At 43.0% G+C, this 144,179-nt stretch overlaps 1 protein-coding gene across 1 annotated transcript; it reads right to left on the bottom strand.

Moving 5' to 3' along the window:
* Positions 1-68,024: 68,024 nt before the first annotated feature.
* On the bottom strand, positions 68,025-141,784 carry MXRA5 (matrix remodeling associated 5). The gene is made up of 7 exons (XM_030202079.1): positions 141,323-141,784; positions 122,386-122,605; positions 107,917-108,046; positions 95,041-95,431; positions 85,154-90,121; positions 75,648-76,548; positions 68,025-70,057 (listed from the first exon to the last, which is right to left on the bottom strand). Exons 2-7 carry the CDS (start codon positions 122,589-122,591, stop codon positions 68,149-68,151), a joined length of 8,505 nt encoding a protein of 2,834 aa, XP_030057939.1. The 5' UTR covers positions 122,592-122,605; positions 141,323-141,784; the 3' UTR covers positions 68,025-68,148.
* Between the last annotated feature and the right edge of the window lie 2,395 nt (positions 141,785-144,179).

The raw sequence follows: 144,179 nt of genomic DNA, 5'->3' as shown, positions 1-144,179 counted from the left end.
GGGACGTTTAGTGTAAAACATTTAAAGTCTGACTTAGACATCATATCGAAAATGCCCCTCCACCTCATTCAGAGACACATAGATGCAAATAAAACACAGATACACATGCACACATGGACACAGACACAGACACACGCACAAAGATAAACATGACAGAAACACATACACACATACACTGATACATATATATATATATATATATATATATATATATATATATATATATATATATATATGTAATTACTGTTGCTCTAGGACAGTGGGATCCTGTGGTTAAACTGTAAAATCCATCCCTTGAAATCTGTTAACTGCAATATCTGATGGTTTGATATATTATCACACTTTGTTTCATTTTATTATTCTTTCCAAACCAACAGAATGTTTGAGAACTGTTCCATTCAAACAGCCCCCTCACACCTCTCTTCCAGAGCACAGACACACACAGAGATAACACACACATACAAACACACAGAAAGTAAAAATTGGACTTGAAGGTCGATATGTAGGATCAAGATGGATTCAGGAGCGGATGTCAGGACCTGCAGCTCCTGAGTTTCAAACAACGCTCTGGCAAAGGATTAATCTTTCCGATCCTAGGATGGGGAAGAGAAAGGGGAAGACGGCAGTTCCTACCTCCGCGGTTCGACCGCCAATCCCCGCCTCTCGCCAGATGACTTTGGAGAGCTTTCGAGTAGGGGCCCCTGGAGAACGAACACTCACTTTGATTAACTCGGCCCCTTCGGGAGTCGAGTGCAGCATTGAATGAGTGACGTTGAGTCCTCCATCTTACACAGCACCTCCGTTACCCGGAGGCGATTCGAGACTCGTGGGGTCACAGCATCCTAAGGCCTCGGAACTTCCTAGACCCTCAGTGCTTGTAGAAGGAGGACCTATGAGTACTTCAACCTTCAGCCTAGTGGTTAGAGTGGTGGACTTTGGTCCTGGGGAACTGAGTTCGATTCCCAGCACAGGCAGCTCCTTGTGACTCTGGGCAAGTCACATAACCCTCCATTGCCCCAGGTACAAATAAGTACCTGAATACAATATGTAAGCCACATTGAGCCTGCCATGAGTGGGAAAGCGCGGGGTACAAATGTAACAAAACAAAAAAACATCGATGCAGGACTCAATACGAGACAGAGCTTCCACTGCCCAGGAGATCGGGACCGAGTGTTCCGGAGGATTAATGAGACCTGCAGTAGTGACTATGAAAACATTATGGGATGCCATTCAGGGTGTGAACAATACGTTACTTTTGATGAATACTTCAGTTAAGGGTGAAATAACTGATTTTAAAAAATCTAATCAGATATTGTCCGATTAAATTGAAGAGCAGAATGTTAAAACTTTGAAAATAGAAGGAGAAATTGAGAAACTACAAAATCTCACAGAGGCTTTAATTAAAGAAAGAGAAATCCAAGAAAGAAAGTTAGAATTCCTTGAAAATAATGGACACAGGAACAACTTGAGATTTTTGAACTTTCCGAAATCTCCTCTGATAAATGCTGTGGACATGCTTAAGAAATATTTTAATGAAATATTGGAATTCCAGTGGAGGGTTATCCCCCCCCATAACGAGAACCCAATATATAACAGGAATACCTGGATTATCTAAAGATAAACCTCAAGCTGCTCCTGGTACTAATTTAAATCTAACAGAACTTATTTCTGAAAGAACGACATTATTGGTAAATTTTGCACTTGAGCCCGATCGAAACAATATTCTTTGGTTATATTTCAGGCATATTAATGACTCTTTCTTGGGACAAAAGATACATGTTTTCCCCGATTTGGCATGAGCCACTCAAAAGAAGAGAAAAGAATTCCTGACATACAAGTCAAGGGTTCTAAAGTTAGGTGGTACTTTTATTTTGAAATTTCCTTGTAGGTGTTGTATTTCTTTTGATTTGGTGAATTACGTTTTTTTTAATCCCAAGAAACTGTTAGAGTTTATTGACTCAAAAGAAAAGGTTGTTCCGTCTCTAGACCAATTCCCGTAATTTTGAGAATGCTGTTAAATCGGCTGTGGATATTTGTTTCTCCCATCCGCTGATAAATAGTTTAATTTACTAATATATTTCCTTTTGGTATAATTTCTTAGCTCTTGATTCAAATTATTGCGGACAAATGTAAAAGAAAATTTCATTTATAGCGATATAAATTATTGCAATGCCTTATAATTATCTATTTCTGAGATTGCCAATACATTTATGTTTGTAGATATAAATGTAAAATGAATAAATAAAAGTTTTAAAAAATTGGACTTGAAGACTTTATTGATACTGCTGCTTGGTGGAGATGAAAATACTATTTGAGAGAGAGCAACAGCAGCATGACACACAGTGGAGGAGTGGCCTAGTGGTTAGGGTGGTGGACTTTGGTCCTGGGGACAGTGGCGTAGCCAAGGGTGGGCTTGGGTGGGCCCAGGCCCGCCCACTTTGGGCTCAGGCCCACCCAGTAGCAGCAGACCTATGATGTGGCTGGCAGAGATCTCCAAACCCCATCAGCCGAAAACTCCCAACAATTGTTCCTCCTGCATACGTTGTAAATAGCAGATCTTTGCCTGCAGCGAGCAGTGACTGTTACATACTGCTCGCACCGGCCCCACAGCCTTCCCTCTGATGTATTCCTGCCTATGCGGAAACAGGAAGTTGTATCGGAGGGAAGGCTGTGGGGCCAACATGAGCAGTGTGTATTTGTTGCTGCTCGCTGAAAGTGAAAATCTGCTATTTAAAAGGTATACAGGGGAGGGGGATGTTTGAGAGAACATATGGCATGCAGGCGAGAGAGGGAGAGACCAAATCATTTGTGGAACAAGGTGGAGTTCTTCTGCCCACCCATCTTGGGCCCAGGCCCACCCAAAATTGGGTGTCTGGCTACGCCCCTGCCTGGGGAACTGAGGAACTGAGTTCGATTCCCGGCACAGGCAGCTCCTTGTGACTCTGGGCAAGTCACTTAACCCTCCATTGCCCACCGCATTGAGCCTGCCATGAGTGGGAAAGCGCAGGGTACAAATGTAACAAAAAAAAAAAGATTAGGTGGCAGGAAAGTGACTGAGAGGGCTTGGTATTAGAAGGTCAAACAAATGTCAGAATTGTGCATCTATACTTAAAATGTTAAACTTTCTCAGGGCCCCTTTTACCAAGCTGCGACAAAAGTGGGCCTGTGCTGGCATCAGTGCGTGTTTTCCACGTGCACCGAGGATCCCTTTACTGCAGTGGGTAAAAGGGAAGCCTCTCTTTCCTGCAGGAAATGGCCGTGCGGCAAGTAAAGCACTTGCCGCATGGCCATTTCGGGGAGGGGGGGGGGGAGCCCTTACCGCCACCCATTGGTGCATGCATCCCTTTGCACTTGCTCACATTAAACGTCATCTGCCATTTAGACGCCCAGTCTCCCAGGCTCGTAAGGTCCTCTTGTAATTTTTCACAATCCTCCCGTGATTTAACTACTTTGAATAACTTCAAGACATCAGCAAATTTAATTACCTCAAAATAGGGCTATCAGATTTATAAAGGATATTGGGCATTATGGAAGTGTATCCCCTCTATTTTGCATTTTTCATTGGTTGATGATACAAAAATGTATTCATTTTGAAATTCTTTGTTTAACGTTTAAATCAATATTTGGTTTGAATTCTGGTGGTTTGAGCGAGCTGTTGGTATTTTCAGACTCATTCCACAAGAATAGCCTCAGACCAGAAGGTACCTGTGTTATCTGATCATTTTATTTTTCCAGTTGGGTGGGTCTAGGTCTCTCTTTACCACTTCTTGCTGATTTTCTCTTTACTCCTTTTCCAGGATCTCATTGAAATGTTATTTTTTCTTTACTCTCTTTGTCTTCTTCCCTTCCTTCCCTGCATCTATCTCTGATATTGAACCTTCTATTTCTTCATTTCTCTAATCTGCCTTTTTATCTACCTATAGCTAAATTTCATCCCTCCTTGTCTCCTGTTTTCACCCTTCACCTATTTACCAGCTTTCATGTCCCACTTTTATTTCCTTTGTCTTCCCATTCACACCTCTATTTCTTATTCCTTCCCTCATCTTTCACCCATTTTCTAGTCCCCCATTTCTACCCTCTGTACTTAATCCCTCCCCAGTCTCATATACCTTTCTCTGCTTCTCTTCTTTTTACCATCCTCAGCTCCTTCCCAGTCACTCAATCCCCATCTCCAGGCCCTTTCTTATGTTGTTTTCCCACCCAAGCTCCAATTCCTCCCTTTTACCTCCCTCATTTCTATCCTGTCTTCCCTCTTTCTAAAACTAGTCCATTTCCTTATGCTCTGTCCCTTTCAACTACCTTCCAACCCTTCCAGATCTTTTTATAACAGTCTCACAGCCCTATACATTCCCTCACCCAATCACGTACTCCCCATTGTCCTCCCTACTCCCTGCTCAGTTTCTTAGTACCCACTACCCCTCCACCAAGCCCCTACTCTTTCATTCTATCCAACACTAAGTACTCACTCATGTTCTCATCCAAGTGCTGAGTTCCCAGTTACACTCCAACTACTCAGCCAGTCTTGTCAGATTTTTCCTGGTCTCCCACTGAATATTATAGTCTCCACCTAAGTGTGTTCCTGATCACCCACATACCTATGTCCTAGATTTGTCAAACGCCCTCTTCCTAGACATCCATTGCCCCAGTCTTTCCCCTCATAACTATTTCTCTCTTTCCCTAACATCTTGCCCTGCATATGACCTTGCTTCTTCCCATTCACAGAACCTGTCCTCTTCAGCCTCCATCCCCTTCTTCCAATCTTCAGCCACAGCATTAGCTTCCAGCTCCTGGAATGCTGTGCGCTAACCAGTGTTTATTAAATCTGCACTTGCTTCTTTTGCCTCTTGGGCCAAAAATGTCTTAGTGTTCCCAGATTCGTTGCCAGAGAATGTGGTAAAGGCAGTTAGCTTAGCGGAGTTTAAAAAAGGTTTGGACAGCTTCCTAAAGGAAAAGTCCATAGACTATTTCTGGGGTAAGCAGTATAAAATGTTTTGTACTTTTTTGGGATCTTGCCAGGTATTTGTGACCTGGATTGGCCACTGTTGGAAACAGGATGCTGGGCTTGATGGACCTTTGGTCTTTCCCAGTATGACAATACTTATGTACTTACGTACAGATGTGGACAAAACAATGCATTCTTGGTAGAAGAGGTTTCTGCAGTTCAAAAAAAGCAACAATCATTAGCTGGTTGACATATCTTTGTAGGCCGCTTCAGAAATGCAAAAGCAACAACTGGGGGTCGATATTCAGAGCAATTTAACCAGTGGCGTAGCTACGGGTGGGCTTGGGTGGATCTTGCTTTAGGCCCACCCAGTCTAGTGACCCCCCAAAGCACCTCATTGGTGGTGCCTCGTGCTTCTCTCTCTCTCTCTCGGCCTCATGGCAGCTGCCCGTCTCTCTCTAAATTCCCCATCTACCTTTGAGCTATCACCGGCAGCAATTCCTGTAATCAACCTGTGCCAGCCTTGCAGGCTTCCCTCTACCGCATCCTGCCCTCGATGACATAATTTCCTGTTTCTTCACTGGCGGGGACACAATAGAGAGAAGCCTGCAGAGCGCAGGCTGCTTACTGGAATCACTGCAGGTAGACCAGGGAGGGAGAGAGGAGCAGATGCCGGCGGGGGGAGGGGAGAGGGAAAAAAGAGGAACGGATGCCGGGGGGGGGGGGGGGGGGGAAGAGAGGAACAAATGCCAGGTGGGGGAGGAGGGAAAAGTAGTGGATGCTGAGCGGGGGAGGAGAAGCATGATGATAGCAGGGGCAGAGGGAAAGTTTAACAAAAGAACTATATGTATGGACAGAGATAGGGGTGGGAAGGGCCTACCCGGGTTAACTCGGGGCCCACCCAAAATAACAGGTCTGGCTACGCTCCTGGATTTAACCGGGCAGGAGAGGCTCCTGGCCGATTAAATTGTGTGTGTGAAGGGGGGGGGGGGTGTTATCCGTCAGCAGCATGTAACTGATTAGTGCAGCTGAATATCAGCACTAAGGGCCAGATTCTGTAAATGGCATCTAAAATCTAGATGCGTCCGATTAATGCGCTTAGCGCTACTCTATATAATGTACCTAAAGTTAGGTACAGTGTATAGAATAATGCATAGGACTGTCGTTTACATCACTGAAAACCTGATGTAAACACTCATGCCTAAATATAGGTGCGTTCCCCCAAATTGTATAACAACGCGCATAAATTCGAGTAATGTCCTGACACGTCCATACTCTTCCCATGGTCATGCCCCCTTTTCAGCTACGCGTGTTAGAATTTATGTGGGCCTTTTCTTAGAATACGCCTTTAAAAGAAGCACACGCAAATTCCAATTATTGCTAATTACTGATAATTGGATATCGGCCAATCATCATCACTGATTGGCTCATTACTCAGTTGAGTAGCTTGCGTATATTGGCCACTTGAGCAATTTTGCCACGCCTTATATAGAATCCAGCCCTAAGTGCTAAACATGAAGCCAACTATTTTGTGTTGTGAAAATGGACAAAGATAGGACTGACTGCTCAACTTAGGTGGTTAAGTGCTGAATATCACACTTAAAAGGATAAGATATAGCCAGTCACATAAACCCAGATATTCAATGCCAGTGCCCAGGTATGGCTCAGCATTGAATATCTAGCCATAACACTGGTGGTAATCAAAAAATGCTATCACCAGCTGTATATTTACCACATGCCTATTTTGATAACGAGTCAGCTGCCATAATTTGTGACAGCAAAATCCAGTTTGAAAGAAATTCATTCATCTTCCTCAAGTTGAAAACCTGGGAGGTGAACTCCCAAACAGAGATGGGAACAGGCCTGGAGGTTGAAATGGGTGTGGGGCAAATTCTAACAAGGAGGTGGCTAAAGATATAATGGGTGCAGGAAATACAGTTTCTGTAGAAAGATGTCTCACTGTTACAGAGCAGTGCTTGAATTTCAGTCTTGTGCAACCATCAGCTAGTTTAGAAAAAGAAAACACACCTTTTCAAAACATTCTGCAGCTAATCATACAAGCCGTGCACGGCCTCCTCAAATGAAACTGTAAAAACACTGTAACCACACAGTAAATTGTAAGCCACTTTGAACCGAAACTTGCATTTGGACAATAGTGGGATACAAGAATGCATAAATAAATACATACATAAATAGGAGACAGATGCATACACTGAATCATTCGTGGGAGCTGCAGTGATTTTTGGATGGTAAACCTTTGCAGTACAACAAAAGATACAACGAGTAAGAGAAGGGAAGATCAAAGATTATTACTGCAATGAAAATAGGACTCAAAGTATTTTTCCCTTTAGGGATTTCAGAAGGCTCACATTTTTAAACACATTCCACCATCACCTTTATGCAACACTTTACTTGACATGTAAGTTATGACTTATATTTCAATGATATTAAGGTAGACAGTTGTTGCTGCAGAGATCCTGAAGGCTATGATCTGACTTCAGCATAGGTCAACAGCTAATATCAAATCAAATCAATTATTGTATACCGCTAATATCCCCTTTCCATGGTTCAGTGCGGTTTACATTCTAGGAGAGACAAAAGCTAATAATGTTAGTGTGAAACATTATAGGAAAGGATAATGGGTGATACTAGGAGGTAGAAGTCAATGGATTGTTATGAAGCAGTCTTTGGGGGAAGAGAAAGGTTTTTAGCCTCTTCCTGAAGCAAAGGTTTTCTGTTCTGTTGGCAATAGGTAAAGAGTTCCATATTTTAACTCCAAGTACAGGGAATAGAGAGCTGAAAATCTTCTGATTTTGAATTGTCTTCTGAAACGGTGACAATAACATCAGTTGTTCTTTCAGTTTGTTAGACTGGACCAACATAGCGAAGTGGTCCTAGCAGTTCAAAGGTGAAACCCTGTAAGATTTGAAAAGTTAAACAAGTAGCTTTGAACCTGAGTCTTTCTGCTATGGGAAGCCAGTGCAGTTTGTTTAGATGAGTTGAAACACTAGTATATCTATTCAATCTGTATATTAGTCTAGCAGCTGTATTCTATATAACTTGCAGTTTTTTTTCTGATATTGATGCTTAATACCAAGAAATAGAACGTTATAGTAATCCAAGTGAGGTAGGACAAACTTTTGGACTAGTAGTGTAAAAGGCTTTTTGGTCGAAGAATGATCTGACTTGACGTAGCTGTCTCATTTTGAATAGTGTTTTCTTCCATAGCTGGTTAATATAGGAAGAGAAGGTTAGTGAAGAATCAAGCAAGACCACTAGTTGTCTGGTTTCAGCCTTGCTGGTAAAGCTTTGACCATTGGACAAAGATATTGATGATGGGACCTCAACTCCCTGATTTTAGAACCACAGGGCCATGGTTTTTTGTGCATTCAATTTCGGTTTATTGGTCAGAGCCCAGGTGCTAACAGCAGTCATGTCATTCACTACAGACTGAGCTGTATCTTTGTTTGATGCTGTCACTGGTAAGAGAAGCAGGATGTCATCCATGTAGGATAATAGTAGTTCATTAAGACCCAGGTGTATTGAGGCAAGGGATGACATAAAGAGATTGAGCAGGATAGGTGAGAGGGGATATCCTTGTGGGACCCTGCAGTTAGGAGACCAATAGTTGGAAAGTTGGTTGTTTTGCTTGACAGAATAGCTTCAATTTGAAAGGAATTCACTGAACCATTTGATCACAGTCCCTGTTATTCCTATCTGATCTAGGTGTTTGTGTAGCTATGTGTGGTCAACCGCATCAAACGCCGACAATATATCGAATTTGAGAAGAATTACTTGGTTGCCTTTGCATAGGTATTGTTTGACATTTGTAGTTAGAATTAACAGCAATGATTCCATACAATGTGATGATCTGAAGCCAAATTGTGACCAGTTTTTCCAGATATGAAGAGAGTTGTGTACTGATGTAGATTTTTAATACTTTAGTAAAAATGGGTATGCTTACCATTGGACGGTAGTTTGCATCTAGCCCAGATCCCTTCAACAGCAGAGTGAAAACAATTTTGCCCATATCAGGAGGAAGAGAGCCAGTTTTTAACAGCTCATTGAGATTTTCGAGTACCAGTTTACTGCTTCCATAGGGATGGATTTGAATAGGTATTTTGGGCATTGATTCAGGGAGCAGTTGGCTTGGGAGCATTTCAGCAGTAGTGATCTTACATCCTCAACTGTTAGCGGTTGAAAAGATTCCCAGTTTTGGTCAGTTTTGAGTCCTTGGATTGTAGTATCTCCGGTGATTGAAGCTAAACTACGGGTTGGATAATTTTCCTTTGTTGGAGTAGCTTTAGATAGTTCAGACCTAATTTGAAGGATCTTATTGGCAGTGGGACATGTTTTCTGTAAACTTTCATTATCATTAGTGGAAGCTAGTTTTTTAATTAATGAGAAAAAATTTTGGTCAAGATCATCTTGACCTATTAGGTTGCTATAGTACTAATGTTTTGAATCAGCTACCTTCTTTTTGTAGTGTTGGAAGCTGACTTCCATTTGGATTTATCAGTAGAATTTTTGTTCTTTCTCCAGTGCTTTTTGAGGCGTCGTCATTCCCTTTTTAGGATGGATAGTTCCTCTGTAAACTATGGTGAATTTCTGGATGTCTTGTCCTTTTTAGTGGTGAATGGAACAATTTTGTCTAATATAGCTTTCACCTTGGTGTTCTAGTGTAATTTGATTGAACCATGTGTAGGAGATGAGGTAGTGAGGGAATCTGTTAGCTCAGACCAGGAAGTGACCTCGTTGATTTTACGTGGAGATGAATTTGGAGGACTTGTGCCTGTTTAAGCCTGACATACAGATATCAATGGTGAAATCTAGTTGGAAGTGGTCAGACTATGGTACTAGCTTCTATTTGAATGAACCGATCAAGCTATTAGGATAGGAAGTCAAGAAGTCTAATGTATGGCCTTTTTCATGAGTTGCACCCTCGGAGAATGTAGTTAGTTTGCAGTCCTTCAGGAATGATTTGAAGTTGTGGATATTAGTGTCTGCATCATTTTCCAAGTAAGTCTCCCAGGAAGATAATCCTAGAAAATTGGGACATGGCAGAGGAAGTAATCTCTACAAGTTGAGGTTCTGCCTTGGACCAAGGTCCCTTAGGAAGGTAAATGAGTAGGGTGATTTGATTTGCCTCCTTTGAATCATCACAGAATTTGCACAGCATATATTCTAGTTCAGGGAAAACAACAGAACTAACTAACGACGTATGGAAAAGACTCTTAAATATAAGAGCAAGTCCACAGCCTTTTTTAACCTGTTTTGAAGAGTGAAGAATACCATAACTGGGTGGATAGAAGTGAGGCATTATCGGACTATCAGCTTCTGTGAACCGTGTTTCTGAGATAAACAGAAAGCCCAGATCTGAAGATTCTAGCAGATCCCTGAGTAAGATAGCCTTGTTCCTCACAGACCTGGCATTGATATAAATGATGGGGTCAGGAGTGAGTTGAGACTTGTGTTCCAAAGGGGAGACTTGTTTGGGTAATTTCAAAAGGTAACAAGTTTTGTTAGGCTGTCAACTGTTTGCAGTTTGGTTCTAGTCTGAAACCATAGTAGTGTTCTGGTGGTATATATTGGCATTGTCTAGCAGGTATCTGGCATTACAGTTAAGGTGTTTCTTAGTACTGTGTTTTCTAGACAGATTATAGATTATGGGAATAAGCTCCATCTCTGGCTGTCTTCAAATCTAAGCTAAAAGCCCACCTTTTTTATGCTGCTCTTAACTCCTAACCCTTATTCACTTGTTCAGAACCCTTATTTTATCATCCTCACTTTAATATTCCCTTATCTCTTGTTTGTCCTGTTTGTCTGTCCTAATTAGATTGTAAGCGCTGTCGAGCAGGGACTGTCTCTTCATGTTCAAGTGTACAGCACTGCGTACGTCTAGTAGCGCTTTAGAAATGATAAGTAGTAGTAACACTAAGCTGTCTGGTAGGTTGTCGCCCGATGTGCTCAAAAGGGCTAAACAAATCCATGTGAGCCACTTCATAGTGATAACTTTTGGAGCTAATTTAAGTCAGTTGGGTTTAGCGCTCTTTATCAGTCTTAAATGTACGCTGTTAAAGACTTCAGAACCGAGACCTCCCTGAGGGTAGAAGCCACCAATGGTGAGGAGAGAGCAGATGATCAAAGGCAAACACGGATGCAAGAGGCAGTAGTGCTGGACTAACACCTGCGTTTGCCTTCTCCCTATGATCAGAGCCGGCAAGCGCATGTAACAATGAGCTCGCCAGCTCTGGGCGCAAGTAGCATGCAAATGCATGCTAAACAGGGCATTAGGTATTCCTCCCCAATGCTCATTGGGAAGCTGCCAAATTTTCATTTTGCTTAGTTTCCTGTGTCATTTACAGGAATTTATTTTTTTTTTAAATTCATGTTGTGTGTGCTCCTTCTGAAAAACATGCAGACACTTTCTCAGAAATAAGTACTATTTCTGACAAAGGAAGAAACCTAAAATTTTGTTTTTATTCCAGTCATGTCAGTAAAAATAGCATGAGACAATATAGGAGGAGTGTCCTAGTGGTTAGGGTGGTGGACTTTGGTCCTGGGGAGCTGAGGAACTGAGTTCGATTCCCACTTCAGGCACAGGCAGCTCCTTGTGACTCTGGGCAAGTCACTTAACCCTCCATTGCCCCATGTAAGCCGCATTGAGCCTGCCATGAGTGGGAAAGCGCGGGGTACAAATGTAACAAAAATAAAATAGATACTATTGGAGATTTTACATGGAATGTTGCTACTCCACTAGCTCTTCACAAATCCAAAGATAAGAACTATATGTATGCAAACAGCCTACCTATGGGATGTTTTTTATTTTAGTTATTACAAAACCCAAACGTCTTGTATTAAGTTGAAATACATATAATTGTATATTGGTTAGGGAACCCTCGGAAGATACCACTTTAAGGCAACTTCATGACTTCTTGCCTAGTGGCGTAGCCTCTCTTCATTGGGTCATCCCTTAGTTAACTATTTTTATGGTGCTGTTGCAAATACACTCCAAAAGTGCTCAAAAATATACGTGCTCTAAATGCAAAACTTATGAAAAACTTATCTTAAATTCCAATCCGTGTCTCTCACTGTTGGAGTCCACTTAGGCTTCCCCTAAATTGCGCAATTTAGGGGAAGCCTAAGTGGACTCCAACAGTGAGAGACATGGATTGGAATTTAAGATACGTTTTTCATAAGTTTTGCATTTAGAGCACGTATATTTTTGAGCACTTTTGGAGTGTGTTTGCAACAGCACCATAAAAATAGTTAACTAAGGGATGACCCAATGAAGAGAGGCTACGCCATTAGGCAAGAAGTCATGAAGTTGCCTTAAAGTGGTATCTTCCGAGGGTTCCCTAACCAATATACAATTATATGTATTTCAACTTAATACAAGACGTTTGGGTTTTGTAATAACTAAAATAAAAAAACATCCCATAGGTAGGCTGTTTGCATACATATAGTTCTTATCTTTGGATTTGTGAAGAGCGTGATTGAATTTACCAAAGATTTTTTTGTAGTTTGGAGATCTCAAGTGGTTTCAGCTACTCCACTAGCAACATTCCATGTAGAAGGCTGTGCAGGCTTCTGTTTCTGTGAGTCTGACATCCTGCACATATGTGCAGGACGTCAGACTCACAGAAGCAGAAGCATGCGAGGCCACATTGGTGGAATAGCAACATTCCATGTAGAGTCTCAAATAGTAGCAACAGTGGAGGAGTGGCCTAGTGGTTAGGGTGGTGGACTTTGGTCCTGAGGAACTGAGTTTGATTCCCACTTCAGGCACAGGCAGCTCCTTGTGACTCTGAGCAAGTCACTTAACCCTCCATTGCCCCATGTAAGCCGCATTGAGCCTGCTTTGAGTGGGAAAGCGCGGGGTACAAATGAAACAAAAAAAAATTGTTATTGATATTTCTCAACTCATTTCAAATGAATCTCTATCCCTAAATGTGGTGGGGATGAAGATAGCTTTGTTTGGCCTCTGCAGCCAAAAGATGTTCTGCTGCTCCTGATGTTAGCATGTCATCTCTATGTTAGATGGCTTAAGTTGCAATTTCATTAACTCCCGCACAATTCCCATGATTGAAGAGTTCTTCCACAAATGCAGCTTAGGTTATCAAAGTAACGTGTGTGGCAAGTTTTTTTAGGTTGATATTTAAAGCGATTTAAGAGGGAAGATCTTAAATTGCATTCAGCGAGCTGGCCACTGATATTCAGCGGCACTTAACGGGGCAGTTGCATTAAAATATTGGCTGGCTGGCCATTTATGAAGTGGGCCGGAGAACAGCGTTCCAAGGGTGGATTCTGGGAGGAGCTGGCAGCTATGAGGGTGCCAACAATATTCAGTGCCCATGCCCACACCCATGTAGCTGAGTAACCACATAGGACCACATAAATAGCAGTCCTAACTCTTGTCATTTATCTGTGCGGGTGTCGGCACTGAATATCATCTAGCACACGCATAGCTGTTAATTGGGCCAAAACTCATCATTCCCCCTCCTGCCCCCTCAAAGCAGCTCCACTGTCCCTCCCATCCTATGAAGTAGCTTCAATCCTCATATCCCCCTAAAGCAGCTCTGAACCCCTCAGCCCTGGAGGCAGTTCTGACCCCCCTCCTGCCCTCCCTCCAAGCCCCAGAAAGTCTCCTCTTTTTTTGTGTATGCTCACATTACTTGCGTTGTACTGTAGTAATTGTTTCCTGTTAGCCACATTGAACCCGAATATGTTTGAGATAATGTGGGATATAAATGTCTCAAATAAATAAATATAACGTTCTCTGCATACACAACCCTTCCAATGTGCAGCATTCTCTTCGGCTCCTTAATTCATTCCAAAGCTCAAAACAGTGAGACCATTCTCAAGAAGGTGCGTGGGATTGTGTGCTATATCAATCCTGATATCTGCAGAAAACACCTGTTACTGATGAACAACATGGCTTTTCCCATCAATAAACAGGATTGAGTTAGGCACAGAAGTAGGTGAGTCTTGAGATTTCGGCTGCTCAACACTGAATTATCCTAGTCTTTGGAGTAGCCTGCACAGTCAAGTGTGAAAGTTGTTTGACAAGGACAGATTGGCCAACACTACTTGACCAAAGGCACTGTTGTGCACTGACGTTGATTCAAACAATAATGCACAGTGACCTGGACCAAATAGCTGTTTTGCAGATGGTATTCAGTGATGCAGACTTCAGGAAGGCCACTGTGTCTGCAGTAGCTCTAATCTGATGAAACGTGACTTTGGAGTTAAGAGGGATATCCTCTTTCTCATAGCAGAACTGTATACAAGAGGCAAGCCAGAAAGTATTCTTTTTGCAAGTGGCATACCAATTCTATTAGGATCAAAGGAGAAGAAAAGTTGGTCAGATTTTCTAATTGATTCAGTTCTTTTCATGGAGCAAGAGCCCATTTATAATCTAGAGTATGAAGGGCCTTCTCTTGTACATTCAAATGAGGCTATGGATGGAAGGTAGAAAGCACTATTTCTTCATTCAGGTGGAAAGGCCTAACAGCCTTATGTAAAACCTTAAAGGGCAACTTTGTAGTGATGGAACTGGGCATATGGTTTTACATTACCAAAGCTTGAAGTTCACTAACTCTCCTAGCTAAAGTGGTTACTACTAGGAAAAGCACTTTCCAAGCTAGAAATTTGAGGGATGCTATTCGTATATATTCAAAAGGAAACTGCATGAGTGAAGTAAGAACTATATTCAGGTCCCAGGGCACAGGGGTCTTCTATAATGGATGCTTTACAGGAAGTAAGTTTTCATGAAGAGAACAATCAGCTGGAAGATTATCTGCAGGAACATGGCACACAGACAGTGCACTGAGATGTACTCTGGTCAATGAGGTTTGGAGGCCAAGATGATTTAAGTGGTATAGATAAGGAAAGGGAAAGGGGATGGGCCTTGTATATACAGATACTTATTTTGTACCTGGGGCAATGGAGGGTGAAGTGACTTTCCCAGAGTGATGAAGAGCTGCAGTAGGAACGAACCCAGTTCCCCAGGATCAAAGTCTGCTGTACTAACCGCTACTCAATCAACATAGGAGGATACATAATAAGGTCATGACTATTAGAGGCAGATGCAGCAACCAAACGTAAAAAAATCTAAATCGTTAAAGTCCCTAACGATTTTAAAATAACGAAAAATGCACCAAAAAAAAAAGTCACACATGCTGAGATCGGTAGTGAAACGTACAATGTATCAAAGAATCACAATACACATCGGTCTGGACCTCTCGTTAGGACAGCTCCGTGGTAGGAAAAAGTGTTAAGTGAAAAAATAAACAAACTTTGAGCCAATCCCAGCGCATTAGCAGAGCTAAAAGCGCTGTGATTGGTCCAAAGGACCTCAGAAAACACATAAAAAAATAAAACTAAAAAAAGGATCGGGAGGGGGCAAGGGCGCTCATCAGGAGCGTCCTGTACGGACGGCCTTGCCCCCCCCCCTGCTCCCCCCCCCCGCCGCTCCCCCACCCCGAAAAAGCAAAATTGTAGCAGCCCCTGCCCCCCTCCCTTCCTCACTACTCTCAGCTCCGCCTCCCGACATCCTCCGTCTGTGCCCCGCCCCCTTTGGGGGTCGTCGCCGCCATTCCCCTTCTCCATCGGGCCCCCCTCCCTCTTACCGGGCCCGTGCAGCGCCTCTCTCCTCTGTCCGAAGGCGCTGCACGGGCAAGAAGAACGCTGAATCAGCTGATGCCTGCCTTCGCGATAGAGCATCTTTCTCCTCCTGGGCCCGCCCCTGTCTGACGTCAGTAACCTACGTAGGTTACTGACGTCAGACAGGGGCGGGCCCAGGAGGAGAGGAGAAAGACGCTCTATCGCGAAGGCAGGCATCAGCTGATTCAGCGTTCTTCTTGCCCGTGCAGCGCCTTCGGACAGAGGAGAGAGGCGCTGCACGGGCCCGGTAAGAGGGAGGGGGGCCCGATGGAGAAGGGGAATGGCGGCGACGACCCCCAAAGGGGGCGGGGCACAGACGGAGGATGTCGGGAGGCGGAGCTGAGAGTAGTGAGGAAGGGAGGGGGGCAGGGGCTGCTACAATTTTGCTTTTTCGGGGGGGGGGGGGGGCGGGGGGGGGGGGGGCGGGGGGGGGGGGGGGGGCAAGGCCGTCCGTACAGGACGCTCCTGATGAGCGCCCTTGCCCCCTCCCGATCCTTTTTTTAGTTTTATTTTTTTATGTGTTTTCTGAGGTCCTTTGGACCAATCACAGCGCTTTTAGCTCTGCTAATGCGCTGGGATTGGCTCAAAGTTTGTTTATTTTTTCACTTAACACTTTTTCCTGCCACGGAGCTGTCCTAACGAGAGGTCCAGACCTCTCGTTAGTTTTCCTGCCTTTTTCCTGCGTAAAGGCAATCGGAAAAGGTTAGTGCATGTCGTTTCAATGGGGTTTTCACACTAATTGCTCATCTCCATTCCGTTTTCGTTAGCTGCTACTACCGTCGAAAAATAGGCTTTAGTGCATGGAAAGGATCGGAAATTCTTCCCCGAGGGCTCATTTAACGATGAAAAACGTTTAGTGCATCTGCCTCTTAGAGAGCATTGTCTATAACAATGCTACAACACGTACTGTTATTTGAATATGTTTACTGCTGATATGGCCTATTTCCTATGCTTGATTTAAACTTGCTGTGCAAGGCTTTGGGTGAATTTATTCTAAAAAGTGGTAAATAAATCCTAATAAATAAATAAATGAAATAATTCTATAGTGGGGTGCCTATTATAGATGCTGGTTCTAATGCCTAGTTTATAAAAAAAATGTAAGCACCTACTTTTCTTTACACAATACTAGCGCAAGTGGAACACATGTAGATCTAGGCAAGCCCACTGACACCAGCCCTACAGCTGATGTAAATGCTGCACTTGCTGTAGATGTATGTATGCATGCATGAATGCATGAGTAGTCTAGTATTCTATGGAAGCCATTCTATTAACTGAAGACTGAACACCAGTCATTGCAGTATTTAACCAGAACAGCAAACTCCCACAACAGCAAACTCCCACAGTACTCAAAGAGAAACAGGAGAAGGTGGAAGAGTCATGTTCCAAGAAATCAGTCTAAAAAATGAAGTCCAAAGCTTCTAAAAATTCTTTATTCTCCAAAAAATTTCAAATACGTATACAATCTTGACCTATCAAAAGCGTCTAAAGTCTTGACCCTACACGGGCTGTGTTTCGGTATGAAAACCCTTCCTCAGGGGTCTTCCACAAACACTTAAAGGGAAACAGATAAATTGGAGAGTAGCGTCCCTAGCACCAAATAGTAAAATTGAATTTTCTTCTATCCAAAGGGTTGGAAACAGAATGATACTCAGGTTCCAGAGTTCTTTGTATCAGATTCCTTCAAACTCACACATGAGGTCGCCCACCGATTTCCTTCTCCGGTGCCCCCTCTAACGCAACTCCTCTTCCACCACAATATGTATGCTCCATCCGTGTGAACGCCCATTGGCAAAGTATGTGTTATCAAAGCATGGCACATATGTTTCCACAGTATTCTATAAAATTTCATTTACATGAATAAGTACCCATTTACATATTTAAATGAATATCTCAATATCTTTGACACCTAAAAGCTAGGTAGCTCCTTATAGAATTACCTCCAATGAAGTCATTTATCTATTTATTGGGGTTTATTAACCACCTTTATGAAGAGGTTCACCCAAGGTAATGTACAGCAGGTACAGTTTAACATAGAATGGACAATTTTGTTAACAGCATAACAATAGTAAAATGACCAAATATAAACATAAATGCAATAAATGAGGTAAACTTGGAAACAGCAAATTGAAACCTAATAATAGGACCACCATGAAACAGTATCAAAAATCTACACATTAAACAGCACTGCAGAACAACCATGTGGCAGAAATATCATGTCAGTAAAATACAAGCAATACCATAATAGACAGCATGGAAGAGCATTCAAATAACATAGATATAATACGATGTCAGCATAATATCAATGGAACACATAATGAGCACACATTAGAACATTCAAATAATATACAGTAGATACGATGCTAATGCTATTCTATAATACAGCTTATCATGTAGCCCAAGGGCCGAGTGCAGATATATAGATGGGTAGTACAGAGTCAGTTGGAATAAATAGATGAGTGTTCTTTGTACAGTTTTTTAAAAAGATATAAAGAACTGGTCTAAGTTAGTGTGTGTAGCAAGTTAGTCCAGTTGTGGAATAAATGTATAGTCAATCACCCTATGTATTAAAGGCTTTGGAGAAGAACCAGGCTTTCACCTGCTTCCTGAAGTAGAGGTAGTCTCGAGTTAGACGTAGCCCCTCTATTTACCCAGCAAAGGAGCTTTTGGAAAACTGCCCCTGCTCCCTGCAGATAAAGTTATGCATTGATGGTTCTTTATGTGACTATCATGACATTATTGTTTTGCAGATGCTTTCTGCCAGCCCTCAGAAGCTGCTGAAATTTTAAAGTTAAACAAAGATAAAACTAAGTTCTTCTTGGAGTGACAACATACTTAGGGCTCTGTTTACTAAGGCACGTTAGTATTTTTAACGTGCCTACAACTAGCGTGTGCGTTAACCATGTAGGTGCCTATAGGGGTATTGTAGGTGCGTACACAGTTAACGCGCGTTCATGGTTAATGCGTGTTAAAGATGTTAATGCACCTGTAATGCAGCTCAGTAAACAGGGCCATTAGAATAGGAAAATCTAATTTAAATTTGAGTCAAGTTTAAAAATTGTGGGGGTCTTTTTAAATAGTGCTCACACCAGAGTTACAAGTGAATGCAGTGATTAAGAGATCTTTTTTATTATTAAGAAAATAATGGAGAAAAAAGAGTTTTCTAGATTTATCAGTTTTTCAGTTAATAGCTCAAAGTCTACTGCTATTCTAATTAGATTATTGTAATGTTGTTTATATAGATTGTTCTAAATATCTTCTTAAGAAGGTACAAACAATCTAAAATATGGCAGCTCGATTGATATACTCTGCTCATAGATATGATAGAGAATCACACCTCTTTTTATAGGTTGCCTATGGAGGCACGAATCCAATTTAAAATGCACAATTACATTTAATATAATTTATGGGAGAGCTCCACTATATATGTATAATTTGATATGCATTCCAAAAAAAGATAAGTACTTAAGTACATAAGCACTGCCATGCTGGGAAAAGACCAAAAGTCCATCAAGCCCAGCACTCTGTCTCCGACAGCGGCCAATCCAGGCCCAAAGAACCTGGCAAAAACCCAAAATTTAATAATGTTCAATGTTTTCCTTCAGGAATCTGTCCAGACCCCCTTTAAACTCAGCAAGGCCAGCTACCGTCACTACCTTCTCCTGCAATGAGTTCCAGAGTCTAATTACGTACTGAGTAAAGAAAAAATTTCTCTGATTTATTTATTTATTGCATTTGTATCCCACATTTTCCCACCTTTTTGCGGGTTCAGTGTGGCTTACAATATGAGTTAAATATTGGAAATACAATTTTAAACCTACCATATTCTAATTTCATCTTGTGTCCCCTGGTTCTATTATTGTTAGAAAGTGTAAACAAACGCTTCACAAGATGAGCTTGGTACATTATGCAATTCATGGTTATTGCATTTTCCATATCTTAAACGATTATGTTCTAAGAGGGTTTTCTCTTTAGTGTTTTCTTATCAAGCATCTGCTACTTGGAGTTCATTACCTCCCCAAATTAGAAAGTTAACTAATGATTTAGTGTTCCGTAAAGCTCTGATATCTTTTTATTAAAAAAAAATATTTAGAGGTGAAGTGCTGAAGCGATTGTCTATTAATATGATGTTCATCTGAGGACTATTTGGCTTCCTTAGGAGCCAAATAGTCAAGCTCCATCTCTGGCCGTCTTCAAATCTAAGCTAAAAGCCCACCTTTTTATGCTGCTTTTAACTCCTAACCCTTATTCACTTGTTCAGAACCCTAATTTTATCATCCTCACCTTTATATTCCCTTATCTCTTGTTTGTCCTGTTTGTCTGTCCTAATTAGATTGTAAGCTCTGCCGAGCAGGGACTGTCTCTTCATGTTCAAGTGTACAGCGCTGCGTATGTCTAGTAGCGCTATAGAAATGATAAGTAGTAGTAGTAGTTTTATGAAGAGGCGGTAAGGCTACCATGGGTTTTATGTGCGGCAAATAGGCCCAGCTGTAGTTCCGGGTCTGTCGCGTGCCATTTCCGGTGCTAGAAAATAGCCACGAGCTAAAGAGAGGTGTTTTTTTTCATCTTCCGCAACATGAATTACAAGAAGCTGCTGACTCACAGAAAGATTGTGTGAAAAAAGAAAAACCACGTGATCTCATGGCCAAGTCATGTCGTGTTGGCTGCCTTGCTTCTGTGCATCAGAGAAGCAATCCTCTTTTGTTGCTTGATGGACATTTCATTTCCTGACACTCTTGTGCCAGGGTTTTTTTCCCACTGAAAATAATCCTTTTACAAGCACGTTGTCTGTGTGCACAGGGCTATACATCATATCGTTGTCAGCCTAACTAGAAGCCCGAACACTTATTTATTTATTTATAAGTAGCAATGCCTCTTTTTTGACATTCTTCTTCATTTCTTTTTATTACCAGATCATTTTTCCTATTCAAACCACTTCATTCTGTATACTTTTAACCTTAAAAACAAAGATCTTTTATTAAGACCACACACATTGTTTCCTGAAAAAAACCCTCTCCCCTTATGTCACTTTACAGCTGCTCGTGCTATAATTAGATTTTGGATGCATCAGACGTGTGAAACCCCATTTAGATAGAACTTTGGGATGAGATCTCCAGGTCTGGGCGTGCTCAGTTCCCCTAGTATTTTACAAAAGGCTCAGCCATAAGAATAGCCATACTGGGTCAGATCAATGGTCCATCTAGTCCAGTACCCTGCTTCCAGCAGTGGCCAATCCAGGTATCAAGTACCTGGCAGAAACCCAATTAGTAGCAACATTCCATGTTACCAGTCCCATGGCAATCAGTGGCTTCTCCCATGTCCATCTCAATAACAGACTTTGGAATTTTCCTCCAGGAACTTTTCCAAACCTTTTTTTAAACCTAGATATGCTAACCACCATCACCACATCCTCTGGCAAAGATTTCCAGAGCTTAACTATTCTTTGAGTGAAAAAATATTTCCTACTATTTGTTTTAAGAGTATTTCCATGGAATTTAATTGTGTCCCCTGGTCTTTGTACTTTTTGAATGAGAGAAAAAAATCGATTTACCTCCACCGTCTCCACACCACTCAGGATTTTGTAGCCCTCAATCATACTCCACTGGGAGTAGTGGAGGAGTGGCTTAGTGGTTAGAGGACTGAGCTTGATATCCATAGTTGGCCAGTTCAAATCCCACAGCTGTTCCTTGTGATCTTGGGCAAATCACTTAATCCTCCATTACTTCAGGTACCAACTTAGATTGTGAGCCCTCCAAGGACAGAGAAATACCCAGTATACCTGAATATAACTCACCTTCAGCTACTACTGAAAAAGGTGTAAGAAAAATAAATCCCCCCCCCCAGCCATCTCATTTCCAAGCTGAAGAGCCCTAACCTCTTTAGCCTTTCCTCATATGGGAGCAGTTCCATCCCCTCTATCATTTTGGTGGCTCTTCTTTGAACCTTTTCTAATTCCACTATATATTTTTAAAGATTCGGCAACCAGAATTGAACGTGATACTCAAGGTGAGGTTATACCATGGAGTGATACAGAGGCTTTATAATATTTTTGGTCTTATTTTGCATCCCTCTCCTAATAATTCCTAGCATCCTGATTGCTTTTTTGGCCACCGTTGTACACAGGACAGGAGATTTCAGAGTATTGCCTACAATGACACCTAGGTCTGCCAAATGCAAATCCTTTAATAAAATACTTATAAGGCCATAAAGAAGTGCATATATATTTGCCTGCACATATGGGAACAGAAGGGATTTAAAACCCTGCAAGTTTAGAAAAAGAATGTGGTCCCCAAGAGCATTGAATGAGTAAGCACCAGCATTTACAAATGCAGATGCCAATTTTGAAATCTAAACTGTTGTTGATGGTATTTACACAACCCAGCGTAGAAATCACTCTTCCCCAATCTGCTCTCACCCAGACAGCACTCAATATCACCCCTTCCCTGGAGCTCCCCTGGCATCAACAACATGAACCTCCATCTCTCTCAAAGTCCCCCAACAAGAACAACGTGACCCCCACCTTCCTCAGAATTCCCTGACATCAACAGCATAACCCCCCACCCCAAACCTCCCCATCATCATCAGCATGATACCCCAATCTCACCAGACCCTCTGACATAATCTAACCCCCCACCCACCATCAGAGCCCAGCCCCACTCCTCATCATCCCTGACTTCTACTGGGAGTTCCTTGGTGGTCTAGAGGGTGCAGGAGTGATACCCATTTGCTTCTATTTTGTCAGTGATCAGATTCAAAATTGAGGGAGAAGGTGTTCAAAAGTGTGAGAACTTTATAAAAAAAAAGGCTGCATGATGTGTAGAAGAAAGCTACATGACATGTTGACTCAAGACAAAAAGCAGAAAACTGGGGGAATAGAAGATGAGGACAAGTGTAGAGTTCAGAATGGGGTGTAAGGGGTAATCAGAGCTGAAAGGTAAGAAGGAAAACCTGAGCGGAGAACCTTGTGGGCTAATGTGAGGATCTTAAACTGTATATGACATGGGACAGCTCTACTGGGATGTCTGTGTGGCTAGTCTACTCAGATTGCTGACTCCTCCTACATCCCAATGGTTTGATTTTGAGTGTTTTTCACTTGGACCTTTTTTTTCCCCCGAAAATGGTCCAAAAATATAGACATAGTAAACACAAAGCATCTAGAAAACGTCTCGGAAATTGCTATTTTTGAAATAATTGATTTTTGGACGTTTTCAACAAAATGTCCAAAGTCAGATTTAGGCGTCATATTGAAAATGTTCCACCGCATTGCTTTGTCCACATCTTAGTATACTTTTAGGTTTGTGGCAGGGCCGCCGAGAGGGGGGGCAGGGGGGACAAAATTCCCCGGGCCCAGCGCTGGGGTGAGCGGATCTGGGCCCCCTGCATTCGAAGCAGCAGTCACAGATCACCTCCCTTCGGGCCTTCCCTCCGTGTCCCGCCCTCGTGGAAATTGGAAGTTACATCAGACGAGGGCGGGACACAGGGAGGGAAGGCCAGAAGAGAGGCGATCTGCAACTGCCGCTTTGAATGCAGGGTGCCCGGAGCCGTGGAGGCAGGCAGGTGAGACTGCAGCGATGAGTGGAGTGACAGGGGGCGGCAACGGCGTGGGGAGTGACGGGGGGCGGCCTAGTCTCTCGGCGGCCCTGGTTTGTGGGTTTGTCATGGGTTCTCTGAATGGGCAGCTTCTACTCTTTAGTTAAATCCCCCTTCTATATATGGGATCCTTTGGCTTCTTCTTGCATTTTGCTCCCACTCCCTCCTCCCCTCAGTTGTATCAGGTTGAGCCCTCCTACACCTTTCTCCTCTGGGCAAACACAGGGTTGTGACTTCACCCATGTTCTGCCCAAAGTCCTCCCCTGAACACACCTATTCTAAAGCCTGTACAAGTGTGTGCCTAACTGCATTGTATGTACTTAGGTGTGAGATCATTTAATATAACGGGTATTTTATGCATTTATACTAGTACATTATGCACAAAAAGTTTCTTTATAAAATTACCTCCAAAAATGACACATAATCACTAGGTTTCTTTTGCTAATGTGGAATTTGGAATTATCCATTGCAACAGCCTCCTGTGGGGGAGCTGCAATCTACTCTGCCCTGAAAAGCCAGAATACGGGAACTCGAAGTTTTGTCAAAACTAAGCTAACTTGCCAGAAGTCCTGTAGTTACCTTGTATTTCTTAATATGGAAGCCATTTAACATTTGGATGCATTTTCAAGGCTGTAGCAGAAGCCCAAAACACGGTATCTTTTGATAAACTGGAAATATGTTTAAGCCAGAACACAGTACTGTATTAGTTGTGGTCAAAAATTACATCATGGGGATTTATTCAAAGAAATCAGTTTTTTTTTAAACTTTTCTCATATTTACATTCTCAACAGTTACTGTGTTTTGGCTATGCAAGGGCAGTGCTGTGTCTAGTATGACCCTTTTACAGGGATACGATACTTGCTAGAGATCCCTATGGGGGCCTACATATGCATAGAAATCTCATAAACATTTACTAAGGAGATGCAGAAAACAAAATGGGGCCGATATTCAGACCATGGGAGTTAGCCAGGTTGCCTCCCGTGGTCGGCCCCGAGCCTGGATATTCAGTGCTGGGCTGTTTAAAGTGACCGGCATTGAATATCTGGTTTATTTTTGGCTGGTTTCAACTTAACTGGCCACGTCAATATTCAGCACTGTCCGGATAAGTTGAAACCGGCCAAAGATAGGCCTGCTATTTGGGCGGCCCAGTTTAGCTGCAAACGTAGCTGGCGATGCACTGAATGTTCGCAGATAGCCGGTTAAGTGCTATGTAACCAGCCAGGAGCCATTCCTGGCTGGTTAAATAGCACTGAATATCGGGCAGAACATCTTTATTATAGTCTTTCAAAATCAGAATTTATTTACTTATTTATTATTACATTTGTACCCTGCACTTTCCCACTTAAAGCAGGTTCAATGCGGCTTACATAATAATATTGATTACAGAGTATTGATAAAGAAAATATAAGTTAATTATAGCAGAATAATAAAAGAGATAGGTAGGTAGAGAAGGGACAGGGCTTTTTTGAGGGGGTACTTGGGGGTACTGAGTACCGGCACCTTTTCCATTGTGTGCTAAAATTGACCCCATGGTCCCCAAGTTTTATTGAAAGAACTCAGGCTCTACACACCAATTCTGCCTTGTCATAGGTTCTGTGACTGGTTGCAGGGGATCTGGCCATTGTGGGGTGGGTCCATCAGTGATCACCCCACCCCTGAAGGGTGGCCTAGCATTTGAGTACCGGCACCGTTTTTGCTAGAAAAAACACACTGAGAAGGGGAAAAGGTAAAGGGAGTAGGAGAGGTATGAGCAAGGGGTAGATGAGCATTGGAGGAGAGGTAGAAGAGGCAGGAGGGGGATGGGACACGGGAAAAACATAGGGAAATTTGAAGGGAGATGTAGTCTGCATTGTCGTTGTTTTCTGAGTATGTGTTGGGTAGATGGGATCATAGGATTAGATTGGGTCATGTGGGTAGGCTTGCTTGAACAGATGGGTTTTTAGTGATTTCCGGAAGGGTAGATAGTCACTGATTGATCGGATAGGTCTGGGGAGGGCATTCCAGAGTTGGCTGCCTAAGAAGGAGAAGTTGGATCCATAGTAGGTTTTGTACTTGAGTCCTTTGCAATTGGGGTAATGTAGGTTGAGGTAAGTTCGCGAAGTTTCAGACACTGAAGACCTTGCTGCAGTAAGTAGGTCCCCTAGGCTCACACTATCTAGAATTTGTTTTAAAAGGGATTATTTCATAATGTGTTTTACAATACATATGCTTTTGATACCATTGCATTTTACATTGAAATTAATATAAACATAGTTTTAGAATCAGAATCTATAAAATTGACTGTGATCAGACATTTGTGACTCCCTGTGACATCTTTGCTTATACCCTACACTGTCAATTAAAATGTTCTATTACAGGTTGTGTTGACATTATAAGTAGTATACCATGAAGAGATATGAAAGGTGTGGGAAATAGACCAGGCTGACCAGGAACAAATGAGGAGACTTCAAATGATGGTAAAACGTTTTGTTTCGGCAGTGAGCCTGCTTCAGAAGTCTTTATGTGACATATGTAAAACCATCAAAAGGTAAATGATGTTGATACAAGCAGATGTAGAAATATGGTGTTACACACAGCATGGGATGGGAAGCAACATTCAAACCAGTGAATTTTGCACCCCCTACTTCCATCGGTGGGTGCCGCTGCTGACTCTGCCATGGCGGAAGTAGGGGGGGGGGGGGGTGAAGATTTCATTGGTTTGAATGTTGCTTCCCATCCCACGCTGTGTGTAAGACCATATTTCTACATCTGCTTGTACCAACGTCATTTACCTTTTGATGGTTTTACATATGTCACATAAAGACTCCTGAAGCAGACTCACTGCTGAAACAAGGTGCTACGTCGAGTCTTTACTAATAAATGTTTTAGCATCATTTGAAGTCTCCTCGTTTGTTCCTGGTCAGCCCGGTCTATTTCCCACTTCTTTCTTTTCTCTGTATTTTAAAGTGGGATCTCAGTGTTCCTCCGCCTTGGCGGACCTTCACTGAAGTAGTATACTATGCCATATTTTGTATTGTTATTTATTTATTTATTGCATTTGTATCCCACATTATCCCACCTCTTTGCAGGCTCAATGTGGCTTACAATATATAGTGGAAAGTGGAAATGAGAGGAGAGTTAATATTAGTGTAACAGAAGTATATTGGGTAATGGAAAGTATGATGAAGATATAATATGAGGCACTGTTAACAATGCTTACTAGATATATGTGGGGTTTTCATATGTTTTAGTCATTGTGGTATGTCTAGTCAAAAAGATGGGTCTTCAGCAGTTTTCGGAAGTTGGTCAGTTCATAGGTCGCTTTTAGGTTACGTGGCAATGCGTTCCAGAATTGCGTACTCATATAGGAAAAGGTTGATGCGTGCATTAGTTTATATTTTAGACCTCTGCAATTTGGGAAATGAAGATTAAGGAATTTGCGAGATGTTTGAATATTTTTACTGCTGTAATTGTTTATTGCTCATGTTTGACTTATTCTTACTGTATACTGCCTTGAGTGAATTCCTTCAAAAAGGCAATAAATAAATCCTAATAAATAAATAAAATAAATAGTTTTCAAGAGCCATTGTGCCTTTATCAGATCAAGGCAGAATGACCTAGGAATGGTACTGTATTAAGATTGTACTAACATGGCAGCCATACTACCTTATTGCATAGAAGATGGAATCATCAGTATGGAACGTGCATATGTTGTATCTGTTCAATATTAAAACAAACTTTAGCTTCCTACAACAAACACTGAAGCAATTGTTGATATTTCGCACTGCTAATTTGTCTTTGTTACTGGATTAGTTAGAGAAAAGCCTTTGTTCATATTCACAGAAAATAACAAGAGGGATAGAATGGAAAATGGAAAAGCCACACACTACAAGCTAAAGAGCAGATTTTGACCCTTTCCAAAACAACAGCCCTGGAGGCTCATCCAAGGCATTCTTTGGCTCAGAGCTACATATATGAAAAGGAAACACATCTGCTCTGAGCATTTGCCTGTTCATAAGCCAACCGGATACCACCAAGAAGCAAGTCATTTTTCTTAAAAATCTGCTGACAGGTTGTTTCTAATGTTTTAAACTATACCAAACTGTATTGCTTATCTAGAATCCACTGGACACTGCGACATGCAGGCACTTTGGAAGATTCATGAAAATAGCACTCGTTTTATTTTTGTGAATATAGATTACAATAGGGTCAATTCTATAAAAGGGTGGTGGAAACATGGAATGCTCTCCTGAGGGAGGTGGTGGAGATGAAAACGGTAATGGAATTCAAACACACGTGGGAGAAACAAAAAGGAATCCTGTTTGGAAGGAATGGATCCACGGAATCTTAGCGGAGATTGGGTGGCAACACTGGTAACTGGGAAGCAAAATCAGTGCTGGGCAGACTGGGCAGACTTCTACGGTGTATGCCATGATCGTGACTGAATAGATAGGGATGGGCTAGAGTGTACATTTTAAGGGGCTTCGACGTTAGCTTCAGAACTTTTAGTACAAGAACAGTGCTGGGCAGACTTTTACTGTCTGTGCCCTGATAATGGCAAGGACAAATCAAACTCGGGTATACATATAAAGTATCGCATACCATGTAAAATGAGTTTATCTTGTCGGGCAGACTGGATGGACCGTACAGGTCTTTATCTGCTCTCATTTACTATGTTACTAAGACTCACAAACCCGAGTTTGGATTTTGAAGCCTCCTGGCAAGTAAAAATGAGCGAGCCACCTGTGGGCCATAGGCTCATGCCAGTAATGAAGCATGACTCTGAAGCTGAGCTCCTGATGCCCACGGACCTTGATGGGTTGTTGTATTTAACCTTGGGACAAGGGACCAAAGTGGAGGAGGAAAATGCCCTTGATGTGGGGTTCACTGCGGACAACCAGGACATCCTTGATTCTGACCCAGAGATTGTTAGGCTGGCAGATGACTACAGTGGAACTGAGGAAGACAGTGATGAGGCTGAAGAAGAGGAAGGGGACTCATCTCTCCTGGATGCTGACAAGAAATTCTTCCACCTATCAGATGAAGAGCTTCTACTTGGCTCTCTACCACTGTGACTGGTACCGAATGCCTCAGATCCAGGTGGATGTTGAATTCTTGGTGTGGCAACTTATTTTCCCCACCTGTGCTCTTATGCTTTGGAGCCTTGCCCATCTGGAGCAAGCTTCTGGGTTACCCAGGACAGTTTCGGGAACCCTCGGTGTTAGTGGCAGGTGCTCAACTGGGCATGGATGAGCTGAGTGGGAGGGTATATGAGAGAGTCTATAGGATGCTGCCATTCCCCTTTAAGAACACTCTCTCATAGTCTTGGGGGAAGAGACATGAGAGGGCAGGCGCCAAGAGGGCATGACCCAGGAAGTATAAAAAAGGCCAGAGCTAGGTTAAAGAGGCCCAGAGGGAAGCAGCAATGCCCACTGCAGACTCTTCTATCCTGAAGCCGAGAAACTGCAACCCCTGTATTCAGGTAGGTCAAGTTCAGCTTGGAATCTGGAGAAATTTGTGTTTTGTGTTTTGACCTGGCTGGCTGCAGACCAGAGATAGTGCTGGTAACTCTAGATCTAGGGACCAGGCCAGAGACTAGTATGAATTACTGCTGAGAGAAAGACATTCATTTATGTTGTGGCCCTTCAGGAGAACAGGCTACCCAAGGGCACTGTTATATTTACAGAACTAGTTTGACTGTTGATTCCTCCCTTCCTGTGAAGTTAACAGGAGCTCTTTCCAGATACCTTTAATAAATATTGTTTGTTTTCACTCTAACTGGCTGAGTGTGTGTGTGGCTTGTCTTACCTGGACTCACGGCCCATCGTAGATCATGGTAACACAGTGACATCTGGCTAATCTACCAAAGAGGGTGTGGTAATGTGAACAAGTGTGAGCCCAGAACCCTGATAAATGGAGCCACATAACAGATTAAAGGTGAACACAAAATGATATTTTATTAAAAGTGCCAGGTAAGGGGTCCTGTTTGGTTCAGAGGTATAGGAGAATATAAACATAAAACTAGACCTTAGATATAGGAACATCCTCTTGTGGCCTGCTCCTGTAGGGCCATGGCATGCATTATTGTCTCTCTGCCAGGCAGCATAATCTGCTTGAATCTGGCCTGGGTCCTCAGAGTTACTAGTACAATTTTTATCAAATAACATGCTGGCCGGACTCTGGTTGGGTAAAAAAAACCCAGTTTTGTAAGGTCCCAAGTTGAACTTGGTATCCCTAACTGTCGCAGTTGCAGTTCACACATACGTAGAAGAAGCATATGCAGTGGGGCTTCGCTGCTTCCCTCTAGGCCTCTTCAATCTAGCAATGCCCTGAGCTTTATACTCCCTGGCCCATACCTTCTTGGCTCCGCCCCTTCTGTGTCACTTCCCCCCTGTGAGGGACTATGAGTCTTAAGGTGGTTCTACCACTGTGAGGGAGGGTCATTAAGGGGGAGTGGTAGATCTCTATAAACTCCCTCACAGAGAGCTTTAAGCTAGAATCATTGGGGATGGGTGAACAAAGCCTGTAAGTTTTCAAATTTAGGAGTCAGTGGCTGAGACCATTTAACCCCACCCCCATCCCAACACATTGTTTCTACTAAAGTAGACAAGCAGGGTGAGGGAGGGGAAAGAGATCCCCTCCAAGGATCTCTTTCTTTAGGGCCTGATTTTCTAAGGCTGTTTTCTCATTTCATGACTAAGGGAAAGAAGGATTAGTAAATCTAGGCCTTAATACAGCACTGCAGGTCACTGAAAGAAATACACAGCCATCAGTTCTCCTGTCTACCCAGTCTTTCTCTTTCATTCCTCCGCCCTATTGCTATACAGTCTCACCCTCATTCCCCCCTTTGTCATCACCAAGTTTGTGTCTTTAAGTAAATAAATACAGAAATGAGAAAAAAGGGCAATATCTGGAAAGCTGTGTATACTAATGCCTGGAGTACAGGAAATAAGGTTCTGGATCTATTCTAGAGGCTATGATGGAAGAGGATGATTTAGATTTAGTGGTAGTCATAGAGATGTGGTTCAAGTATTTAGATATCTATATCATGTCTTCCCTATCCCTCCTTTTCTCTAGGCTGTATATATTTTTGTTTTATAGTCATAGATGAAGGGTGGGGACTTGGACTGCAGAAGACAAACACAAATAGGAATACAAGTATGGTAGACCTTGACCGATTTTCAGAAGATTGTGTATGTGTGGAGCTAGCTAAACTAAAGGTAGACAAAGTAATGAAGCCTGATGGGATGCATCAGAGGGTATTGAAAGAACTTAGGAAAGTTCTGGAAGTTGTGCTTTTCAATGGTTCTTTAGAGTCGTGAGTGGTCTCAGAAGACTGGAGAAAGGCGGATATGGTCCCTCTCAAAAAATGCAGAAGAAAGAAGGTTTGGAACTACAGGCCAGTTAGTCTGACCTCTGTGGTGAGTAAATAATGTAAACATTTCTAAAACAGAGGATAGATTTCTGGAATCCAGTGGATTGCAGGACCCAGGACAGCATGGTTTTACAAGAGGCAGGTTTTGTAAGACAAATTTGATTAATTTATTTGACTGGTGACCAGGCAGTTAGATTCATGGGGGAGCGCTAGATGTGGTATACTTAGATTTTGGCAAAGCCTTTGACATGGTTCCACATTGGCAACTTAGAAATAAACTGAGTGCCTCAGTATGGGCCCTAAAGTGACTGACTGGTTTTGAAACTGGTTGAGTGGAAGATGACAAAGGGTAGTGGTAAATGGAGTTCACTCAGAGGGAAGGGATGCTACCGGTGGTGTGCCACAGGGATCAGTCCTTGATATGCCTCTTGTTAATATTTTTGTGAGCAATACTACTGAAGGGCTTCCTGGAGAGTTTTGACTCTTTGAGTTATCAATAGAAATCAAACAAAATAAAACATGGAAAAGAAAATAAGATGATACCTTTTTTATTGGACATAACTTAATACATTTCTTGATTAGCTTTCGAAGGTTGCCCTTCTTCGTCAGATCGGAAATAAGCAAATGTGCTAGCTGACAGTGTATATAAGTGAAAACATTCAAGCATTACTATGACAGTCTGACAGGGTGGGAGGATGGGGGTGAGTAGGAGGTATGCATGGGGACATCAAAGCATATCATTGATATTCTAACAGGATGGGTGTGGATAGGGGAGGGGTGGGGTGATCAACAGAGAAATACAGTTTTATGGTTTATAATGGGCTAGGAACCCCAGATCCTTGTTAAGTCCTTTCTGTTGGGTGTTAAAACATTCAATCATTCTGACTTCAAAGGTCTTATGTTCTTGTATGGTTTTAAAGTTACCTTTCAGGATTCTCACTGTGAAATCATTGGTACAGTGTCCTTGTTCTGTGAAGTGCTGTCCCATCGGGGTGGGGGCCCTACTGGCTGTATTGTTCATGTGATGTCTATGTAAATTGAATCTTGTCTTAAGCATCTAGCCTGTTTCTCCAATATAGCATCCTTCGTTACATTTTTTACACTGAATGATATATACCACATTGGAAGATGAGCAAGTGAAAGATCCCTTTATGTTGAATATCTTTCCTTTGTGAGTAAAATACCAAAATCGGTAATAGGGTATACACCCTTGATTGTGTGGCTAGCATGAAGAGGGATCTAGTGAAGTCTGAAGCTAAGACGTAATGCTAAAAATTGCAGGTTATGTATTTGGACTGCAAAAATCTGAGGGAGAGGTACATTATAGGAGATTAAGAACTTCTGTGCTTGAAGAAGGGTGGGTCTTGGTAGTGATTGTATCTGATGATCTTAAGGTGACCAAAGAGGTAGAAAAGGCAACAGTGAAAGCCAGAAGGATGCCCGGGTGCATAGGGAGAGGAATAGCCAGTAGGAAAAAGGAGGTGATAGTGATCTGTATAAGCCTCTGGTGAGACTTCATCTAGAATACCGTGTACAATTCTGGAGACAGCACCTTCAAAAAGATATAAACAGGAGGGAGTGGATCCAGAGGGTGGTTAGTAAAATAGTAATTGGTCTTCATCATAAAGCATAATTGGGACAGACTTAAAGATCTCAATATGTACTTTGAAAGAAAGGTGGGAGAGGGGAGAAACGATAGACATTTAAATACCTCTGTTGCATAAATGCACAAGAGGCAAATCTCTTTCAATTGAAAGAAAGCTCTAGAATGAGGGGGACATAGGAGGAATATGAAAGGAGACAGACTCAGGTGTAATCTAAGGAAATACCTCTTTGTGGAAAGGCTGGTGGATGCATGGAAAGGCTTCCCAGTGGAGGTGGTGAAGACAAAAACTGTATTTGAATTCAAGAAAGTATTAAAGAAGCACACAGAATCTCTAAGGGAGAGGAAGGGATAGCATACGGTACGGATGGACAGACTGGAGAGAGGCCATATGGTCTTTATCTGTTATCATTTTCTATGTTTCATGATCCTAGAACAATTTTGTTTGTAAATACAGTCAGTTTTTGAGAAGTATCACTGGGTGGTGAGTTTGAAAACTGTGAGCAATAGTGCCATTCATCAGGAAATGTAGCCAAGCACATCATCCCAGATAGTATCACCAGATGACCTCTCTTCCCCCCCCCCCCCCCCACATGTAGTCATGCTAATTCAGCCTCTGTGTGTGTCTGTTACCATGTGAAACTCCCCAGAAGGCAATAAAGTACAGGATAGAACATATAATGGTGAGTAGTTAATTCTTTTTACATATGAAGAGACTTCCTTCATGCTCTCTGGAAAATCCATCCTGTGAGAAAATGGCTTCTTTACCTTCCTTGTTTCATGGTTCTTAAAACCACCTTATCAGTACAATGTGCACAAGCGACAGAGCACAATGAAGTACTGTATGCTAATTGCAACTTGCAGTCCACACCCATTTCCTGCCCCATAATATATTATGTATTGATCATGTGAATTAGCATATGGAGTCATACTAGCATAGTAACAGTTATCAGGGCAATATATTAACAGCCAGCATGTGCTTAGTGAATTTCAGAAAAAGGGTCCCTTTGTGGATACATAAATAAAATGGTTGCTGTCAAATTTTTACAACAAACGTGTGTGCTGTCATATACATGTGCTCTGGACCAAGCATAAATTTGCTAGGTTTATTTAAACACCTGTGTATATTCCTAATTTTTGCCTGTACATATAGGAAATGTCAATGAGATACCTATGTCCACAATAGGCAAATTTTAACGAAAAATCTGTAAGGTTGCTAGGATCATGTATTCACAAATATTGATAGTGGTGCTCCCACAAAATCTCAGATCATAATAATTAAATATTAGGTGCTATTCTCAAGTTGACCCAAGGAAATCCATACCTAATATTTATTTATTTGTTACATTTGTATCACAAATTTTCCCACCTATTTGCAGGCTCAATATGGCTTACATAGTACCGTAAAGGTATTCTGATCTGAGTTAATAAGATGTCCGTCATTGCGTGTCATTACCAAACAAAAGCAGAAAATATACGACATTTCATGTTTGTTGTTCACTGATAATAGTGCAGCACAATCCCACAGATTCTATATATTGTACCCAAATTTTCATGCCCAACTTTGTGTGCGTATTAGAGATGCTCACGCAAATCTAATTTAATAATTCGCACCTCCAACATTCTGAAGCTGACTCCGTGGCAGCGTGGCAGTGAAGCCGTGTAGTGTTCGTAGGGTTCGTAATCACCCCACCCTCGAGAGATCTCTGTATAGTTGCCAGGGAAAGAAACGCAACATCAGAAGGAGAAGGGACCAACCACAGGCCTCGCACTTGCTCTCAGTGCCCCGCCCTCGGAGGGAAGGGAAGGCTGCATATAATATTCACCCACCGGAAGTTCGTTCCCTCCCTCTGATTTCCAGGGTCGTCATCCGTCCCCCCTCCCTCCCTCCCAATTCAAGGGTCCCCCTCCCTCCTAGTTCCAGGGTCGTCATCCCTCCCTCCCTCCCTTCCTGTTCCAGGCCCTCTCCCTCCGAATTTTAAAAGTCATCCTGACTTACCTCATGCGATAAAAAGCTTGCAGGCTCGGCACTTACTTCAGTTTTCCCTTCTCTGTCTCTCAGCTCTGGTCCCGCCCTTGCGGAAACAGGAAATGAGGGCGGGACCAGAGCTGAGAGATAGAGAAGGGAAAACTGAATTAAGTGCCGAGCCGGCACGCATTTTATTGCTGCTGCCGGTCGCCTTAACCCCAACGAGGTAAGTCAGGATGACTTTTAAAATTCGGAGGGAGGGGGCCTGGAACTGGAATGGAGGGAGGGAGGGACGATGACCCTGGAACTCGGAGGGAAGGATGACAACCCTGGAACTAGGAAGAAGGGAGAGGGGACCCTGGAACTGGGAAGAAGGGAGAGAGGACCCTGGAACTGGGAGGGAGGGAGGGAGGGAGGGAGGGAGAGAGGGGGGACCCTGGAATTGGGACGGGGGACGTTGGAATTTCCCTTAAAAACATTAATGGCAGAAGATGATTACCTTGCTAGCGCCCGTTTCATTTCAATGAGAAACGGGCTTTTTTTTACTAGTAAATTTACTAATGAGCTTGGAAACATCAATAACTGGGTGCTAACAATTATTGATGTCAATTGGCAGTCTTAAAAATGTGCATATGTATCTCGTTGCACGCTATTCTATAAGGCGTGGTGCCTAACTTCAATCACATGTATGTGAAAATGGGGCTTGGCCAGGGGCGTTCTAAAATGTTGTGTGCAGATTTACACAATTTGCCTGAAACGCGCCTATGTCGGGTGCCGGAATTTACATCTGCTTTGTAAGACCAGTGCTGGAATTTATACCTGCTTTTAGCAGGCATAAGATCGGCGCCCAAAAGTTAGTCATGGGATCCATACTGAATGCTATTCTTTAAAAGGTGCGCTCCCTTTATAGAATAGCTCTTACCGCTCAAGTTTTTCGGTGGTGATTTTTCAATGCCATTTATTGAATTCCCTCCTGTGTAGGATGTGGGAACGCTATTTCAGATTGAGTGTGCGCTCTTTCCTGATAGCAGAACCACCAAGCATGAGCAAACTTGCGCATGTATGCACTCCCCTATCAGGAAAAGAATGCACCCTCTTTCCACACAGTGCACATTACTTCCAAAGATCATGCACTATTATCAGAAACTGATGAAATAGCCAAACAGAAATGAACAAAATGAAAATGTCTGTAAATGACATGGAAAATGACACAAAAACAAACATTTTCTGTCTGCCCATCCCGCACATGAATCTCTTCCCACCCAACTTTGTCTTTGGAACAGCTCCCTTCAGCATATAGGGGGAGGGCAATTTTTAAAAAGGATATTTCTCTGTTTAAAGCACTGCTTTATATATTGAGATGTTTTTGACAGTTACCCTCAAAATAATTGGGGATCTGATAATAAGCCCCCAAGACATGTCATTCATCATCAAATGAAGGCAGGATCAATCGCATGTCAGACACAGAAACACTACAGAATGAGGCTTATGAACACCAAACAGACAGAAAGGCGTGAGTCAGCTCTTCTTCACACTCTGCTTTGTTTACAGAAGATACGTTTCTCCAAACTCTTTCATATCTATCCTGTGAAACCCAATGTAGTCTTTTGAAGCTGACTTTGGAATGATCATGTCAAATGTCCCACTTTCCTTCCTATTTAAGAGAAGACAATGCACAATTCTTTTCATGCATGTTTCAATACTTCAAATTGCATTTTGGACTCATTTAACTGGGAGCTTGGTGGGAAAAGAAATGTAAAAGTTTGTATACAAATATGCCAGGCGTTATTTTCAAAATTATTGCCTACAAAGGTAGCGAAATAATTACATTTAAAATCCAAATCTAAAATCCAAAGTCAGCTGCTTCACTCAATCAATCGAAGATACAGGGAAAAGAAAGAAAACCAGAAACCCTTTCTAATCTCAACTCAGATTGAGGGGGGAAGTTATTTATGTGGGCTACTGTTATGACGTGTTATTTCACTGTTACCCCCCGCTATTTGAACTGGGTCCCATCGCATACAATCAGACCTGTGCTAAAATAGCACACATTAGTGGTAAAATAACATGTCTTAATAGTAGCATACGTTGATAACTATACCCCTGAGCAAAGGGAAACTTGTCTTGGTTGGTAAAAATGGAATTGTAGATCAGGCCTTGACAAATTTTCTTTGAATATAAGAGTCAGTCCACAAATTTAGGAGCCAGTAGTTGAGACCTTTACATCCCCCTCCCCCAAGACATTGTCTCTACTAAAGTAGAAAAGCAGGATGAGGGAAGGGAAAGAGATGCCCTCCAAAGACTATATAGCTACCTTAGGGCATGATTTTCTAAGCCTGTTTTCCCATTCCATGATTAAGGAAAAGAAAGATTAGTAAATCTAGGCCTTAATACAGCACTGCAGGTCACTAAAAACAAAACAAAACACAGTCATTAGCTTCCTTCTCCACCCAGTCTCTCTCTCTCTCTCTCTCTCTCCTCCATTATAATGGGGGATTACACTGGCTTCACAAGACTTGAGATGCTGAGACCAGCACATCTCAAACTCTTAAACAGCTGTGTGATTCAGTGAAGAAGCAGCTCCTGTTGAAGACTACAGCAGCATAAAAAAAAACATGAGCATTTCTAGTCACTGTAGAGATTTGGTGCCTGGGATGTGTCGAGCCCTCTCATAGATAATATTTGTTTACACCCAGGCAGGATTAATCATTTGGTAGGCTCTAGGCTAAGAAGCACTCCCCCCCATTTGAAATATGTATATATTTAAAAACTCCTATAAATGCCCCCCTCTGAGAATCTAATTGCAGAGGAGGAAATAGCAGGTAAGAATCAATGATTACTGACTCCTCTTGCCAACTGGAGGACAACATACAGGTAGAATAGACAGACCTCTGAAGATAATGGTGTCTCTTGCATTCATGCATCTGTTCTCTGTAGATATATGCGGATTTGAAGAAAACCTGATTACATCAGATCCTCGTGCCCCCAGTGACAGAGCCTAGATCATCGGTTCTTAACATTTTTTGGTTCCTGCACCCTTTTAACTGATCAATGAAACCGTCACACCCACTTCTTAAACTAGGTGTCCACTAGTGACTACTGACAGCTATATATATTGCAAATTGTTAGCCACTAACAGTGCTAGCTGCCAATATGTCGCTAAAATTACAGTGGTACACGGTTGTACTATCAATAACTGTCCTATTAAATGCCTTCACTCTGTCTAGAACTTTCACTAAAATGCCTCAGATTTCAAGACCCTTTTCCACACCACATTTGACCTCTTTCCACACTTCTTGGGCACGCAGGCACCAATGATTACGAACTCCTGCTCTAGAGAAAAGTTACTGGGAACATACACATTGATCTCATAAGTGTTCTTTCACTTTAGAAACTAAGCCAAAAACAAGAAACTGCAAAACAGAACACCACCCATCAGGATGAACTCTGCCTGTGCGTGAGTGTGATAATGTACTCATGCAAAAAGCTAACCTTCTCAAATTATTTTTTTTTAAATCACATTGAGAAGTCACAAGTTAATCCTAGTTATTGTGTTCAAACATGCCGAGAATAGAGTGTACACTTGGGTAAAGCTGTTACTTTGATTGCACCATATTTATCTTTAAAATCTGATGTAATGACTACATTATTTCTGACATGGCAGTTCTGATTGAATTCATACATGATCAGAATGGAAACAGATTGAATGAAGAGAAGCAGGTTGTTTCTGTAAAGCAGACATTAAGAGATTTTTTTCTATGTTTGTTAATGTCTTGGTATTGTACCTTGGTAGGATATAATGCCCCTTTTACTAAGGGGCAATTTTTAGCAGGAATCAATTAGGTAGGACCGGCTCCTGCTTGGTTAACTCTCGCTGACCTGATCCCAACATGATATTCATCGGCACCTAACCAAATATTGCTGCTGAATATCATGTTAGCCAGGGACGTAGCCAGCCCTTGGATTTTGGGAGGGCCCAGGGGTGGACTGGGGGGGGGGGCAATGCATTCCCTCTCTCCCCCCTCCCCTTTGGTGCATTACAAATACCTTTGTTGGTGGGGATGTTGAGGTCTCACCAGCTAAAAAAAAATTCACTGCTGAGCCATTCTCCTTCTCCTCTTGCTGCTGCAGGAAGTTGGCGGCTTGCCTCCAGCCACCAACTCCAGGACTCCCCAAGTATGTTCAGTTCTGGCAGCCACCCGAGACCAGGATGTGGCCCAGCACTGAATATCCAGGTCTAAATCATCCCATATGGATAGCATCTAAAAAAATGCTAACTGCCATGGGCTGAGTATTGCCTGGTAAACTGTTATATGGCCTTCAAAGAGCTCATAATATGGGATCAATATTCAAAGTGATTTAACCAGCCAGAAGTGGCTCCTGATCAGTGAAATCATTTGGGCAGGGCTGTCTGCTGATATTCAGTGGCACTTGTGAAAGTAGGCCTTTTTGTGGGCATTCTAGGGGCAGTCTACACTTATTTAGCACTTAGGGGCCCTTTCACAAAGGTGCAGGAGGGCTAATGTGTGCCCAATTGGTACTACTACCAGGGTAGCACGTGTTCCCGGCGGTAATTCCAATATTGGCATATGGGGGGCATTCCTAGCAGTAACTGGCAACACACCCAAGTTGGCACACACTGCATGGTTACTGCCTGGGTAGCATCTGAGCCCTTACCTCTAGCTCAGGGATGACAGTAAGGGCTCAGGCTGTAAATAGGCACACACTAGTTTAATATTAGCGCAGGTCCTTTTCCCAGCCCATTAAAAAATAGCCTTTTTCCCAGCCATGGTAAAAAATGGCCCAGCGTGTGCCTAAAAGACATGCCCATATTACCACAGGCCACTTTTTACCACGTCTTTGTAAAAGGAACCCGTGGAGGGGCATAATCGAACGAAAGCGTCTATCTCCATGGGCGTTTATCTCCAAGAACGGGTCCGTGAAGGGGCGGACCGAACCGTATTTTCGAAAAAAATAGACGTCCATGTTTTATTCGACAATTTGTGAGCTGGGCGTTTTTGCTTTTCAGCGATAATGGAAAATGAAAGCGCCCGGCTCAAAAACGAATAAATCCAAGGCATTTGTTCATGGGAGGGGCCAGGATTCGTAGTGCACTGGTCCCCCTCACATGCCAGGACACCAACCGGGCACCCTAAGGTGCACTTTTACAAAAACAAAAAAAAGGTAAAAGAGCTCCCAGGTGCATAGCACCCTTCCCTTGTGTGTTGAGCCCCCCAAATCCCCCTCAAAACCCATTGCCCACAAGTCTACACCATTACTATAGCCCTAAGGGGTGAAGGGGGGCACCTACATGTGGGTACAGTGGGCTTGGGGGGGTTGGACGACTAAGCATTAAGCAGCACAATTGTAACAGGTGGGTGGGGATGGGCCTGGGTCCACCTGCCTGAAGTCCACTGCACCCCCTAACAACTGCTCCAGGGACCTGCATACTGCTGCCAGGGAGGTGGGTATGACATTTGAGGGTGAAAATAAAAAGTTGTGAAACATCATTTTTTGTGGTGGGAGGGGGTTAGTGACCACTGGGGGAGTAAGGGGAGGTCATCCCCAATTCCCTCTGGTGGTAATCTGGTCATTTAGGGCACTTTTTGGGGCCCTATGCGTGAAAAAACAGGGTCCAGGAAAAGTGCCCTAAATTCTAGCTACAAACGCATACTTTTTTTCCATTATCGGCGAAAGGCGCCCATCTCTGTTCGGGTGATAACCATGCCCCAGTCCCGCCTTCACCATGCCTCCGACACGCCCCTGTCAACTTTGTACGCTTCCGCGATGGAATGCAGTTGAAAACGTCCAAGTCGGCTTTCGATTATACCGTGTTATTCGTTTTTGTGAGATAAACGTCCATCTCCCGATTTAGGTTGGAATTTGGGCGTTTTTCACGTTCGATTATAAGCAGGATAGCCACCTAAGTTAAGCGGCCATATTGGACCACATAAAACACAATTTTATCTTTATGCGATGTTGTCGCTTTGGTGGTTGAGTGCTGAATATCGCACTTAATCGCTAAGAGATAGCCGACTGCATAAACCTGGATATTCAGTCCTGGTGCCTAAGAACATAAGCATTGCCATACTGGGATAGACCTAGAGGGGCATAATAGAAAGGGACACCCAAGTTTTGCTGAGGACATCCTCGTAAAACGTCCCGGTGGAGGGGCAGGGAAACCTGTATTATCGAAACAAGATGGATGTCGATCTTTCGTTTCGATAATATGGTCGGGGATGCCCAAATCTTGAAATGTAGGTCGTCCTTAGAGATGGTCATCCCAGAGACCTGCATACTGCTGTGATGGACCTGAGTATAACATTTGAGGCTGGCATAGAAGCTGGCACAAAATATTTTTAAAGATTTTCTTTAGGGTGGGAGGGGGTTAGTGACCACTGAGGGAGTAAGGGGAGGTCATCCCCAATTCTCTCCGGTGGTCATCTGGTCAGTTCGGACACCTTTTTGTGCCTTGGTCGTAAGAAAAACAGGACCAGGTAAAGTCGTCTAAGTGCTCGTCAGGGACGCCCTTTTTTTCCATTATGGGTGGAGGACGTCCATGTGTTAGGCATGTCCAAGTTCCGCCTTCGCTACGCCTTCGACATGCCCCCGTGAACTTTGGTCATCCCCGCGATGTAAAGCAGTTGGGAACGCCCAAAATCGGCTTTCGATTATACCAATTTGGGCGACCCTGTGAAGAGGACGCCCATCTTCCGATTTGTGTCGAAAGATGGGCGTCCTTTTTCGAAAATGAGCCTGCTAAGGTCCATCAAGCTCAACTGTTTCCAACAGTGGTCAAACCAGGTCACAAGTACCTGGCAAGATCCCAAAACAGTACAATACATTTTATGCTGCTTATCCTAGAAATAAGCAGTGGATTTTCCTAAGTCCATTTTAATAATGGCTTATAGAATTTTCATTTAGGAAGCTATCCAAACCTTTTTAAAACCCCGCTAAACTAACTGCTTTTACCATATTTTCTAGCAATGAATTCCAGAGTTTAATTACACATTGAGTGAAGAAATATTTTCTCTGATTTGTTTTAAATTTACTACTTTGTAGCTTCATTGTGTGCCCCTAGTCCTAGTATTTTTGGAAAGAGTAAACAAGCAATTCACATCTACCCATTTCACTCCACTCATTATTTTATATACCTCCCCAGGATTTCACTGGGATTTCCCCTTGGTTTCTTGGGTCTTGGCGGTGTCTGGGCAACCAAAGACCCTGATATCCAACTCGCAACCCTTTTTATTTACTTCTCGCCCTGCCTTAAAAGTCCGTGCTCCATCCACCATCACCCACCGGGCCAGTTCTACCAGCCCCACACTCTTGTGACTCCCTGTTTGTATTCAACTCACAGTGTTCAGCAGCTTTAAAACTGCTGAACATCATGTACAGAATATCAGAGGGTTGGTATTTTTGTTTTACAAGGGAAACAAGGGTATAATAATACAGTAATTGTTTTTCTTTATAAATGGGTCTCTTGGTTGTTCTTCATTGTAATGGCCTGAAGGCCAGTAGCAGCTCCCACTGGTCCTGAGTGTGGCTTCTATTTCTCTCAATACACACTCTCTTCCTTCCTTTTCCAGAGACTTTCTACTTGCACTATCCCTGCAACAGCTGTTAATATGATGTTTTATTGTAACTTATTCTGTTTTTTTTAAAGCACATATAATCAAATATCAGTAAAATAAAGAAAATAATTCTGGTTTTCTTTGTGCACCATGCAGCTTTCCATGAGTTAGAGTTGCATGCAGCCTGTCACGATGGTGACTGTTTTCTTGTCTTTGCTCACCTCGCCCTCTGGTGACCAGGACCAGTGGCTGCTGTGGACTGTCACCTGTTCCAGACTTTGGCATGATCCGGATCTTCCGGGCTGCCAGACTTGCTTCTCTTGTTTGTGCCTGAACAGCGCCCGTAGCTGCCTTGTGATTCCTGCAGCTGAAACTTCAGCAGCTGATGGGCTTTTGTTAATCACCTGGAAACTTCTGTGTTTGCCTTTGCATTGTCTAAGGTCCCTGGTTTGTTGGTACTTTGTTGCACTTCTGCCTAGTCTGGTTTCTTGTTTGAGGTTCTTGTCCGGTTCTAGTTAGTCTGTGTGTAGTTTAGCTTAGGTTTGTTGCTTATTTCTTAGTCTTGTTTCTGGTCTGTATTCCTGGTCTAGTTTCTGTTTGTCTGTGTCTCTGTCTTAGTGGCTGCTTGGCAGCTTTCAGTCCTGACTCTTTTCTGTGTTCTTGCTTAGTGGCTGCTCTGCAGCTTTCAGTCCTGACTCTTGTCTGTCAGTGTTTTTCAGTGGCTGCTTGGCAGCTTTCAGTTCCTGTCCTTTAGCTTGTCCATTTCCTGCCTTGTGTAGTATTGTCTGTCTGTGAGTCCTAGCCCAGTTTCCTGCCTTACTGCCAATGTATATTCCTTTTCCCTCTGACCCTTAGTCCCTATTCAGCCTAGTTGGTTCCAGTTCCTGCCCTGTCCGGTAAGTCCTGCCGGCTGCCTGCACCCAGGGTCTCAACTCCTGGGGAAGGGTGGTCAAGTGCAGGTGAAGTCTAGCTGTTTCTGTCAGAGTTCTGCCTTGTCTCTGGTGTGGGGTGGTTTTGCCTCCCACTGCCGCTCCCCGGCAGTGGTCCAAGGGCTCACGAACCTAGTTTCTGCCTCGAACGGTGCAAGAGGGAAGTAGAATAGCTGATTTAGGAGGTAGGATGTTTGGGGCCACTAGCAATCCTCTGGAGAAAGTACAGGCTGATTTAAAAAATGGTGAGAGGGAAGCCAGCTTGAAAGGGATGGGGCTAGAGATAGGATGGTGGAGGCAGGTGAAAATGAAAGGTGGAAATTCAAACTGACTAGGATGGGGTTTGGGGAGTTTGTATATTTTGGAAAGGGGGGAAGAGTATAAATAAGATGCACTGAGAACAGAGATGGAGAATATGCTGGGGGAGATGGGCTTAGGGAAAGCGAGGAGAGTAGACATTGTTTTATTTATATAAATAGCTCTGAATGTGCCCCAAGCTTCTGGGCCAACTTCATTATTGGAGCAGAAACCCCCAGGCTGGCTGTGGCATTGGAAGGAGAGTCCAGTCTTGACCAGGATGCATTTGGTAAAGATTTCAGTTCTCACACTGAAATTTTTCTGCCAAAATGGCCGTCGTTTGAAAAATAGCAAAGAGCACTGTCCTACATATTAGGTGATATTTCAAAAGTACATCTGCAATCTGCCACTTGAATAGACCTTATTCAGCAAGGTCTTTTATCAATGACACAAAATGGGGAAAAACCTGTGAGTGAACCAGTCCTTTTACACATTAATTTTATTTATTGGGATTTAAGATATTGTTTCAACTTTGATTAGACATGATATCACACAGACAGAGCTGCCAAGTTACCCAGTTCTAGGAAGGAGAGTTTTTGTCCATTCCTGGCTTTGAACTTATAGCTCAAAACAGTGTGTGGATTTACAGGCCCTGATTCTACCCATTGAAATCCATGCTGCAGGTCCCATAATGCATCATGATAGGCTTACCAGAAAGCCAGGACAGGTCTAAAATATCCCTTTTGGAGCTGGGTAACTTGATAGCTCTACACAGAATACATGAAACGATCATATTCCACTGTCTGAGGCAGTGCTGTGCCAATGGCAGTGTGAGTAATACAGCCAAACGAAGTATGGAATGGTGCAAAAATTGTTCCCAGCCAACTGTTTCCTCTCATTGACAGTAGTGAAGTAGGCAGGGTGGTGGGGCGCCAGTGGGCAAGGATGCAACTATAGCTCAGTATGGTTCTGGTGTGAGGTATAATTTGTGGTATTCTTTCAATTACAGCAAGGCTGAAGTACAGGGAGCAGGGAAACTATTAAGCAGCAGCTTGAAGAGACATGCATACAGTGTAAACTAATACTCAGTATGAATGTTAATACAATCTGAATATAGAACTCCTCCACCTTAGAATATATAACCCTGGTGGTAAAGTCTTTACTTAGGTGGCTGCCTAAAGCTTGCCCCATGGAAAGGAAGGTGGGTTCACAATCAAATTTATTCAGGCTGATATTCAAAGTGATATCAGTGGGCAGGAGCCTCTCCTGCCCACTTAAATCCCTTCCCGCCGCTTACGTGACAATATTCAGCGATATTTAACAGGATATTTGTCACCCAAACAAAAAGTGGACAGGTCAGGGGCAGCACTGGGGGTGGCACTTGGAAGGGGGCCAGATGATATGCAGGTGTTGGCAGTATTTAGTGCCGGCACCCTCATAGCTAAGCAGTTTAATTGAGCTGTCCTAAATAAGGCCACTTAGCTATGTGGGTGCCGGCTCTGAATATTGCCAGCAACCGCATAACTTTAAAAAAAAAACGGAGTCCACTCCCACCCCGACAATGACCCCCTCCTTCCTTCCCTCTCCCCCTAGCCCTTGCCAATAAGAAGCTTCCCAGAATGTTCTGTCCCCCTCCACAATATCCTGCCTCCCCAGCCATCCAGGTAGGCCCCACTGGGCCTACCTATAGTCCTGGTGGTCTAGAAGGTTGTTGGGGGCAGGAATACTGCCCCCTTGCTTCTGCCCCTTGCGGCACCAAATCGAAAATGGTTGCTGCAACGTCCTGTGGCAGTTACCATGAGCTGCCATGAGAGGTCACTGCAGCTATTTTGGATCAGTGCTGCAAGGAGCAGTGATATAGGTAAGCCTGGGGGGGGACGTTTCTGGGGGGCTTTCTTTCTTTGGGCTTGGGGAGGGGGAGAGGAGGAGGGGGCATTATTAGGGGACAGAAGAGGGCTCAGGGAATTTTTTATTTTTTTTTTAATTATGCTGGTGTTGGCCTGGTATTCAGCTGAGCTGCTTAACTCTTATGTAGGCCCCGACTGAATATCGGCTGGACATGCATAAATTTCCAGTGCCCAGCCTGCCCAAAATTATTCCCGATATTAGTGTCAGTGCCCGGACATGTCCCAGCACTGAATATCGGGGAATAATTTAGCTGGTGACAATCAGCATTTTAAAAAACACAGACCATCACTGGCTGAATATCGAGGGGACTGATTTCAGGACCAAGGTTGGGAATAGATTATCTAGGAGTCCAAATAAGCAGTTTAGACTGTTTCAAACTCTCCACACAATAACTCAGTTGACTTCAAGGATGTTGCTCTGAACCAGAATTTACTAAAGTCTTCATAAAGTCATTTGTAGTTGAACAGTGGCAAGGCATTAAACATGTACTGACCAGAACTTTAGACTGTAGCAAAGTTATATACAAAGGAGATGATATTCAGCCTGAGGAAGGCAGTACGCATAAGTGCTTAAAAGTTAGCTGGTTATGCCGATATTCAGTGCTAACTGGTTAACTTTTTATAGTCAAAGATAGGCCTGCTTTTTAAGCAGCCTATTTTGACTGCTCAACTTTGTCAGTTTGATGCTGAATATCCTTGCCTAACCAGCTATGTCCCATGATATAGCTATTTAGTGGTTAGCCACTAACCAGGATATTCAACGGGAGATAACTGGTTATCTCCCGCTGGCTATCCACGGCTAGGCGCTTAAATGCTATTGAACTGGACAGGAGCCATTCCTGGTCGATTAAATAGTTTTGAAAATCCAGTACTTCACTTCTGTATTTCAGCAGTGCTTTACTCCCTTAAACTCCTAAATCCCACCACAGGTAGTGGCAAGGGTCAAACCCAGTTCTCCTTAGAACAGTACCCGCTACTGGGTGCAGATAAGATTATTAGCTGTCCTCAATAAGATTATCAAAGCTGTTATCTGTTAGTTATCTCTTAAAATTTGCTAACACCTTGATGGAAAAACTCAGGGAGACTGGCGTGATGACTCTCTGATCAGGATGCTGGAACCCCTCCTGCAGAGGAGATAAAATCTTCAGCCCTTCAGTCTTAAGACGTTTTATTTTTGAACCACAAATTTTGTGGTCCATGTACTTTGTTAGATTTCACCAAAATACAAAAACTCTCTGTTAACCAACATTACATCAAGCATATACAGATCTATTCCCAATGGTTATACCCAATGGTTCTAAATGGTTTACAATAATAAAGAAAACAAGACAGCGTCAACACTATAACTAGAAATTTGTTTTTGAAGAAATAAGGAAAAGCTATCAGTGAACATCAGCATAAGAGATGCAACTACACCTCCACTACAAGTCTGACAAATCTTAAGTCTTACATTAGACTCTACTTGTCCGTTACTTTGTCACATCATTAAGCTTTCCTCATAATAATACAAAGCATACATACAAACGTAGATGTAGTATTATTTTAATAGGGTGGGCCACATTCCACTCCAAAAGTGGCTTTCCCAGATTGGACTCCCGACGTGAAGTAAGACCTATATAATGTAATACAATGTAATGTACTTTGTTTTTTTTCTCACCAGCATGCGAGTAGCAGAGCAAAAAGAGAAAGAGAGAGTGAGAGAGAGCACTTTTCTCTCTTTTCTTGTTTTGTTTAATCATCCTGCTTTTGCAGGAGCATCTTGAGCTGAAATCACACTTTGTGGGATGCCCCTAGCACTCGCACAGCCCTTGAAAAACCCAGCTTCTTTGGCAATGGTCACTATATCACTGTATCTCCAAAGGGGGTTGGATAACAGGGTGTTAACCCCCATACCATATTGTACAGGCCCTCAGCCTCAGCCAAAAGGCCAAGAAGGGCCTGTCTTCAGCTCGTGACTCAGACCCTGCATTCCATCACAGCCAAAATGAGCCAGAGAGCCCAGCTGAACTGCACAAGTAGTAGGACAGAATGGTGTAATGAAACCCAGGTTCGGAGAACAGATTATGTTTCAAATACTTTCAGAATGTGTTAAGTGATGGTGAAAGACTAATGACCTAAATAAATTTGCTCCTCCAGTGCATTGGATATCAACCCTGTCCTGATAAGCACTCTGACCAGTCTAGTTTTGGGGCTGTTCATAAAGAATCTGCATGAAATGCAGTTAAACTATTAGCCCCACTGTGCTTAAATATATCTTATATATGTTCATTGAGGCCAATATTCAGACTGCTGGTAGGAGCCCAGCTAACTCCCATGGTCAGCAGTCAGCCCAGATATTCAGTGCCGAGCTGTTTCCAGTAACCAGCATTGAATGTCCAGTTTATTTTTGGCCAGTTTAAACTCTACCAGCTACATTAAACTCTGGAATTCGTTGCCGGAGAATGTGGTGAAGGCAGTTAGCTTGGCAGAGTTTAAAAGGGGGTTAGACGGTTTCCTAAAGGACAAGTCCATAAACCGCTACTAAATGGACTTGGGAAAAATCCACAATTCCGGGAATAACATGTATAGAATGTTTGTACGTTTGGGAAGCTTGCCAGGTGCCCTTGGCCTGGATTGGCTGCTGTCGTGGACAGGATGCTGGGCTCGATGGACCCTTGGTCTTTTCCCAGTGTGGCATTACTTATGTACTTATATATGCTTATGATATTCGAAGATAGCTGGTAAGTTTAAACCAGCCAAAGGTGTTCCAAGTATTTAAGCGGCCCGACATGGCTGTTTACAATAGCCAGCTATGTGCTGAATATTCAGGGATAGCTGGCTATATCACACGATATAGCCGGCTATCTCCTAGCCGCTAATCGGGAATATTCAGCAGTGGATAGACGGCTATCTCCTGCTGAATATAGGCGGTGTCACAACTGTCAGGAATGGTGAGCCACTGGACCAAAGCCGGAGCTTTGGCAGACAAATCATCGGGGCTGGCACAGGCAGGAATCAGAACAGACTGGACTAGGATAAACTAACAGAATCAACAAGGCAGGACAGAGGTAACTAAACACAATGGACAACACAAGAACCGGATCCAGACGAGGCAAGGAAAAGAAGGCAAAGGGCCAGAACTGGAACCCAGACAGGACAAGGCAAGACTCGACACTGGATTAAAACTGGGACTGGGACCCAGAAATGCAAGACAAGGCAAAACAAGGAAGTAGATTAAAACTGGGTCCAGAAAAGGGCAAGACAAGGACAAGGCAAGGACTGGATCCAGATAGGACTGACTGAAAGAGACAAGACAAAGCGCAACTAGACAGGCAAGACAGGGTAGGAGCTAGGCAACAAGAATAACAGAAGCAAGACAATAAACAAGGTATTTATTTATTTTATTTATTTGTTGCATTTGTATCCCACATTATCCCACCTTTTTGCAGGCTCAATGTGGCATACAATACATCATGGATAGTGGGAAAGAGAAAAGAGTAGATATTTGGTGTTACAGAAGGAGTTTGGGTTACATGGTAGTGGAATACATGATAGTAAGATAACAGAAGGCATTATTAACATTTCTGGATATATGTGGGAGTTTCACATGTTTTGGTCTTTGTGGTATATCTTGTCAAAGAGATGGGTCTTTAGTAGTTTAAGGAAGTTGGTCAGTTAGGTCAAGTAGGGACAGGATTCAGGATTCTCGAACAGGATGCAGGATTCTCAAACAGGCTGGGCTGGAATAGGATTCAGGATTCTCAAACAGGATTCAGGATTCTCGAACAGGCTGGGCTGGAACAGGATTCAGGATTCTCAAACAGGATTCAGGATTCTCAAACAGGCTTGGCTGGAACAGGATTCTGGAACTGGCTTGGCTGGAACAGGATTCTGGAACAGCCTTGGCTTGGCTGGAACAGGATACTGGAACAGACTTGGCTTGGCTTGACTGGAACAGGATAGTGGAACAGACTTGGATTGATTGGAACAGGATACTGAAAGGAACTTGGCTTGGTTTGACTGGAAGAGGATACTGAAAGGGACTTGGCTTAGCAGGGAACTGGGACAGAACTAGCTCAAACATAGAGCAGGAGCAGAACCTGGCTCAAACACACAACAGGAACAGAACTTGGAAGAAACAGAGCTCAACAGCCAGGAAGCAAACATAGCAGGCAAAGGATTAAGCAGAATAAGGGAAGACAAACAAACAAACAAAGAAGCAATGTGCTTACCAGCACCCACAGCTGGAAAGGGAAAGGACAGGCAGACTGAGAGGCAGCAGACACAGGTACATAGCAATGACGTAATCAGGGACGATGCTGGCTTCTACAGACTCTCAGAATTAACAGACAAGAACTACACACACAGGAAACAGAACAGGGAAAACAAGAACAGAGCTTGGCTAAACACAGAGATTGGCTTAAACACAGAGCTTAACTATAGCAAGAGTCAAAAGCAGGGCTAGACTAAAAGCAGGAGCCAAGGGTAGAGTCAAAAAGATACAGACACCAAGGGCAGGGTGTGGCTCTAGAGCCAGGCTTTCAGGATCAAGGTAAAAAAGCAAACACACAGAAACAAAGGAAAGCATTGAAACACAAAACTCAAAGAAACACAGAACAGACCTTCAGAAGCAAGATTCTCAGGAACAAAGCCAAGCAGGGAAAAGATTTAAACAGGTAACACAAGATTAAGAGACCTCTTGCAAAGGCATCATAGAAAAGCTTCCTGGATCCTTATAAAGGAGTAGGCTGATGATGTCACAAGTAGGAAATGAAGCAGAAGCAGGGAGACCAAAGCGAGGCTTGGCTTCAAGGACACCAAAGCGAGGCTTGGCTAACAGGAAGAACAACAACAGGAAATGAAACAGAAGCAGGAAGACCAAAGCGAGGCTTGGTTTACAGGAAGAAGAACAATAGGAAAAAAGGCAGACTGGAGCGGTCACAGAGCTAGATACAGAGAAACAGTAGGTCTGATCATAAGGGCACGGCCACAACCGTGACAGGCGGATAGCCAGTTAAGTACCATTTAACTGGCAAGGTGCCGTTCCTGGATGGTTAAATGATTTTGAATATCGGGGGGATTATATGTAACCTGAAAACCAGACTGCCTAATGGGCTTTTAAACAGAGTCCATTTTTAAATAAAGACAAGAAAAGCGTATGTGTGTGTGTGTATATATATATATATATCTATATATATATATATATATATATATCTATATATATATATATATATATATATGGTGAGACTAAAAAGAGAAGGGATAAGATATCATGAGTCCTATGTTTGAATGAAACTGACAAAGAAAGATCAGAGAGAAGATAGTAACAGGAGATAAATGAGGCATAAGTGCTAAAAAGAGAAACTAAACACCAAAGTGTGTTTATACAATCTGGCTATCCATGAGTATTCAGCAGGGAGATAGCTGGCTATTTCCTGCAGGATATTCGCAGTCAGCACATAGTGGCTAGCAGTCAGCACATAGTGGCTAGCGATATAGCCAGCTAGCTACAAATATTTAGTGCATTGCCGACTTAAGTTTGTAGCCAAATTGGGCTGCCCGAATAGCAGGCCTTTCCTCGACTACTATAAACTTAACCAGCCAGCACTGAATATTACATAATTGGCCCGGCATTGAATATCCGGGTTTAGCACCGGCATTGGGCAGGAAGCGCACAGCCTGGCACCGACTGGTTTGTGTTCAGCGAGCCTTTTGTAGAGTAGTTTGCATGTTTTGAACATCCCAACAAGGATATCTTTTCAGGGCTGTACCAAGGGGCTGTGTGAGTGGTGCGGATGACATTGGCACAAGAGAAACATGGAGACCAAAATGACTCCATCTCCATTGTCTTCTTTTCTTGGCCGTGGTGCAATGGGTGGGGTGGGGGTGCCTGAAGGCATGTTGCATAGGGCATGATTCAGGCTCAGTATACTGCTGCATCCTTTTTCCTTATACAAAATTGGGCCTATAGCCTTAAAAAGTTCTGATCTTGCAAATAATACAATTAAAATGCTTCTTGATTCTATCATAACAGAAAACCAACCAACAGCTAAACATGCACACCCTTAAGGATATTTTTCTCCTGTCATATCTGATGCGTGCTGCAATTCTGTGTTATAGTGGTATTAGGTGTCAGTAACAAAAATCTAGTTGTTCCAGCACAAGACAGGGCTCATCGCTCCGTGCTTACTCAATACCTCAAGCACACAAGTTTAAACCAAGAGACCAGGAATGTGTCTATTGTTCAGGATTAGGGATCTTCTGAAACTGCTATACACATCTATAGCTACAGGGATTCCAGACTGTCAGGGCCCAGTTACCAGCAGGAAACTGTACTGCTACCCAAAAGACCCAGATTAATCTCATGAACCCATCTACCTTACATATACTGAAGAGAAAACAACATTGACCCAGAATCTATCTCCCACCTTACCCTCCTCTCTCTATCACCTGTCTCTACCTACCTACCCATCCATTTACTACCCATCCATCCTTCTATTATGTTATACTTAATTTCCTACTTTACATAACAAAATTCTGTGTTACCTATTACTATGTAAGCCGCATTGAGCCTGCTTTTAGTGGGAAAGTGCGGGATACAAATATAATAAATAAATAAATAAAATCATATAAAAATATAAAAGTGACCAAGTTCGATGCAGTAAATGTCAATTTCAGTAAGAAAATCAATGAGACTAAGACCCATCAGCAAAGGGGCCAATCACAAATGAGCAAAAGTAGCCTTAGCATAATAGGCAGATAACCTGGGGAACTGGGTTCAGTTACTCATAGGATCTAAATGTTGTATACAAAAGAGCCCACTTCAAAATTTGTTGTAATTAATTGGACGAATGAACCTCTGTAACCAAAATCAGCAGACTTCTGCATTTGCAACTGCTAAATATTCATGGTTTCATTATCTTTCACTGGTCCTAAAAAAAACCCAGAAAAATATATTTCAATTTTTATGTATTTTTGAGTAGAGAGGTGTGTTAGCCGTGTTAGTCCACTTGTAAAGGTAATCAACAGAAATCAAACAAAATAAAACATGGAAAAGAAAGTAAGATGACACCCTTTTTTATTGGACATAACTTAATACATTTCTTGATTAGCTTTCGAAGGTTGCCTTTCTTCGTCAGATCGGAAATAAGCAAATGTGGTAGATAACAGTATATATAAGTGAAACATCAAAGCATAACAGTGACAGTGTAACAGGATGGGGGTGGATAGGTGAGATATGCATAGAGACAGGAGGGTGACAAACAGAGCAATACAACTTTATAGTTTATAATGGGCTAGATTTTTTATAACTTATTAGTAAAATAACAGATGTGGAAGGGAATTTTTGATATGATGTTTAAATTTGACTTTGAATATTTTGCTCAAAACTAAGCCATTCTTAATAGATTGGCCACACAGGCATCCCAGCAGAGCAGTGGGGCACCCTAGGGGGCACTGCAGTGTACATCACATAAAAGGTCCCAGGTACACAGCTCATGGTTGTCCTTTATATTTTATGGTGGGCCCTCCAAAACCCACCAGAAACTTACTATATCCAACGAAACACCACGATGTGGGTACAGTAGATTTTGGGCAGGTTTGGGGGGTTCACACTTATGTGTAACAGAGTATATTATGGGCCTGGGTCTCCTCCACAGTGCACTGCACAGACCACTAGGCTACACAAGAGATCTGCTTGCTGCTCTAATAGGACTGACCATAACATCTGATGCTGTCATAGAGGCTGGTATGTACTGTTGCTTTCACATCTTTGGAGGGGGTGGGGGGTGGGAGGGGGGTCAGTGTCCACTGGAAGAGTAAGGAGGATCATTCCTGTATTCCTCCAGTGCTCATCTGGTCATTAAGGGCACTTTTTTTGTGGATTAGTCGTTATTGAAACAGGTCTAGCTCAAAACATCTTCGTTTTAATCCTGGACATTTTTGTTTTGATCCATTATGGCATAAAAAACGTCCAAATATTAGGAAAGCCCAAATTCTGCACTTAACACGCCCTTGACATGCTCCCTTGTGATCTGAATTCACTGCAGATGAATAGCATAGAAAAACACTCAGAAAATGGGTTTTGAAAATAGCGATTTGAACATTTTGGCAAGCAAAACGTCCAAATACCAATTTATGCCACTTTTTAAACATTTTTCTCTTTCGAACATGCACCCCATTTTCAGTGATTTCTACAGCATTCAATGAAACACCATATTAATGTACTGAATTCAATTTGCCACTGACTCAACAGGGCCAGTTTCACCTATCAATCAATCTTCCTCAGGAGCTACTGTGTGGCCCATTATATTCACAATTAAGCACATAAGCATTGCCATACTGGGACAGACTGAAGGTCCATCAAGCCCAGTATCCTGTTTCCAACAGTGGCCAATCTAGGTTACAAGTACCTGGCAAGATCCTGTAACACCAAAACAGATTTTAGGCTGCTTATCCTAGAAGTAAGCAGTGGATTTTCTCAAGTCCATCATAATAATGGCTTATGGACTTTGCTTTTAGGAAATTATCCAAACCTTTTTAAAACCCTGCTAAGCTAACTACTTTTACCATATTCTCTGGCAACAAATTCCAGAGTTTAATTACAGTTTGAGTGAAAAAAATATTATCTCCGGTTTGTTTAAAGTTTATTAATTAGTAGCTTCATTGCGTGTCCCCCCCCCCCCCCCCCCCCGGATCTAGTATTTTTGGAAAAAGTAAACAAGTGATTGACATCTTCCTGTTCCACTCCACTCAGTATTTTATAGACCTCTATCATATCTCCCCTCAATCGTCCCCTTTCCGAGCTGAAGAGCCCTAGCCGCTTTAGCCTTTCCTCATAGGGAAGTTGTCCCATCCCTTTTATTATTTCCGTCACCCTTCTCTGTACCCTTTCTAATTCCACTATATCTTTTTTGAGATTCAGTGAGCAGAATTGCACACTGTATTCGAGGTGCGGTCACACCATGAAATGATACAAAGGCATTATAACATTATTCCATTCCTTTCCTAATAATTCCTAACATTGTGTTTCATATTGCTTTTTTCTTCACCGTTGTGACAGAGATGCTTCTTTCCACACATAAAAATTGTAAGCTATTTTTCTGGGGTTTTTAAGGACCGATGAAAGATAATAGTACCATGAATATTCAGCAGTTACAAATGCAGAAGTCTGCTGGTTTTGGTTACTGAGGTCCTTTTCCCCACTTAGTTGTGGAGTGGGCTCTTTTGCATACAATATTTAGATCCTATGTAGTGATTGCTTGAATGTGATCTAAATATTCATCTCTTGTGTGAACTGGGTTCAGTTCCCACTGTGGCTCCTTGTGACCCTGGGTAAATCACTTAACCCCCCATTGCCCCAGCTGCAAAAACTTAGGGGCCCTTTTACTAAAGGGTTGCTGTGCGGCAATCAGGAACTACTTACCGCCAGCCCAAAGTGGGCACCGGCGTTAATTCCACCCCCAATGTGTGGCATTTCTGGTAGTAGTATAATAGTTTCCACTATTTTACCTTACACTTACGTCAGACTTACTGGTCTGTAATTTCCCAGATTACCCCTGGAACCCTTTTAAAAATTTTTTTTTTATTTATTTATGAATTTAGAATTTACATATTACAAGTGAAATACTTGACAAGAAAAACAGACTTAGGCATATTACAAAAGGAAAATTAAGTAATGAAAAAAATACAATTACTTGCTTTCTTTATACCACTAAATTTGGGAGGAGTAAACATATTGTTCAGGAGATAACATTAAAGTACATTAATAAAGATGAATATGGCTTTACACACAAATAAAAAAAAAAACCTCAATCACAGATATCAAACTGTTTCTAACTTTTTTAAGTTAACAAAAGCTCTTAATTGTTCCGGATTGAAGTAGATATATTTAAGCCCTAAGTATTTTATTACGCATTTACAAGGATAGTTAAGGTAAAAAAGAAGTACCTATTTCTAGGACCTCTTTCCTAATGGCTAAAAAAGCTCTTCTTCTTTCCTGTGTTTGTCTGGTAACATCTAGATACATCCAAATCTTTGCCCCATAGAACAAGGATTGTGAGTTCCTAAAGAATAAGCGTTTAACCGTTTCTAGATCTTGTTCAAATATAAAGGAAACAATTAAAGTCATCCTGGAACCCTTTTAAAATTCAATGTCACAATGGCCAACCTCCAATCTTCAGGTAGTATGGATGACTTTAACGATGGGTTACAGATTACTAACAGCAGATCAGCAATTTCTTGTTTGAGTTCTTTCGGTAACCTTGGATGCATGCCATCAGTCCGGGTGATTTACTACTCTTTATATTGTCTATTTGGCTCTGTACGTTTTCTAGTGCTATATTCATTTTCTAGTGTTATATTCATATACTACTTTGGATACACCAGCACTTCATGGCGAGTCACTCTTGTACCAAACATATATTTTCTTTGCATTGCTTTCGTTACTGTACACACCATTAAGTCACACCATTAAGCCACACATCATTTTTTTGTCTTATATATTCACACTCTACCATCAAAATTACTATATGCACAATATAAACCATTCTTCTGGATCCAATGGAACAATTGCAATAATTGAATTTATAACACCATTTAAGTTTAGTCCCCAGTATTTTATATTATTTAGATTGAGGAGATAATACATAACTGTTTCTTCATTCATTTGTCCATCCATTCATTCATTTATACATATATTGTTTTCATTTTCTTTTTTTATGTATACAACTATCACATGGTCTTAAAAAGAACTCTGTTCAACTAAAAGGAATTAGAATATTTAAGTTTATTGCCATTTGGTTAATACTTCAGCATAAACTATAAATCAACAGGTTCAATCAAATATTTCTCAGATTATCAATTTTTGAAGAGGTATGTATGTTAAAAAGTGCAATTTGTATGTTTACATTTTATATTTTTTCATATTATTATAACTGTATTCATTTCATATTATTTTATGTTTTAAATCTGACTTTATTTATGTTTCGTGTTCAACAGACCCCCTGAGGCAGGCAGTGCCGAAACATGTTGCTGTGTTGGGTTTAGCTTGCATTTGCAAGTATACGAAATAAAGTGTTTTTGTCTTTGATGATCATCCCGAGTCCCTGGTTTTTCTTAAGCCTTCTCCACCTTCCCACTGTTGTTTGTTGACTACAATCTACGTGGGATTCCTTTCGGTTTTCTCTTTTCCTCCAAAGTAAATCTCTTATATCTTCTTCCGTAACAACCGAAGCAAAGAATTCATTCAGTTTCTCCACTATGGCCTTGTCCTCCCTGAGTACCCGTTTTGCTCCTGACTCAGAATGAAAATCACAAACCTGAACTGGGACACCTTATACTGTGAAGTGTATCCATAAATGGTGTAGTATCTATGTCATCCCCATATTGTCTCATTGCCATTCGTCTTTCCTGAATACCAAACAGAAATAATTGGCAAGCAATTCCGCTTTTTTTCTCATCACTATCTACACATTGACCCTCAGTAACTTTGAGTCTTGTAATTCTACCATTGACCTTAATCCTTTCGTCAATGTACTTGAAAAAGTCTTGTCACCTCACATTGCATCTTTTGCTATTTTTATTTCATCTCACATTTTAGCTATCTTGATTTCTTTCTTCATTCTTCATCTCTTTCGCCATTATGTGGTGTTCTTTTTTTGTTTTCCTTATTTCTGTGAACTTCTGTATTTTATCTGAACACTACCCCCTCCTTTTTTTTTCAGCCACTTCTTTGGAAAGCCATATAGGTTTTCCATTTCCTCTTGCTTTTGTTCACTTTCCTTACATAATGATCTGTTGAGAAATGCCATCAACACAGCCCACACCTATCTCCAACTTCATTATCCATCTTGCCGGGGTGTCAAATACAAGCTTCTTTTTGCCTCTACTTTTCACTACTCCAGCCCAAAGACTTGGAATGCTTTACCTCTGAACCTAAAATCTCAATCTGATCATCACCTTTTCAAGAAGATGTTGAAGACGTTCCTTTTTGAAAAAACTTACTCCATTAGTAATTCTGCTTATTAGTCACCCTAATTGTTGTTAGTGTTCTCTCCTTATTCTGCTGTAAAATTCATGTGTTGTACTTCTCTACTTTTGTAATTCATGTAAGCAACATTGTGCCTGCAATTGTGGGAAACTGTGGGGTATAAATGAACCATAAATAAATAAATAAATAATGATCTGTTGCCCTTTTTATACCCTTTCTCAGTTTAACCCACTGTCTTTCCATTTCTTTTATCTTCTCCCTCCCTGGCAGCTCTTCTTTCAATTAGTTCTCCATTTTGCTGAAGGCTGTGTATTTGAAATCCAGGACTTTGAGGATCAGAAGCAAATGCAGGCGCTAGAGGCCATTAGTGCCAGACTAGCGCCCGTGTTGCCCCAGGATCAGAGCTGGTGAGTGCGTGAAACAACGTGCTTGCTGGCTCTGATTGCAAATTGCATGCAGATGCATGCAAATCAGGATCGCCCACATTCCTCCCTAATGACCAGCAGGCAGCGCGCCAAACAAGGGCGCTGCTTCTGTTGTAAACACTATGCCAGTTAGGGTTTGCCAGCAAGGGAGGAATGGGGGAGACCCACTGAAGAGGTTTGACAGGTCCAGGATTTTCTCCCGGACCTGTCAAACCTAAGCCTGTCCCCCAACACTAAAGAACCCTGCTGGTCCAGTGGGACCGATACTCCTCCCCAACATTGAAAAAAATGGCCTGGTAGGCCAGTGGGACCACTAGCCCTCCCTCCCTTCCTTTGTCCCTCCCGGCACATCCACCCCCACGGCTATCTTGTCCATAGTTGGAGGAGGAAAGGACTAGCACTCCCTCCCACCTCTTCAGACACCTCCTCCAACTATGGACAAGGTAGGCCATGTGGGGGAGGGCTGCTGGGTGCAGGAAAGGAAGAAGGGCTAGCGATCCCACTGAACCACCAGGCCATTTTTTCAATGTTGGGGAGGAATAGCAGTCCCACAGGACCACCAGTTTGTGGAGGCCTGTGTTTCAGGGGGGGCAGCTTAGGTTTCACAGGTCCAGGATTTTCTCCTGGACCTGTCAAAGAACTTCTGCAGAAGGATTGTTCCTTGGCAGTGGCGTTCCTAGGGGGGGGGGGCGGTGGATGCGGTCCACCCCGGGTGCACGCCGCTAGGGGGGTGCCGCGTGCACTTGTCCTCTGTTTGTTCCATGCTTCTTCTCTGCCCCAGAACCCGGGGGGTTCTTTCGCGGGGGGTATCGTTTCGCCAGGGGGGTCTGCGCTGCATCCGGGGGGGCGCTGCACCCGGGGGGCGGGGCGCATTGGCGATCCGCCCCGAGTGTCAGCCCCCCTACGAACATCACTGTTCCTTGGGGGCATGCCTAGGCACAGTTCTCCCACAGAAGTAACCCTATGATCAGAGCTAGTAGCTCACATAAATTTACATGCTATTAGCTTTGATCATAGAGATATTATAGCCCCGCACTGTTCCAGCTCTAATAGTCATGCAGTGCTCAATTGCCCCTGAGGAGAGTTCTGATCTTGCAATCAATAAATATACTGGGTTGGGAGGTGGGGGGAAGAGTATTTGTATTGTTGACCTTTTCTCCGCCTCACATCCCCACTTAACTTACCAAGCAGCACAGTGATACAGGAATGTCTCACTCTCAAATGCCCATCAGCCCTAATAGTCTGTCTCTTCATCTCTCCCCTATCTCCACCAGTCTCTTTCTCCCCTCCAAACTTTCCCCACAGTCTGTCTTTCTCATTCTCCCTTCACCACCCTTTTTCTCTCCTCTGAGCTTCAGCCCAATCCCACCACTTTTTATGTCCTCTCACCTTGCTTTGGCTGTCTCACAATTGCTGCTGCTTTCACCTCCTTCTGGTCTTCTTCATCATCACTCTCTGTACAGCAGTGATGAAAGCTTTCACTAGATGATCATGGGGTGAAAGGGGCACTCAGAGAGAATAAGACTATACTAGAAAGACTAAATGGATTCTTAACTTAGATTTCCACTGAGGAAGATATACAGAGAAGATGATCAAAATGATTACGGGGATGGAACTCCTCTCTTAGGAGTAAAGTCTAAAGAGGCTAGGGCTTTTCAACTTGGAAAAGAAATGGCTGAGGGGGGACATGATTGAAGACTTCAAAATACAGAGTGGAATAGAAAGGGTAAATGTGATTTCCAAAAGTACGAACACTAGGAGACAGGTCATGAGGTTACATACAATACTTTTAAAACAAATAGGAGAAATTTTTCACTCAGAGCTTTGGAACTCATTGTTGGAGGATGTGATAAAAGTAGTTAGTGTAGCTGGGTTAAAAAAAAAAGGTTTGGACAAGTTCCTGGAGCAAAGAAGACTGTTATTCATGCAGACCTGGGAAAAGCCATTGCTTATCCCTGGAGGTAAGTAGCATGGAATCTATCTAGTTTTCAGGATCCTGCTAGGTACCTGTGATCTGGATTGGCAACTGTTGGAAACAGTTTGAGGTTTGACGTAACTTTGGCCTGACCTAGTATGGCAATGCTTATATTCTTAGGTGATGGGTTAAAATTGACCCCCTCTTCTTTTCTCGGAAGTGGCAGTGAAGGCTTTTGTGGGTGGGGGGTCATAATCATATTTCCTCTTCTTTGTTGAAATGGCTGCCCAGACATGCAAGGCCATGATCAATAAGGTTTTCCTTTTGGGTTAAGCAGTACAGGACCAGTACAGCTACAAAAAAAAAAAAAACCCAGCTTGGGGAATGCATTCCACAGCTGGCCCTTGTGTTGCCATAACTGCACATACTCCACTGATGTCTGGCCAAGAAAAGGTTCTGAGTCACTCAACATGATCCAGCACAAAATTACCACTGTCTGAGATTGTATCTCAGAGAATTAAGGGAGTTACCTAATCTTGTCTTTATTAACTGTATGCTTTGAACATTCCATTACTTCATTTACCAGTGAGACATGCATTTCCAGCACGTCATTATAAAGTACTTTATAGTTTCAGTCGGAACCTACAAGAAATCTGACCAAGATAGTCCCCTTATAAGTAGCTGTTGATAAAAATTTACCGGCTGATATTCAACTGGCAGCGATCAGTGCTTTTTAAAATGCTGAGTGTTGCTGGCTACATTTGCCCTGGATATTCAATGCCGGCTGTATTGAATATCTGAGGAGCATAGGCAGGCCAGGGGTACTCCCTTAAAATGCACACAGTGTTATAGAATTCAGTGAATCCGCACCCAACTTTCAACTCTGGGATTAGCACGTGGTTTCAGTTGGTGTAACCCCTCACACCCAAAGTCGAGCACGAATCCCAGCACTACACACTATTCTGTAAAGGGCACCAATCCCAGAATGCCTATTATAGAAGACCGTTCAACGCTTATTTTTTTCAGCGCCACATTTTGAGCACCATTTATTGAATTTCCCCCCAGAGGGTAATTTTATAATAGGTCACCAAGGTTGGGAGGTCAAATAGGTGGCTATTTTAAGTCTATTTTATGAAAACACATAGGAGACCACGTGTCCTTCTAAAAATTGCTTCTGAAAAGCTGCAGCAATCATGGCTATAATGAAGCTGCAATGCATTTACAGCAGCTTGGGAGTCACATATAAGTATATGTGTTCTTGTCACTGCACATACTTAGATGTGGGGGGAGTGGCCTAAAGGTTAGTGTAGCAAGTTGCACACCCAGGGAGCTGGGTTCAATTCCCGCTGCTGCCTAATGGTCAGCAGTGGATTGAGATCCTGGGGAACCAGGTTCAATTCCTTCTGCAACTACATGTGACCCTTGGCAAGTCATCTAACCCTCCATTGCCCCAGGTAGCAGCAGTAGTACAATGTACCATTTAGACTGTGAACCCACTAGGGACAGACCCAGTACCTGTAAAATAAAAACTGTACACCACTTAGGTCTAAGTGATTTATAAATACTTAAATGAATTTCATAAGCAGCAGTTTATGCATATATACTGTTATAAATGCATAAATACAAGACAACCCATGCGTCCAACGTCTCTTACATAAGCACGCACCTGTGGAACACATTGCCACAAGTGGTGAAAACAACTTATGATCACCTAAAATTCAGAAAATTACTAAACACTCACCTATTTGGAAGGGCATATACGAATGACCCAACTTAGATGACTCAACTCTGCAACACTTCACTATCAAAGATCGTATTGGACATTGACAAACTCTTTTACCTCAACCCAATTTGATTGAATCTTATCTTCCCTATCCTAATACAACATTTTGTACTTATCCCGTGCTGGAATTGGTGAATGCCTTCACGATATTATGTAAGCCACATTGAGCCTGCAAATATGTGGGAAAATGTGAGATACAAATGTAACAAACAAACAAATAAATAAATAAATAATGCTTTTATATTATTTCCCCCTTAGTAAGTAAATAGTCCCTTTGTGATAAATATTACATGCTAACTCACATTGATGCACATTGGTAAATTAGGCTAGAAGACTGAGAATTTTGATTGGCTAAGAACAGTTCTCTTAAATTCCTATTTAGAAATAACCTTGGGGTTCTAGAGATGCGTTCATTGGGGTAATATTGGTAATTGGTAATATTTTGTGTTAAGACATAAAAGTTGGCAGTGTGTAGCCTGACAAAATCCAGATGGTTTGTTGTATGAAGGATGTCATACATATACATATTTTCTCTGTTTTTACATCATATGCCATATATAAATTAGCTATATCTTTTAAATGGACAAAATGTGTATAGGTATGCATGTAATCATTTTTCTTAAAAGTCTACATATCCAAAATCAACAGCACAAAATAATAAAACAACTTGCCCTTCTTGAATTTCATACAGCATAATTTGAAAAGGAGTCATTCTTGTTGTATCAGTTGCATCCATGCTTTCTTTGAATTGAATGTAGGTAATTCATAAAGCATTATGAAAAGGAAATTCCATTGAAAATATGAATATTTTCACAATTATTTCAGGTTGATATATTATGAAACAAGTGGGGAACGCATGCAGATCATGGCTGGTGGAATTCTTTCAAGCTTGTGTGTTGTGTGTGTTAATTTGGGTGTGTCTTGTTTCTTTGTGTTTGTGTGCTCATGCAGGCGTGTCTTGTTTCTGTATTTTGAATGTATATATGTGTTAGTGCATGTGTGTCTGGATTCTTTGTTGTGTGTGTTAGTATGTGTGTGTCTTGATTCTGTGTTTTCTGTGTGTGTATGGTAAAGCCAGTGTATCATGGATGTGTGTTATTGTGGATGAGTCTTGTTTCTATGTTTGTGCGTGTGGATATCTGTGGGCTGACACGTCTATGTATATTCATATATATGCACATATGCTTGTGGGTCAGTGCGTATATGTTTGCATGTGTGTCTGTGAATGCTTGCATGTATGTGTCTATGTGAATGGCATGTTAGCCTGTTTGTATGCATATTTATGTCTGTGTTGGTTCTCTGTGTATCTGTGATTGGGAGAGGAGATGAAAGGGGAAGCCTGTTTCAAATGTGCAAATCTGTAATTGCTCTGTTACTGTGAATCACTGTTTATATGCTGCAGCTATGGAATCAGCTTTTCACATTTGGAGAGTGACTTCATTTTTCTTCCATCTCCCACCACATGCAGAAACTTCAATCTACAGCAAATTCACTTGCACCCTCCCCTCCCCAGCTATCTTCCTTTTAGTGACTAGAGCTACCTTCTAGTATTCCATCCCATAGCCTTTCCATTGCCTAGATCCTACTCATAGTCTCCACAGCGAGTTACTCTGGAAGCAGGCAAATTCATAGGAAACAGATATGCAGAATCTGCAGATAAGAGTTTTTAAACTCTGAAAATTGTTCAGTCATTTAGCCATCCTTCTAGCTTCTGGACACGAATGTATACACCACTAGAATCCTGAAAAAAGTCAAACATTTGTCAGTCCTAACCTTCTGAGTCTTTAGCACATTTGACAGAACCTCCTCCCCCCCCTCCAAACTTTAGACTCAAGGTATGTTCCTAGTTTGCCAATGCGTTAATCTAGCCCCTCCCATAGCAACAAATATTAGTTGACAGTATACAAAGCACCAATAAGAAAGCAGTACAATTCAATCGGAAAGTTTCACTGTACAAATAACAAAGAAAATGAAATATCTATCTATCTATCTATCTATCTATCTATCTATCTATTTATCTTAACAAGTTACAATGAGGTACATCGCAGCTGGTTTAATATTTGTAATCCCTGTGCATGTGAGAGTGTGGTGTGTGGTTGTGGGTATGGAGTGCATGTGTCTGTGTGTATCTCTGTTCTATGTTCTGTGTGGGCTCTGCTACCTTGAGGTGGGTTGTGATCAGTTTGTAGGGGTGGTATCCTAGTTCCAGGAGTACCTGGTCTGGCTGGGGAAGCTTGCAGGTTGGTGGGGTAGATTTTGGGGGTGGGGGTAGTTTGGATCTTAATTTTTGAGGGTGGGTTGGCTTTCAGAGTGGCAGAACAGTTGTGGAAGTTAGACTGGGAAGTGGGCAGAGTTATTTTGGCCCCAGAAAACAGATGTTCTTTATCCTTTTGTATATTTCTTTCCATCTTCCATATTAGGTTGGAAGAAATATAAAAAAAAAAGAGTACTGGGATGTATCTCTAAAACCAAAACATTCTTCACCTTCTGAAATTTTTTCACACGATAGAAGGCAAACAGCACAAGGAGTTCCATTGTTAGAAATGGTAGCATCAGGACGTGTGTATGTTTTAAGTATACATATTAGTTTAAATTCCTTCAGCGCTGCATTTGAGATGAAAAAATAGTAACCATCTGCTTTAAATTAAAGCTCATATTTCACTTGGCCCTCTGATTGCTGTTCTTTATTCCAAACCTGGGGGCAGTTAGGAAATAAGAGTGGAATCATACTTAAGAAAAAAATGCTAAATAGTAGTAGTAGTAGTAGTTAAGAACTGTGCCCCACAGAAATCAAGACAATTTCTCACATATAAAATACACTTCAGATGTCATTGATCGATGATTTAAGCCTGTATTCCACTATAGTAGTCAGAATGCCATGTGGCACTGCTAATTAACTATCCCAGTTGTTAGATTTGCGTACCAGTCATGTATAATATTTAACAGAATGCTTTTTCTCAAAGTAAATGAGCTATACTCTCAAAGTATCGTTTGGAAAATATTATTTATTATAAAATATACATTGACCTTACCGTTATAAACACAATAATGCATCAAAGTCTTTTAAAGACCAAACATTTGTAAAATGAGACAGCAATCGTTATTTTTTGAGTCTCATAGTCAGATTAAATATATATATATATATAAATATAATAGACATGTTATGCTGTCATTTGGGCCATTTTTTGTAGTTTTTAAAGGTTCTTTCACAGACCTTAACAATCAGTGGACTGGAGCTACTGTATGTGCTAAAATCCTGACTTTGAACTGAATGCACACTCTGATTATAGACAGGAGGCTTACCAAGCATGCAGGGGTGATGCTACACCTACAAGGGTCCAGGGCAAAGGACTGCAAGTCAGCTTGCTGGTAGGCTGTACCTTCTTCAGTATCGAGCAGGCTTGGCTTCTCAAGTTGCACTGTCTAAATGCTGGTCCAGCACACAGGTTATATTAATCATGATCTACATAGATCAATTATGTGAAAACTAGTGTAGCAGGTTCACTATACAATGTACTTTCAGGAAAACAATTAAAATGCTTTCATCAATGCAGCAAAATACTTTGGTAGTAAGGTGCTTATCTCAGTGGTGACAATTGTCAGATATCTAGGATTATGCATCTAGCATAAGTTGCCTTTGTGTGAAAAATAGTGAGAAGTGCACCAGAACACCAACATTTTGTCACTTTGTGCTATTTTCCACAAAAGTGGACTTTGCAAACAGTAAACATCCATGTGTACTATACTACGCACAAAGGTTTGCTCAAACTTCCTATACATCAGTTATTATGGTGGAAAATCATAGAAAACAGTTCATTAACGGGTAAATTTGTGAAAGGGGACATGGGGAGAAGCCTTCATATGTCTATATTTAGAAAAGTACTCATGCCAATGAGATTATGGACCCTGTTTACTAAGCCGCGCTAAGCTAGCATTTTTTAGCATGCACTAATGCTAGAGACACTCACAGGAATATTTTATTATTTATTTGTTGCATTTATACCCTGCTCTTTCCCGCTCGATAGCAGGTTCAGTGCGGCTTACAAATTATGGGTTACAGAGTATCACAGAAATAACACAGTTGAAGGATAGAAGGGTTATGGTGTGGTTATATAGTGTAGGACAAGAGGAAGAGATGTGGAGGGGGGGGGGTTGAGGTATAGGTGCTATTAGTAGTGTGTATTAGGTTCGTAAATTAAGTCGGGTCATTTGGATAGGCTTGTTTGAAGAGGTAGGTTTTCAGCAGTTTTCGGAAGGGTAGATGTTCATTGGTTGTTCGGATGGATCTTGGTATGGCATTCCAGAATTGGCTACCTATAACGGAGGAGTTGCATGCGTATATGGGTGTCTCTAGTGTTAGCACACTAAATTTTAGCACATGCTAAAAATGCTAGCGTGCCTTAGCAAACAGGGTCCTAAGTGTGCTTTTTGACTGCTCTGGAGCCTTTTCATATGAGATAGCATGTGCTTAGAGGAACCATAGATCCTGTCCCAGAGGCTGCTTCCTGGGCTCAAGTCTTTGGTAGTCTAGCAGCCTGCTAATTCCACTTGCAATGCTCAGATCGGGGACTGAAAGTGGAAAAAAAAAACCCCCTTATGCTAAACCCTGTTTCTTCTGTTAAAAAAATGGCCCTGGACCTGGGACTTTCCCTGATCCACCATCTTTTTTTCATTCCATTCCATTCATCTTATATTCCGCTATATCTCTATAAGGATTCATTGTGGATTACAAGAAAAGAAACATCTCAATATAATGGATTTACAAAGTAACATTCACTAAACAACAATATAATACATTCTAAACTGAATCAATATCGGAATAAAGAAAAGCTTTCAACTGTTTTCTAAATAAAAGATAGGGGAAGATAGACTTTATCTGATGAGAAATACCATTCTATATTTTCACTGCTAAATATTTAAAGGAGTTATTTAAATAGCTCTTAAGCTTAATATCTCGAGGATTCGGAAACATTAAAGTATATAAGTGAGCAGATCGAAGCACCCTTCTTATGGACAATAAAAGCAAATGTTTTAGACAAACTAACTGGATTTTGTCCAGCTAAGGATTTAGAAACCATTCAGGTGATTTTAAACTTTATACGTGAAGAGACCAGAAGCCAATGCAATTTGCTAAGAAAAGGAGAAACTCTTTCAAATTTATTAACTCCAAAAATCAATCTAGCTGCCATATTTTGAAGAAGCTGCAGCCTCCTCAGTAAATTCACAGTGAGTACCTGATATAAAGAGTTACAATAGTTGAGATAAGGCAAAAGAACAGCCTAGGCTAAAACTTTCAACACTTAGACTGGATCAGATTGTTCTTAGCTGACGCAAGCGAAAATTAATTTTTTTTCACCAGAGCAGTAATCTGTTCTTCATAAATTAATCTCGAGTCCAATATTATGCTCAAGACTTTAAATTTATTTGTGATCTTTAAAATTTCCCCAGTAGCAAATTGCAAAAACTTTTGAGGCAAGGAATCAAAATTCCCAAACCAAACAGTATTAGTCTATTGGCTATTCCACTTAAGAAAAAAAACATATTAGCCCACGAATAAATCACAGAAATATTCTTAATTAGCATTTCCATAGTATACTCAGAAGTATCCAATGCCAGACATAATAAGAAAAATATCATCCACATAGAACAATATTTGAACACCAAAAGAGGTAAAAAATGTACCCAGCAGCCTCATACAAATGTAAAAAATCCGAGGGGATAAAGGTCATCGCTGGGGGACACCCCACCCAAATAGGCAAGAGTCGGACCTATTGTGCTAAATCTGGAATGCTGCATTAGTAATCCCCCCTTACTCCTCCTCCAGCGCTTCCATCGTGAAAAATAATGATGCTTTATCCCTATCTGACGTACTGCTAAGGGTTAGGGACTCTGATTTTTCAGCATGGTGATGCTGGAGCAGAATCAAGTGGGGATTGCTCCTTTCTCCTTCTGGATTTGATACTTTGGAGATAAATTGGATGAATTATGGGAGGGAGGTCCTGGATCCAGCATTAAGGGGGGGGTTGAGAAGGAGGAGGGGCTTAGAATAAAAGATGCTGCCTTTTAAGCCTCAGATTGGGGCAATACAGGAGGGATTAGTAGACCACTATTCCACCAGAGATGTGAATCCCTCTCAGGGAGAATATCTAACATGGGGCCCACAGCCCCTTTAAGCAAATGTCACAGCCATAAAAAGGGAGACATTTTTATAGAAATGTTTCTTGCATTGGCAGAAGCATGTGAGAAATTCCTTGTGAAACTTAGCTATGGATGCAGATAAACCAAGAACTCATCTGAATCCATAGCTAAAATTGTGCAAAACACCCTACATCTCACTAAGTTACAGTTTTATTTTTTCTTCAAATATGAACCCATGAAAGCTTTTCCACATGCCCTTTTTCACAAATTTACTCGTTAATGAGCTATTGCAAAAAAAAAAAAACCTGCTGAAGCAGATTAATGCATCAGCCCCATAAGATAGATTGCGTTCAGTAAACAAGAGTTTCCAGAATTATACGGTCCATTTTAAATGAGTTTTAATCTTAGTCTGTTGCAAGAATGCAACAGAATTTAATTAGGCGACTTCTAACACATGGATTTTGCAGGTGTAAGATATAGTGCTTTTTCCTCCTAGTCATGGTGCAACAGTTTTCAATAATACACAGTACAATATGGGGAGATTCTATATATTGTGCCTAAAAAATCAGCATGGAAATCAATGCCAATAAGTGCATTCTATAAGTGGCACCTAGATTTAGGCATTGTATATAGAATACGCTTAGTTGACATTTCAGCACCTAAAACTCCGTGCATCCATTTACACCAACAAAAATGTGGCATAAATTCCAGCACATAGATTTAGGTACACTGGGCCATATTCTATAACTACGTGTGTAAAGTTTAGAACGCCTATTAAACACCAATTTCCCCGCCCATAACCATGCCCCTTTTTGCCTGCGTACGTTAGAAGTTAGTCACACTGTGTTACAGAATGTGCTTAGCAAGTTGTGAACGTAAATTCTAATTATTGCCAATTAGTGTTCATTATTGCTTGCTAAGTGCTGTTATCAATGCTGATTAGCTTGTTAAGCCAATTAAATTACATGCGTTGTTATAGAATACACTTGGATTTTGCCACGGATCTCTAGGCACACTATATAGAATCCAGGGGTATGTGCTACACATGCTTGGCAGTTTTTCAGGCATTTTGTCCATATAAAAGAGTTATTTTTACAATACATGTATATACGTTGATTTTGAGTCACTGCCTAATATATTTTTAGCAGTGCATTTATAGAGACCTGCATCCCTTTGTGAAGGATGCTGGATAACTAATGTCCCCTGAGGATGAAGGAATTTGTTCCCATACAGGTGAGACTGAGCTGCTGCAACCATATGTGATTTATCTGGAAGCTCCCAAGTGACTTCTGCTCTAGGGATTCCAATAGTCATACAATTCAACTGTACTGTATTTCCAGCTCTTGTATAGATGACAGGTGCTGGCCCATTGGTGATACGTGGAGGATAAGCTATCACTATGACAGGAACATTCATAACTGAAGAGCCATACTGTGTTGATACCTTGCATAGATAGGTCCCTCTGTCATACACTGATGCATCACGTATAATGAGTGAACCATTCTCAAAAAGTGAAATACGGCCTGATGTTTGTGGACTATCTAGAACCATTCCATTAGGTAATGTCCAGGACACATGTGGACGAGGACTTCCTTGTGTAGTGCACTGAAGCTGCAATGTTTCTCCATTAATAATATTTACCAAGTTATTATACAAGTTGCTGATTTCTGGTTTAAAACCAACTTTCAATGAGATCTGTCTCTCTATATAGCCAGCTCGATTGCGAGCTGTGCAACGGTAAGTTCCGGATTCTGCTACAGAAAGGCTTCTGATGTATAATGTGCCATTGTTACTGTGGTAAATTCTGTGGAAATGGTGGCCACTTTCAATTTGAGTTCCATTCGGAAGTATCCACACAATTTCTGGCTCTGGATTCCCCTCTGCAGAGCAATTTAAACTGATGGTATGCCCTGCTGCTATGGAAATTTTTTCACTAAATGTGTTTCTGAAGATAGGTTTCTCCATATGTTCCATAACAGTTAATTGCACAATTAACCTGGCTTCTCCTCCTTCATTGCGTCCAATACACACTAACTGCACAGAGTCTGTTTTTTTTAGAGTATTGATTTCAAGTGTGCCATTGCGATGGACTGTAATTCTATTTCCATAGTATGGTGCAGGTAATATTACCCCTTCCGGAAAGGCCCACAGGACTCGAGGGGTAGGTATGCCCTCAGCTTTACAATTAATGAGCTTTCGACTATTTATCATGGCTGTTTCTTTAATGGTTGTTACTGTGTTAGGATGTCCATTAATTTTTGGAGGTTGAACATTGACCTGGATCTGAACAATCTTTTTGGCTTCTCCAGCACTATTCCTTGCTAAACAAGTATAATTCCCGCTATCAGATCGCTGAGCTTTTAGGATCCGAAGGGTACCATCTTTGTATACTTCATATTTGTCAGACAAAGAAGATAAAGGCCTGTTTGTTGGAGAAAACCATGTGACTTTGGGAGTAGGTTCTCCTTTGACTTCACATGCTATAGTAATAACATTTCCATAGGGGACATTAATAACAGAATACTCTTTATTCCTAATAACAGCAGGCTCTGCGACCACTTTGACACTCACTCGCATCTCATCTTGCCCAATTTGATTTACAGCATAACAGGTATAGTCTCCTTCTTCTCTCATTCCTACCTCATTGAAATAGAGTGTTCCATTGTCGAACACAACATACCTCCTTGTTCGTGTTCCACTGTCATCTGACTGCATAAGGGTATTAATCATACTGCCATCGGGAAGGCTCCAGGAAATCTCAGGGTTTGGAAGACCTGTGGCAACACAGTCTACTTTCAAGTCACTGCCATAAAAAACTTTGTGGTGAACTTCATTCTTGTGTTCTATCTTGGCTGGCTTCATCATGACATTTACTTTAAGTACCACATGGTCATCGCCAATCTTATTCCGTGCCACACACAAGTAATCTCCCGCATCTTTATCTGTGACTGAATGGATGATTAAAGTACCATTTATATAGACCTTGATCCTGGATTCAAAGCTACATGGAAAGAAAAAAAAAAAAGAAATACACTATATAAGATACTAATTAAATAGCATTATACTATTTTGTAGAAAGGAAGTAAGGTTGTTTTCAAAACTTCTAATGTTTAGATTTACATAAAACATAACTGTTATCGCACACTAACTTGCATTAACATGTACAGTATTATTTACAAAATTTTGGCAATGAGACTATTTTCTAATAACACACATTAATGCTATTAATGGCATTATTCAATGCCATTAATGTGTGCTAATATGGTAGCATACTTTAGTAAATCAAACCCTACGAGTTCTAATTTTAAGATCAATCCTAAAATAATTAGATGTAGTCAAATAATGTAAATTTCAAGCTAAAATTAACAAAGCTCTGGAAAAATGATTTGAGATTATAATTGGATGGTCTTATGGACAAGTGGGTTAACCTTTTTTTGCACTTGAGGTGCTTGGCCACGTTGACCATGTGGCCAATGGGAAGAGCCTATTCAATCACATGCAACAATCTGTAAAATTCATTGGCTTTTAGCTTAGTCCTCTTGCCCAAAGGTAAATATTGTTGTCCTGATGCACTAGATCCAAAAAGCTGTAAACTGGTGTAAACTGGAAAAATTGAGAGTTAGCTTACTTGTCCAGCTACACTGGCTCCCACTTAAAGAACGTATTACGTTCAAAATATGTACCCTAGCTCACACAATCATTCACAGAGATGCCCCAGCCTACATGTCAGACCTGATAGAGTTACCACCCAGGAATGCTAAAAAATCATCCCGCACATTCCTCAATCTTCACTTCCCCAACTGTAAAGGTCTAAAATACAAACTAACGCATGCCTCTACCTTTTCCTACTTGAGCACACAATTCTGGAACGCGCTGCCGCACAGCCTGAAAACGATCTATGAACTAACTAACTTCCGCAAACTACTGAAGACCCATCTCTTTAACAAGGCATACCACAAAGATCAACAAATGTGAACTCCTACAATTATACCCAGAATTGTCTTACAGCATTTGCTTGTCACTCTACTATCTCATTTCATCATTATCATGTTAAACAAGATCCTTATGTAAAACTAAATGTATATTCTCTTATACATTTCCAACATTCATGATGTATTGTTAGCCACATTGAGCATGCAAAGAGATGGGAAAATGTGGGATACAAATGCAATAAATAAATAAATATCCAATTAGGTGAACATTTTGAAATATAATACCGTATCAAACACAAATATTTTCACTCTGTTTCTTCATAAAATCAATTAAAACTATCAACATTCACCATTATTTAAACATAAGTACTATCTTGCAGATCAAATTCATTTATTATTTATCTTACTGTATCAACTTGGGCATAATCTCATAGAACCCTATTTTCAACTGTTTTCTTCCAGGATTGCTAAGGGTCACCCTTCCCAAAGAGTGAGATTTACCACCTCAATGAGTGAGATTGAAGGCCAATGAGTGAGGTTTTTCTCATGGTACATGTGGAGTATAAATTTGGCACAGTAGTGGGAAGTCTGAGGCCGAGCTGCTGGCTACTCTTATCAACAAATAACGCTTCTATGTGCATCTAAAAATGTATTTCTGCATTATGGATGACACTTTGTATATTTTAGATTCAATTATTACAAGAACTTGTAATACCATTACTAATCCACACACACACACACATTTCTATGGAAAAAATTCAGTTATATTTAAAGATCCCTCAAGATGCAGTGTCTGATAATTTAAACCAGATCAGACAGAAATCTGTTCAGAACTCTGCTGCACGTCTCATATTCCGCCAGAACCGATATACTCATATCACCCCTCTCCTCAGGTCACTTCACTGGCTTCCGATCAGATACCGCATTCAATTCAAGCTTCTCCTTCTTACCTACAAATGCACTCAGTCTGCTGCCCCTCACTATCTTTCTACCCTCATCTCCCCTTACGTTCCCGCCCGTAACCTCCGTTCACAGGATAAATCCCTCCTCTCAGTACCCTTCTCCACCATCGCCAACTCCAGGCTCTGCTCATTCTGCCTCACCTCACCCTATGCTTGGAACAACCTTCCTGAGCCCTTACGCCAAGCCCCCTCCCTGCCCGTCTTCAAGTCTTTGCTTAAAGCCCACCTCTTCAATGCTGCGTTCGGCACCTAACCCTTACCGTTCAGTGAATCCAGACTGCCCCAATTTGACTGGCCCTATCGGACCGACCGTTCACTTGTCTATTAGATTGTAAGCTCTTTGAGCAGGGACTGTCTCTCTTTGTTAAATTGTACAGCGCTGCGTAACCCTAGTAGCGCTCTAGAAATGTTAAGTAGTAGTAGTAAGTAGTAGAAGTCTGCAGTAAAAACAACCATTTTAACAGACACAGTATGTAGCAAAATGTTTTGAAACTGTCTGATGTTACTGACAAACAAAAATTATATTAAAGTTTTGATGTCACCTCAGTTAGGCCAACACAGAATCCCTCCACTGCAAACCTGTGCAAAAAGACACTCAGAACCTTACCATACCATAACAGAACTAACTCCTAGGAGTCAAAGAGCAACAATGTTATCTGTGAAAAGTCAGCACTGAATATAAATATTACACCAAGCCCTAAAATACCAATACACCACCTAGTGAGAAAACTGAACTAATGAGTCTGCTACAACACTATTTCCCTTTAAGCTGAGCAGGAGTCCTGTATTGCTGCCAGTGGGGGGGGGGGGGGGGGGGGGGGGGGGGGGTGGTGGTGCTTCAATATTGTGTTTTCAATCTCTATTGACAGAAAAGGTCCCTGGGGTTCTGCAAAGCTTGCCTGTCCCTCACTATTTGAAAATGTGATAATGAAGCTGCAGGTGGATGGCTTCTGTTCAGCTGTTTACAGATCTTTATGCAGAAAGTACATGCTAGTAGAATAACGTACTTTGGTCATGCATGCAAAACACAGACAGACCCTCAATAAATATGAAACAAGGCAAAAAAAAAACAAAACTGGAAACCTCAAGAAGTCAGAACCTGCATGAGAAATAGAAACTGAAATGCATTTCTGCTTCTACAAAGCAAAAAACAAAGATATCAGAAATATGCATTTCCCAAAGCTGATATATTCCAGTTAATACATTCAAAATAAAATACTTTTCAACCTTTCTTGTGTACACATTTTATTGTTTTCTATTTTCTTTGGTCCCAGTGTCTCTTTTCTGCTTTCCACTGTTTAACTCTCTTTCATTTGCCATTTCTCCTCTTTCCTCAGGTTTTCTCCATTCTCCGCCCCCCCCCATATCTGTGAGGTTCACACTTCCCCTTCAGCTCTCTCCTTAATTTCATTCTTTTCTGCTTCTCTATCCACTCAAATTCATCTGCTTCTCGCCCTCCAGTTCTTGTTCTCCCTGTTTTTATTTTTCACCTATATATACTTTCCATCTCCTCCTCTCACTTCATTCCTAGCCCATCTCTCACTTTCACCCTTTCCCTAGCCCTCCCATTTCTACTGTCTTTTATTTCCTTCTGTCTGTCACCCACTCTCCAATACCACTGTATGTCCTCACCTCTTCCATTCAACAGTTTCACCCTCTCCCCTTCCAGTCCACCATCTCCACCTCTCTCTCCACATCCCTCTGACCAGTCCAGCATCTCTACCTGTCTCCACTTCATCTTCCAGTCCATCATTTCCACCTCTTCCTCTCCTTCTTCCACTCCAATATCTCCACCTCTCTCTCTACTTCCCTTTGACCAGCATCTCCACCTCTCTTTCATCTTCTCTTCTTTCCAGTACATCACCTTCACCTCTCTCTTATCCTCCCCTTCCAGTCCAGCATCTCCACCTCTCTCTCTCTCTCTCTCTCTCTTTCCTCTCTTCTTTCAGCCCACATCTTTACTTTTCTCTTTTATTGCTTCCAGTCCAACATTTCTACATTTTCGGCAATAATGGAAACCGAGGACACCCATCTCAGAAACGACCAAATCCAAGCCATTTGGTCATGGGAGGAGTCAGCATTCGTAGTGCACTGGTCCCCCTAATATGCCAGGACATCAAACAGGCACCCTAGGGGGCATTGCAGTGGACTTCAGAAATTGTTCCCAGGTACATAGCTCCCTTACCTTGTGTGTTGAGCCCCCCCAATCCCCCCAAAACCCACTCCCCAAAACTGTACACCACTACCATAGCCCTAAGGGGTGAAGAGGGCACCTACATGTGGATACAGTGGGTTTCTGGTGGGTTTTGAAGGGCTCAACATATTTCCACTGGCTATGCGAGAGCGGTTCTTGAAGATAGAGATCATCTTTTGACTAATAAAGATCCTAGAATACCACCGGATATAGTATGTACACTCAAATTTTCCCATCTGGCCAAACAGATACAGAACTCGATCAGAAACAATTGGCGTATTTTGGAAGGACACGAGTGTTTCAGAGAAAAACGTTTGTTAGTGGCATATTCCAGAGAGAAGAACTTAAGAGAGATTCTTGTATCGTCAGCTTTACCTACAATTGGATCCCACAATTCCAGGGGTTCTTTTGCAGGTAATACTCCCTGTGGAAAATGCAGCGTGTGTCCACACGCCCTCGAAATCAGACAATTCAACCATCCAAGTACTAACAAACTATACTTTTTAAACCATGACTCGAGTCAGCCATTTGCAATAAATATCATTGTGCTATTAAAATATACGTCTCCCCCATTGTTTCGATACAGCCTATTTTCCCCACCCCTCCTTTGTTTTCTCACATTTACCACCACAAGTGTAACAGGTGGGGGGGGGGGGGGGGGGATGGGCCTGGGTCCGCCTGCTTGAAGTGCACTGCACCCACTAAAACTTCTCCAGGGACCTGCATACTGCTGTCATGGAGCTGGGTATGACATTTGAGGCTGGCATACAGGCTGGCAAAAAATAATTAGTAAGTTTTTTTTATGGTGGGAGGGGGTTGGTGACCACTGGGGGAGTAAGGGGAGGTCATCCCTGATTCCCTCCGGTGGTCATCTGGTCAGTTCAGGCACCTTTTTAAGGCTTGGTCATAACAAAAAATGGACCAAGTAAAGTTGCCCAAGTGCTCATCAGGGATGCCCTTCTTTTTTCCATTATCGGTCGAGGATGCCCATGTGTTAGGCACACCCCAGTCCCGCCTTTGCTATGCTTCTGACATGCCCCTGTGAACTTTGGTCGTCCCCATGACGGAAAGCAGTTGAGGATGGCCAAAATTGGCTTTCGATTATGCCAATTTAGGTGACCCTGGGAGAAGGACACCCGTCTTCCAATTTGTGTCGAAAGATGGGCGCCCTTCTCTTTCGAAAATAAGCTTGATAGAGGGGCATTTTTGAAACTGCGTCTAAGCTGGACTTTGGACATTCTGCGCTAAATGTACCAAATCTGAATAGGAAATATACCCATTTTCGAAAAAATAAAAACATCTATTTTTTTTTTTTCGAAAATACTGTTTCAAACAAGGTTTTGTGCTTTGTGCATAGTAGCTCATGTGGATAACTTCTTCCCTTATTGTTTTTAAACTATTTGGGATTCCAGAATGTTCTAATAAACATATATGCAAAACGTAACATGTGGTAATAACTAGGGAAAAATGAAGAGGAGTGCAATCATGCAAATGGTATACTACCTGTACAGAGAATCAACTAGCCGCTTTGAAGGTAGTCTCCACAATATTCTTGGCCATGGGTCACCAGCAGCACTGCAGTCCAGGTGCAGGGTGCTACCATAAGTTACATCTGTTTTCTGTGGTGAACTGGCAGTGATCTTGGCATTGGATGAAGGCTTCTTTACATCGATGTGAACTGTTCTCTTGGCATTTCCCACTATGTTAACTGCTACACATTCATAGCGCCCACTGTCTCTTGGCAAAACATTGCGTATGTAGAGAGTTCCATTGGGAAAAACAAACATATTGCCATTCACGAACTGTGATGGCCTAATCTGTGTGCCATCAAAGAGTATCCAGCGGATGCTTGGCATTGGAGCAGCTTTTATGGTGCAGTGAATATATACACTGTGCCCCGGAGACAGAGAAATGTTTTCTTGCTTCTCCTGCTGAATTATTGGAGGTAAGGCTGCAATGTGAAGCCTGATTATAAGGCTGTCAGCCCCTGCCACATTGCTAGCTATACACTTAAAAACTCCTCTGTCAGAAAATGTAGTTTCTTTGATGATTAGGGTTCCGTTTTCAGAAATGATTATCCTCGAATCCACAGTTGAACTAGTCTGCATGACTTTTTTGTCTGGGAAAATCCAAGAAATGTGAGGAGCTGGTATTCCACTAGCCTGACATTCCAGTTTCATAGTTTCGCCCAGATAAACTGTAACATCTTTATAATGAGAAGCTACAATTTTTGGCTGCTGTGCTACCACTGTTAAAGTGATGAGCATTTTATCAACACCATACGGGTTCTGTGCAGTACACAAGTACTGTCCTCGGTCCTGAAGCTGAACTTTTCGGATAATAAAGGAACCATTCTTAAAGACTTCAAACCGTGGTATCCTTGTGTTGACTGTCATTAATGCACCTATAGAGAATGTAAAACATAAGTTCTTGAACTTATAACAATCCATCAAACAGATGCATTATGATAGAAGTAGTGGTACAGTACAATAGGATGAATTTCAAAATTGCTTTCAATTATTCATAGAAAATTCCCTTAACAAGATTTATGTTTCTGGATAGCTAAAACCAGTGTGAAACTTCAATTTTTAAATATTCATAAATGGTTCCTATTTCTTTAGGTGGGAAAGCACACATAGCACCAAGTCTACAGGGGGTGGGATTTGATATACTGCTTTTCTATAGTTAAAAAATGGTTTACATATTATATATAGGTATTTATTTTTTGTATCTAGGGCAATGGAAGGTTGGGTGACTTGTCCAGAGTCCTAAGGAGCTGCAGCGGGAATTCACTTTGGAGTACCTAATGGTAGGCACAGTCATGCCATATCACGCCATGTCAATCACAGGCATAAATGAGTGAACCTAAGTGTGCCTTGCTAATTGACAATATTCTATAAGTTGCACGTGTCACTAGGCAACACGCCCATGACACATCCATGCTCATCTCATGTTAACACCCCCTTGCAGTTGTGCACTATGGGTTGGATTCTATAAATGGTGCTCAAAAATGGGCACCGGAAAAGATTGGCTCTAAGCGTGATTCAATAAAGGGCACACGCTTAGTGCCAATTCTCACTGTCTAACTTTGGACACCAGACAGGGGGCACACGCTTAGTGCCAATTCCCACTCTCTAACTTTGGGCACCAGACTTAGGCCTGCTGAAAGTTGGTATAAATGCTGCCACTCAAGTTTGGTGGGCTGACCCATTATTCAGTAACAAAACATGCAACTTTTTGGAATGCCCATGCCCCTCCATTGTACCCCCTTTTGAGATACGCATTAAGGGGTGTAGGTGCCCAGCAATATGGAATGGCGCACAGTCAGAAGCATGCGCAAATCCTATACAGTGCCAATTAATGGAAATAATTGGTTGTTAGCACCCAATTATTGATGGTTAAGAGGTCATTAGCCAACTAAATTGTGCATGCATCTCAGGAGCACTTAGGTGCACTGTTTATAGAGTAGCACCTAACACCTACGTGCATAAATGCCAATTAGTGGCATCATTTGCACGCATAGGTGCAGCAATTTTATAAATTAGTGCATATAAATAGCACCTAAATTTAGGCATCCCTTATAGTATTTATCTATATGCATTTTCAATATAGACACAAACAGGGCAATTCTATAACAGGGAAGGTAAGGTACCTTGTGGGACCCTCCTTTATTTAAAAAAATCTAGTGTAACCAGGTATATACATGCCTAACAGTTAGGTGTGACCACTTATGCCAGCCATAGGGTTGGTGTAAATGCTTGCCCCTAAATATTGTAGATATGCAGGTAAATTATGATACTCTATAAGTTATGAATGTAAATTTAAGCCCCACCCATGCTTCATCCAAGTGTACACCCCCCTTGAAAATATGCGCTTCGTAAATTAAGCAAACATTTTCAGAATAGTGCTAAGGTGAAATTGTGATATCTATGCACAGATGTATACATAAATATATGCCGTTTTCTGAATATGCCTCAACCATATCAATCCAAACGTTCTTAAACTCATGCTCAATCAACATCAGCCATGTGATCAATACTAACTTTGAACCGTTTTTAACTATTTTTGATTGACCATCAGAAGTGACGTATTCCAAGTGCTATGTATCCATGCTACAGAGTCCTTTTACAAAGCCACAGTAAAACGTGGACTGCAGTAGTGTGGATGCATCTTTTTGGAGAGTGTTGGGCCACTTTTTTACCATGGTTGGGGAAAAGACCATTTTTAATGGGCCAAGAAATGGGCGTGCGCAAAAATTAAAACTAGCGCACGCCTATTTATGGTCTGAGCCCTTACCGCCAGTCATCGACCTAGCAGTAAGGGCTTACCTGCTACCCGCACGGTAACCATGCAATGTGCGCCAATATGGCCACGCTGACGATTACCACTAGGAATGCCCCCGTGGTAAAAAAATAGAAAAATATTTTCTTCCACGGGATTCAGTGTGCACCAAACTCGGAATTACTGCCAGGCACATGCATTACCCTGGTGGTAGTGATGATTTGGTGCATGCTAATCCGCTGCTTTGTAAAAGGGCCCCTATATTCTTCATTGGTCACTGTTTCTATTAATTCTTTAATTCTTTTTCAAACATTGTTTTCTGAGTATATAAAGTGAACACATCTTTTCTTATTTATAAAGAGCAACGCTGGATTTTATATTTGAATACTCTGGAACCTACAGGATTAAATTTGGAACTGGATTGGATATCATTAGTTTGAATGACCCAATCAGGTCCTGTTGTGAGTTTCAGCTGACTTGCGTCATGACATCATTGATACATAAAGAATGTGGGTTTAAATTGCACAGTGGCCTTCTTTTGGAGTTGGACCATATGGAACAAAATGTGCTATGAGAAGGGAGGAATGCATTTCTGTGAGTTTTCATTTGATATGCTTGATGTTTATGACATATTTACGTAAAATCTAAATATCGTAATGAAGCTTGTAGAATATCACATCTGTTTTAATAACCAATCAAAAATGAGATATCTACATATGTCAATGTGATATGTTTTTAACGGAGGAAAAGACTCAAGTAACCGCTGGGACACTACTTTGTTAATGTTAATCTAGTAGCGCTTTAGAAATGATAAGTAGTAGTAGTAGTAGTAGTAGTAATCAAGTTTAGGGAGACCCACGGACTCATCAGTGGCATAAAAACCTCCTGTTTTTATTATTTTTAAATTATTTCTAAACAAATTTGTAAAGAGACTTAGCTTTCCAGCCATCCAGTTGTTCGCTGAAACTCTACCAACTACCCACGGCCCGACTTTGGCCAAGCTTTCAATCTCTGCTTCAGGGTACCGCAGACTCCAACTGGTATCTGGTGCCAAGTGTAACTGGTATCTTAAGGCAACTCAAAACAGTCCAGTTCAAAGTGTCCAGATTCCCATTCACCAACACTTTGCTTCCCTGAAGCGTTCTCCCTCTGGCACCGGTGATTCAATCAGCCTTCTGCCAGCGAAGGCTGATTGAATCACCGGTGCCGGAGGTTTTTATGCCACTGATGAGTTCATGGGCCTTCCTAAAGTTGATAAGCATTAACAGAGGAGTGTCCCAGCGGTTACTTGAGGCTTTTCGTCCGTTAAAAATATATCACATTGACATATGTAGATATCTCATATTTGGTTGGTTATATTTACGTAAAAGACATAACCTGATATACATTTTTATATTTTCTAGAGGACCTGCCCTGACGCAGACTATAGCAAAACGGGCATATTGGCTTAGGTCCACTGGTTGTCAAAGATAAGTGTTCACTTTATTTACAAAGAAAATTATTATTTTTTAAAGAATCAAATAGAACGTGACCAATGAAGAATTTAGTGACTTTATGTGCATGGATATATTAGCATTTGGAATATGTCGCTTCTGAAGGTCATTCAAAAATAGTTTAAAATGGTTAAAAATTAGTATCACTCACATGGTTGATGCTGATTGAGAAAGAATTTAAGAATGTTTGAATTGATATGATTGCGGCTCATTTATTGATAACAAAACTTTTGAAAGATTTTTTAACCCTCTTTAAAGTGATTTTCTAAATATGAGCATATTATATGCATAACTGTTAACACTTACGTTATAGAATTGCCCTCACAGAAAGCAATTCTATAAAAGGGTGCCTTGATTTAGTCACCTAGAGGGCATCTATTGGAATCCTTTTCTATGAAAGAAAATAGGTGCCTAGTTTCCTTTCTAGAATATTAGGTTAGCAGCAGGCAGGGTGTGGGAATCGCTGTTGTTGCTGCTGTTGCAGACCCATAGAGGTGAGTTAGCAATGGAGGCTCAGACTGCTCCTCCCAACATCGGAGCTGTCAGGACTAGGGTTACCATATTTTGTCCCCCAAAAAGGAGGACACATGCCCCGCCCCACCACACACTCCACCATGCCCCTTCCCCACCCCGCCCCTTTCACACCCTCGCTCCGCCCCCTGTCACATTTCCCCTCCCCGTCACACACCCCGTCACTCCTTCTCCCCGTCATCCCCCTCCCCTTACCTTACTACTGCCCTGGTGGTCCAGTGACCTCTTCAGGGCAAGAAAGAGCCCCCTCTTTCCTGCCCGGAGCACTGCCCTGCATGCATCCATCCTTCCTGTTCCTGATCTCGGCGCCGATTCAAAATGGCTGCCGAGAGTTGAAGTCTTGCGAGGTCACTTCAACTCTCGGCGGCCATTTTGAATTGGGTCCGAGGTCAGGAGCAGGAAGGATGCATGCAGGGCAGCGCTCGGGGCAGGAAAGAGGTCACTAGAACACCAGGGCAGTAGTAAGTAAGGGGAGGGGAGGCCCACCAGCCTGCCCATTTGTCCAGAAATCCGGACAAACGGGCAGATTGGCAAAACCTGCCCGGTTGCCCGGACATGTCCTCAAAAAGAGGACATGTCCGGGTAAATCCGGACATATGGTAACCCTGGTCAGGACCCAGGGGTGCACTGCTGCTGGATAGGCCTGAGTCCAAACTAGGTGGGTCCTGGTCCACCTGGGATCACCTGTGGCTATGCCCCTGCATAGGTGGCAGTAAGGGCTCCTGTAGTAATTGCCAAACACTGATTGGGAAATTAGTGTGTGGCTATTAATGAAAAAAAAATTGTCCATTTTACTGCCATGCTAAAAGTGGCCTTGGCCTGTGGGAAACCCATGCACTAAAAGTAGCACGGGCCACTTTTTAGCACAGCTTAGTAAAAGGACCCCTTAGTAAATAGGTTCCATAAATATGTCAGCTACTTGTTTGAACTGCTGTGCTCAATGGTAAAGCAAGGGGTGCTGCTACTATTTAATTAATGGAAAAAAAACCCTGAAGTTAAAACTTGTACGTAATCTATATGAAATTCCTAATATCCAACCAGCCCTTCACATTTAAATGTAAGATCATCTACAAAAAAATTCAGTAGGCCTCATTTACTTAAAGGCACACTGAGATTGGAACTGAGACATCCAGATGAGGTTGTACTCAATCTCCTCAATATTTTACAAACGTTTCTGCTGAACAGGGATGGCTAATTTAGACCTTGGATATTCAATGTCAAGCCATGCCTGGGTCAGCAAACGTACCTGGAAATCATGCTGGTTCGGCTAATATTCATTGCCATACCCATGTAGCTAATCAGGCAACCTTAAGATTGCAATTAAAACAGACCTACTTGCATCATTAGCTGTGCAGGGACCATTATGAAATATTTCAGGGTCCACATAACTTCCAGGAAAAAGCATACTCTGCCACGAAACTGCCACAGTGCCATGACGATCAGAGGGGATATTAAGCAGCATGAGTTAAGTAGAGATGAATCTCCCTTCCTGAGATGCTCAGTGCAATTTAACTGGACAGAAACCATCCCTGCCTGGTAAGTCATTTTGAATATCCAAACCGAGTCTTTTGTAAAATATGTATAATGATGTGCAGGACTTACATATTTATTTGCTACCACATACAGCAGGAGCAGCCAGTTTGGAAATATACATGTGCACAAAAAGAGAGGTATCAACTCAGCAGTTTCCATCTACTACTACTTATCATTTCTATAGTGCTACAAGGCATACGCAGCGCTGAACACCATACACAAAAGACAGCCCCTGCTCTAAGAGCTTACAATCTAGATAAGACAGGTAAACAGACAGAACAATTAAGGGTAAGGGAATAAAGAGGTGAGGATAAAGGACAGGGCAAGCGAGTTAGGAGTCAAAAGCAGTGGTAAAGAGGTGGGTTTTGAGTTTGGACTTGAAACCGGCTAAAGGCTCGGGAAGTCTATTCCAGGCGTGAGGTGCAGCGAGATAAAAGGAACGGAGTCTTGAATTAGCAATAGAGGAGAAAGGGACAGATAAGAGAGATTTATCTACAGAACAGAGTACTCGAGGGGGGACGTAAGGAGAGACAAGAGTGGAGAGGTACTGGGGAGCGGCAGAGTGGATGCACTTATAGGTTAATAGGAGAAGTTTGAATTGAATATGGAAACGGATAGGGAGCCAGTGAAGTGACTTAAGGAGGGGGCTAATGTGAGCATAGCGACTTTGGCGGAAGATGAGTCGCGCAGCAGAGTTTTGGACTGATTGAAGAGGAGAGAGATGGCTAAGAGGGAGGCCGGTGAGAAGCAGGTTACAATAATCAAGACAAGAGGTAATAAGAGTGTGGATAAGGGTTCCGGCAGAGTGCTCAGAGATGAAGGGACGGATTTTGCTAATGTTATAGAGAAAAAAACGACAGGTTTTGGCAATCTGTTGAATATGAGCGGAGAAGGAGAGAGTGGAGTCAAAGATGACCCCAAGGTTACGAGCTGATGAGACAGGGAGAATGAGAGTGCCATCCACAGAAATAGAGAAAGGGGGGTGAGGAGAGGTAGGTTTAGGGGGAAAGATGAGAAGCTCGGTTTTGGCCATGTTGAGTTTCAGATAACGCTGAGACATCCAGGCAGCAATATCAGATAGGCAGGCTGAGACATTGGTCTGGATGGTGGTTGAGATTTCGGGGGTAGAGAGGTAGATTTGGGAGTCATCAGCATAGAGATGGTAATGAAAGCCATGGGATGATATCAGAGAGCTAAGGGAAGAAGTGTAGATGGAGAACAGGAGAGGACCGAGAACAGAACCCTGAGGTACACCGATTGGTAGAGGGATAGAAGTGGAAAAGGATCCACCAGAGTGTACACTAAAGGTGCGAAGCGAGAGGTAGGAGGAGAACCAGGAAAGAACAGAGCCCTGGAATCCAAATGAAGACAGCGTATCAAGGAGTAGGCTGTGATCAAGTGTCAAAAGCGGTGGATAGGTCGAGAAGGATTAGGATAGAATAGAAGTCTTTGGATTTGGCCAGAAACAGGTCGTTGGAAACTTTTGTAAGTGCAGTTTCAGTTGAATGAAGAGGGCGAAAGCCAGATTGGAATGGGTCAAGAACAGCATGAGATGACAGAAAGTCAAGGCAGCGGCGGTGAACGGCAAGTTCAAGTAACTTGGAAAGAAAGGGGGGGAGGGAGATGGGTCTAAAAGGTTATACATGAAAGTGGTGATTTTGCAACTTCCACCTAAAAGTGCTAGCACTTAAACATGTCAAGGGGTCATTTTCCAGCCCTAAACCCACAATTCTATAAGCTGTTGCACAAAATTATAATTAGGCGCGATGGATGTAGTTACATGCTGCATGGCACCTATATTTGCAGTTATGGGCATAGCTGAATATCGCCTCTGACCAGCCAACAAAAAAGTGGGAAGATCGGGACAATACATGGAGCGGCATTGGGTAGGAGCTGCCAGTTATGTGTCAGCATTATTCAGTGCCAGCACCCTCATAGTTAAGTGGATGAATTTAGGATAGCTCAAAAGCTTTGCTCCTGACCCCACCGCCCCTGCTGGGCCACTAGAGATTGCAGGTAGGCCCAGAGGGAGGCAGCGATCCTACATGTTGGAGAGGTAGAGGGATTTGCATGGTCAGAAGAAAGGGAAGAAGAGATCGAGACTAGGGGGAGGAGGGGACTAGAATCCTGTTACGGGGGAGGGTGAATCAGGACAGGAAGGGGGGATCAGAGGGCCTCTGCAACTTTTTTTTAATGTGGTACAGTGAGCCCGAGATAATCAGTGCCAGTTTCCACAGGTGGCCCAGCACTGAATAATCGGGGCTAATTTAGTCAGCCAAAGTCTGTGTTGAAAAAAATACTGCCAGCTGAATATTGACCTGTACATTTCTAAGCATTGCTGTTTCAACATCTACATGTCTTTGCCACCACATGTAAGTGCTCGATTTTACAATACTACACATACCAGAACAGCCAATTAAGAAAACACGTGAAATAACTCTTTCTTTGGTGCTATGTGAGATTGTTTTAGACGCAATCGAGACAAGCAATATTGTCCCCTCAATCACTTGTGGATACCCCAGATCCAAATGAGCCAGTAATTGATACACAGGTGTATATACTGATATGGAAATTGGAAAAAAAACCACAGATATCTTTCCCTGGACTTCAAAAATGCTGCATGGAACTTGCTCCCTTTAAATCTATGAACCCAGTGGCATCTACCTGTATATGACAGGACACCGCAAAAGCGGAGGGCCGTGTGTCACTACGTAAGAGGAAACCGGCAGAAAGAGTAGTGAAGGTAGCGTGAAGCCTACATCAGGGCTCTGTACACAGAATCACTGATGAGGATTGGGTGTCAGGATAACAGTCTTTAAAAAAGATGCAATCCCAGGGGACAGGCAGTGCTTTTCAGCACCTCGTTCCTGCATGTTGCACTGCATGTCCACTGGGATCGCGTCTTTTTAAAGACTGTTACCCTGATACCCAATCCTCATCAGTGATTCTATGTACAGACCCCTGATGTAGGCTTCACGCTGAAACACAATACTGTGTCGGATCTTGAAGAATAAAGATTTTATTCATTACATCTCTCGTCCTTCTGTTATTTTGTGGAAGAGCCCTGCTACTTTCACTACTACTTCTGCTGATCTACCTGTGTATGCCATTTACACATTACATGAATAGATGCAGCACAACCCTTCTAAAGTGACCTCCAAAACGTCTTACCTGTAGAGACCTTTGTCCAAGTAAGGAAAGGCTTAGGTTCTCCTATGGCATCACATGGGAACACTGCATCCATTTCAGCTGGGATGGATAAAGTCTGATAGCGTGGTGTAATGATTATTGGTCCTTCTCTAAGTGTCTGAAAGCTAGGGGCAAGCTGAGTGGCAGTAGGATTATTCAACTTCTGTTCTCCATCCTTTGATACAGATGGAAATCTCTGGTTATTATGGTCGCCATTTCTGTGAGGAAAGATAGTAGGGGAAAGTTTTGGTACGGTGCCTTTAGCTAAATGGATTGGAGTTGTAATTAAATGAGTCATAATAGATTTAGGAGTAGTTGTGGTCCTTAAAACACTACTTGATGTTGCTTCTTTAATGGATGAACCTAGCACGACCTTCTTTTCCGTTGCAATGACTGAGGCAGAATGGGTTGGTATTAGAGGTTTAGAAGTAACACCAAGTCGTGGGATTCCTCTGGTTCTGTTGAATACAAATGGGAGTCGAGAATTTGAGTAATATGGGATCCCTTGGTGTGGAGTTCTTCCAATTGTACTTCTGTTATCAATAACATAATGATTTCCAAAAATTCTGGAGTTTATAGTTACTCTGCCAGGCCCTTGATGGTTAAACCAACTGGGAATTATTGGATTGGGCTTATATAGTGGAGAGACAGTAGCTGTGGTTGTGGTTCTTACAGAGTGAGGAGTATGTGTTTTCCTTGCTTGGGTGCTATGTACTGCATATGCAGTTATCTCTGGCCTGTTGGTAAAATGTAAAGGAGGATGTGTGATAAAATAACGCCATGGAGCATGAGTTATGAAATGTGGTGGTTTTAGTGTACTTCTCACTGGAATAAACTGAGGAGGGGCTACAACAGGCCGCTGGTTTAACCCTGGAATTATTCCAGGCTGGTGGTGAATTTTAGGAGTCAATAAGACGCTGCTGTTTGACTTTCTACTGTACGTATCTTTGATATGTTCTTGTGTTGGTTGTGTCTGAATTTTATTTTTGTTAAAATAAGAGGTAGCAAGTTCATTTTGTCTTGAACCAAAGTGGGTTCCTTGACTGATAGCTTCGGTTTTGGATTTTTTAGCCTCTACTTGATTTAAATCCATGTGTTCTCTGGCCTCCTTGACAGAAGAACCATGAAAAGAAAACGTATCAGTACTTGGAAAACCCAAGGAGGCATCAGTTTCAGCATTTTCAATAGGTGCAAATGTGATTGGTGTAATTGTAGAAACTGGCTCTTTTGACAGTCCGTATCTGGCAGTGTAATGTGGTTCAAATTTCTTGTAGCTGTTTCCCATCTTTTCTCCAACAACTAACTGAGTGTGGCTCTGAGGATGTGCAGGAGTGCTAATTAGCTTCTCTGTCTCTGAACGTATAACTGAAAACATTTTGGGTGTTTCTGTTTTTGTCAACTGAGGTTGTTCTGTAAATGGGAGCATCTTTTTAGTTTCTAAAGCTATACCAGGCTTGCTTGGCTGTAGCACAACTGGAGAAATTGGTGGTGGTATTGTGCTGGATATATGATGTGCTCTTTCTAATGAATCAATAACAAGCGGATGATCTCGAAATGTAGAGAAAGATTCAGTAGTCGCTTTGTGGTCTGGATGTGATGTTGCAATAAAGCTACTGGATTTTTCACCAGAGATGGTGCTACTTTTGTAAGAATTATCTTCAAAATTAACCTGAGTGAAACTTTTTTCAGCAGCATGTAAAATATGAAGTATTGTTGAGGTAGGTTTTAGATCTGATGTCGGGGACAACTGTTCCTTTCCAGGAAGCAGAGTATTTTCTTTAATGATGTTTTCACCTAGAGCTTCTGTTGTTATTATTTGTTCAGTCCTGAGCAATAGCATAGATTCAGCAGTGGTAGCAAGTGTTGCACTTGCTTTTCCAGGTGAAGCTACAGTCGAACTCCATAATGAAGTTATTCCTTTTTGTTTGTCCTCTGTAGACATCCATAAACTACGTGAATCAGTGACTGGGACTGTAATTGTCTTCATATGGATAACCTTTTCAGGCTGTACACTAATACTAGGTTTATTGTTTTCTGACATACTGGTTACGAGTGAACTTTCAATAACATTCCTTGTTTCAGATGCTGATGTTGGAGTTAAGATCTTGTGTGTCAGCACTGTAAGTGAAGCAGTTGGACGAGCATGCTTTTGTCGCTGTCGCAATCTGTTTGGTCTAAGTCTTTTCTTTCCATGAGGTCTTCGTCTTGGACGAGCAGTCACCGAACTGGAAGTAGTCTCTATATAGGGAGTTGTAGGCATTACTGGAGTCATTAGCCTATCAAGTGAAGCAGCTGTTGTCATTTCTTCCCTTTCAAGTGGAATGATGGTCCTTGGTTGTTTAAATGTAGAGTCTGCTTCTGAAACTGGAGTTGTTAGATACTCTATTCCCTTAAAATGTCCATGGCTAAGAACTGTAGAATTGTTTCCTAAGATATCTATTTCTGTAGTGGCCTGAGGTCCCTCATTAGTATCCCTATTAACTAATATAGAAGTATTTTCATTTACATTATTTTCATTAACTCTCTCTTCAGTAAGTACTTTTGGAAGACGATGCATAGCCTCATTTTCAACCAGTGAGGTTACAGAAGTAGTGTCATGGGCAATCCCAAAGTCAACACTGTTCATGAAATTAGCCTGAGAAGGAATGAAACTTGTAGTTTGTGTATTCATTCCATTAGGTTGTGCATTTGTTCTGCTCTCAGCATGATTATTTATAACTGTGTGATAGTCTTTTTCTTGAGCAGTAGCATCCAGAGATACCCATGGCTCATAAGTAATAGATGGATTTTCAAATGCATATGTTTCTGTTGTTTCTGTAGTTCCTTCATACTCTGATTGTTGACTAAAAGAATGAATGTTTTCCTTTGCTATTGGTGAATAATCTATCCCATCATCGTGTTGTTGGTTTGGTGCAATCAAAGGAGCAACAGTACTTGAGGTAGTCCATAAAAAGGGGATTTGTGATGTGAGTAGCTCTCCTGGTCTTTCTAATAATTTATTAATTTTCTTAGAATTGTCAATGATTAATTTAGGTTCAGTTGACGTCCTGACTTCCTTATAATCCATTAAGGTAACACTGTCCAAAGTAGTAACATGGAATATCTCATCTTCATCTACTAGACCATCTGCAGATGATTCTTCAATATTTTCTTGTGAATCTGCAGTAGGCTTAAATGGGGGCATCACAGTGGGCAAGGGAGTTATGGGATCTTCTCTCTGTGATTCCTCTATAGACGTTTTTGTGAGTAGTAAGAAAGGTTCCACTGTTGTTTTGTAAACATTTTTTCCACGAACCTTTGCCAAGATGTTAGCCCAGTGCTGTGGGTCAATCTGTTTGTTGCCTGTGTTTATTCTCCTCCGTGATTCAAATTTCCTTCGACCCTCTGCAACATTACTACCATGTGACTTTTGCAACTCCTTCAACATTTTCTTTTTTTTTCTGTCTTTTTTCTTTTTTTTACCTTTAGTCGTAGAGAGGCGATCGAGTCTTTGGTTGACAGATACTTCTCTGTCCCTCTGCTGATCGTACTGGCTTGGGACATCACGTATTTCTTCATCACCGGACGCCCCTTCATCCTCTATGACATCTTGTTTTATGTTTGCTGAAGATTTAATCACTGGCCTCGTTTTAATTTTTATCTTTTTTGATTGTTTACGGGTAACCTTTCTATTGTTTACTGTTACCTGGAAAACAGAGAGATCTGTCCCTTTCTGGTTAATAGCTACACACCTGTAGTACCCATTGTCACTCACTTGACTATTCTGAATTAACAAAGTTCCATTCTCTAGCATATATTCTCTTGTTGTATTTAGTAAATCATTAAGCAAATAGTTATTTGGAAGAATCCAGTTTATCTGGGCATCAGGTGCTGCAACTGCATTGCAGGGCAGAACTATGGACTCGCCAGAATTAATCTTAATAATCTGGATGTCGCCATCAGATGACTGAATGACTGGAGGCTGGACTGAAACCCTGAAGGCCACCCTGTCCATTTCCTGTTTTACTTTAGCGATGCAATGGTACACACCGGAGTCAGAATATTCCGCTGCTCTAATTAATAGTTGACCACTGCTAGAAACAGAAAATCTACTGTCATGGCTATTAGATGGAGCTTGTAATCTAGATTCATCAGGAAATACCCACTCTATGGAGGCATTATCTGATGCCTTCACGTTGCAGCTCAGCTGACACACTGTGCCTTCCACAACACTCTGAGCCACTTTTATTTTCTCGTTCCGCTCTATCATTACCCAGCTGTTTCTCTGATACGCTGTATCCTTGGTCTGGATTGTTTGAGAAAACTGAGCCAAGAAAGATAATGCTACTTGCTGAGCTGTGCTCTGTTGTCTGTTTAATCGAATGGTTATCAGTTGCTGCATCAGCCATGCAGGTTCAGCTAGTATCTGAGCCTTAACACCAGTGTAATAATATGCATTAGGGTTTGGATCCTGCTTGTATTGGTAACTCACTTTAGAATCTTTGTGTTGCATTAGTTCCCTTTGTAAATGGACCGGCACTTCACTATAATAAGCTAAAAGTTTCCAGAGCTTTTCGTAGTTTTCGCGACTCATTGGACATTCAAAATCCAGTGACAAGGTAGCATTGATGTCTATTTCTTCCGGGAGAATCTGATTCCACTGAACTTGTAGGGAATCTGCAAGTTGGCTAATGTTGCAGCTGATGTTTACTATGTTCCCATGCTCATCGGTCATATTCAGAGAGATTTTGCCCTGCACAGTCTGCAATGCCTCTGCCGACTCGGGCTCATTCTCACCCTCCATCTGGGTAGCGCTGCTGTTTTGTTTGAAAGCTGACTGGATGATAGGTTTTGTACAGGATACGTCACTTAGGCTCTGAATCTCTTGTTTGTACAGATGTCTGGGGCTTGAGCATGTGGGACACAGCTGTCCGCCTTCATAGGCTCTGTCCTTTTTACACTTCAATACACCTGGAAAGAAAGAGAGAAAAGAAAAACACATTAAAGTCATATCTAGATGAACTAATAATTTATACAAAGAAAAAAGGGCAACAATAACAGTGAAAAGCTTGGTTCTTCTCAGTGAGGGTGAAAGGCGATTTTCTTTAATGTGTTTGCATTTCTACTGTTGGTAACTCTGAAAACAAGACTTTTTTTTTTTTTTTTAGGAATGTGTCAGAGATTGTGTGACTCCTGACAAACTGGAACTAATGCAATGATTTTCCCCTTCTTGTCTTTAATATTTAGCATTATTGAACATACCGTTATATACAGCACATAAATCGACTGGTGGCAAGCTTAAATCCAAATACAAGGTCAAGGGGGATGAGAGCCTGGTTGCAGTGACGTTCCTAGGGGGGCTGACACCTGGGGCGGATCGCCGATGCGCCCCGCCCCCTGGGTGCAGCGCGACGTCCCCCCGGCGAAAGAACCCCCACCCCAGGTGTACGCCGCTGGGGTGGGGGGGTGCCACACGCCTGTCCGCTTCGTTCGTTCCATGCTCCCTCTGCCCCGGAACAGGAAGTAACCTATTCCGGGGCAGAGGGAGCACAGAACAAACGTAGCGGACAGGCGCGCAGCACCCCCCCAGCGGTGTGCACCTGGGGCGGACCGCACCCACCGCCCCCCCCCCTTGGTACGCCACTGCCTGATTGAAAAATTGGGCAAGAAAAGTGCAAGACGCCTGTATTGCCCTTTGCTTCAATAATCTTTACAAGGCAACTCTTTCAGGTAATTCTATAAAGGGGTCTATATTTAGAGATTAACCCCTGGATTCTATATATAGTGCCTAGTTTTCCATGCCAAAATCCAAGCATATTCTATAACGAGCAAAGAATGAGCACTAATTGGCAATAATTAGACTTTACATGCACAGCTCACTAAGGGCCCTGTTTACTCAACCTCAATAAGGGTGCGTAGCTTTGTAAACATGCGATAAACATTAAGTTGCCCATAGAAACATATGAGTTTGAAGGGGGGCAGACTCAAGAAAAATGTCAGGAAGTATTTTTTCACAGAGAGAGTGGTGGATACTTGGAAGGCCCTCCCGAGGGAGGTAGTGGATATGAAAACGGTAACGGAATTCAAAAAAGCGTGGGATAAACATAAAGGAATCCTGTTCAGAAGAAATGGATCCTCAGAAGCTTAGCAGAGATTGGGTGACAGCACCGGTGGTTAGGAGGCGGGGCTAGTGGTTTGGAGGCGGGGCTAGTGCTGGGCAGACTTCTACGGTCTGAAAATGGCAGGTACAAATCAAGGTCAGGTATACATATAAAGTAAAGCCTAAAGAGCACCTATGTGGCACCTATTTAATAAAGGAAAATAGGTGCTCAATGTCTTTATAGAATACTAGAAGAAGTATCTGGCATCGTACGGGAAATGTGATATTGCATCCAATCAGATTTTGAAGCAAATGACAACTGAGGGCCCTCAAGGACCCCTAGGTTCATGTTTTGTGCCTGCTCACAATGTGCTGCTCAGTAGTTCTGTGATGCTATTGAGTGCCATTGAGGCTATTGCAGGCAGGTGTCAGATGTCTATTCATTCAAAAGTAGTTGCTGATCTCCGCCTTTGCTCATGGGCTGGATTCTATAAATGGCGCTCAAAAATAGGCCAAGAAGCCAAAGGGTGGAGAAGAATCAGAGCGGCATGCAGTGAGGTGAAATAAAACAGTTCTTTATTAAGGGGCCCTTTTACTAAAGGGTTGGTGTGTGTCAATCCTAGCCGCCGAGAGGGGGGGCAGGGGGGACAAAATTCCCCGGGCCCGGGCCTCCAAGGGGGCCTGGTGCCACAGTCCCACCCACCCTCTGTGACCATCTGCCACCAGGCCAGGCCCCCTGTCAGTAGTTCTGGATTTATGTGCAGCAAGCCTATTGCCACCAGGGCCGCCGAGAGACTGGGCCGGGCCCAGGATGGCTGCCCCCGGGTCCCCACCCCCACCACCCCCCCCCCAAGGCCGCCGCCACCGCCACCGGGCTGGGCCCCCTGCATTGAAATCACAGTGCCTCTCACATCCGTGTGAAAGCGCTGCAGGCAGCAGGGCAGCAGATCGCCTCCATTCGGGCCTCCTTCCCTCCCTGTGTCCCACCCTTGTCTCATGTAACTTCCACGAGGGCGGGATACAAGGAGGGAAGGAGGGCCGAATGGAGGCGATCTGCTGCCCTGCTGCCTGCAGCGCTTTCACACGGAGGTGAGAGGTGCTGTGATTTCAATGCAGGGGGCCCAGCCGGTGGCGGCTGCCTTGGGGGGGGGGCAGGGGCGGGGCCCCGGGGGCAGCCTTGTCCTCCAAAATCGCCAACTCCCCTCTCCCCCTCTCTTACCGGGGTCCCGGCAGCAGCATTGAAGAGCGAGCAGGTTCAGCGAGTCTGCTGCCTTCCCTTCTGTTCGCTCTGAGCTGTGACTCTGGTCCCGCCCTCATATCCTGTTTCTGCAAGAGCGGGACCAGAGTCAGAGTGAAGAGAAGGGAAGGCAGCAGACTCACTGAGCCTGCTCACTCTTCAATGCTTCCAGGCCAGTGACTTCAGTGTTATCTACTGCACGAAGCAGACCACCTCCGGTGGAAGTCACGGTCCCAGGCAGCTTCAGAACGTTGGAGGTGCAAATTAATATATAGGATGTGTGTAACTGTTTACCCTGCTTTTGTGCCCTCAGAATGCCTCACATGTATACACTTACCTTCCGACTATGCATTATTGCATTTAGGTACCAGTTTATAGAATAGCGTGTAGCTGGAATTTTGGCATTTATGTGCATATGTGCACCATACATGCATACATGCCAGTATTCTAATCATTGACATGGGTATCCGGCACATAAACGTTAGTGCCTTCTTTATAGAATTTTATTTATTTATTTGTTGCATTCGTGTCCCACATTTTCCCACCTATTTGCAGGCTCAATGTGGCTTACATTGTTCTGTCATGGCAATCGCCATTCCAGAATGAGAGATACAAGTGGTAATACATAGAGAACATGAATGACAAAATAAAATTGAGCAAACAGGTATAAAGAGAACACATTCAGGATAATAGGTAAAGAGGTAATGCGTTATAGTTCATATGAACGATCAATGCGGTATGCCTTGTTAAAGAGGCAGGTTTTCAGTAATTTCCAAAAGTTGGTTAGGTCGCTTTGTTTTTTCACGTCAAGTGGTAATGCATTCCATAGCTGCATACCTATGTAGGAAAAGCTGGATGCATGTGTTAATTTGTATTTTAGTCCTTTGCAGCTGGAGAATTAATGAAGATTTAGGAATGTGCGTGATGATCTTTTAGTATGAATTACTTCTTTACCTCTATAAACTTGTGCTCCAAATTTATACTTAGCATACAAATTTGCAGTTTATAGAATGGTGTCAGTTGTGCACCTAATTTAATTTATCTTAATTGGCATTAATTGACACCAGTGGGGTCTGGGTTCAGGCCCCGCCCCCAAATTGATGTGCTGTCTGCTGGTTTTGCAGGCAGGGGTCCTCAAGCTCTACCAGCAGAAACCCTCCTCCAGCCAATGTATGCTTTCCTAAGCCACCATGCTGCTTGCCATGACCCCCCCCCCCCCCCCCCATGCACATGCTTAGTTTTAGTGAAACTGAGCATGCATAAGCCAGGCTCACCACCCCCATGAAGAAACGGAGCATGTGCAGGGGTGGGTCTCCCTTACGCATGATCAATTACACTAAAACCAAGCATGGGGGGGGGGGGGGGAAGCAGAGTAGGCAGTGCAGTGGCTCAGGAAAACAAACATCAGCTACTGGAGGGCTTCCACTGGCGGGGCTTGGGGATCCCCAACCAGCCCAGGTATGTGGGGTTTTAGCAGGGGCAGAGAGCTACGAGGAGGCAGGGCAAAATTTTGTGCCCTCCCCCACACACACTTTGGGCTCAAGCCCCCCCCAAACCTGAGGTCTGGCTACATGCCTCATTGGCACTAATTGGCAGTTACGTACATTTACTGTCTTCTCTCTATAATTGCTTGATTAGATCGACTTGTTATTCTTGTTATCCTTAATATTTCTGTAACACCAATTGTATTTTTTGTACCCTGAAATGGTGATGCCATAACAGGTCTTTGTTAGCCACATTGAGCCTGCAAATAGGTGGGAAATGTGGGATACAAGTGCAATAAATAAAATAAATAAATAAATAAATAATTCATTTTCTATGTTGCGTGCACAAATTCCATTGCATGCAACTGCAAGTGGGCATGATTACAGGAGGGGCATGGGTGGACCGGGGGGGGGGGGGGGGGGGCTGCTTATAGAATACTAGCATTTACATGTCTAACTCTCTACAGTTAGGCATCAGCATTTACGTAAGCCATTAAGCTAGCGTAAATACTGACGCTTAAAGTTAGTCACATAAATGTGGACTTATGCTAGTATTCAATATAGAATTGGCACTTAGCATGCATCATCCCAATGCCTAACTTTAGGCAATCTTACCCCCTTACTTTAACAAAAATAATTATAAAGAGAAAATATTTGTGCAAATAAGGCCTTGAGTAAAATGCACTTCGGAGCTTTACAGGCAACTAGCAGAGATTTTTCAGGGAGATGTGTGTGTGGACTCAAATGTTCATGAAGAACAATAACACTGATCAGTGGTAATTTTTTTTTTTTTAAGGTACTGGTTTGGGAACAGTAAAGGGGGTCTAACATACGCTTCAGCTGCAGGGAGTGAAAGGAAGCAAGTATTAAAAGGTTCCAGGTCATTGACAAAAGGTTCCAGGTCACCGACACAAGATTCCAGGCCACTGACTTGGCAGAAAATTGCTACTGATGCAGATAACTCAAATATTGCTTCAATACTCTGCAAAGAATCTAGTTTTCCCCAGGACATCTATGATTGCTGGAACTCTGTGCTGTAATTATTCTAATTATATATTTACTTATTTACCTTCAGGCTTCCTATTTTCCTGAAGAAGCCATTTCATGCTGCAGTCACAAGACCACGGATTCCCATGAAGGTAAAGGCTTTCCAGCACAGGCATAGACTGAACCATTCCTGCAGGCAGCGTTTTAATCACGTTTTCAGATAAAGAAAGGTGTTTCAGGGTTGACAGCCTGAAATAATCTAAGAAAACAAAAGTTGCAAATGTGTTGGGGTGAAGCTGCTGGAGCAAGTTTCCTTCTAAATGGAGGAGTCTTAAGGATGTTAAACCATGAAAGGCAGTGGGGTGGATAAATTCAATCTTGTTGTGGTCTATGTGCAGCCTTACTAAGCCTGAAAGTCCCAGGAAGGTCTGGCTTGTAATCATTTTCAGTTTGTTGTAACTCATTTTGAACACCTGTAAAAATAACAAAGGAAAATGTCATTCTTAAAGTTCTAACACAGCAGCAAAGAGAGGCTCAAAAGAATAATCTAGAATGAATACTTAGCTTTCCCAGGAATATTCCTAGTTTTACATTTTGCAGTCAACAGAAAGCAAGGGGAAGGTTCACTTTTTGAGTTTTTCTTAGACATTTAAGTGAAATTTTACCTAAAACACATAAATAAAAACCTGTTTGGGGGACTTCATCACACATTAGGCAAAAAATGAGATCAGGTCTATAACTGTATTTCTCTGTCATCTTTTCTGAAAAAACAAAAAAAAGCATGAAACTGAATTTCAAATTACAGAAAGGGAGAGCAGAGAAATAACAAAGTGCAAAACATATTTTTCTTTTTTTTAATATATTTTGAAGATTGTGATTGGATCTCACATAATCACAATTTGGAAAATGTGCATGTATACCAAAGCTACACACAGAGATAGCCTAACATACATTCTCAGCAAAATAGGGCCATCTATAACTGAAGTTCACTGGGCATCTTTTGTGGAGCGCTTACCTCCCTCAATTAACTGCCATCTTCTCTCACAATGCCTCTTAGAATACGTGTTCCCCTAATGTCATGTTGCATATTTGGAAAAGAGCAGAGGGAATGCTACTGAGCATGCTCCAACTGCTGACATCATAACAAGAGCATACAAATGAAAAGTGTGCATAAGTACATAAGAATTGCCATACTGGGAAAGACCAAAGGTCCATCAAGCCCAGCATCCTGTTTCCAACAGTGGCCAACCCAGGTCACAAATACCTGGCAAGATCCCAAAAAAGTACAAAACTTGTACTTGTGGGCTAGCAAGTCTTGAATCTGCACCCAATGGCCTCTTATCTCAGGGAGTTGTGCACTGAATTATCCAGCTATTTGGTACTGGAAATTTTCCAACATCCTCATTACATCCTTCTGGACATGTGTTGGATCTGACCCACTGTCAGAACATTAAAACAGTAGGAAACAGCAGGGACTGGCTGGCGTATTTTACTTCCTGCTGAACTCCTGTATGCTTCCTACTGGATGATCTAGATAGAGCAAGCTCCCTAGCACCCATTGAGGTGGCAGTAAGGGCTCCCTTGCTAACCAGACGGTAACCTCCTCCACCAAAAATGGCACATGCTGGGGGTGGAACTACTGCTGCTGGTAGTAGTTCCCAATTGCCATGCAGCAACCCTTTACTAGAAGGGCCCCTCAGTGAGTGCATGAAGGAGTATCTGAGTGTTTCCATAAACGGATTTGAGCAGGAGCAGGAGAATATGACAGGAAATGCATATTTTGAAGCGAAGATTGAAATGCGGTCAAAGGGTTCATCTACACAATTAGCCTATCACTAAGGAGTTACTATTGATGAGCCCAAAATATATCTTCTGAGAAAATAGGAATGTAGCATGTGAAATAAATACATAATCAATCTGTGGCATGAAGAATCCAAGGCACTGGGAGAGAGATAAAGCACCTCAAACAAATCTGTGCCCAAGGCAATGGAAGTGAGATTTGAAAACACCAATAATAGAATGAAGACCCTAAGACACTGAGAGAGAGGCAAAGCAGCCCCAAGTAAGACACAAGCCAACTAATACACTGGAAGAGGGTCAAAGAGAATGACAGGAAGAGTTCAAGACTCTATAAGAGGGACTAAGCAGTACTAAAAGGGGCATAAACCCCTGAAGGTGGCAACAGAGGGGCACACCAACACCAACAGTGCTATTAAGAGCTAAAAACACCAGGCATGGGAAAAGCTGCACCAACTGTGTCAAGAAGACACTGGGATGGGGCAAAGCAGAAGCAAAAGTAACAGGAAATAACACAACGTATCAGGAGACAGGGAAAGAAGCACCAACAATGACTTGAAGATCTTAAGGATCCAGGAGTGAGGGGAATCATAGGGAATAAAATGGGTTGAGTCCCTGAGCCATGACTCTTCTAATATTTTGCCCAACATAGCAACTAGAGATCTTAGATCTTAGAGGTGGGCCTAGAGATTGGTTTGTTTGGCTGTGATTCATATACTCTGAAGTTAGTTGAGTATAAGGCCTTATGTGAGCAAACAAGAAACTTGTACTATCAAGAAAAGATTTAAAAAGGCCTTAAATTGGCCAAAAACATTGTTCCAAACTATACATTTTTGGATTCATGGTGAAGCCAATAAAGTGAATAATGAGAACTTGTCGCTGCACGTTTATGGTGATTGGTTTCATAAGAAATTGTATATTGAGGGGATTCAACAAAATTTAATAGAGGATAAAAAATGTTTTGACAGTCCCTATCGATTGTTGGGAAGAACTTGATATAGTGAATGATACTGAAATTGCTGAACTTTTGTAACATACCTTACTCCCATTCTGTCTCATCATGATCCTTGTTCCTCAATACTGTTTCATTCAATGTCAGAAATGGCTGTTCCATCTTTAGGTAAAATAGTGAATGAATCATTTTGTGAAGGGAAACTAACTAAAAACTTGAAATTAACAACTGTGAAACCATTATTGAAGAAAGGGTCTGGAGATTTAAGTCACCCAAGATGCTATAGGCCAATTTCAGAGTTGGCCAAGATTATAGAGAAAGCAGTTTTAAAACAGTTATGGGATTTTGTCGAGAGTAAACATGCTTTAAATGGTTTTCAATATGGCTTCAGGCAGAACCACAGTGCTGAGTTTTTACTGTTGTCTTTGATTAATGAATTATGATTTGAGATGGATCATAATGTTTGTTTCTGTTTACTGGCTATAGATATTATAGCAGCACTAGTAAAAAAAAGGCCCGTTTCTGACACAAATGAAACGGGCGCTAGCAAGGTTTTCCTCGGAGTGTGTATGCTTGAGAGAGTGTATGTGAGAGTGACTGTGTGTGAGAGAGAGAGAGAGTGAATGTGCGAGTGTGTGTGTGAGAGAGAGTGAGTCTGGGTGCGAGTGTGTCTCTGAGAGAGAGAGTGTGTCTGCGAGAATGAGAGTGTGTGCAAGTGCGTATGTGAGACACTGTGAGAGAGAGAGTGTGTTTCACACAGATACAGTGTGTGCGAGAGAGAGAAAGAGAGAGAGTGTGTGTGAGACACAGACTCTCTGTGAGACTGAGTGTATGAGACCAAGAGAGTGTGTGAGTGACTGTGTGACACATAGAGAGTGAATGTGATACAGTGTGAGACATAGAGTGTGTGAGAGACAGTGTGTGAGAGAGAGAAAGACATTGACTGAGAGAGAGAGAGTGTGTATGTTACAGAGATACCCCTCCTCTGGTGTCAGCCCCCCCCCCCTCTCTCTGGTGTCTGAGAGTTTCTGTGCAGGACGCTGAGCTCTGGCTGTGCTTCAAGGAACTGACCAATCCTATTTAATAGAATGCACTTCCAACATTCTGAAGCCGAGAAACCTCGTGTGGTTGGTCACTTCTGCTTGTGACGAACCAGGAAGTACGTGATGTCAATTCAGGAGATGGATACAGAGAACAGGAATGCCTCAGCCATGCAGTCAGCTTCAGAATGTTGGAGGTGTGTTTTATTATATAGGATTTGATATAGTCAATCATACCTTACTGCTCAAAGAATTGTATGAGTTGGGAATTCGTGATACAGTATTGCGATGGTTTAAGTTTTATTTGCAGAATAGGGCATTTGTTGTTAATGTTGGTGAACAAATCTCAGGTAGTTACCTGATAAATCGTGCTGTCCCTCAGGGATCAGCTTTGCCAGCTTTACTTTTTACTGTGTATATTGCACTCTTGAGTAAGGTAATTCAGAAGTTAGGGGTACCGAGAGCTGCTGTGAGAGGTTATGGCAGCCATTTTACAGAGGCACCAAAAGGGCCAGGAGCAAGGGGACTGTGCTCCTGCCCCCAATAATCCCACTGGACCACCAGGGATGTAGGAAAGCCCAGGGGCTTACCTTCACGATTGGGGGAGGCAGGGGGGGGGGTCTTGATGTGGGCTGGGAGAGGGAAGGAGAGAAATAAGGGATGAGACAGGGGGCAAGATCGAACTCAGGGGCTTTTATAAAAATAAAAAAAAATTAAAAAGTTATGCGGCCCCAGCCCAATATTCAACTGGGGCTGCGTAACTCTTATGCAGCCCCGGCAGAATATCGGCCAGGCCCGCATAACCTCCAGTAGCCTGCCCACCCCAAATTATCCCCAGTATTCAGTGCTGGTGCCCAGACATGGCCCTGCACTGAATATCAGGGGATAATTTAACTGGCGACAATCAGCATTTAAATAAACGCTGACCGCTGCCAGCTAAATATTGGGGGGAGATAGCTATTAGCTAAGAATTATGTAATTCTTATCCAGACCCTGCCATCATTTTCTATTTCGATAAAAGATAACCAAAAATAAGCTTTTCGTTGCATTTTGCTTCAACATGAATGCACATCTCAAGTATAAATGATTGTTGGGGCATAAGGGACAGATAGAGATGAAGAAGAGAAAACAGTGGGGATAAAGGATTAAACTGGAGGCCAAGTGTAGCAGGGGGAGATACAGAAAATGGAAACAAGTGTGAGAAGGGACAAAGAAAAAGTGAATAATGGAGCATTTGCCATGGTAAAGAGGGTTTAATGAAAGACCGGGAGGGCATGAAGAACATAGAGGGATGTAAGATATAGGGACAGATCACTTGGTGATAAAAGGAAGTGTTATAGCACCAACATGAAAAATAGTGTCCAAGAGACAAATGTGAGCAAGGAGAATAGAAGCGGAACCAACTGGGTATTGTAAGACACAAGGAAGAAAAGAAGCAGTTTACTCATTTATCCCCATTGTTCTCCCTTCGTTTCCCACCTTTTCTCTCCCTTATGTCCCAACAATCATTTATACTAAGGATGTGCATTCATGTTGAAACAAATTGCAAAATGCAATGAATAAACCTTTTTTGGTTAGCTTTGTCCAAACAGGAACAGATGGACAGGGTCTGAATAAGAATGAAATAACTCTTAGCTAATAGCTACAGCTATTCATTGCTGTTATAGTCTATGGGGCAAGAAAAACAGCACCTTTTCTTCTAACTAGACATAGTGGCACTAGGGATGGAGAAGGAAGCAGCATTAAGCATTTGCCCTATCATGTTGTAAAAGGGCAAGAAGGAAGAAGTCATAGGGAGGACTCCGTTTAGAAAACAGAATTACAGAAAGGATGGGGAAACATGAGAAAAAAGGAGAAGAGAAGAAAGAGTGAAATGAAATAGAGACAAGTGAGAATTATAGATGTGGAGTGGAACGAGTAGATGTGGATCGCTTGTTTGCTCTTTCCAAACATACTAGGACTAGGGGGCACATAATTTAAAACAAATCAGAGAAAATATTTTTTCACTCAATGTGTAATTAAACTCTGGAATTCGTTGCCAGAGAATGTGGTAAAAGCAGTTAGCTTAGCACGGTTTAAAAAAGGTTTGGATAGCTTCCTAAAAGAAAAGTCCATAAGCCATTATTAAGATGGACTTGGGGAAATCCACTGCTTACTTCTAATAAGCAGCATAAATGTGTTGTACTGTATTGGGATCTTGCCGGGTACTTGTAACCTGAATTGACCTCTTTTGAAAATAGACTGAAAGTCCATCAAGGCCAGCATCCTGTCTCAGTATGGCAACACTTAGCTAGGATGGACAAGTATAAATAGCATACAAGGTGCTCTCACTGACTTAAATTAAGTCGTGCTGCTGTGGACAGAAGTCAAATGGATTTACTCATGCCAGAAACTGCAGTAAATTGATTCATTCTAGATGCACTGGTACCCGCTGGATTGCAGCATTAGGCTGGAGGTGTGAGTATATGTGATGAACTGACAGTAGCCTGTCCAGCTACAAAGAAAAGGGAAATCTCCATGAATCAAAGCCAACCATGCCTAAAGTGGGTCTAAACACCTCCACTCCCCCCCCCCCCCCCACACTTAAGTACAAAAATGCTGTGGGCCAAATTTGGACAGTTTACCCATTTAAAAAAGTTGGCAGACTTGATTCTTGTATGACTACAGCTAACAGTTGTAGTTAGTACTGTACAATGTCCCCCCAATTCCATAGAGGTCGTCAAAAATTGAACATGCAAATTTAGGCGGACTCCAAATTTGTGTGCGCAATTTAATAGAATAATGAGCCATTTAGGGGGAGATTCTATATAGGGAGCCTAAAAAATCAGTGCCGACTAAGCGTATTCTATAATCGGATTATAGAATATGATTAGTTGTTATCTCAGCGCCTAAAACTATGCATACATTTACATAAATTTCAGAATGACCACAAAATGCCCATTTTCCCCGCCTGTAACCACACCCCCTTTTTGCCTGTGTGCATTAGAAATTTGGCACATATCATTACAGAATACGCTTATCAAATTGTACGTGTAAATTCTAAGCAGTGCCAATTAGTGCTCATTATTGCTTGGTAAGTGCTGCTATCAGCACTCATTAGCTTGTTAAGCTTATTAAGTTACATGTGTTGTTATAGAATCCATGCCCATCTCTAGGCATGTTATATAGAATTCAGGGGTTAGTGCCTATAATTGGCAGTGGAGGAGTAGCCTAGTGGTTAGTGCAGTGCACTTTAATCCTGGGGAACTGAGTTCGATTCCTACTGCAGCTCCTTGTGACTCTGGGCAAGTCACTTAACCCTCCATTGCTCCTGGTACAAAATAAGTACCTGAATATATGTAAACCGCCTTGAATGTAGTTGCAAAAACCTTAGAAAGGTGGTATATCAAGTCCCAGTTCCCTTTCCCTATTGGAGATTCTAGATGGAATGTTGCTACTATTTCTAGATGGAATGTTGCTACTATTTGAGATTCTAGATGGACTGCTGCTATTCCACTAGCAACATTCCATGTAGAAGCCTGCCCTTGCAGATCAGCAACGCGGCTGCGCAGACTTCTGTTTCTGTGAGTCTGACGTGCAGGACGTGGATATCCTGAAAACTTGACTTGCTGGGGTGCCTCCAGGACCAGGTTTGGGAACCACTGCTATATAGGAAAGTAGATATCTACTTTTCTTAAGAACATAAGAATAGCCATACTGGGTCAGATCATTGGTCCATCTAGCCCAGTATCTTGCTTCCAACAGTGGCCAATCCAGGTCACAAGTACCTGGCAGAAACCCAAAGAGTAGCAACATTCCAAAACCCCAAATAGTAGCAACATTCCATGCTACCAATCCCATGCCCATCTCAATAATAGACTATGGACTTTTCCTCCAGGAATTTGTCCAAACCTTTTTTTAAACCCAGATGCACTAACCACTGCTACCACATTCTCCAGCAACAAGTTCCAAAGCTTAACTATTTATTGAGTGAAAAAATATTTTCTCCTATTTTAAAGGTATTTCCATGTAACTTCAAGTGTCCCCTAGTATTTGTACTGTTTGAAAGAGTAAAAAATTGATTCACTTTTACTTGTTCTATATCACTCAGCATTTTGTAGACCTCAATCATGTCTCCTCTCAGCTATCTCTTTTCCAAACCGAAGAGCCATAACCTCTTTAGCCTTTCCTAGTACAGCAGGTCAACTATGCTCCTTATATTGTGTAAATGCTTGCCTAGGTTAATAAAAATGTGTGTAAATTATACTATTCTAAAATTTATGCATGCAACTATGAGTTTCGTGCATGCTCCACCGAGACTGTACCCATGTGTATGCCTACTTTCAAACTATGCACTATTGCTTTTATGTAACCAGTTTATAGAATAGCACATTTAAAAAAAAAACTATTTTATATGCATAGGTACGCTAATATAGCAGTATTATGGTCATTTACGCTCATTCTTGTACCTAAATATGGGTGCACTGTTATGGAATTGTCCTCCACATGCATATTGAATTAATTATGCACAGAAACAACTTTATTTAGGACTTTCAGAATGTTTTAAAATAGTTTTTCTGTCCTCTTTCCTCCATTTTAAGAGTTTCATGCAGTCTGAGGGCATGGATTAAGACATGAGGAAACTGAAATGAATAAATAAATGAATTCTGTACCTACAGAAAATATTAAAAAAAGTAACAACTTTATAGTTTTTAACATCCATTTTTCCTGTAAAATTACAGGAATTTACAAACTTACAGGCACACAATTCGGAAAATATTAATATGCAACTATACACGTGCCCTCAATCCTAAGCATAAATCACAAATAAATCAATTGCCAATGTGTTGCCAGATAAACCACATGCCATACAAAGGCATTACTTGTTATTATTATGGCACTTTCAGAGGAGAAAAGACCTCAGAGACCTCTACCAAGTCTGACTGCAAATGCAATGGCAGCACAGCTGCATCCCCATAGGCAGTCAACTTTCAATCCATGCTCATAAAAAAATTCTCATTTTTTTATACTTTTTTTTTTTTTTTTTGCATTGTACAATAATGTGCAGCCTGGGTATTTTTTTTTTCCCCCTCAGTGGATGTGTGATCTGCCAGTTTAGGGGCTCTTTTACTAAAGCTTAGCATATGCTAATGGAAATGTCCAAATGCCACACATCCTATTTTACAGGTATGGGTCACATGACACTTAGCACATGCTAATGTCTGTTAGCACATGCTAAGCTTTAATAGAAGGGCCCCTTAATCATTTTCTGTGGTTAAGACCAATGCAGTTTACATGCACTTTTTATATTTCAACAGTTTTTATTGATGACAAATCAAAAAGTACAAATCCACCTTAACATAGCAGCATCAATACAATTGTACAAAGCTCAGTGGAACAACACTTCAAGCATACAACATTACGTACAGCCATCAAATTTTGTAATATAGCACTTATCCCTCCCTCCCCCAAAACCATGTTCTATATTTAACATTTATGTACTAACTATTGTTATGGATGAAAACGCATGACTAGCAATTCCTTATTAAACAATAAAAGTCTGATAACAAATTATTCTATCTTAACCCATAAACTTTTATATTAAACTCCAATAATTGTGTCTCGTGTTTTGCTCTGTGTATTATTGCCTTGTTCAAATCCCAACAGTGTTTACAGACAAGACTTCTGAATATGTTTCTTTAAAGGAGTCTTCTCCAAGCTATTATTACATGTAACTCTTCAATATACATTGAATATTACCTTTTCCAAAACTATATCCCCTTCCCCCTCCCCCACCTCCCTCTCCTCTATTCTCTTAAACCTACTTTTTACTTCATGGCAGTTTACATGCACTTTTTTTCCTCTGGGTTCTCAGGCTGCTACACTAACCACTAGGCTACGCCTCCACTGGAAAGCTTGTTCCAAGTTTCCTGTTATAAAAGCATAGATAGCCAATCTTTTCATGAGAGTGTGGATGGATAAATCAATTTCAAGTTCAATTCATTATTTGATAAACCACAAATCATAGCAAAATGTCGAAGCCCTTTGTAAAAAATTAGGCAATATAAGGGGAAGAGAAATCAAACACTTGGAGTTACCGCATGGCTACCATGTGGCTCTTGCGGTGATTTCATTTTTGGCGTGCATCCGATATGCAAAGCCAAAAAATAATTTTTATTTTCAGCCACACGTATCGGACATGCACCAAGTAGCATTTGGCGCACCTAGGTCATTACCGCCCGGTTACCGCGTAAGACTTTACCGCTAGGTCAATGGCTGGCGGTAAGGCCACAGACCCAAAATGGACGCGCGCAATTAAAAATGAGCTTTTTTACAGGCGCGCTGAAAAATGGATCAGCGCACACCTAAAACCCGTGCCTACACTACCGCGAGCCATTTTTCAGCACACCTTAGTAAAAGGACCCCTAAAATTGAATTAGACCAAAAACAATACGCATGAGGAAAGCACACTAAGGCAAGAATTACAACAGTAATTACAACAGGGGTAAAAAGGGGAGGGAAAAACACAAAGAAGACCTTTTACAAAGCTGCACAAATGCATCTTTACCACAGCAAAAAAAAAATGTTTTACCGCTCAGGCGTCCCACAGTAATTTTGGGATCGACACATACTACCTGTGCTCCAAAAAATGTATTTTTTAGCATCGAGGGCAGGTCTGGTGGCGGAGAGTGGGCATGTTCCGTGCTAATCAGTTAGCATGGCTATGTTGCCATACGCTAACCGATTAGCGCATGCTCAGCATGGGAGCCCTTTCTGCCTACATAATGGGCAGTGGTAGGGGCTCACGCACTAATGGCTGTGCTCTAATTGGAAAATTAACGTGTGACTATTATTAAGAAAAGTAGAAAAATCTGTTATTTTTACCCCAGTGGTAAAAATGGCCTTAACATGTGGGAATGACCCACGTAAGGACATGCTAAGGCCACTTTTTACTGCTGTTTGGTAAAAGTGCCCCAAAGGTATTAAGCTGCAGTCATACAAGAGCATAAGTAAGCCAAATTTGACTGGAATTTTAAAAAATAAGACACTTGAATTTTTGGAAAGATGGTTCAATTCTAATAGTAAGGGGGAGATCATTCCAGAATTTAACGGCAACAACATGAAAGGGTATGTCTACTAAAGGGTGTTAATCTATAACATATGATTAGTGTGCATGAAAATCCTTACCGCAAACCACATTAAAGTGTTTTTTTTTGTAAGTAGCCTTTTTGCATGCACTAAGGGGGTGATTCTATATATGGCGCCTCAAAAGTTGACGTGGAAATCAATGCTAACTAAGCGTATTCTATAAGCAGCACCTAGATATGGGCGCAGTACATAGAATATGCTTAGTTGATATCTCAGCGCCTAAAACTACACTCCTCCACTTACACCAATGAAAATGTGGTGTAAATCCCGTCACGTAGATTTACGTGCACTGGGCCATATTCTATAACTATGCACACAATTTTGGGAATGCCCATGAAATGCCCATTTCCCTGCCCTTAACCATACCCCCTTTTTGCCTGCACAGATTAGAAGTTAGGCGCACTGCATTACAGAATACACTTAGCGAGTTGTGCGCGTAAATTCTAAATCTTGCCATTAGTGTTCATTATTGCCCGTTAAGAGCTGTTATCAACTCTGATTAGCTTGTTAAGCCAATTAACCAGCTTATTTTCTAAGGAGATCGCCGGCCATCTTCCGTCACAAATTGGGAGATGGCGGGCCATCTCCTGAAGCCGGCGAAATCAGTATAATGGAAAGCCGATTTTGGCCGGCTCTAACTGCTTTCTGTCACAGAGCCAGCCAAAGTTAAAGGGGGCGTTTTGGAAGGGTATGGGAGGCGGGATGGGGGCGTTGTTAAGACATGGCCGGCTTCAGCTGATAATGGAAAAAAGAAGGCTGGCTCTGAGAAGAATTTCGTTGGCTTCACTTGGTCCATTTGTTTTAGGACCAAGTCTCAAAAAAGTGCCCTAATTGACCAGATGACCACCAGAGGAAATTGGGGATCACCTTCCCTTACTCCCCCAGTGGTCACCAACCCCCTCCCACTCAAAAAAAACAAACAAACTTTGTTGCCAGCCTCTATGCCAGCCTGAAATGTCATACCCAGCTCCCTGACAGCAGTATGCAAGTCCCTGGAGCAGTTTTTAGTGGGTGCAGTGCACTTCAGGCAGGTGGACCCAGGCCCATTCCCCCTCCCCCGTACCTGTTACACTTGTGGTAGTAAATGGGAGCCCTCCAACCCCCCCCCCCAAAACCCACTGTACCCACATGTAGGTGCCCCTTTCACCCATAAGGGCTATGGTAATGGTGTAGAGTTGTGGGGAGTGGATTTTGGGGGGGATTTGGGGGGCTCAGCACCCAAGGTAAGGGAGCTTTGCACCTGGGAGCTATTTTTATTTTTAATTTTTAGAAGTGCCCCCTAGGGTGCCCGGTTGGTGTCCTGGCATGTCAGGGGGACCAGTGCACTACAAATGCTGGCTCCTCCCACAACCAAATGCCTTGGATTTGGCCGGGTTTGAGATGGCCGGCCTCGGTTTCCATTATTGGCAAAAACCGAGGCCGGCCATTTCAAACCCGGCCATCTCTGACATTTGGCTGGCCCCAACCGTATTATCGAAATGAAAGATGGCCAGCCATCTTTTTCGATAATACGGTTCGGGACCGCCTTTTGTGGCGCCGGCCATATAGATGGCCGGCGCCATTCGATTATGCCCCTCCATGTTACATATGTTGTTATAGAATATGCTTAGATTTAGGCACGAACCTCTAGGCGTACTATATAGAATCCGGGGGTAAATGTGCATTATTGATATTTTTGTATTTATTTTTTAGAGGGGGCTTGTCAGGGGCAGAGAATAGGTATGGATACATTATTCAGTAAGCACATTGATATTTCCATGCACTAGCTGGTTAGCTTGTCCATAATGTGGTTGCGTGCTAACATGCACATTAGCACACAACCTGAAAAAGAAATACATGAAAATGCCCTATTTTCTGGGCATGCTAGAAATGTACTTAGCGCTAAGGCTATTTACTAGTGCTTTTTTTTTTTTTTAGTAGATATACCCCTAAAGCAGATGGTCATGATGTTATCAAGCCAGATGTGTCAGAAACCTTTTATCTATATTCACTGTTGCTGAAAATATAATTAGTGTCAGCAAAAAGAAAATGTGAAAATTACCTGCAGGGAAGCTAAATCTCTAAAAGCTCCATCTGGTATATCATGGATATCATTTCCGTGCATCATCAGCATCTCCAGTCTTGTAAGATCTGAGAAAGAGTCCTCAGCAATAGACCTTATGCTATTAAACCTGATGGGGGAAAACCACACAAATACAAGAATTCAAAGTTGGCATCAGAAAGTAAAAGTCTTTTGGTACAATTGAGACTAGCTAGTTTCTTCAATCAGCCTGTCTTACTTTTTAGATTAAAGTCACTTCTTGGCCCCTTGTTGGCTATGGTTAATGTATATGCAATGTACTGAGAATGGTTGGCAGATCCTGTTCTAAAATGCTAGTGGAACTTGAGACGTTCCAACCTGGACGTCTCAATTCTGATTTCAATATATTTTCTAAAATGCCACTCTTTGAGGCAGATTTTAGAAAGAACATCCAACTCAGAACATAAAAGTCCAAGGCCCTGATATTCAAAATGTGGGAAATGGCTGAGCTGTCTCCTGCAGTCGGTGCTAAACCCAGATATTCAATACTGGTCCGTTTCCGGTGACCAGCACTGAATATCCAGTTTAACTTTGGCTGGTCCAATTTTAACAGACCACGCCGATATTCAACGCTGGCCGCTTAAAGTCAGACCGGCCAAAGTTATTCCACCTATTGTTGTAGCTAAATATGACCCCCAAACTTGGCCACTCTTACTTTAAAAATTGGTGGATAGTGGGTTATATCGCCTGATATAACTGGCTATCTTTAAGTCGCTAACAGATAGCTGCTTAACTGCTGTTTTAGCAGCCATTTTCTTTTGAATATTGGATGGCAAGTCTGTACGTCACATATGGATGTCTATTTCTCATGTATTTTGGAACAGGATCCGCCAACATACGGCCTGTTCTACAATACATAAGAAATGGACTTCCATGTGCTGAAGATGTCTAGCATGAACATCCATTTTCCAAACTGAAAAGTCCAAATTATGAACAGGATAATACAAGGGACATAGTAACACAGTAGATGACGGCAGAAAAAGACCTGCACGGTCCATCCAGTCTGCCCAACAAGATAAACTCATATGTGCTACTTTTTGTGTATACCTTACCTTGATTTGTATCTGCCATTGTCAGGGCACAGACCGTAGAAGTCTGCCCAGCACTAGCCCCTCCTCCCAACCACCAGCCCCGCCTCCCCCCACCGGCTCTGCCACCCAATGGACGTCTTTGTGGCAGCATAAAAACATCCATATTATAAAATGGACACATTCAATTGATTCTATATCTGGTGCTTTGAGTTGTATGCACAAATTTGGATGTGTGTTCAATTTGCGCACGCAATTTAATTGGTTAATGAGCCAATCAGCACTGAATTGGGCAATAACATGAAATTATTGGCACTAATTGGCAATAATTAGAATTTATGTGCTCATCTTTTTAGGTGTATTCTATAAATAGGCATACATAAATTCTAGTATGCGGATCTGGAAAGGGGGCATGACCATGGGAGGGGCATGGGTGGGTCTGGGGTGTTCCAAGAACGTATACATGGTGTTATAGAATTAGCAGGATCCATTCTTATGCATGGGAATTCACACCAGGTTTTCATTGGTATAAATGGTCATGCCTAAATGTAGTTGTGGTTCCTGGCGCTAAGCGCTATTCCATAATTTGTAGTCTTTAAGGACTGTATTCATTTTTAGTTTGTGAAGCGTTTTTGCTACGTTTGGGCTTTTCTTCTAAATACAGACTGCTGAGGTAGGCACTCTGGCCGAAACACGGTGCGATGTCGAGTCAACATATTGTAAGGATTATGGAGAAGAAGAAAGGCTAGGGATGAAGCCCAGCTCCAAAGGGCCGAAAGAAGCTCCTTTGAAGGCGCCGGGGGGGAGAAAGAGGAACCTAGGTGGAGAAAACTACAACTCCCAGAAAGCCCCGGGAGAGCCTAGGATAAGGAGGCGGAATAGGCTGCTCCACCATGAAGCTCCAGGAGAGGGCCAACAGGGAAAAGAAAAGGTTGAGTCACCTCCCTGGTGGAAGAGGTGGTGGCACAAATGGGCGGGGAAAGAAAAATACCCAGGCCCATTTAAGGAGGGGGAAGTGATTCAACAAGAGGAAGGGGAAGGAGGAGAGAAAATGGATTGGGCTCCAGAGATAGAGGAGCCAGAGGGGATGGAAGTAGGAGAACCGGAACCCATCTCAGAGGAACCCATGGAACTCTTGGCTCTCAGCAGACCAGAGTAGGAGGTATAGTGGGGCTGCCCGGGTCAAGCGGGAGGAGGTCAGAAAGTAGAAGGCTGACCAAGAGGGTGGGACCTGAGGCTTTGAGCCCGCACAAAGCTGGACGGTGTTTAAATCGAAATGTGTTTAAAAGCTTGGCTAATTGAACTGGGCTGGGAGAAGCCCAGCAAGTGATAGACTGTGTTTACAAGCAGGGTGAATTGAACTTTGCTAGGAGAAGTCAAGCAGTGCTGAACTGTGTTTAAAAGCTTGGCTAATTGAACTTCGCTAGGAGAAGCCAAGTACTGCTGGGCTGTGTTTAAAAGCTTGGCTAATTGAACTTTGCTAGGAGAAGCCAAGTACTGCTGGACTGTATTTCAAAGCTGGGCTAATTGAACTTAGCTAGGAGAAGCCAAGCAGTACTGAACTGGGGTTAAAAGCTTGGCTAATTGAACTTTGCTAGGAGAGGCCAAGCAGGGCTGGACTGTGTTTAAAGCTTGGCTACTTGACCTTTGCTAGGAGAAGCCCAGCACTGCTGGACTGTGTTTCAGAGCTGGGCTAATTGAACTTTGCTAGGAAAAGCCAAGCAGTACTGAACTGTGTTTAAAAGCGGGGCTAATTGAACGTGGCTCTGAGAAGCCAAGTACTGCTGGACTGTGTTTAAAAGCTTGGCTAATTGAACTTTGCTAGGAGAAGCCAAGCAGTGCTGGACTGTGGTTAAAAGCTTGGCTAATTGACCTTTGCTAAGAGAAGCCAAGCACTGCTGGACTGTGTTTCAAAGCGGGGCTAATTGAACTTTGCTAGGAGAAGTCAAGCAGTGCTGGACTGGGTGTAAAAGCTTGGTTAATTGAACTCTGCTCTGAGAAGACAAGCACTGCTGGACTGTGTTAAAGGCTGGGCTAATTGAACTTTGCTGGGAGAAGCCCAGGCCGTGCTATACTGTGTTTAAAAGCTTGGCTAATTGAACTTTTCTAGGAGAAGCCGAGCTGGAAAGGACTGGTCTTAACACAGCCTGACTTTATTGAGCAGGGCGGAGACAGACCCGCTTGGAGGGGCCAAGTGGCTCGATCGTTCCGCCCGGACTCGTACAAAAGGGCATTACAAGTGGTGGCAGTGGTGGGATAATTCTTCTGCAGAACCTGTCGCGTAAGAGGAGACGGGGACCGGACAGAAGGAGAAGCCTCACGGGAGGGCCAACGCTGAGAAAGGCGCAGACCCATCTGGGGCTCTGGTAAGCGGGCCTAACGTGGGGGGATTAAAAGGGGTCAAAGAATCCAACATCCAAGTGATAATCGCACTTGGAGGTGGTTCTCTGTTGGTTTTTCCCCAGGTGGTGTTTCCGGAGGCGAGATGGACCCCAAGGAGATCTTCGGATGGATGACGCTGCAATTTCAAAAACAACAGGAGCTGACAGCCAAAATAGTCGAAGACTCCCTGACCGCCGCCCGGGATCAACAGCAGCCCGTAATGAACATGCTTCAGGACTTCTTCCAGAGAGGGGCAGGTGCTCCACGGGAGGAAGGAGCTGGAACAGCTGGACAAGGGATCGGTGGAGGAGGAGCGGTAGGACCTGTATCCCTACACACACTTAACTGGGGGAAGTTATCAGAACAGGATAATGTGGACGATTTCTTGACAGCCTTTGAGAGGGTGGCTGGGGCGGCGGGCTGGCCTAGGGAACAATGGGCTATGAGGTTAGTGCCTTCGCTATCTGGGGAAGCCTTGGCAGCCTTCAGGGATTTGTCGCCTGAGGAGGCTGCCAATTATGCCCGACTGAAGGAGGCGATTAAGGACAGATATGGTCTTAGCCCCCAAGCCTACAGACGGAAGTTTAGAGCCACAAAGTGGGAAAAGGGGACCCCCCCCTAAAGCAGTAGCTAACAAACTCATGGATCTAGTGAAAAAGTGGCTGGAGCCCGAGCAACACAACCTGCAAGAGGTATTGCAGGAGCTCGTGGTGGAACAATTCCTTCAGGGTCTCCCCGAAGGAATTAGGGGTGAATTAATAAAAAGGGGCTGTAAGACGGTGGAAGGAGTGACTTCGGGGTTGGAGTGCTACCTAGAGGCCCAGCAGTGGACTATCCCCGGGTTGGAGGGGGGAAGAGCACGGGGGCCAGAGAAAGAGGGGCAGCCTAAAGTTTCCCCCCCCAAGCCAGAGGCCCCGACCTGGAGTAAGAAGCCCGAGGTAGGGGCGGGCCCGAGTAAACAGGCTGGTACGTTTGGGAACCGAATGTGTTTTAAATGTGGTAAAAGTGGACATTTAAAAAAAGATTGCCCATGGCGGGAGGGGTGGACCTCTAGGGTGACCGGGCGAGGTAGCCCCAGGTACCTAACCAAGGTTAAGGTGGAAGGGGAACCCATTATGGCCATGTTGGACTCGGGTGCCGATCAATCCATGCTCTCTAGGGGGCTCTAGGAGAGGATATGAAGGAGGAGACCCCCGGGGAAGGAGTCCTATGAAGGAAGGGTGTCCATCCAGTGTATTCATGGGGCTAGAACGCCTTATGCGGTAAAAAGGGTCAATGTACAGGGGCCCCAGGGAGAAGTAAGACTGGCGGTGGCTATTCTGCCCCGGCTGCCCCAGGAGATGATCTTGGGGAGGGATTGGCCCCATTTTGGAGACTGTCTAGGAGAAAAGAAGGTGTACGTGACTACCCGATCTCAGTCGAGCCGGGGGGCAGAGGGGGAAGAAGAGGCCCTAGGAGGGGTTTTCCCTTTTAGGGGGGAAGTACTGGGGGAGCCCGGCCGAGCGAGGAAGGGAAAGGCCGTGAAAAAAAGGAAAAAAAGGATAGACGAGAGGCTCTTCTGAGGGTGCAAAGGGAAAATTACCTGCCGGTGTTGCCGGCTGAGCTGAGGGAGCAGTTTCCCCAATTCCACAGAGAGCAGGCCAGGGACCCTACTCTGGAGTATGCCTGGGAGAGAGCCCGGCAAGGGGGCGAGCAGGCTGCTCCCGGGTTCCTGGTGGAGGCGGACATATTATATAGAAGGGTACCTAGCGGGGAAACCTCTGGGGGAGGAAAGCAATTAGTGGTCCCCCAGGCTTTTCGCTCCTTGGTCATTAGGCTGGCCCATGATCATCCCCTGGGGGGGCATAAGGGATCGCAAGCTACTCTGACACAAATATTGGCACGATTTTATTGGCCCGGGGTTTATGATGAGGTGGAAAAATACTGTAAATCATGCCCCAACTGCCAAAAAGTGACCGACCGGTTCCCCTCCAAAGCCCCTCTAATACCGCTCCCTAGGGTAGAACAGCCGGGGAGGAGGGTGGCCATGGATATAGTGGGGCCGGTGACACGGTCCCAAAGTGGGTTTAGCTATGTGCTCGTAGTTATGGATATGGCCACCAGATATCCCTGGGCCCTGCCCTTAAGGAATATTTCGGCCCGGAATATTGCCCGAGAGCTACTGAAGATTTTCTGTGAGGTGGGGTTTCCCCAGGAGGTATTGACGGACAGGGGTTCAAATTTTATGTCGCAGACATTGCGGCAGGTATGGGAGGCCTTTGGGATCCACCATATCCGCACGGCCGCTTGCCATCCGCAAACAAATGGGATGGTGGAGCGCTTTAACCGGACGTTAAAGGGGATGCTCAAAAAAGCTTTAGGCGCCGACAGAACAGGCTGGGATCAGCTTTTACCTTTCGTATTATATGCATACCGAGAGAAGAAACAGGACTCCTTAGGCGTTTCTCCTTTTGAATTAATGTTTGGCAGGCGTCCTAGGGGCATATTAGATATTGTACAGGAGCAGTGGGTACCCCCTGAAACTACGGATCAGTCCGTGGTGGAGTATTTGCACGATCTAAAAGGCCGGTTAGCTAGGATACAAGAGTATGCCCAGGGAAGGCTCGAAAAGAGCCAGGAACAACAAAAGGGATACTATGATCGGGGGACCCGAGAAAGGGAGTTTGCAGTAGGGGACCGGGTTCTGATATTGATTTCGGAAGACCCCCATAAATTCGCCTCGAGGTGGAAAGGGCCCTGGGTAGTAAAGCGGAGACTCGGTCCCCGTACCTATGAGGTGGCAAATGAGAAGGGTAGGGTACAAACCTTTCACATTAATCTGATGAAGCCTTGGATAGCTAGGGTAGGATATCAAACCAGGTGGGAGGAGAAGGAGAGCGAGGAGTTAGGGCCCCAAATAAGGGAGATTTTCCAGCATGGGGAGCCGGGAGTGAATCCTCAGTTACCCCAGGGGAAAAGGAGGGAGATAGGAAAGATCTTGGAGAGCTTTACGGATGTGTTGACAGCCTGTCCGGGGAGTACCCACTTAGTGGAGCATGATATAGTAACCGAGCCTGGGAAGAGAGTGCGGCAAAAGCCCTACCGACTCTCCCCAATGAAAAAGAAAGAAGTCATTACCCAAGTGAAAGAGATGTTAGACTTTGGGGTAATTGAAGAATCTCATAGTCCCTGGGCGAGCCCGGTGGTATTAGTTCCCAAACCGGAAGGGGAATGGCGTTTTTGTATTGATTTTCGACAGCTGAATACTATCTCTAAGCCCGATGCGTACCCCATGCCCTATATAGAGGAGCTGGTAGACCGGTTAGGGGCCGCCCAGTATCTGACCACCCTAGATCTGACGAAAGGGTACTGGCAAATTCCCCTTTCGCCGGAGGCAAGGGAGAAGACGGCTTTTAGCACCCCCATGGGTTTATATCAATTTAAAAGGCTGCCTTTCGGTCTAAATTCTGCCGCCGCCAGCTGCCAAAGATTGCTGGACCAAGTCCTCAGACCCCATCAGGCCTATGCCGCGGCCTATATGGACGATGTGGTAATTCACAGCGAGGACTGGAACATGCATTTGCAGCAGGTTGGGGCGGTACTACAAGCTTTCAGACAGGCGGGGCTCACCCTTAACCCAAGGAAGTGTTGTTTTGCCCAATATAGGGTCAAGTACTTGGGCTATAATGTGGGACGCGGTGAGGTGCGGCCTTTGTTAAACAAAGTGCAAGGTATCCAAGAATTCCCCCGTCCTAGTCGAAAAAAACAATTAAGGAGCTTCCTGGGTATGGTGGGGTATTACAGGAGGTTCATTCCCCACTTTTCCGAAATAGCCACCCCCCTGACCGATATGTTGAAGGGTAAGAAGCCTGATCAGCTGAGATGGGAGGAGGGGGAGTTGCAGGCTTTTGAGTTGATGCAGAGGGCCCTGTGCCAAGAGCCGGTGTTGAAGGCAGTAGATTTCCAAAAGCCCTTTATACTGCAAACAGATGCTTCAGGTAGGGGGCTGGGGGCGGTACTGTCCCAAGATCACGAAGGAGCCGAGCATCCGGTTCTCTATCTGAGCCGAAAACTCCTGCCGCATGAGACCCATTATTCCACAATAGAGAAGGAATGTTTAGCCATAAGATGGGCGGTACAGGAGTGCACAGTCTATCTGGAAGGGAGACCATTTACGCTGATCACGGATCATGCTCCACTGAAGTGGCTCAATTTAATGAAAAACAATAACAGCAGGCTTATGCGTTGGTATTTAGCCTTGCAACCATTCCAGTTCACGGTGGAGCATCGTCCAGGGAAGGACTTGGGGAATGTAGATGCCTTATCCCGGGTAGGAGAAGATCCCGAAGAGAAAGGGGGAAAACCGGGGGAGAGTAAAAGCTTAAGGGGGAGGGTATGTAAGGATTATGGAGAAGAAGAAAGGCTAGGGATGAAGCCCAGCTCCAAAGGGCCGAAAGAAGCTCCTTTGAAGGTGCCGGGGGGGAGAAAGAGGAACCTAGGTGGAGAAAACTACAACTCCCAGAAAGCCCCGCGAGAGCCTAGGATAAGGAGGCGGAATAGGCTGCTCCACCATGAAGCTCCAGGAGAGGGCCAACAGGGAAAAGAAAAGGTTGAGTCACCTCCCTGGTGGAAGAGGTGGTGGCACAAATGGGCGGGGAAAGAAAAATACCCAGGCCCATTTAAGGAGGGGGAAGTGATTCAACAAGAGGAAGGGGAAGGAGGAGAGAAAATGGATTGGGCTCCAGAGATAGAGGAGCCAGAGGGGATGGAAGTAGGAGAACCGGAACCCATCTCAGAGGAACCCATGGAACTCTTGGCTCTCAGCAGACCAGAGTAGGAGGTATAGTGGGGCTGCCCGGGTCAAGCGGGAGGAGGTCAGAAAGTAGAAGGCTGACCAAGAGGGTGGGACCTGAGGCTTTGAGCCCGCACAAAGCTGGACGGTGTTTAAATCGAAATGTGTTTAAAAGCTTGGCTAATTGAACTGGGCTGGGAGAAGCCCAGCAAGTGATAGACTGTGTTTACAAGCAGGGTGAATTGAACTTTGCTAGGAGAAGTCAAGCAGTGCTGAACTGTGTTTAAAAGCTTGGCTAATTGAACTTCGCTAGGAGAAGCCAAGTACTGCTGGGCTGTGTTTAAAAGCTTGGCTAATTGAACTTCGCTAGGAGAAGCCAAGTACTGCTGGGCTGTGTTTCAAAGCTGGGCTAATTGAACTTAGCTAGGAGAAGCCAAGCAGTACTGAACTGGGGTTAAAAGCTTGGCTAATTGAATTTTGCTAGGAGAGGCCAAGCAGGGCTGGACTGTGTTTAAAGCTTGGCTACTTGACCTTTGCTAGGAGAAGCCCAGCACTGCTGGACTGTGTTTCAGAGCTGGGCTAATTGAACTTTGCTAGGAAAAGCCAAGCAGTACTGAACTGTGTTTAAAAGCGGGGCTAATTGAACGTGGCTCTGAGAAGCCAAGTACTGCTGGACTGTGTTTAAAAGCTTGGCTAATTGAACTTTGCTAGGAGAAGCCAAGCAGTGCTGGACTGTGGTTAAAAGCTTGGCTAATTGACCTTTGCTAAGAGAAGCCAAGCACTGCTGGACTGTGTTTCAAAGCGGGGCTAATTGAACTTTGCTAGGAGAAGCCAAGCAGTGCTGGACTGGGTGTAAAAGCTTGGTTAATTGAACTCTGCTCTGAGAAGACAAGCACTGCTGGACTGTGTTAAAGGCTGGGCTAATTGAACTTTGCTGGGAGAAGCCCAGGCCGTGCTATACTGTGTTTAAAAGCTTGGCTAATTGAACTTTTCTAGGAGAAGCCGAGCTGGAAAGGACTGGTCTTAACACAGCCTGACTTTATTGAGCAGGGCGGAGACAGACCCGCTTGGAGGGGCCAAGTGGCTCGATCGTTCCGCCCGGACTCGTACAAAGGGCATTACAATATTTATGTATCATCTATTTTATGAAATAAACTGTATGCAACTACTACTGTCTTTCTGGTGTGATTGGACGTATCCTGTTGAACACACAACTTCATTGGTTGATTTGTTGTGTGCGTAGTGGTCCTCATTCCTCCACTTTGGGGGTTGATACTTACATTGCCATTAATGTGAGGCCATTAACAAAAATTAGCGCTTGAGCCCATCCTCCACCTATTTTGTGATAGTAAGGGTTCACGTGCTAATCCTGCATTAATCAAGTTATTGTGCAGTAATGTAGCTGTGCTAACTGATTAGTGCAGACATGCCCCCTCTCTGTCCTTTCAGCAAAAAAAAATTAATTTTTATTTTTTAGCATGCTGGTAGCAAACGTGCATGTTAAAAATATTGCAGGATGCCTCGATGCACCCTGTGGTACGCCATTTTAAGCTGTGGTAAGTACACATTAGCACTTAACATAGCTTAGTAAAAGGGTACCTAAGCGTATAAATGCAAGAGAGCATTCGTGTGGGAGGAGCATGGGCAGGGCGTAGTGTAAAGAGTATGTAGGCAGCTCTGGGGAACAGAAAGAAAAGAGGAGAGCAAGAAACTACAACTCCCCGCATGCCTCAGGGGAACCCTGGGCTAAGCAAGAATACCCCCGTTATAGGCAGGCATTCCCCAAGAAAGAACTAGAAATAAGGAACTACAACTCCCAACATGCTCCAAGGGAACCTGAGGATAAGAGAAACTATGTGCATTCCCAGGAGTCTCCAGAGGGGGGCCGCAGGGGAAGGAGTAAGGCTGATTCTCCAACCTGGTGGAAGAGGTGGTGGAACAGGTGGGTGGAGAAAGAAGAGACACCAAAGAGCTTTAAAGGGTGAGCAGCTGGGAGAAGGGCGGGGTGAAGAGAATATGGATTGGGCTCCTGAGGAGAGAGAGGCAGAGAGTGAGCCTTGCCCTATGGAGTTGACTGAACCGGAGAACACCCTGGAAGAGCCGATGGACTTTTCAGCTCTGGCTCAGCGAAAGCCAAGGAAGTAGCGGGGCCAAGCCGGGTCAAGCGGGAGGAGGTCAGGTAGGAGTATGACTGACCAAGAGGGTGGGACCCTAGGCTTTGAGCCCGCGCAAAGCCATTACTGTGTGTTTTGAAGCTTGGCTAAAATTGAACTGTGTTTTGAAAGCCTAGCTGAACTGAGCTGTGTTTTGAAGCTTGGCTAAAATTGAACTGTGTTTTTGAAAGCCTAGCTGAACTGAGCTGTGTTTTGAAGCTTGGCTAAAATTGAACTGTGTTTTTGAAAGCCTAGCTGAACTGAGCTGTGTTTTGAAGCTTGGCTAAAATTGAACTGTGTTTTTGAAAGCCTAGCTGAACTGAGCTGTGTTTTGAAGCTTGGCTAAAAAATTGAACTGTGTCTGGAAACCAGGGCTGAAGTGCGCCGGGTGTTTTTTTTCCTTTTTCCTGCTACTCTCCAGGGGACAGGGAGAGAAAGTAGCGGTTGAAGCCTGCACGGTGTAGCATTGTTTGTTGTTTTGGAGAAGCAATTGAGAGAAGGAGGGACGTTCCTCCTATTCATTAAAAAGCTTCATTATTTTTGTTTTTGAGAAAAAGGGGAGCCATACAGGAGTGTGTTTTTTTTGTTTGGCCTTTTCTTGGAAGCGCTGCAACCCAGGAGAAAAGAGGATCCACTTTACAGTAGGCAGATCCAACATTTTCCTGTGTAACTTACAGAATACTGCAATTTGTGCACTAAAGTGCAACACTTAGGGGTATTTTACTAAGCCATGGTAGCGTTTTTAGCCATGGTAGAAATCTGCTGGTGGTAAACACCCTACGCCTGGAATAAACTTCCTGAGCCCCTACGTCTTGCCCCATCCTTGGCCACCTTTAAATCTAGACTGAAAACCCACCTCTTTAACATTGCTTTTGACTCGTAACCACTCGCCTCCACCTACCCTCCTCTCTTCCTTCCCGTTCACATTAAATGATTTGATTTGCTTACTTTATTTATTTTTTGTCTATTAGATTGTAAGCTCTTTGAGCAGGGACTGTCTTTCTTCTATGTTTGTACAGCGCTGCGTATGCCTTGTAGCGCTATAGAAATGCTAAATAGTAGTAGTAGTAGTAGTAGTAGTAAACACCGAGATGCCCATAGGAATACAAAGAATATTTCAGCATTTACTGCCAGCTGACTTCTACCACGAGCTAAAAACACTACTGCAGCTTAGTAAAAGACCCCCTTAGTCATTAATATTTACTACTACTTATCATTTCTATAGCACTACTAGATGTATGCAGTGCTGTGCACTTGAACATGAAGAGACAGTCCCTACTCGACAGAGCTTACAATCTAATTAGGACAGACAAACAGGACAAATAAGAGATGAGGGAATATTAAAGTGAGGATGATAAAATAAGGGTTCTGAACAAGTGAATAAGGGTTAGGAGTTAAAAGCAGCATCAAAAAGGTGGGCTTTTAGCTTAGATTTGAAGACGACCAGAGATGGAGCTTGACGTACCCTAGCTTAGATTTGAAAACGGCCAGAGATGGAGCTTGATGTACCGGCTCAGGATGTCTATTCCAGGCATATGGTGCAGCAAGATAAAAGGAACGGAGTCTGGAGTTAGCAGTGGAGGAGAAGAGTGCAGATAAGAGAGTTCCTGGGGAGGAATGTAGGGAGAGATGAGAGTGGAGAGGTACTGAGGAGCTGCAGAGTGAATGCAGTTATAAGTCAATAAGAGGAGTATGAACTGTATGTGGAAACAGATAGGAAGCCAGTGAAGTGACTTGAGGAGAGGGCTAATATGAGCATAATGACACTGGCGGAATATTAGTCGTGCAACAGAATTTTGAACAGATTGAAGAGGAGAGAGATGGCTAAGTGGAGACCTGCAAGAAGCAAGTTGCAATAGTATAAGCGAGAGGTGATAAGAGTGTGGATGAGGGTTCTGGTAGTGTGCTCAGAAAGGAAAGGGCGAATTTTGGTGATATTATAGAGAAAGAAACGACAGGTTTTAGCAGTCTGCTGAATATGTGCAGAAAAGGAGAGGGAGGAGTGGAAGATGACCCCAAGGTTGCAAGCTGATGAGACAGGAAAGATGAGAGTGTTATCCACAGAAATAGAGAATGTGGTGTAAGTGGGTGTGCCTAAATGTGGGCACATGGTTGACGATTTACACCAGTACTTTATAATGGAAATTGCTGTTACAGCATTGGCACCTAACTTTGGCCTCTAGCTATGGAATTACCCCCACAATTTAAAAAAAAAATGAGCTGTGCTACTCCTTGGGAATCCTTATTTCTTTTGCCTCACTTTTTTTTTTACTTTGGTGTTGCATACTCGTGAGGCGTGGACCTCCTGTGGTTGTTTATAGAATTACCCTCTTCATGCCTAATTTCACTGTGCATGCTTTTACAGATAAGATAATTTTAAAGATGTGTTTTATGAATACATACTAGCATGAAAAGTATGAATAATCCTTTTTAAAATTACCTTCTTATTGTGGATACTTTGTAGCTAATTTTCCAATAGAAACCAACTGAATGGTTTCTCTTTAAAAATTAATAATTTTTAAAGTAGGAAGATGTTAGGAATGAATTTTTATGTAACAATATTTGCAAACATTCTGAATGAATTACTTTGAAAAGATATTATTAAATGGTTATCCAGAACACAAGGATAACTAATGGAACCATCATATTTCTCCCATAGAAGAAAGAGCATGGGTCAGGTGATCTTGTGCATGGGGGGGGGGGGGCAGAGGGTGGGAGGGGGATCTTAAGCATTTGGAGGGGTCAGGTGACCTTGTGCATTGGAGTTTCAGGGATGGGGTTCTTTTGCATTTGGGGGAGATTGGGTGATCTTATGTATTGGGGGATCAGGAGGGGGTCTTGAGAATTTGGGGAGTGTCGGGTGATCTTGTGCATTGGGAAGGTCAGGAGGGGATCTCGAAAATTTGGGAGTTGGGTGATTTTGTGCATTACAGAGGTCAGGAAGGGGTCTTGAGCATTTGTGGGGTCAGGTGGTCTTGTGCAATAGAGGGAGATTGGGAAGGGGATTGAACATTTGGGGGGATCTTGAGCATTTGGGGAATGGATTGGCAACCTTTGCAGCAGTAGGAATGTTTAGGCTTCTGGCACTGTTTTACATGAATTGCTTGATAGCTATCTGGAACTGCATGTAACATGGTGCCAGTACAGTGAGCATCTGTTCAGTAAACACAGGGCAGATGCAGGCCATGCCCTCAGCATTTACAGGCAGGCTTTGCAGTTACCACACCTTAATTTTTGCAGTAAGGTGCAGTAAGTGGAAAAACTTACCACACTTTAGTAAACACGCCCCTGGAGGTAATCGGGCAGCACTCTGCGCTGTTTGGTTACCACCATGTGACCACGGGAGCCCTTACTACAATCTCAATGGGTGATGATAAGTGCTCCCTCCCCCAAATGGCTGCGTAACAAGTGGTTCACTTACTGCGTGACCATTTCTTTCCCAAAAAAAGAGACAGCCTTTTACCCACTGTAGCAAAAGGGGTCTCTGCGTGTGTCAAAAACACATGGTGATGCTAGTGCAGACTCCCTTTTACTGTAGTTTAGTGAAAGGACCCCTTTGTTTTTAGGGTACATCATATTAGTCGACCTTTTAGTTTGATGAGACACTTGTTACCTAAACAGATACATATCAGTGGCAAACAGACTTGAATTTTTGTTTGATAAGGTTGGTAATTACTGCTTCTCTTATCTGCACCCTTCTCCTCCACCGCTAACTCCAGACTCCGTTCCTTTTATCTTGCTGCACCATATGCCTGGTACATCAAGCTCCATCTCTGTCCGTCTTCAAATCTAAGCTAAAAGCCCACCTTTTTGATGCTGCTTTTAACTCCTAACCCTTATTCACTTGTTCAGAACTCTTATTTTATCATCCTCACTTTAATATTCCCTTATCTCTTGTTTGTCCTGTTTGCCTGGCCTAATTAGAATGTAAGCTTTGTCGAGCAGGGACTGTCTCTTCATGTTCAGGTGTACAGCGCTGCGTACGTCTAGTAGCACTTTAGGAATGATAAGTAGTAGTGATAAGTAAGTAACTTAAACAATATGTCATTAAAAAAAAAAGCCACGGAGAACAGCTAAGTCATAATTCAGTACAAACCCCAGATTGATTCTTTCCACATGTTTCTGAATTCTTTCTGGCACTGCTACTAGAGATCGAAATGTGCAGTGAACTTCAGTGGGAACATAACAGGCGCAAGGGTGAGGACATGCAAGCGTGGTGTGTACAACACCCAAACAAAGAATCAGCACCACGGATAGTGACCATACATTTGCCCACTGCTGGGTTCGGTTGCATTTCTTCATTTTGCTCTACCTGTCTGGAGAAAAAAAAAAATTCACTTTTAACAATGCATTTGTAATATGACAATGAACAGCATTTTAGAAAGGATGCCCATCTCAGAATAAGGGTGTCCAGGTCAGTACATTGCTAGTGCTGTTAGTATTTTAGAACAGGATCTGTCCTAAAATACATGAGAAATGGATGTCCATCTGCTTGTGACATAAAAAATAATAGAGGCTCAGATCTGCCTCAATAATATAAATAAAACAACAAAACAGATTTAAAAAAAAAACCAAAGAGAAGTGGTTTATTGAACGATTACACGACGTGGCCATGTTTCACCCTCAGGCTGCGTCAGAGGTAGAAACTATAAATAAAAAAAAAACCCATAAAAATCCTTACATACATAGCAACTAAAACATAATAATTAAAAACCATAATAAAATCTTATAAAAAGTTAAAATCAATACTCACATACAGAGAACAGGTATAACCATAGTGAAAACATGTGGTCTATGAAAATGCTACAAGTGCTTAGGAACACAATGAGTGTTTCAGTGTTTTTTTGAGTTGACAATGATTATTTGTGAAATTTGCACAGATTTTTACTAAGGTTTGAAGCTGTGAACTTTGAACTGCAGGAAGTGTACTTAAGACTGCCACAGGAAGTGACTATCAGGCTCATTTTCGAAAGAGATAGATGTCCAAAAAGTGACATAAGTCAGCATTTGGACGTTTATCTCACAGAAACGTCCAAATCAATATTATTGAAACCTCTTTTTGGATGTCTTTCTCTGAAGTCCATCTGAAGGATGTCCAAATCTCAAGGGGGTGTGCCAGGGGCATGTTTGAGGCGGGATTTGGGCATTCCTAAGATTTGGACGTCTTTCAGCCATAATGGAACAAAGCAAAAACGTCCAGGACTAAAACTTAGATGTTTTGAGCTAAACCTGTTTCTATTATGAATAAGGCACAAAAAGGTTCCCCAAATGACCAGATGACCACTGGAGGGAATCAGGGATGACCTCCCCTTACTCCCCCAGTGGTCACTAACCCCCCCCCCCCCAAACTGTGTTGAAAAACATTACTTGCCAGTCTCTGTGCCACCCTCAGATGTTATACTCAGGTCCATCAGAATAGCATGCAGGTCCCTGGAGTAGTCTAGTAGTGGGTGCAGTGCACTGCAGATAGGTGGACCCAGGCCCATACCCCCACTGTTACAATTGTGGAGGAGACTGCGAGCCCTCCAAAACTCACCAGAAACCCACTGTACCCACATATAGTTGCCCCCTTCACCCGTAAGGGCTATGGTAGTGGTGTACAGTTGGGGGTAGTGGATTTTGGGTGGGTTTTGGGGGGCTCAGCAGACAAAGTAAGGGAGCAATGCTCAGATGTGTACCTGGGAGCATTTTATGAAGTTCACTGCAGTGCCCCCTAGGGTGCCCTATTGCTGTCTTGGGTTGTCAGGGGGACCAGTCTACCAAAAATGCTGGCTCCTCCTATGTCCCAATAGCTTGATTTTGGACATTTTACACTTGGATGTTTTTTGTTTTTTTTCAAAAATGGCCGAAGAACAAGACATCCAAATCACAAAACATCCAAATCACAGGGCGTCCATAGTATTTTCAAGCACAAAAGATAGACGTCCATCTTTTTCAAAAATGACCTTACCTTCGTTCCTCTTCAGAATTTGGACGTCTTTGTAAAATGTCCAAATTCTGATTTAGACATTTCATTCGAAAATGCCCCTCCACGTGTTGCTGCTTTCACAGACTTAAGAGTAGTGCAGACTCGAGAGAGAAATGTGGTACGTGAGTATTCTGAGCTGGTTGCTCACAATTTTGATAACAGAATGCAGAGTTATGACCAGAGAAATGTATGTTTGTTCAAATTTTGTTTTTAGGTAGAGTTATAAGATTACTTTGATGGGTATATGTGGTTTAAGCCCCTCTTAGGTATGTATTCATTATTAGTAACATTTGATTTTAGAAGCACGATGCACTGAATACATTTTTGCACACACCATATGTCTCTTGATTTTATTGGTAGTGATAAGATGCATGTAACACTGATGCACCATATATTATTGAGTGATTATGTTTGTGTTCTTAGTGAAGAAATGCATGCAACACTGAAACATTTATTGTCTTCCTAAGCGCTTGTAGCATTTTCATAGACCACATGTTTTCACTAGGATTATACCTGTTCTCTATATGTGAGTATTGATTTTAACTTTTTATAAGATTTTATTATGTTTTTTAATTATTATGTCTTAATTAATATGGGTAACTACTATCCATACTATTTTGAGTATACCCTCAGAGCTCCCACTCAGTATGGCAGGTAATAATATAACTGCCGGTCCAGCACTTCGTTCATCGGGTAACTCTTTTTTTTACATTTTTATGTGCTTGTATTCATGTAATATTAATTCTCAATTCACAAATTCACCCTCTGCACCTGTGCTTAAAGTGATCTCAGTATAAAACTAATAGCCAATATTGATGATAACCACTGTGGCTAAATTCTCATCCACTTATCTTATAGTCCAAATGCTTGGGCTTCTGAGTCACAACGAGAAAATATCCAATTGCCTTCCCCTAGAAGACGCCCGACACCGCGGGTTTCAGAATCTTTTCTTCAGGGACTCGGGTTAAAGGCATTAATTTGCAGCGTTCTCCTCCTCCTGGTACTGACTTCCTTCCGTCTTAGTCTCGACTGCATTTCAGCCTCTCATTGCTCTCGCGTTGCACTTAATTAATATGGGGCCCTTTTATTAAGGTGCGTTGTCACCTACGTGCATCCAACACACTGCGAATTGAAACTACCACCTGGCTACCACATGTCCCGGGCAGTAATTCCATTTGTGATGTGCATCCAAAACACACGGTAGAAAATATTTTCTATTTTCTGCCGCATGGTACTTATCTAGCGGTAATGAGCAGTTTACGCATTCTAACATAGTAACATAGTAGATGACGGCAGAAAAAGACCTGCACGGTCCATCCAGATAATTTCACGTATGCTACTTTTTGTGTATACCTTACCTTGATTTGTATCTGCCATTGTCAGGGCACAGACCGTATAAGTCTGCCCAGTACTAGCCCCGCCTCCCAACCACCAGCCCCACCTCCCACCACTGGCTCTGCCTCCCAATCTCGGCTAAGTTTCTGGGGATCCCTTCCTTCCAAGCAGGATTCCTTTATGTTTATCCCACGCATGTTTGAATTCCGTTACCGTTTTCATCTCCACCACCTCCCACGGGAGGGCATTCCAAGCATCCACCACTCTCTCCGTGAAAAAATACTTCCTGACATTTTTCTTGAGTCTGCCCCCCCCTTCAATCTCATTTCATGTCCTCTCGTTCTACTGCCTTCCCATCTCCGGAAAAGGTTCGTTTGCGGATTAATACCTTTCAAATATTTGAACGTCTGTATCATATCACCCCTGTTTCTCCTTTCCTCCAGGGTATACATGTTCAGGTCAACAAGTCTCTTACCGCCCAGTTAGCATGTAAGACCATACCGCTAAGTCAATGGGTAGCAGTAAGATTTCAGGCTGAAGGACACATGTGGGTTTTAATTTTGCTGCACATCCATTTTCGGCCACAAAAAAAGAAGCCTTTTTTCCAGGCATGCTGAAAAAATGACTTGCCCATGTCCAAAACACGAGCCTACACCAGTGCAGGCCACTTTCTGGTGCACCTTAGTAAAAGGGCTCCTATGTCCGTAAGACTTTTTATGTATGAGCCTGAGGGTGAAACGTGGCCACATCGCGTAATCATTCAATAAACCACTTCTCTTTGGGTTTTTTAAAATCTGTTTTGTTGTTTTATTCATGTGCTGGTGACATCCAGCATGAACATCCATATTGTAAACTGAAATGTCCAAATTATAAATGGGGCAAAACAAGGGACACGAATGTCATTGTGGCAGCATAGGACCGTCCATTTTATAAAATGGTTACCATAAGGAGTGGAGGAGTGGCCTAATGGTTAGAGCCATGGGTTGAGAACCTGGGGAGCCAGGTTCAAATCCCACTTCATCTGTTTGTGATTATTTTTATTGTGAGCCCTCCAGGGGCATAAAAATACCTATTGTACCTGAATGTACACCTCTTCAATAGTTTGCTGGCTTGCAGGTTCATTATAATTGACCTGTAAGCTCAAAGGCTATTGAAGAAGTGTACATTCAGGTAGAACGGGAATTCTTATGTCCCTGGAATGCTCACGGTTTAAGAAAAACTCAGAAAGAGCTGAAGTAGTGTTTGAATTTGGGCTCCTTTGGTTCTCAACCTCTCGCATTAACCATTAGACTATCCTCAGCTATTAAAAAGTTAATTTAAAAAAAAGGATGTTATTATGATGAACGTCCATAGGCCCTGAAGCTGCCACAGAGCCTGGTTTTCCTTGCCAGTTTCACATTCAGGGGAGGGAGGGGGGACATCAACCACTGAGGGATTAAGAAGGTGACCTGCCTTAATCCCCCAGTGAAGAACGCCCATCGTTTTAAAGATAGAGCTCCCTTTCCCTTCTAAAATTGATGTTGGACATCCATCCCACTCAAAACAAATCCAGACCATGCCCCTTGCCATAAGCATGTACTACAGTTTTAGACATCCATATCCTGACTATATGAAATTGAGATTCGGATGGCTGTGCAGCATAAATGTCTAAATGCCGGTTTTCATATGTCCAAAACATGAATAGAGCTTCTAGAATACGGGACAATATATTTAATTCACACCATGAATTATTTTTTTTTCTGGCTAATCAATATAAACTAATAAGTGAAAAATAATGAAAATGTGCACATTTGACTGTTCTACAATTCAAAGTGACATTTGTACAATGAATCTCAAATAACTGTTACAAAAAAAAAATCACAGCTGTTGTTTGTCATCTGTGTTTTTTAATATTCTCATTTGGTCCTTTTTCCTAGTGCGTTTTATGCAACCCAGCCTATTTTCTGCATAACTACTGCCAAATGTTATTTGAAACATCAGATTTGATTCATATGTCTGTCCTCCGAATGGTAGCAAAGTAACTGTGTTCATCTTGAATGACTTACAACATTGTCCCTTTGAACGATAAGTGGAGGTTTTCAAATCTGCAGACAATAAACCTGTCATTCTACAACCTGTGTCATATGAAAGCTGTTACAGTTCCAAAATAAGTTCCTTATACTAAATGGAAGTCTGATGTTTTGGGAGGCTAGCAGAAAGAACAGAGGGGTGGATATTCAGCCCATGGTGCCGGTGGTTTTTAAGTCACTGACAGCCAGGGGCTGAATTAACCCTGGACCATGTCCAAGTTTGGCACTGAATATCCGAGAACGTGTGGTCATCCAAACTGACCTATATTTAGACAGCATATAAAGTTAGAAACAGTTTTTTTGCTTTCCTACCTTTGGGGTCTTTTTACTAAGGTGTGCCGAAAAATGACCTGCGCTGGTGTAGACGTGTGTATTAGGGCGTGTTCAGGTCCATTTTTCAGCACACCTGAAAAAAAGGCCTTTTTTTGGGGGGGGGGGGGGGGGGGGGGCCGAAAACAGATGTGTGGCAAAATGAAAATTGGCGCACATCTATTTTGGGCCTGAGACCTTACCGCCACCCATTGACTTAGCGGTAAGGTCTCACGTGTTAACCGGGCGGTAATCATCAGCGCGCATACAATGACAATTACCCCCTGGTTAACCAAAAAATAAAAATATTTTCCAGCGCACGTAGCGGACGCTCATAAAAAATGAAATTACCGTCCAGGCCACGTGGTAGCCGGATGGTAGTTCAAAATTGACGCATGTAGGATGCGTGAACTCACCTACGCGGCTTACTAAAAGGGCTCCTTTATCTGTGTATTAGCTGGTTAGCTGACTAACTGGTTAAGTGCTGGCTCCACTCAGGCTCTGCCTAAGCACCACCCTGTGCTGGGGTGGTCAGAGGCCAAATTCAGCAGTGCTACCCACTTAAGTGCCACTGAATATTGCCAGATGACCAGCTCAGCAGCATCTAACTGGGCAGGAGCCTCTCCTGCCTGATGAAACCATTTTGAATATAAGGCCCAGAATTTTTCTTTCACTTTAAGAGATATTACTAAATTGCAAACTGTGGAATGAATGAGCATTTGTCATACATATTCTCACATTGTAATTTTCTGTTAATATTCTGTTCTACTCATTGTCATATTCTCCTACTGTCAAATTGCCTGTTTCCACATTTTATATCTTTTTGTGTATTTCCCCGGGATTTTATATATATGGCACCCAAAATTAGGCACCAAGGTTTGGGTGCTGATCCAGGATGTGTGCCCAACTAAAACTGGCTTACAAGCCAATTAATACCAACAATTTGGTGCTAATTGTCATTAATTGACACCAATTTGAATTTGCGCGCACATTTTGCTATGTGCTATTCTATAACAATGTGAGTTCAAATCCCATAGGGGCCCTTTTACTAAGCGACGGTAAGCCCACCGTGAGCTTACCGTATGCCAATTTGGAGCTACTGCTGGCCCAACGTGGGCGCCAGGAGTAGTTCCATCCCCAGTGTGCACATTTCTGGCAGTAGAAGAAATATTCAAAAAAATATTTCCGCAGGGGGTTACCTGGCAGTAATCAGGCAGCGCTGTACACTACCCGGTTACTTCTGGGTTAACATGGGAGCCCTTACCACAACCTCAGTGGGTGGCGGTAAGTGCTCCCCCTGCATGGCCAGGCGGTAAGACCAATCTTACCGGATAGCCATGTCTTTTTTTGGCCTTTTTACCCGCTGTGGTAAACAGGGCCTCTGCCACTAGCACTGGGCCCTTTTTACCGCCATTTAGTAAAATGGCCCAATCGTACGCAACCCAAAAGGGTGTGGTCATGGGAGGTGCATGAATGGGTCAAGGTGCTCCTAAAATTTGCATGCATTGTTAAAGAATACTGTAGATGTGGGAATCAGGGCCACCGAGAGACTGGGCCAGGCCCGGGACGAGGCCCCCCCATACCCGAGGTCGCCAGGCCCCCCTCCACCCGCCACCGGGCCCTCTCTCCACCCCGGGCCCTCTGCACAGACCTTAAGCACCTCACCTTCGAAAGCGCAGCAAGCAGCGGCAGACCACTCCTTCCTTCTGTGTCCCGCCCTCGCAGGTTACGTCAGGCAAGGGCGGGACACGGAAGGAAGGAGTGGTCTGCCGCTGCTTGCTGCGCTTTCGAAGGTGAGGCGCTTAAATTCAATGCCAGGGAGTGACGAAGGGCGGGTGGGCCGGACTGCGGCGGCAGTGCTGCCCCCCCCCCCCCCCCGGAGGCCCGGGCCCGGGGAAGTTTGTCCCCCCTGTCCCCCCCTCTCAGTGGCCCTGCCGGGAATTACACCTGGTTTTTAGCAGGTGCCCAAATCTGGGTGTCAAAATCAGCACTCAGTGCTATTCTTATATATAGATCACCGTGTTACGTTAAAGCATCTCCTCTTCTTAAGGACCTACACCGGTTACCTATCAATGAAAGAATTTCATTTAAGCTCTGTGTTCTTGTTCATCAGATTCTTTATGGTATCTTACCGTCTTATATAATAAATCTCATTAAGGTCCCCTTTTACAAAGTAGCGCTAAGCCCAACACAGGCTTAGCGCTTGCTAAAAAGGAAGTACCACTGGGCTAATGCAGCATCCTGGCAGTATTTCCCACCCCCAGTGCACCATCATATCCGGCGCTACAAAAATATATTTATTTTGTAGTGCCAATGTGTATCCAGCGGTAATCAGGCAGTGCCACGCGCTGCCCAGTTACTGTCGGGGTTAATGCGGGAGCTCTTACCGCCATCTCAATGGGTGGTGGTAAGGGCTCCCCCCCTGAAAAGGCCGCGTGGCAAGTGCTTTCCTTGCTGCATAGCCATTTCCTGCAGAAAACAAAGAAGTTGCGAACTGCTGCCGGACGTGGTGAGATGCTGGACTCAGGGGGAGACAGAGATACGTCTTGCCCCAGAAGAACGTACGCTCCCTGACCCAAACTTTCAGCAGGGCCTTCTTTTCTCAGAACAATCTGAGGCTACTTGGAGGCATAGCGTTTCAGCGTTTGCTGCACTAGAGAAGAAGTTTGGGCCGCAGAGGGGATGACCTTAAGAATTCCCTTCCTTTTTGACTGAGACATAGTTCTCAAAGGAAGCAACACACAAAGCAGACACGCAGGGATAGGTAAAGAGCACCAAACTAACATGCTGCCATCTTGGCCACACCTCCCCTTCCAGATCCTTGTAATTTTTTTTTATTTTAATAATTGTGAGCACTCCAGGTAAAGAAAAATACCTACTGTGACCTCCTTTATCTCTATTCAGTGGAGAACTGCTCAATCAGAGCACCTTTCTATAACCTGGATGTGACAAGTACTAGGTCTAAACATGGATGTCCATCTTTTTAGACTTGGATGTCCCTTCCAGTTGGACCTCTATATTTTGGGCCCTCCCTAGTCCTGCTGAAAACACGCCCAGACCACATGACCTTGTCATGTGGACATACTGCAGTATTAGACGTCCATATCCTGCCTTTGTAAAACTGGGATTTGGATGAACATGCAATATGGACATCTAAATGCCAGTTTTCAGACATCCAAAACAAGAATAGAGCTTCTAAAATAACCATCTGTACTTCTGAAAGGAGAGAAAAAGAGAAGAGGCAGCCCAGAGAAGGGCTACCAAAATGCTGTGGAGTTTTTCTCTCAAGCCCTTTGAAATAAGACTTGAGAATTTAAGAATGTTTACCCTGGAGGAAGGATACACAGAGACATTCAGAAACCTGAAAGATAATTATTATGTACCGGAAATTAGTCTTTTTCAATAGAAGTTCTAAAATAAGACGTTATTAGGCGCTACCATGTGTCTAATGCAGCAAAAATGGTCTAACTTTGGATGTGCTAAAGTGTTGAGCATTAGTTTTAACACAAAATATACTCTGATGGAAAGCATGGTAACCAAACAACTCACGGACTACAAACACAAATTCTCAATAGTACACGAATCGCAATCAGGATTTCGTCCCCTCCATAGCACTGAAACTGTGCTAGTCACTTTTCTGACCAAATTCAAGCAGGAAATAGCTACAGGTAAAAGTGTACTTCTCCTCCAATTCGACATGTCAAGTGCATTCAACATGGTAAACCACAATATACTACTAAGATTCCTTGACTACTTTGGGATTGGAGGAAATATACTTAGCTGGATCAAGGGCATTCTGACTACCAGAACATACCAAGTGAAAGTAAACTCAAACATCTCACCACCGTGGAATGCAGACTGCGGAGTACCTCAAGGTTCATCACTATCACCAATACTGTTCAACCTAATGAGGATCCCACTAGTCAAGTCCCTAGCCAACCATGGCCTCAACCCGTTCAACTTCGCAGATGACGTCACAATATTCATCCCCTTTAGACATGACCTGTCAGAAATTATCAGTGAAATTAAGCTCAGTCTGAACACCGTGAACTCGTGGGCAAATGCATTTCAACTCAAACTAAACACTGAAAAAACCCACTGCCTCATCCTCTTAACACAATAAGAACAAACCCACAACTTTAACCGCCTCAGACTACACCCTCCCTATCTCAGACAGCCTGAAAATACTCGGCGTTACAATCGACCGGAACCTTACACTTGAGAGCCAAGTGAACTCCACAGTTAAGAAAATATTCCACTCAACGTGGAAACTTAAATGTGTGAAACCATTCTTCCCGAGGGAAATATTCTGCAACTTAATACAATCAATGGCATTAAGCCATGCAGACTATTGCAATGGAATTTATGCAGGATGCAAAGAACAACTCACAAAGAAACTCCAGACCGCTCAAAACACTGCAGCTAGGCTCGGTTCGAAAGCGCTAAACCCCTCCGAAAAAAACTGCATTGACTCCCAATCAAAAAAGTATAGCCTTCAAAATTTGCGAAGCCCAGGATATATGACAGACCTCATAGACCTACCAACTAGAAACACTGGATCATCACGAACCTATCTAAACCTCCACTATCCAAATTGCAAAGGACTCAAATACAAATTAACTTATGCATCCAGCTTCTCCCACATAAGCACACAACTGTGGAACGCACTCCCAAAAGCTGTGAAAACAACCTACGACCATCTAAACTTCAGGAAATCACTAAAAACCACCCTGTTCAAAAAGGCATACCCTACTGACCCAACATAAATGCCTGAACTTTGCAACACAGCAAAAACAAAGCTCGTTATGGACATTACCTAACCCCTCCTCTCTTCCATCCCAATCGTGCCTGAAACACACGAACCTTACTCAACCACAACATCACATTGTACTTGCTTCTCAATCTGTCTTGGCGAACACCATCAGTACTATGTAAGCCACATTGATTCTGCAAATAGGTGGGAAAATGTGGGGTACAAATGCAACAAATAAATAAAAATCCTCAATTAGGTTGCAATCTATGCCGGACGTCCGCTGACATACTATTAACAGTGGATGGAGAAAGCCTCAAAGAGCTCCAGGGAAACCCCTTCAGAGCTAAAGACTCTTCTGTGCTTAAATCTACATGCCAGTATTTACACCACGTTTCCCTTGGTGTAAATGGATACCAACTAAGCGTATTCTATATGCCGCGCCTAAATCTAGGCACCACTTATAGTATATGCTTAGGTGGAAATTTATTCCATGCAGATTTTTCAGGCGCCATATATAGAATCAAGCCCTAAGTGTTATTCTACAAAGGGCACTTAGCACGGAGCAGCCTTTGTACAATACTATTTCCGCTCAGATGTTTCTGGCGCCTACATTTCAGTGCCATTTACTGAATCCAGATTATTACAAAACTTTGTGGTTAGACATGGGAAATGAGGAATGCTGAGGTCTGAACTAAATGGAGAATTTGGGATGCTCACATCTCTGAGATAGTAGAGTACAAAGCAGGAAGTTGACAGAATCATTTGTAAATATGCTGTGTGGCTGTACCTTAGATGCATCCCAGTTGTGCAGACCAGAATAATTGGACAGCGGATGGCGTATCTGGGTTTAAAAAGGGTTTGGTCAAGTTCCAGGAGGAAAAGTCCATAGTTTTGCTATTGAGACAGACATGGGGAAGCCACTGCTTGCCCTGGGATGGGTCAATTGGTCTTTCTCTACCATCATCTACTATGTTATGGCACTTCTACAGCTATATTCTGGTACTACTGTTGACTTGTTTGGGGAATTTAGATCTAGTATATAAAGAGGGCTTCTGATTTTAGGTTTAAGATGATTAGCACTGATAAAACAACCCCAGAGTGAAGAATATAAAATAAGTGTATATTGAAAAAATACCAGCAAACTCTTTAACCCTTCCCCTTGCCTGACATGGATCCTCCACTTTGTTTATGGAACTTGTCTATGCCGATGATTCCTCATCTACACAAATGAATGTATTTGATTCTCCCAGAAAAGGTGCTCAGCAAAGATATCAGTGCTACAAAAACACTGATAAACCCTAATTTATTTGTACTCACAAAGAGCCCCAAATAGCTAGAAAATAAATACCTAAGGGGTCCATTTACTAAGGTGCATTGAAAAATGGCCTGAAGTAGTGTAGACGCATATTTTGGGCATGCACAGAATTATTTTTTAGCGTGCCTACAACAACTGCCTTTTTAACATTTTTGCCGAAAACAGATGTGCGGCAAAATGAAGATTGCCGCGTGTCCATGCTGGGTCTGATACCTTACTGCAAGCCATTGACCTAGCGGTAAGTTGTCACGTGGTAACCGGGCGGTAATGGTCTACGTGTGTCAAATGCCACTTGACGTGCGTAGCTGCCGCACGCCAGAAAATAAAAAATATTTTTCAGATGCGCGTAGCCAACGCGCGCAAAAAAACTGAAATTACTGCAAGGCCCACGTGGTTTCCGGGTGGTAACTCCAATCTGGCGCATGTTGGACGCGCGTAGGCCCCTAAATGCTCATAAATGCTTAAGACTAGAAGCCCTATACAAATAAAGAGCCTTCTCTACTATGATCTCTCTTAGAAGAATTTATCGTTTTCAGACCGCATCAGGACTACTTTTAGAATTTCAACTCATTTCCATTTTGATCCATTGCTCTAATTAGGAAGAGTTTGCTTCTGATGGATTTCCAAAGAGTATTAACGTTTAGACTGCGGGGTATTGTTGACATACAGTTCAGCTGATTTTTATTAATGTGATGCAGTTACTGTTGATTCAGCAGTTCTCTCATGAGAGCCACATTTGATACAATTGGAGTAAGGCAGGATTGTGCTCAAATGAACTTTCCATTCCTTCCGGCACAAATATCATGGGAGGAGAGTAAAGTGACAAGAGAGATTTGCTGCAGAGTCTGGAAGTAAAGCAGTATGACATGCTACAGGAAAGAAAGCGATAAGTATACAGAAGGACAAGGAGATACCAGTATAGTAAAAAAAAAAAAAATCCTTAATAAACATAACGATAAGAATGAAAAGGTATGAGATACAAAGAGGTAGAGAGAAAGAAGGAGAATGGGCAAAAGGAAACAGAGAGAGAGAGAGAGAGACATGAGGCAGAGGGAGAAATGAAGGCAAGAAAAAAAGGAATACAGCAGAAGATGGAAATAAGAGAAGGAGATGCCAGAAAAATGTGAAGATAAACCCCTCGGGGAAAGGGGCAAGGGAAGGATAAAGAAAAAAGTGGGAAGACGAAGAGACATGGAGAAACAAAGATGGAGGCAAGTGAGTAAACTAAAGGTGAAAGAGAAGTAAAAGGTGAAAGTCAAAAAATTTGGAAAGAAATCTGGATGAACCGAGAAAGATATAAATAAGGCGGTTGCCAAAAAAACAACAAACAAACAAACAGGATGCTAGGAATTATTAGGAAAGGAAGACCAAGAATATTTTAATGCCTCTGTATCGCTCCATGGTGCGACCTCACTAGGAGTATTTTGTTCAGTTCTGGTTGCCGTATCTCAAAAAATATATAGTGGAATTAGAAAAAATTCAAAGAAGAGCAGACAAAATGGTAAAGGGGTTGGAACACCTTCTGTATGAGGAAAGGCTAAAGAGACAGCTGAGGAGGGATATGACTGTGGTGTACAAATCCTGAGTGGTGTAGAACGAGTAGAAATGAATCAATATTTTTCTCTTTCAAAAAGTACAAAGACTAGGGGACAGTCAAGGAAATTACATGGAAATACTTTAAAAAAATAGGAAGAAAAAATTTTCCCCTCAATAAATAGCTAAGCTCTGGAACTTATTGCCAGAGGATGTGATAACAGCAGTTAGCATAAATGAGTTTTAAAAGGGTTTGGTCAAGTTCCTGGAGGAAAAGTCCATAGTTTGCTATTGAGAGAGAGATGGGGAAGCCACTGCTTGCCCTGTGATTGGTACCATGGAATGTTGCTACTATTTGGGTTTCTGCCAAGTACTTGTGACCTGTATTGGCCACTGTTGGAAGCAGGATACTAGGCTTGATGGACCACCAGTCTAACCCAGTATGGTTATTCTTATATACTTATGAAGGAGAGTGTGAAGTATGGTGACATAGGTACATGGAAGGGAATTGGAAGGGACAGAAGAAGTCAGTTGATAAGGAATGACAGTAATAGAGAAGAAGAAAGGAAGAAGCAGCAGCTAGTATAGAAAGAGTAAACTAGAGAGGAAAAACAAAGGAAATATAATTTAAGACATATGTGAAGGTGATAATGAAGAGAAAGGGGAAAAGAAAGAAATAGCCACTGAGTGGACAGAAAGAAAAGACTTTCATAGGGAAAATAGGGACAAAAAAAAACATTAGACTTTAGTCATGAGAAATGAGAAAAGAAAAGATGATAAAAAGAAATATAAAAAGTCAATAAAGCAAGAATAGTTAAAGAATTAATTCATACAAACAAGAATATAAATGCGTTTTTTAATAACTAGGTATAAGATAGTAGCAAAAAAAAAAAACATTAGAAACTAAGGGACCCTTTCACTAAGCAGTGCTACAAAGTGGCCTGTGCTATCCCCAGCGTGGGTCTTTCCCATGCACTAAGACCACTTTTAGCACTGTTGGGAAATGGCCAGTTTTCTGATTACTTCAATAATGGCCACACACTAATTTTCCCATTAGATCATGGCCATTACAACCTGAGCTCTTACTGACACTTACTTTGTAGGCACTAAAGGCTCATGCACTAAAAACTTACTTTTTAGCACATGAGTAGCACGTGCACATGCAAAAACTACTACGGAATGCCTGAGCGCGCCTCGCGGTAGTGCATTTTAATTTGCGGGAAGCATGCGTTAGTGCTTACCCTAGCTTAGTCAAAGGACCCCTAAATTCCATAATGAATAATTAGGAAAAACATTAAATCATACCACCCCCCCCCCCCTGTTTACTAAGCCGCACTAGCAGCTGCCGTGTGCTGGTGCCAACACAACCCATTCACATTGAATGGGCTGTGTCGACATTGTCGCATGGCTTAGTAAACAGGGAGGCAAGTTTGTAAAACTATTTGATTAATTTATTTATACTTTCAGATTTCATTTAAGTTATTTTAAAAGATTGACATTCAGACAGAAAGGTGTGTCACTGGACCACATGTACACTGCAACATGACAATTTCAGGTTGCTGTATTTGCAACACTGCTGTTGGCTGGCTAATAGTCACCCTTAGTTCAGAATTTAAGTTATTAACAGGCTTATTTTCGAAAGAGAAGGGCATCCATCTTTCAACACAAATCGAGAGATGGGCGTCCTCAACTGCTTTCCGTCGCGGGGACGACCAAAGTTCACAGGGGCATGTCGGAAGCATAGCGAAGTAAATACATTTCTACGTTATTTAACAAATTTTTTTATTTGAAGTGTCGTCTGGTTTTTCATATTTTTTTCTTCTTTTTTTAATTTTTTTATGTTTTTTGAGTGTCATCTTCGCTGTTGTGTTTATTATTGGAAGCATAGCATAGCGAAGGCAGGGCTGGGGCGGAGCCTAACACATGGGCGTCCTCGACTGATAATGGAAAAAAGAAGGGCGTCCCTGATGAGCACTTGGCCGACTTTACTTGTTCCATTTTTTCTTGTGACCAAGCCTCAAAAGGTGCCCAAACTGACCAGATGACCACCGGAGGGAATCAGGGATGACCTCCTCTTACTCCCCCAGTGGTCACTAACCCCCTCCCACCCTAAAAGAAACCTTTAAAAATATTTTTTGCCAGCCTCTATGCCAGCCTCAAATGTCATACCCAGCTCCCTGACTGCAGTATACAGGTCCCTGGAGCAGTTTTAGTGGATGCACTGCACTTCAGGCAGGCGGACCCAGGCCCATCCCCCCTACCTGTTACACTTGTGGTGGTAAATGTGAGTCCTCCAAAACCCACCACAAACCCACTGTGCACACATCTAGGTGCCCCCTTAATCCCTAAGGGCTATGGTAGTGGTGTACAGTTGTGGGAAGTGGGTTTTGGGAGGGCTCAGCACACAAGGTAAGAAGGCTATGCACCTGGGAGCTTTTTCTGAAGTCTACTGCAATTCCCCCTAGGGTGCCCGGTTGGTGTCCTGGCACGTCAGGGGGACCAGTGCACTATGAATGCTGGCTCCTCCCATGACCAAATGGCTTGGATTTGGTCATTTCTGAGATGGGCGTCCTCGGTTTCCATTATCGCTGAAAATCGGGGACGACCATCTCTAGGGACAACCATCTCTAAGGTCGACCTAAATGTTGAGATTTAGGCATCCCCGACCGTATTATCGAAATAAAAGATGGCCGCCCATCTTGTTTTGATAATACAGGTTTCCCCGCCCCTTCATCTGGACGTCCTGTGAGGACGTCCTCCGGATAACTTGGGTGTGCCCCATTCGATTATGCCCCTCTATATAACCCATTACCCTTTCAGCAACAAATACAATTAGTGCTGGTGAACTGTTGGTATTTATCACCAATTCAGTGCCAGTTAGTTAATTATGTTATGCACATAACTGGCCCTATTCTACAACTGTGTGTCCATTTATAGAATTTGGAGGCATAGGGACAATTCTATAAACTAGGCAACTGCACTTACATGCATCTTTCATGCACCAATATTTACAATACTAGCACTTACGCATGAAAGTGTCCACTTACCCATGAAAGTACCAGCAGGGCACCTAAGTGCTACTGTGCAAATATCCACACAGCTTACTGAGCATATATTTGCAAGGGAGCCTACATGTGAGTAGAGCATAGGTAGGATATGGGCAGGGCTCCCAATTACATGCAAAACTTACAGAATACTCTAAATCAGTGGCGTAGATACGGGGGGCCACGGGGGGGCCTGGGCCCCCCGTGGATTTGGCCCTAGACCCCCCCTGCCGATGACCCTCTCGACCCCTCCTCCCACCACCGCTGTCGGCTACCTTTGCTGGCGGGGGACCCCAACCCCCGCCAGCCGAGGTCCTCTTCTTCTGGCGCAAGGCTTCGTTCTGTTTCTGTGAGTGTGACGTCCTGCACGGCGTCAGACTCACAGAAACAGAATGAAGCCTTGCAGATCAGCCAGCAGACCAGCCAGCAACGCGGCCACTGGCTGATCTGCAAGGCTTCGTTCTGTTTCTGTGAGTCTGACGTCCTGCACGTTGATGTCAGACTCACAGAAACAGAACGAAGCCTTGCGCCGGAAGAAGAGGACCTCGGCTGGTGGGGGTTGGGGTCTCCCACCAGCAAAGGTAGGCGATGGCGGTGGCAGGGGAGGGTTGGCGGCTGGAGGGGGGGTCAAGAGGGTCATCGGCAAGGGGGGGGTCAAAGTTGTTGGTGGTGGTGGCGGCGGCGGGGGGGGGGGCTAAAATGTGCCCCCTCACCTTGGGCTCTGGACCCCCTCCCACTGAAGTCTGGCTACGCCCCTGCTCTAAATTGCACTCATCTTTGCCGCATTTAGGCAACCGTGGTGATGCTAGGTCTGTGGTTGATGCACTGATACTAGCAGAAATGTTAGGTGCACTGATGCTGGGTTATGCTAGTGTTCCATAATGAAACCTGGGTGACTAGGTTCTATTACAGACTAGGCTTCTGCCATGTGCCCATGGATCACAGAAATGGAGGTGCCCAGTTATAGGATTTGTGTTAAGTGTATTGTCTCTGTTATCTGAGTGGCGCATGGGAAGATTCCCCTGACAATTAACACAGAGGCTTTGCAGTTAAATGTTAGTGCAGTGTAGTCAAAAGGCCCCCTGTCTATCCACTTCTCCTTTTTGCTGCCCATTACTTTCTTAGACTGGATATGGCCATTGGTGTTCTGTTGTGCCCAAGGGGCTCGTAACTGCAGCACAGAAAAATGCCCACTGCTCCTCAGGAAGGGGCGTGGCCTAGCCCAAAGGGCACATCTCGGAAGGCAGCAGTTCAGACCCACAAGGACGACGGAGAGTTTAATGGAAAGCAAACTGTTCTTTAAAAAAAAACAAAAAAAACGCTGTCTGCAAATTGTGCTGAAAATTCCAATGCTTTTTTTTTCCACATCAAATCAAAGACAGATACCGCTTATTAGGATTATTCCTATTGTCAACTTGATGAGCTTAAGTCATCGAGGCAGTTTGATTTAATACAGTGGAAGACTGAGCTATCTGGCAGGGATTTCCTGAAGTCTCTCCAACTGACAGAAATAACACACATGAATAAGCTGATGATTTAACCAGTCTCAGCAGCAGCAGCAGGCAGGGCTCCACCTCCCACCCCCCTTTCCACCTATTTTTCTTATTGTCCCGTTCTTCCACCCACCCAGAGGGAGCCAGCCACCACAATAAGACTGGGGGGGGGGGGGAGGGAGGCAGGACTCCCCCTCCCACCTATTTTCTTATTGTCCCGTTCTTCCACCCAGAGGAAGCCAGTCACCACAATGAGACTGGGGGGGGGGGGGGGGGAGGCAGGACTCCCCCTCCCACCCCCCTTTCCACCTATTTTCTTATTGTCCCGTTCTTCCACCCACCCAGAGGGAGCCAGCCACCACAATGAGACTGGGGGGGGGGGGGAGGCAGGACTCCCCCTCCCACCCCCCTTTCCACCTATTTTCTTATTGTCCCGTTCTTCCACCCAGAGGAAGCCAGCCACCACAATGAGACTGGGGGGGGGGGGGGGGGGGAGGCAGGACTCCCTCTCCCAACCCCCTATTTTCTTATTGTCCCGTTCTTCCACCCAGAGGAAGCCAGCCACCACAATGAGACGGGGGGGGGGGGGGGGGGGGTGCAGGGTTATAGCAGGACGGGCTTTGGCTCCCAGTGGTACCGCGCTAGCGCCCCACATGGACCTCGAGGCACACACATGGTTCTCATTAGCAGAAACTTCACTAGCCCTTACTGGCAATTAGTAGCTCAGAAAAGAGTGCATTCAGGTGCAGACTGTTCAATCGCTCAGTTAATCGTACCATTGCTTCGTTATTTTTCTAGTTAGGGCTATTGTAGCTACAGGGGACGGCATTGCATTACTTTTATATGTAAACGTGGCCAAAAGGCAGCTTTCTTTATTAACTTGGTTTTGCATGTTCCAGACTTTCAGTTCTTTGCAAACCTGAAGAACAAGGCGAAGGTGAATCCATAGAACAAGATTTGCAGTATTTATAGACCAGCAAATTTTATTATTTTTTTAAACTTTCTAAATAACTCTTCACTTCAAAAAATCAGCACGAGTGGAGAACAAAATATAAACAGAAGTAAATGAAAAAAATAATACAATACCTGCGTTTTTCCCTTTGAAAGGCTCTGGTAAATTAATGATTCAGCTACACGTGTCAATAATATACTGACAGGAGTGTTTTAAGTCTCAGTTTACTTTATTCAATAACACTGAAGCGCTCAAAACTTACCGAAAAATAATCCCTCTTTCTGTGTCTGAATTAATTTCTTATTCCTTTTTTTGTCGTGACCATCACCATCCTAATAGTTATAACATCCATTTGTGGAGCCATAAATAAAATTAAAATCCATTCATGTCATCAGTTTCATTTACCAACAACAACAAAAAAAAATCCTCCAACGTGTTCGTAAAAAAATGAAGGGAGCAGAAGAAGAAACTCAGTAAGTAAGGAAATGAAATCAAATGGTCCTGGCTACCTGAAGCCTTTCAAGGATTTCCACTCTTCTGCATTTCTGACAGTCTCTCTGACTCAGGCGGAGAGAAACTGCGCTCACTTCCCTCCTGTCTCCAGAGCATCTAAGTTGGGCAGATGAAAAGTTCCCCGGGATTCAGAAATGCAAAGCTGCGGGATGCAGTGACTCCGAAATTTAAAACAAATATCGAGCTCAAATCCCCTTCTTTTGCTGCTGCTTCTTTTCTTCAGTGGTGCTTTAAAAGGAGGAGGAGGGAGGGAGCTTTTGAACTTCAACTCTTTCTTGGTGGGCGGCTCTGCTGGGAGGATCAGATGCAGAAGTGGTGGTGAGGGGGAAGCCTGTGAAGCTGATGGATTGCTCCTTCTGCTACTGTACCTCTGGCTATTGGATGGAGGTGAGGAGGCAGCCACAGCTGAGAAGTAATAAGACCCAGGGAGTGGGGAAAAGCAGAGCAGGCTGTGGAAGATAAAATTCAGATCTCCACTGGCAGTGGTTCATTTCACTCGGTTTTATTCGCATATGGGGAGATATTAAACTATGCAGGCAAAGTCTTCTCTATGGATCTCCTTCCCCTGCAGGGATCCTCAGTACAAGGGGTGCACACAATGAAAAAAAAATGTTCTCTTTACATAAGTACATGGCATACTGGGACAGACCAAAGGTCCATCAAGTCCAGCATCCTGTTTCCAACCGTGGCCAATCCAGGTCACAAATACCCGGCAAGATCCCCAAAAAGTACAAAACATTTTATACTGCTTATCCCAGAAATAGTGGATTTTGCGCAAGTCCATTTAATAATGGTCTATGGACTTTTCCTTTAGGAAGCTGGCCAAACCTTTTTTAAACTCCGCTAAGCTAACCGCCTTTACCACATTCTCTTTGGGGCACTTTTACTAAAGGTTAATTAATATGCACTAACTGAATTAATGGGCGCTAAATGCTAAGCTTTACCCCAGGGGCATAGCCAGACCTCGACGGGAGGGGGGGCCAGAGCCCAAGGTGAGGGGGCACATTTTGACCCTCCTCCCCACCGCTGCCCTCCTGCCGCTACTGCCTCCCCGCAGCCACCCTCTTGCTGCCGGTTCCACACTCCTCCCACTGCTGGTGCTCCCCCCCCCCACCGCCACTGCGAAGGTACCTTAGCTGGTGGGGGTCCCCAACCCTCGCCAGCTGTGCACACTCATTTTAATGAAAGTGAGCATGTGCATGCAGAGCGACTGAAAACAGGACAGGGTGCCAGGCAATATGAGACCAGCATGGGACAAACGCTTTAGCTGGTGGGGGTTGGGGATCCCCACCAGCCAAACCGGGGGCCCCAAAGCCAATTTGGTGGGGCCCAGGCACCCATGGCCTCCTGTAGCTATGCCACTGCTTTACCCCCCCCCCCCCATTTACTAAGCCGCACATCAATGCTGAGACAGCCCATTCAAAGGGACCCTTTTACTAAGCTGCACTATAAGGGGCCCTGCATGGCAGGAGCTGTTTTTGCCACTCAGTGAGACCCTTTTTACCGCAGTAGGTAAAATGGCCGTGCGGAAAGATCGTTCTTACCCTGCGGTGGGAGCACTTACTGCCACCCATTGAGGTGGTGGTGGTAAGGTCTCCCATACTAACCCAGCAGTAACTGCGTAGCATGTGGCGCTGCCCAATTACTGCCGGGTAACCCCCCCCCCCCCCCAGAACTATTTTTTCAATATTTCTGTTAGTGCCTGAAAATGCCGCACGCTGGGGGTGGAACTACCGTTGGCACTCATGTTGGGCCGGCGGTAGCCCCAGATTGGCACAGGTAAACCCGCGGTGGGCTTACCGTTGCTTAGTAAAAGAGCCCCAAAATGAATGGGCTGTGTCGGCGTCAGCACACCGGCAGCCGCTACTGTGGTTTAATAAACAGGGGAGTTAGTAAATGGGCCTCTTTGTTCTCATCGTAAACACATTTTTCTATCTTTTTTCTTTGCAACTTCATTCGTTTGAAACTACTACTACTACTACTACTATTTATCATTTCTATAGCGCTACAAGGCATATGCAGTGCTGTACACCATACACAAAAAGACAGTCCCTGCTCAAAGAGCTTACAATCTAGATAAGACAGGTAAACAGACAGAACGATTAAGGGTAAGGGAATAAGTAGGTGAGGATAAAGGACAGGGCAAGTGAGTAGTGGCTAGGGGTCAAAAGCAGTGGTTTAAGAGGTGGGCTTTAAGTTTGGACTTGAAAACGGCCAAGGACGGGGCTAGACGCACAGGCTCAGGAAGTCTATTCCAGGCATGAGTCAAAGATGACCCCAAGGTTATGAGCTGATGAGACAGGGTGAATGAGAATGCCATCCACAGAAATAGAGAAATGGGGGAAGAGAAGAGGTAGGTTTAGGGGGAAAGATGAGAAGCTTGGTTTTGGCCATGTTAAGTTTTAGATGACGTTGAGACATCCAGGCAGCGATATCAGATAGGCAGGCTGAAACCTTGATCTGGATGCTGGTTGAGATTTCAGGGGTAAAAAAACTACATGGAAAATGAAATGTCATTTTTTCTTATGAAACAAAAGGGAAAAAAATAATAAAATTTCGTTTTTGTATGTGTATAAACCCTTCTGAAATACCCTCAGGTTCTGGAT

The sequence above is a fragment of the Microcaecilia unicolor genome, chromosome 4 (assembly GCF_901765095.1).
Source record: "Microcaecilia unicolor chromosome 4, aMicUni1.1, whole genome shotgun sequence".
NCBI classification, from domain to species: Eukaryota; Metazoa; Chordata; class Amphibia; order Gymnophiona; family Siphonopidae; genus Microcaecilia; species Microcaecilia unicolor.
The sequence above is the reverse complement of the archived record's forward strand: the minus strand, read 5'-3'. Positions and strand labels throughout refer to the sequence as shown.

Excerpts from the sequence above, each read along its gene's own strand:
- MXRA5 (XM_030202079.1), bottom strand. The coding sequence starts at position 122,591 with ATGAAGAAATGCAACCGAACCCAGCAGTGGGCAAATGTATGGTCACTA. Across the intron at positions 90,122-95,040 it reads GGAAAATAGGAAGCCTGAAG|GTGTATTGAAGTGTAAAAAG; the intron begins GTAAATAAGTAA and ends CTTTCTTTCCAG. Across the intron at positions 76,549-85,153 it reads TTGGACAAAGGTCTCTACAG|GTGCATTAATGACAGTCAAC; the intron begins GTAAGACGTTTT and ends CATTCTCTATAG.